Genomic DNA, 120264 nt, shown 5'->3' with positions numbered 1-120264 from the left:
TGTTTGTTTATTTAAAGTTTCGCCCTCCACACTCCATGCAAACAACCTGGGTGATACTTTTTTTACTACCAGTTTAGGGGTGAACCTTTCTTTTTCGTATTTTTTTAACGATTATCAAGCTGATACCAGTTGCTAATAGTAACAATGATCGCTATTGAAAAAACTCAGAAGAAATCGATGACCTAAAACGGGAGTTATTGTAAAAAACGTAAGGGCGATACTTCAATGGTGATACATGGGACCGAAAAAGTAAACAATCGCCGAAATGGCGATACTATCATTTAGTCGATTTATATAGTGAAAATAAAATGTAATTCAATAATTTTGGAAACTTTGTGTTTGTGTTTCGATCACTGATTCATCCAACCTATGATGCAAAAAACACAATAGCTTTTAAATATATATTAAAACTAAATCTGAAAATATTCACTGTTGATTTTCTCTGAACGGTGTCACTGCTAGTATCGCCCTTTTCAAGAAAAAACGTTGATATGTGTAGTTCCCAAGACGGATACAGGGGTGCACATTTTTTCTGTGTGTGAGTGCGGTTGTCATTTTTCTTTGATAAAGCCGAAAAAACAAGAGGATATGAAGAAGAAAAACACAAACAAATGACGTAATGGGCCTTTCTGTTGCCATGAGTTTGTTTTCCGTTCGGCCATGGTTAATTTAGTCGTTTCGTTCGAGGTAAAAAGTGTCCCTAAATGTTCTAATCGGTAGTTCCGAGGTGAAGCTCGACCTTTTCTCACTTTTCATCGTGCGCCAAAGAATCAGGATGCTCATTCGGATGTTTATGTTTACTTCAAGGGCCCCGGCCTCCATGCTTAACTTTGCAAGCAGAAAACTGATACATTGAAAAGTGTCAAATGTTCCCACCTTTCTGTATATATATATATATATATATATATATATATATATATATATATATATATATATATATATATATATATATATATATATATATATATATATATATATATATATATATATATATACATATATATATATATATATATATATATATATATATATATATATATATATATATATATATATATATATATATATATATATATATATATATATATATATATATATATATATATATATATATATATATATATATATATATATATATATATATATATATATATATATATATATATATATATATATATATATCATCTTTATTAAGCGTAGGTCCAGTTCGACCATTCTCAAAAAATACCCTCATATACACTATTAAACAACACGTTTCAGGGCACCATTGCACAATGTTTTAAAATGTTTTCGTTTCGTTTTGTTGCGATATTTTTAGGGTAACTTCCACCTTCAATAACCCGATAAGGAGTTAACGACGTCATAAGATACTGAAGGGACTAGCATTTTACTTTCATAGGGTGGCTTAATTCAGCTTTTTGTTGGAGGCTGCGTTCCCAAATGCGCACCCCACTTTGACAAGTCGTCCGTCCAATGTCAATTTTGACAAATCATTTGTCTTGTCAAATTTGGCAAACCGTCCTTCAGATTCAATTTTTTGATCGTGGTAGGCATTCACTTCTGCTCTCAACTAAAATTGGAACGTCAAATAAAAATATTGTTTTTCAGTTAAAAAAAACTAAACTGATTTCGGTACGGGTCCGCATAGTCAACTGTAGTCCCATTCAACAGCGGCACTTAACTCTAAATGAGGATACAGAACATCTGCTATTCGAAACTATTCGCTATTCGCAATCGGCATACAAAAATCGGTCGACCAACAATGTAATTGGGCGATTATTTTACTGAGGAAAACCAATCAGCGACACTCCATCTCGTCGAAACTAATAAGTCAGGTTAATTGCAATCAATTTCTTCGGTAACGCAGCTGCAACTGTAGCTGACAATTATCAATTTTTGGTGGTAAACTTTGCTACAAATTTGTATCCAAAATCAGATGTGAACAAACAGTGTTTAGGTCTTGGTTTAGGTACTGTATCGTTAGAAGATGCCTTTCCGGGTGGTTTGAAAGCAAGCTTCATATGTGCTATTATTGGTCATTTCATGTGTGATGAATTTAGGTAAGAGCAGAGGTTCTAATCCCATAATTCTCTCGATACTTTCCAACACCTTATTTATAACAATTTATAAATAAATTCGCGAAGAAATTGAAATCATCGAAAAAGGCGTTTGAAAATAAACTAACAATTTTCAAATTTGACGTTTAATGTTTGAATTGAGAACATAGCCATAAAACTCAAGGCTGATGAGACCGCTTGTCAAAATCGACACTGCTGACGAGGTGTTAAAGTTGACACTGTACAGACGACTTGTCGAAATAGAGTGCGCATTTGATAACGCAGCCACCAGCAAAAAGCTGAATTGTTTGTCGAACCGAATCTCCCCGAGTGTTGTGTTCAAACCAAATGCCATCGCAGCAGCGATGCCAGATTTACAGACATGTCTGTATTTTACAGACTTTTGATGTCTCCTACAGACGTAGCCAGAGATCTACAGACTTTTAAAAGGGTAATAGTGTTTAGTAAAATTGCACTAGAATAACTGTTTTCGAATACGAGTGATTCCTTCACAATAGAGTTTTACTTTCAATCTATTTTTAAAGTAAAATTTTAGTGTAACTAGAATTTACACAACCATTTACAGACTTTTACAGACATTTTAGTTATTCTTCTACAGACATTTCAAAAAAATGCGGCATCGCTGCATCGCAGTGGTATAAAATGAAACGTTCAAGGTACTGCGACAAGCAGTTTCATCTTATCAGGTTAAATCACATAGAATATACAGTTGGATATTAGCCGTTCAACTCTCTAAAACTGTCCTTTTGAAAACGACTGGCGACACTTACGCAGTGGCTGCGTTCTTGAGCCATGCATATCGCAGGGATACCAGGTATATTTTTAAATGGTTTCAGCTTTAATAAAAAAAAAGATATTGTCTTCATTTTCTTCAACGACCAGGATTCAGAACCGGTTGTTGGTTTTGCACAAGAATTCTTCCGGAAACTTGGCAAAATTCCGAAAAATGTCAAAAATGTCCTTGCAACATCTCAAATGCTTCCAAATGAATACAATGTATGTATGTCATGTACACATCTGGAATCCCTGCCCTACGCTGTAATAGTTTATTCTTACACGTTCAATATCTTTGTCAATACTTGAGAGTATTGATAAAAGTAATGAACGTGTAATAGAAAAAAATGTATTGACGATGTGCATTTCAAATAGGATTGACGCATTGAATCAATATCGTTAATACTGTGTATTGACAAAAGTATTGAACGTGTAAGGGTCGCTCAAAGCGCTCGGGTTCCTATATGTATAGGTATGATGGCGCTAAGCAATTCGTGCGATGGCTCGAACACACACAGCGGCATGCAAACGCATACATGGCAGAATGCTGTTCCCATTCATTTCAGCTGTGCTAAGAGCTAGTGCGACTACCAAAATCGAATCGAACTGGTTCAGTCTTTTTGTAGAGGTACGAATGGAAAGTCACTTTTCTAAATAGGTCCAGTGTTGTTCGATTGTTTGAATTTTACATCCCTTCCAATCGATTCAAAACCAAGTGCATTCGTAAGACCGTGCAATTGGCGTCCCGACGAATCTTGTTAGAGTCCCGTAGGTGCTCGGGAAGGCGTTTAAATTCCGCCTGGAAAGTTCGACTTTCCTTCTGCTCAGTGCAATTCAGTCATGTCAGCCATTGTTTAAAGTGGGCTCAGTTTTTTCACTTTTGCCTTCCCACATTGGCACGGGACCAGAGGAGGAGTGGTAGTGTTAGTACGCGTACGCATTTCGTGCCACATCAGGGCATACGGTAGTGGTGTGATTTTTAAGTGCGCAGCCAGTTTGCAGCACCAAGTAGCTAACGTTTTGCGAGCCCCTTGGTGGATGCACCGGAGGAAATGAGCCAGCAAATTCGGTATTGATTACTACTCAAAGCGGAACATAACGTAAAAGGTGAATAAAATAAATAAATAGAGTCCGTTTTCGAGGTTTTTGCGTGTTCCTGCGGATCGGAAGAAAGTGTTGCCAAGCTTGCTATGTGACGTTAATGCAATAAGGCCCGTGAAGTGTTATTATTTTGAACCAGTTTGAAGTGTGAAGGCTGAAAGGTCATTTTCCTGCAGAAAAAGATAAAGAAAAAATTGCTGACCATGTACCTACATCCAGTGCTCATTTGAGCTGTTATGGTTGATATTTATTTGCTACCTTTAAGTTTTTAGTTATTTGGTGGTGTTTTTTGAAAAAGTTTCGAATGCTCGATATAATGTGAAAATCTATCAAGCTTGAAGGGTAGGAAATTACTACAAAGATACTTGAAATACTTTGGGTGTAAATGCAAACAAATTCGGTTCCCAATGCTACATAAGCAGCGTAGAAGATCTTCTGAATTTATTAGGTAAGCGTTCACTTTTGTTCTTTTAGCATTTATTTTTGTTTTGTTTCGGGCACTGCCTTCTTGAATAATATACGCATACAGAGTCGAATATTTTTTAAGGCAATTATTTTTTTTACTTTGATTATAGAGGTTTTGACCTTATGGCTATTTGCCTCTAATGGTAATTCCATATTAAATTTGCAAAAGGGCGAATAAGATTTGTAAACAAACTTTTATTTTGATGGTTTCTCTTAATTTACTATAATTTCAAAGCAGAAAACATTTGAAATTACTTGTACGAAGGGTAAACATTTACATTAACGCATATTTTTCGTGAAATTCCACTCTGCAGCAGACTAATGAGCGAAACAAGTTTGTGTACAAAAAACACTTTTGACGAATTAATATTAAATTCAAGAGTACTTATTCAAAAGGTCCTAAGTGACATTGGGCTCAAACTGAGAAAAACGAGGCTGAAGTTTCATGGACCTAAAACAAATCCCTATTAGAGAACAAATATCTGTTTTGATTGAACAATTATGCCAATATGATCCATCAAAACCATTGGCATTTCAGTTTTGTGGTACCCGGGTACCCACAAAACTGAAATGCCAATAATTAAGGTAATCTCCAACCGATTTTGATACTTTCGGGTATTTTGGATGCAGGAACTCATCCGCTATTGGCCTTGCTAAAATGAATCGGGTTACTTCATTCGGGAATTTGGATTTACGGAAGCAGGTTCCAGTACTGGGATACTATTTGTGAACTTCAATGGAATACTGGCAATATGGGTATCAAAATTCTTGGAATTGCATCAGAAGGCTCTACCTCGTGGTTTCGGAGCCATTTGGTGATTTGACCCCGAACGGACATTCCGGAGCAGGTTCCCTTGGGGCCGTGAGTGGCCATTTCAATTTAATTTTTTAAATTACCATAGGGTCCCGTAACCCTCTCCTAGGTTGACGGGTTTGACGGTATTGCAAACATCTTCAAGCATATTTGAGCAGACACCTGCTTTAGGATGGTTATTGCATTGTGCCTCGATAGTGGTGCATCGAGGAGACCGAGAGGGCTTATGGGCCTTTTGTATGTTTTGTGTTTTTTCATACTCTGCACCAGCCCAAACTAACAGTCAACTAAGAGCCTGTGCACACTGGCGTGGCCTCATATCTCAACATGCAACACTTCCCATACACACGTAAACATTCACACACGCAAATATACAAATGCTCGATAGGTGGCTGGGCCAAGTGCATTCACTCGTAGGATCTATCATTTCGATGATCGCCTCGATTCTACGAAACCAGTGCACAATTAAGCTGACATAAGCTCGTCTCGTCTGGTGAATGCATGTAACCTGGAAGCCCCAGACACGACAGGACGAGACGGACAGATGACGGACTAGACTCGACGGGGCCTAGTTCAGGGTTTTAGGCATTCTTCAATGCACGGCTAGCGACCTCAAAAAAAAAACAAATTACCATAGGGTCCCGTAACAACAAATAAAGATTTCCGAGACAATTTGAAGAGTTCTGATAGTCATATTGCTAGGACATTATTAAAAAATTTCAAATCATACCTTAGTACTGGAACATTACCCAGGAAAATCCGGATTAACAAGCACCAAATCCATTCATCAGGTTCAGTTTTGCAAATCCAAAAGTGGACGAGTTCCTGAATCCAAAAAATCTAAAAGTGTCCAAATCGGATACAGGAAGCCATAGTTATGAGAATTTCAATTTGTGGTTACCCGGGTACCCATGTTGGCCTGTTAAAGGTGTTTTTTTTTGTTGGACACATAACAGTTAACAGGTATATACCGGAACAAAAACAATGATGTTCCTACCACTGATGCCAATCCTAATCTAGTGTTCTGTATCTACTATTAGCATCTGTTGATTCTCTGTGCAATTTCAGATAGTCCCGATCAATAACGGAGTTGTAATTAGGGATGAGCGCATAAGCTAAAGCTTTGCTACAAATAACTGTTTTTTTTTTGCATTTGTTGATCGATTAGAGGAATTGGCGATGGCGATGACTCAGCTCATGAACTGACAAAGTGATACAGTTTGATTTTTTTTCACCCGCAAGTGAGTCGTAGGTTACAACAAAAACTTCATTTTATTCTCGGAAAAAGCTTACCACTGCCGAAATATGAATGAAATGAGTAAAAAATTTAGTTTTATTTGCAATTATTTTGAAATTACAGCCATTAGCAATTATTTGGCTCATACATTTCTTCGAAATGTAATTGGGGTATTATTGGGGTTATAAAAATCGTTCCATAAATAAAGTTCCAACTCGAATCCGAATCCCAATCAGAACCAATGTCATACTCCTTCATATTTTGGACTACGTAGGAGATTCAGTGAAGACTATCAGAGAGAAGGATGGGCTGTGTATAATACAAAGCTGACACTTTCCTATTAGCCGGATACATTCTTTCCTCGCGTGATCTGTAGAGTTTCATGAATTTACACCATTTCATGAAGGTTTAGTTTAACTTAGGAGGAACGGGAAATGATGTTGCGGCGGCTACAGTGCTCAACAAATTACATTTCGGAACAGCACACATTTAGCTCTGCGAATAATATTAGAAACCACTATGTGTTACACCCTTTTCGCAAGATGTTTAATCATCTATCTATCTATCTATCTATATACAGGGTGTTTCGTTCATTGGTAAGAATCTCTCGAGGGATGATTTACTATCATATTTGAAGCAAAAAATCGTCCTACACATACCATCAAATCTCAACCGTTACAGAGTTCTTGAACTTATTGTGTAAAAAACTTGTTTATCTTAAAACACCTCTAACTCAAAAAGTATACCTCGTATTTTAAATCTTTTAGTGTCATTGGAAAGGTGAGAAAATTTTCTATTGAATAATTTCCTCATATCTTTCAGATAATAGTTTTAATTACTTTTTAGTTGTAAAGTAGTTAAAAGTTAGTGTTTTTGATGAGGTTTTTGTTAATTTTCTCAAAATAATCAATTATGATTATAGCAATATCTATTATCCAAAAGTTGGGTTTGAGGACAATTCATAATTTGTTCTTCAACATAATATTCCTATCTCTTCTCGTTTCCTTGTAATTTGACTTCTAAACTTTTCCTGTAATTGACTTGCAAGTGCTTAAAAGACTCTAATCTAAAAAATATGCTTTATATCGCTATTATCAGGACTTCATTGGAAAGCTGAGAAAATTTTCTTTCGATGTATGTACAGATATCTTTTAGTTAAGTGTACTACATGACTTTTTACTAGTAAAATAACTCAAAATTTACGTTTTTTGGTGATTTTTGTAATTATTCTTATTATTATTCAACTAAATTTATCGACACTATTGTTCATTTGGTGCCCCTTAATATTATCTACAACTTGTTATTTGACACTTTAGTCCTATCGCTTTTCATTTCGCTGCAATTTAATAGTTAACACAGGATGGCCTCATCACAAATGCAGTGGTTTCGAAATCGTTGTTTTTGCATATGGAACGAGAAGATAAAAATGATTTTGCTTCGAAACTAAAAGAGATAACTGAATGGAGTCAAAGGAAGAATTGTAGAACTTGCTGAGATGCATTAATTCAATGATAATAATGGTGAAGTTTATTATTTACTATTTTAAGAAAATAACGAAAATGCTAATAATAACACTAACTTTAAACTAATTAACTTCTAAAAGAATACCAATTTCACTCAACTGAAAGGTATTAATACATTTTTCTCTGCAAAGTTTTCCTGGCTTTCGAATAAAAATAAGAAAAGGTACAATAAGTGCCATACTTTTACAATAAGAGCTAGTATTAGTGAATATGAGATAAAATATCCAAGTTCAATAATCCAAACACATGAAAACAAGACAAGATAAGTGTATCATGTCAAAGAACAAATTATACAACTTTTTAAGACTAACAATTATTAAAATAGTGATGTTAACTATTAAGATTTTCGCGAAGTGAACGAAAAATCGATCAAAATTGTGAAATTTTAAATAAATTACTATGAAAAGATTACTTAACCTCATTAGCTGAAACATTTGAGGACATTTTTTAGTTGAAAATTTTCTCACCTATCCAATGGATCTAAAAGATTTGAAATACAAAGTATATTTTTTGAGTTAGAGCTATTTTAAGACAACTAAGTTTTTAACACAAAAAGTTCAATAACTTAGTAACGGTTGAGATTTCATGGTATGTGTAGAACGATTTTTTTCTCCAAATACGACCGTCAATCATCCCTCGAGAGGTTCTTAACCATGAACCAAACACCCTATATAAAAGTCAATGTTTGTATGTATATGATTCATGGACTCCAAAACGGCTTAACCCATACCCGTCAAAATTTATACATAGTAGGCATCTCTTCTGGAGCGTGTTTGTGTGCTATTGATTAGGGATTATCTGCTCGCCAGATGGCGCTTCGGAACATATTGTGTTTTCCTCCTATTTCGTTGAAAGTCGCAGCAACGCGCGATAGGTATTAGCTAGTCGTCTTATAAAATGATAGTTTTCCTTCATTATCATAAACAATTATCAACAAATTGATTTGAGTGTTTAAAAGTTATTTTTTTACCAATGTTTACAGAAAATATATGCACTATGACAGAACAGAATCAAATCTCGACAAACATATGATTATGACCTAAAAGCCAGCTGTAAAAATCCACTTTGATTGGATATTTCGGACAAACCGTTACACGTCAATCACAAATGTTGGTAGTAAACGAAAGAGAAAAGTTTTCTCTTTCATAAACTCTTGTGAACTGTTTTCGACTAGTAACGGTTTGTCCGGAATTTCTATTCAAAGTGGATTGTGACAGTTGGCTTTTAGGCCGTAATCATATGTTTGTCGAGAAATCAGCAAGACTTTGCTTCCAGCGCTATCTGTGAGCGGTTTCAACGTAGAATCGCCAATAGTCTCAGGGTGCTTCTGGTAAACAAGAGGTTGCTTGATGAGAGATGGAGAGGATATTTTTGGATTATGCTTGGGTACATAATGTGCATATTGCTGTTGTGACCGCAACCCTTTTTGAAATTTGAAAATTATCCCAAAATTTGTGATACAAATTTTGCGGGATATTGTTTATAATTGGCCCCAAAAAATGCTGGGATACTTGTATATAGACTATGGGTAAAAGCCACACGATTGCACCTTGTGTCTGTTTCAAACTTGTGACATGGTTGGAGTGGGATCAATTTCGAGTAATTGTGACGTAACAAAAAATTTTCTATGTGAATTGCTGTGTGATTTTTCAATTGAAAATGTGTAGGTTAACTATTATGCCCTTCTTATTTAACCTACCACGGTGGCCTTGTCCACTATTATTCATTTTCTGAGCAACTGCTGCTTCCACCTCGAATGGAAATCTTTGTGATAATGAAACCACGTTCTTGTGCAAATAATATAGCTGCAAATGATATGAAAATTGATGTTTCATCATGCAAATCGTAGTTAACTTGAAAGTTTTTAAGATTCAACAGAATTTTCATGTTCAAATCCACGGCAAACAACGAGCGAACCTATAGCTGCATTCGCAAAATTCTCCGTACATAACATCACATAGGCAAAAAATTACAACAAATCTACATTCACAGATTTCAGAGCATGCGCTGTGTAGATATTCTGCTGCCACTCGTATCGATGATGTATTGCGATGAAATTTGACCAACTCAACCTTCAGCATCCCGTTTTGTACGGCTGAATGGGGTTGCGCCATCTCCTGTTATGATATACATACTATTCTGAATTTGTATCTCCCGCGATATGAATGTACTTGTGGTGTGTTCCATCAGTGACCCGCTCTGATCGATTTAGCATCTTTACCAGATAGGCATACATCTAGACTAATGCTGTGAATGAGGTTTTCTCGGAGAAACAAGAAAATCCATCGCCTTTGCTCTAGCACCAGCAGCCATCGAGGAACCAACAGATCCCAGCATGCCGGCTAAATAAAAGCGGAGGCTTGGCTCGCTTTTGCTTCGAGTAGTTTGCGCGCAGTAACACTTCATCGCCGGATGGCAATGATAATGAAATTATACAGTGGCTATGGCCTTGAAGCTCTGATGCCAACAATAACGGCTGTAGATTTGAGGGCTTATATGTATGTACGTACGTATGTCGTAAGCGATAATGCGTTTAAAGCAATGGATTGCTTGACAGAGGAACAGTCCTATCACAGCGGGTGTCATAAAAATTTGAGAAAAATTCAAGGAGCCATCGATTTTCGGGAAGGGTTTTTGTATGTCCTTCCTCATGATTTGGATAATTATGCAAATTCACTAATTATGCAGTTTTTTCCTTCCCATCTATTGTCTGTTGTATACTAATCGAGTGATAATACTACCCCCTCCCCCATCATCATGCCCCACACCGAGACTAGCGCCAACGGCACAGTTCACGATTCGAATTTTGGTACGAATGGCACTTTTTAGGTAAGTCATAGAACATTGTATGATAAGATAAAAAATAACAATTCAACAAGCTTATTGACAAGCTGTCAGAATTTCAATTTTTCATATAATGGGATCAACGAAAGGAGGTGTACCTATTATTGTGGAACACAATGTATGTCGCGACAATACTTTAAAGCTGCTCATCGAATGCAATCATCGTTGTACACTTTTTAGGTATTTAGATCTTGGTTAGAGTTCAGTATAAAATCAACACACAAGCATCATCAGATTGTTTTCGTTATTTGACGACGCTGCAAGTAGGTTTTCAGTGCATGTATTTTTTCAATCAGAAAAAGTCATTCCCTGCAACTAATTCTCGCATAGTTTTGCATATTAATTTTCGGAAGTCCATGCGGAATTTTAAAAATTTATTCTTTAGTCAAAATGACCTGATTGCTCGCAGAAAATTTCTAGTCTCCCATACTGATGAGCCATTTTCAGGGCGCAGAAACACATGTCACATACCGATACAACATTATTGGAGCCAGTCAGTCTAGGGCCATCTAAGTGTTATTAAAAACGTTCTTCACTTTTTGCGTTTCATTTTCATTGTCTTTTTGGTGTGATTGTATTTCTATGTAACCAGAATGCATTCAGCACACGTTGTCACCAGGAATGTTATATGTTTTTGTGAAATGTCTGTAGAAGAGCATATAAAATGCCCGTAAAAGTCTGTAGATGGTTTTGTAAATCCTCGTTACATTAGAATATGTACTTCTATAAAAGTAAATTGAAAATAGAGTAATATTTTCCAGGAATGACTCATTTTCGAATACAGTTATTCTAGTGCAATTTTGCTAAGCACTACTACTGCCCATAATCGCAAGTATGTCCCATGTTCCATGGGATTCTGGTCGTCACAGTATCTGTTATCGTTCAAAGGTGAGTCAAACCACGTCAAGTGGGCCTCGAATTTTCCACAAAATCACCGATTTTCATGAAATTTTTTTTTGTATAGGGGACGTGGAGTGAAACTTCTGGTATAAATATTTTGTAAAAATTGCTATTTTTGGTTAAATTATAGGCTTTTAAACTTTGAAGAACAATAAAATTGCACTTTTTTCAATTTCTTTTTTCTCAAAAACTATTCAAGGTAATGGAATTTTGCACACTTATAGAATGATGTTTACACTGTCATATTGATATATTTTTATGGTATTTCTGTTTTAATAGCAGTATTTTACATACATTTTTAATAAACAATTTGAAATATTTTTATGTTCTCGGCGCTATAAAGAATCTAAAAATATGCCAAATAACGCGGAAAACTTTCACCTTTAATATACTGTAAACAGCCCCCTGTCAAGAAAAGCGATATATTTATATGTATCTTACTCGTTACAACTATTAAACCTCATTTATTTATGATTTATGATTTTAATTAACACTTGTTAAACTAAATTTTTAAAAATTTGTTCTTTAGTCAAAATGACCTGATTGCTCGCGGAAAATTTCTAGTCTCCCATACTGATGAGCCATTTTCAGGGCGCAGAAACACATGTCACATACCGATACAACATTATTGGAGCCAGTCAGTCTAGGGCCATCTAAGTGTTATTAAAAACGTTCTTCACTTTTTGCGTTTCATTTTCATTGTCTTTTTGGTGTGATTGTATTTCTATGTAACCAGAATGCATTCAGCACACGTTGTCACCAGGAATGTTATATGTTTTTGTGAAATGTCTGTAGAAGAGCATATAAAATGCCCGTAAAAGTCTGTAGATGGTTTTGTAAATCCTCGTTACATTAGAATATGTACTTCTATAAAAGTAAATTGAAAATAGAATAATATTTTCTAGGAATGACTCATTTTCGAATACAGTTATTCTAGTGCAATTTTGCTAAGCACTACTACTGCCCATAATCGCAAGTATGTCCCATGTTCCATGGGATTCTGGTCGTCACAGTATCTGTTATCGTTCAAAGGTGAGTCAAACCACGTCAAGTGGGCCTCGAATTTTCCACAAAATCACCGATTTTCATGAAATTTTTTTTTTGTATGGGGGACGTGGAGTGAAACTTCTGGTATAAATATTTTGTAAAAATTGCTATTTTTGGTTAAATTATAGGCTTTTAAACTTTGAAGAACAATAAAATTGCACTTTTTTCAATTTCTTTTTTCTCAAAAACTATTCAAGGTAATGGAATTTTGCACACTTATAGAATGATGTTTACACTGTCATATTGATATATTTTTATGGTATTTCTGTTTTAATAGCAATATTTTACATACATTTTTAATAAACAATTTGAAATATTTTTATGTTCTCGGCGCTATAAAGAATCTAACGGAAAACTTTCACCTTTAATATACTGTAAACAGCCCCCTGTCAAGAAAAGCGATATATGTATATGTATTTTACACGTTACAACTATTAAACCTCATTTATTTATGATTTATGATTTTAATTAACACTTGTTAAACTAAATTTTGACAATAGAACTGACGACGTTCTAAACAATAGAAGTTGCTATTTGCTATACAATAGAAGCTGCCGCGTGCTAAATGATAGATACCGCAATGTGCTGAACACAAGTTTGAGCATGCCCGTTGGTCGGGTTCGCGTGGTCTGTGGCTAGTGCGTCATTGTGGGCATCATCGAAATGCGCCGCATGTTGAAAGAGCGCGGATCGTGACAAAAAACTTCATATCTCTGAACAGAAGCAAAAGGACAAAAATATCTTTACAGATTATTGAAGGTGAAAGTTTTCCGCGTTATCTGACATATTTTTTTATTTTTTATAGCGCTGAGAACATAAAATATTTCAAATTGTTTATTAAAAATGTATGCAAAATACTGCTATTAAAACAAATATTCCATAAATTTATATTCATATGATAGTGTAAACATCATTCTATAAAATTTCATTCAATTATCTTGAGTAGTTTTTGAGAAACAAGGAATTGAAAAAAGTGCAATTTTATTGTTCTCAAAAGTTTAAAAGCCTATAATTTTACCAAAAATAGCAATTTTTACAAAATATTTATACCAGAAGTTTCAATCCACGTCCCCTATGCAAAAACATAATTTTTAATGAAAATCGGTGATTTTCTGGAAATTTCGAGGCCTACTTGACGTGGTTTGATTCAGGTAACTTCTGACTGGTTTGTTGTTTGGTATTTAGCTCTTTGATGAGACAATCTATTTTTTTTCTACATTTAAGGAAATCAGTGCAAGAGTGAGTTTACTTACAAAATTTCAAAATTTAGTATATTGCACTTCGACAATAAAAACTCACATTTACACACGAAAAGTTATTGCAGTCACATAACTGCTCCGGATAAATTAAATGCATTATCAAGCTAGTAAACCGATTTTCGCATAAATCGAGACAGAAAAGATAGAAGCATTTATTGCTTTCTCCGAAAAGCTTCTAACATTTATAAATTTCTAGATATTCTATCTCAAACTTAAAAATCGTTTTTCTCGAAAAATGATCAACGGCGCTTGTTATGAGATATCACAACAACGACGATATAGAGCAAATGGAACAGGAACAGTTCTATCACTAGTTCTGTAAAATATTAGTAATTAGTAGAATTAGTAAATAGTAATTCGGCTAGTAACACAAAGCGCGTATCTGTATGGCTGTATAGCTGTTCTTCACATGAGGCCTTCCAAGAGTAGAAAGGGAAGCGGAATTTTGTGCCAAATTTTGGAATAGAAGGTTGAGGAAGACCCAATAATCGAAAATCCCTCTTTGCAGTTACTCCATAAATATTATTGGAAATGCAAGTAATTTTTTAAATGGGACAAGCTGATTTCTTGTTTTTCGCGATTTCTAGAACAAAGTTGTCAGTGTTATAAATGTAGCACAAAGAAGACCTAAAATAATGACGATTGGGTCAACAAAAGCCAAATCGACAAACATGCAGATGCGACAGATATGCGATCATGGGCAGTGTAGCTTCGCAGTAAGAAAGTTTTGAGCACTTTTTACAAAAATGGTGTTTGTTGAATAAATATTATAAGATATTAATAATATCAGTCATTGCAATATTTTTGGCGATGTACACTGCTGGCCAATAAAATAGGTGTGTGATAGATCATTTTGTTTTTCTCTCAATTACGCATACCAAGTTGCAGCAGTCTCAATCACACCTACCGCACACAGAAGCCTTGGGATCTGTCAAATTACTTGTGGGTTGTTGGCACTGATTATATTTGCAAAATAAGACAACCGCAGGCTTTTTCGTGTGGTCAATATAATAGGTGTGTGAAATATATTAACGTGTTATTATTTTACATAATTCCATTATACGTTTTATTTGAGGAAGACTGAAATCTGCGTTTTATTAAATGTATTTAAATGTTGAATCAGTCAAAGAGCATCTCACTGTACTCAAGTGGAACGATTTTTGCTAAAAAAATTTTGTTCAAGAAGATAAGACGTATAAATAAATCGCGAATATACTGCGGCGTTCCGAAAACTTCGTTACAAATGCCTTAAAACCTTTGAAAAAAGGAAACACGCAAAAAACCTAAGAAAACATCTGCAGCAGCTGACCATCGTATTGCAATTTTAGCGAAATCTGACCCATTCGCGTCATCCAAGACCAATTCAGCACAAATTGGAAAAGTGGTAGGTCCGAGAACAGTTTGCTGTAGGCCGTAAACCCTCCAAAAAGAATTGCTAAGAAGGTTCCACTATTTCGAAGCCAAAGCCTTTGAAGAAAAATGCAATTTGCTTTTTAACAGCGTTAATGGGCCTGGTTCAGAAGGAATCAAAACATATCCTTCGGAGGGACGAATCCGATGCACAACGAAACGTCCAAAATGCAAACAGTTTGATCTGCGACACACGCAAAATATGGTAAAGCATGGAGGCGAGAACAATGAGGTTTGGGGCTTGCTTTTCGTAGAATAGCGCAGGTCCTATTCTTCGCAACGCCACTATAAAGGGAAGATTGGAATGCAAGGCTAAAGAATGGACATCCTAAAGGATGTCATGCAGTCCTATGCCAAAGATAACGTGCCTTTACATGACAGTTTCAGCAAGATATTGACCAAAAACACACATCGAAGTATGTAAAGGAATGATTTCGGGATAATAAAGTGACTATAATTTCGGACCATGCCAATCTCCTGTCATCAATCCCGTGGAAAATGTACGGAATGTACTTAAAAAGAAGTTATTCGATCGAAATTTCACAAATAATGATCGTTTGAGGGAAGCAGCTTAAAAGGAATGCTACCCTATACCAATGGAAACTTATCAGCGTTTAAATGACTCAATGCCAAGACACATGGATAAAATTTGGTTGAATAAGGGAGCTTACACAGCTTACTAGTTGTTAAAAATGTTAAAGTCTTAAAATCATTGGATTTGAAATTTTTTAATGCAATGGATTACAATACACCTATTTCATTGACCAGGTACTTTTTTGGATTTCATGGAGAAGAAAGAGTTACGATAAAGCAAAACATTTAATTTACAAATAAAAGTGTTCTTTTTCATATTTACGACTGTGCCTAACTATAAAATATTTGAACATAAAAATATTTTAAGAGAAAACTCAAAATTTCATGTATTTTTATCTCACACCTATTTTATTGACCAGCAGTGTATATGAAAAAGATTGGTATTTAGTGTGGCAGAATCGGCATTTAATAATGATAACAATATTTGAGAAGCTCATTTTATATGTAAAACTTCTCATAATCTTCAAACGAAATTAGTTTAGTAGTTGATGTATTGGAACAAATCAAGCACTTTAAAATTTTCTTGCACGAAAATTGCATTAGTGGAATGTAAAAACTACAAAATATATGAATAAAATCGTAAAAGATATCTAATTAGACAATTTCGTGTGGTATATGAGTAGGTATAGACTCCATCGATTTGTTTCTTGAGAATAGTTTTTCTATTACACTTGTAGGTGAATAATATTACCAAAGCCGGTGGATTATATTGACTCCGACCATGTTATTGGTCATGTTTAGATTAACAACTTTGACGAAGACATCAAGTTTCTATGAACCACACCCAACGTTAGACATAAACAACATCATTCCGGAAAAGCTGTACACTAGGAAAACTTTACTGAAAAACAATACTGAAAAAAATAATACTCATGGCTCGGTTCCCTTCATTGTACCCGATAATAGTAACCTAGGTCAAACACTTTTCAGGACATGAACTTAAAACACACAAGCACCAATGAAATAAAACGCTTCTGTAGCTACTTTCTTCCCCTATAGACAAGTCTGTGTTATACGCGGTGCAAATAGTAACAACGCGCTTTCGTTATCAGTGCAGTCATGATGGGTCAATTAGACGAGGTCGAGGTCATCCCGTTTCGGCTGGCTGCAGTTGTTATCGCACCCGGTCGTCGTCGCCGTCGGTCGATCGGATTAACGACACTGTGTCTCGGATCCAATTCGGGTCCCTTCGTTGCGTATTATTATTATCATTTTATTATTATTTTTTAATTAGTTTTTTATTTTCTCGATGGCGCCAAATTTATGTAATTTCCAGCGTTATTTTGATTTTGTTTTGATTTATAGACCGTTCACAATGAAGTCGGAACGCGCAAAAATGCTGGTTTACAGTTATAACAAACTGTTGTTCTCACTGTAGGTATGTCTAGAGTACTCTTGCTGAGCTTATGGCAACCTTAGTAACCGATTTTTTCCAACTTCTGGCCATCTTTGAATTTTTTCGAAACACATTGTTGACAATTCTCAACTTTTGCTTGATAATAACCTATTTTTATTTTCGAGGATTTTAGGGAACTTGAAATTGATATTCTTTTCATTGAAAATCTTCCCACTGAAAAACTGCTGTATCGTATCGAATATATAATCTTCCCAGATCCTTACTCCGGTTGGCTATCAGAAGATGAAAAAAGAGAAGAGATTACAGAAACGGTTTTATTCGTGATTATTCCGAATTACTTTCAGTTTCTCCTGTTACTGGAGCAAGCCCAATGGCGTAAAAAAAATTTGAACACAATATTTGAATGAACATTCGTAAGTACGAGCAACTTGAGTAATATTGACGATATTACTAATTAAATTTGTTCACTCGAACCATTCGCCATTGGTGCAAAATTTAAATAACAAGGATATATTCTGATTGCAGTTGAAAACTTGGAAAATCCAACCAGCGACAAACGATTTTTCTCTTGTTAAGTGCTAATTCTTGATGTCGGAAGTAGTGCACTGTATAGCGCATCATTGTACGAATACAGTGCATTACTTCCGACGTGATTCCATTGTTTAGATCCAGAGGAAATACGATTGTCGCTGGTTGGATTTTTCAGTTTTCAACTGCAACCAGAATATACTTAAAATGAACCATCGAAAACCTTTCACATCACGTACTTCAATGACTAATTCGTTATCTTCGGAGTTTACCCTAATATCGCCTCACGTACGCATAAACAACGTAATTGAAGCTTGTTTACGCAGGCAATAGTAAACAACATCAACGTCATTAGCACGATCGCTGGGATCGCCCATCTGTCAATATGTAACCAAGATGGTCCATGAATCTGTACATTGCTTCAGTACCGCCTGAGCTGATTAAATTGCGGCATAATTACGCTCCGTTCATGGTCATTTGTCACGTAGGAATTCCATCTGCTTGATAGAGAACCAATTGAAGACTGTTGATTGATCTGCGTGGAAGCTGAACGTCAACAACTGAAACATCCCACCAACGACGTTGGCGTGCTTAATAAAGACGAATTGTTTCGCAGATGATGGATTGACAACGATCCAAAAGGTCACACTGCCAAAGCGACGTTGCCATGGAGCAACGCGCGCTTCATCTCACCGCGGAGACATGGAGAAAATATTTGCTCTGTTATAGAAATCTTATTCTTGACATTATCACATCAGTCAGTCAAGGGCTTCATATCTCGACCGCCTACGCCATTGTATTCCTGTGAGGGTAGAACAGCTGAGCGCGCGTGTCGGGACCGGTTGGCTTGGTGCGAAATAGCATTCTCGGTTAAGTGGCCGTGAATGAAATCATGCCCACTCTTATCACTGTCGCAATTGTGATTATTGCTCAAGCTGTTGTTGGCTTTGCAAAACGACTGATTGGAAAGGTTTGAAATGTGTTCTAGTCAGCCATTCCTGGTTTAATCCGGTTTGCTTCGCGAAATCTAATACAAGGATCGCAAGTATGGTGGTGATTTTCCTGTATCGTTTTAACAGTGTGATTAAAAATTTTTAAAATTATGACCAAAAGTAGTTCAAAAGATATTGTTTACATCAGCGGTTCTCTACCTGTTTCGTACCACGGACCCCTTAAAAATTGCACTGGGTTGCTGCGGACCCCCAAGGATAAACATCGATTTTGTATGCCATCAATATGTTATTTTCAGTTTGTTAGGAAACAAGACTTGAAATTCTAATCTGCACTCGGAAAATATATTTTTCTTCGAGGACCCCTAGCAATGACGTCGCGGCCCCTAGGGGTCCGCGGACCCCAGTTTGAGAATCGCTGGTTTACATTTTCCAAATATAAGGCATCCGTGTCTCGTGTGATTAGGAAGATCCTCCAAAGAGCTTCTGACTGTTGTTGGTTATAAAAGAAGTCCCAAGAAGGAGAAACAATGTTTTGCAGAATTCAAGCACAAAGTGCACATTTCAATCTAGAATGTTGCTTGAAAATCAAAGGTGTTTTGTCCAAAAAAGAACAGTTCTAGACTTTTTTTCCTGTTGGGAGAAATTTTGCCATTGTGACCACTATTCAGGTTATCTTTTATGACTGGCCACTGTTTGCTCTACGTGTTACAAATCATCGTGATCCATTGTAGTTGAAAGCAAGTTGTATGTTTGCCCACATGTTTGGTCCCAACCGGATACTACAAGCGGTGGTCAGCTATTTGCGTCCCCGTCCCTTAATCACCTATTTTTATAAGGTGATTCATCAACAATGCTATCGTTGAAAATCCACCACCTTGGTTATGCAACTTATGTTTTCCAAACTTTTTTTATTGCGAAAACCTAAGTAGTCTTTTTTATTATATTCAAAATTGCACATATTTTGTCGCATGTAATTTTAAGTGTTCTTTGATATAATGTCGTTGTAAGGGAACACGCATCCACCAAGCGATGCCAATCGAACTCACATTTCTTTGGACTGAGCAAACCCCAGCTCAAGATCATTACTGTTCCCCGTGGACAAGATTGAGGTTTCTTTGCAGTGAGATTAGGGGAACCGGAGGTAAGTCCGATACATTAAGCGTAATCATTTTTCTAAAATACCACAAAGCTCCTAAATATTCTGTGCGTAAACCTTGTTTTCTGTACGTAAACCTTGTTTAGATGAGTCTCAACAATTTTATAATTTTAATAATACTTAGAATAAAATGAGGAATACCGAAATGACGTTTACTTAATGTAGTGCTCATCGACGCTTACTTAATGTAATTCTCAGCGACGCTTTCACCAGTTAGCATAGGCAACAATCGATTTGTTTATTACATAAATTTATAGATAAATGCTTCAAGAATATGCAGTAAAATTTTAAAAGTCCATTAGTGATATTTTGGAAGATACACCACCGAAGACATAGGCATGTATAACATGCATGCGAGCGCACGAACGAGCGTGGTCATGGGGAACGCTACTCACTTCACATTTTCGCTGTGTTTGACTTTGAGGATTCTTTAAGAATTACCGTGAAAAATAACTAGAAAATTGACTGATTTCAACAAATCAAGATCAGCTTTGTTCACATATTTTTAAAGCACGTCCAAGTCAATTTTTTCATGAATACTCCAATTTTATGAAATTAAACTTATGATGCTACAAATTTCTCCAGTTTTTTTATGTTCGTGTACTTAAAAAGTTTTTTATTGTTCTCAACAAGAATTACGTACCGCACTTTATGCGCCAATTAGCTACTACAGTGACGATTAGGGCATTGCAATTTTTTTTAAAATTCTCATATTAATATTTTTTTCTCATATTGTGACAAATGTCAAAGTAAGCTCAGATGCCAAATTTCATATCATTTGGACAATTCTAGACCCCCGCCCACTTCGTTTAAAATTTTTGAACTTGTTGCTATGGGAAAATATGGAGGAAAAATATATTAAGTGCTATAACTTTTCACGTAGCACTCAAAAAATTGCAATTCATACCTCTTTTTAAAAATAAGTAACCTTAGTATTTGAATGGAGGTGTTTCTGTTTTTTGAAAAATACAGGAAAGAGGGGTACTGAGTCATTTTGTCCCTAAAATCCCCTATTTTAAATAATTTTTCTGATTCGTGATGCAAATAATACATATTTTACAGTTTTTCTGATGTGAAAAAATTTCAAAAACCGAACGAAACCTTTTTGACTTTTGTCCGAATTCATATTAAATTTTTGTCATTCATATTAAATTTTATCATTTTCTCGTGCATATTTCTCTATTATTCTTCACTCAATTATAATACCTGTACCTTGTTGAATGTGGAAAATCCTCAGGAACACAATAAAAACAGATTCGTTACCAGAAAAAATTAAAAAGCATCAAATTTTCTGACATTTAGTGTCGATTTCACGTTAGCATACGCGACATACAAACGCACACGCATTTTATCATTAAATCGCACATAATAACTCCATTTAACAATGAATTCCTATTTAATTTACTACTTTTAGTGTAAAATAGGGATCTCATGCGAAAAGTTTCATTCTTGGGAAAATAGGGGAAGTTGAGGTATTAAGACATTTAATGAAAAAATGCAATTTGTATAGTTAATGACAAAAAAATTGAAATTTCTGAATTTTACCGGTAACGAACTTGTTTTTGTTTTATTCCTAAGAATTTTCTACGTTCAACAAGTTACTTTTTATGAAAATTGATTGAAAAATAATAGTGATATATTAACGAGAATATGATAAAATTTAATATGAATGACAAAATGCCCTATAACTCCAACTTCTCGTATTCAGACAAAGATCAAAAAGGTTCCGTTCGATTTCTGAGATTTTTCACATTATAAAAGCTGCAAAATATGTATAATTTTCATCACGGAGCAGAAAAAATTAAAAAAATAGGGGATTTTGGGGAGAAAATAACCCTTAACTTTCCCGTATTTTTCGAAAAACATAAATATATTCATTCAAATACTAAGGTTATTTTCTTTAGAATGAGGTATGAAATGTAATTTTCTGAGTGCCACTACAAAATTTATAGCATCTAATATATTTTTCCTCCATATTTTCTCATAGTACCACGTTCAAAAATTTCAATCAAGGTGGGCGGGGGTCTAGAATTGTCCAAATGATGTGAAATTTGGCATCTGAGCTTACTTTGACATTTGTCGCAGTATGAGAGGGGGGCCTTTGAGAATTAAAAAAAAACTATTTTTTGCAATGCCCTAGTGACGATGCTCTCTACTGATATTCCGATAAGTCGGTCGCTTTGAGTTTATTTTGAGCTCTTCGAATATATATATGCAAAAACAAAGTTGTTTCTATCTAAAAAGACACCTTGGTTAAAAGGGCGGTGGCGGGGGCACAATAGAAACGAGAGAATGGGGCGGACCCATCAGTTCTTACAATCATGAAGGATTGGACATGTCGTGCGATTATCAGAAGATTGCCCAACTAATGCAATGTTCAGCAGAGAAACCGGATAAAAGCATTAGTTCCTAGGTAGATCCAATTGGTCAAATTTTCACGTTGCTTTGAATATAGAAATATTGTATATTCTCCCTAAATAGTTGACATTGTTTCGTTTGCCAAATTCATCCATTCTAAATCTCCTCATCAATATTCGACCTTGAGTTGAGCTGATGCGCTGCTACTAGTTAGCATTCAAATGACTGCTTCATCTCTTTCAAATACTACCGATCACATTTTGGAGGTTAATAATTTTCGGTTGTCTGTTCCAACGCAACTCTCGCCAGTATGTAGCGCAGTTTGCGGCATGCCGTTATAGCAGACACCCAAGACGGCAACTTAAAAATAACTCTTCAAATAACTTGCAAAGCGTCCGTTGGGTGTGTTGTTTGAGCGGAAAAAAGGAACGAAAATTGTGTATCGGAAAACCGCCAAAAGTGTTACAACACGCCACCGAGCAAGTTTATATGCGGGACCATCTTTTTGATGGTTCGAAATAACAAACCGATCTCCTATCCCAAACGATTGTAATATTACAACGGTGACCACATTCGCCACCGACGCTGCCGGTGTTCGGGTTGAACACGCCTTCACTGTGCCGTAGCGTCACTGTACGAGAACTGTAATGTCGTAATTGGAATGCCCGCGAGTTCTCAACTACTGTTAATACTAAAATAGCGCAGTTGCGTCTACGCCGTAGTCGTCACCATCGTTGTCGTTGTGATGGTAGAGAATACCCAAGGCTTACCATTTCGAAACTAAAGACGTAGGTATTTTCGTAATGGTAATATAAAGGCGAAACAGCTGGTACGAATCTCTCCTGTTTCTATAACTAAATATCGGTCCACGACTCATAAAACTAAGGAAATGTTTATCACATTTTTGATACGTTTGACTTGGTCTGACTGTTTGACTTTTTGTTGGCAAACGATGAACGATGCAGATTTCTAAATATTTCAACGGCCGGTGCTGCTTCGAATGCCAGATGCACCACCGTATCTGAATCATAAATCGGTGGAGCATATTACCAGCTGCAGCAAAATCGAGCGAAACTTATAAATAGTTGTTATATAGATTACGTGGTAATAGGGCAGGGCAGACGATCTTGGATGGGAGCCAATTTTGCAGAGTTTGAAGTGCTGTGTATGTTCCTCGAACCTGGCAAAACCGTCGCGTTGTTTGTTTTACGTCCCGGTTGGATGCCGGATGCTATACCTGTGAAATCACGAGTTTGTTGGAATTATAATTGGTGGTAGATCAGGTATTCCGATTCGCACGTCAATCGACCTGTGTTGAGACGTCATTCAAATGTCGTTCGCGTGTAGCTAACGTTTTCAAATATCTAATGTTGTTTTTATTTTCTTTCTATTTCAGGTGAATGATAGGTTCTAGAAAATATCAAAAGTTAAAAAAAAAACATTACAATGTATAAGTAAGTATACCTGCAGATATAAGTTTTGCGAGGATCCAAATTGGGCGAAAATGAAAACGAGTTTCCACATGGTGAAGTACGCCTCATACTTTTATGCATACGGTTGTTGCTTGATTAGGAAATTATTGGACAAGAAAAACAGGGACACCTAAAATATCAATTCCCGTACATTTTATACAACAAAACGAGTTGCAGGGAATGTATACTTCTGCACGAAAAATATATGCACTGAAAAAATGTATTATTGAACTATAGGTTAACTATATAGTTAACAATATAGAATCATATTTTGGTTGTTTTCATGTTGCTTTCAAATGGTTCACAATATCGCCTTGATGTCAAAGGGAAAGTTACAGGAAATTTATGGGCCTTTTGTAAAACCTACTGTTGGTTATGGAGAAATGCAAATAACTTATGAAAAGAGCGTAATAAAACAAAATAGCTGTATTGTTAAAACCAAATTTAAATTTCTCGAGAGCTACTACATTTCAGAAAATTTTTGTTATGAGTATTATATAATTTTCAAGACCTTAAAGCACATTTAGACCAATAAAAAAATTCGATTTTTTAAAAATTCTATGGTGGTGTAACCTCATATTTTACACTACCGTAGAATTTTCAAAAAATCGAATTTTTTTTATTGGTCTAAAATGTGCTTTAAGGTCTTGAAAATGATATACTAAAACACCACAGGCGACGATAATTGCTAAATGTTTAAATTTTCAATTCTGCCGCTACGCCTCTTATGTATACCCCGAGTGTACAGATAACTTTAACCGCATTTTTCTCGAAACCACATTTTTCGAGCTGGTCGGAAAAGTAACTCGAACAAATGATTTTTCATCGTTTTGAAATTTGCACAGTATATGTAGAATTGATTTTTCCAGCGACCTACGCAGGATTTTATTTTTTATCGGTTTAATTTTTTTAAATCAACAATTTTGTGTCGTTGCAGTGACTAGAATTGCCGAACACAAAAATATTTTAAATCGTTTATTAAAAATGTGCGTAGAATAGTGCAATTAAAACAACTATTCCGTAAATATATATTTATAAGACAGTGTAAGTATCACTCTATAAGTGTTCAAAATTTCATTCGATTGTCTGAAGTAGTTTTTGAGAAATAATGAATCGAAAAAATACAATTTTATTATTTTCAAAAGTTTAAAATCCTACAATTTAAACAAAAAATGCAATTTTTACAACATATCTATCTATCTATCTATTTATCTATCTATCTATATACAGTAAGATTCCGTTTTTGGCATGCTCCCATTTTGGCACACTCCGATTTTGGCAACAAACGGGTTCCGTTTTTGGCAACATTCTTGTTGTACATAATAAGTCATTTAAAAATGTGCAATAGATATTTTTTTTGTATCAATTGACATCACATTTGACTTTATTTCCAAACATGGGAGTCATATTAACCCTTAAAGGGAATATTATTATTTTTTTCTCCAAATTATGTTAAAATTGTCTCATAGTTTCAATACATTACTGTGATAATTTTAAAATGCTTTTCGAATGTTGTTTTAAAACAGTGTTATGCATTTAAGGGTTAACTATATTTTACACTATACGTGTTGTATTTAATGATCACAATAAGTATAGAAATGTATTTTTTAAGTATATTACAACTGGTAGCAGTGTAACTAGTGTCTGCCGGAATTAATTTTTATAGTAAGACCCAGAGCCTGTGCCCTTTAAAAGTCATATACAGAGGAATGCGCTACACTGCGTAATAAGACTAGTTCTGGAGAAAATTTTCAATAGAACCTTAGTAACATTGCGAGCCTCTTTATCTTTGTATTATTACGACGTCAACACAAAACTTGGCACTAAATTTTCAGTACATATCGAAAGCTGATCATGGTGCTTCCCAAAGCCGTATTTAGGAATACAAAACTGATGGCCCCCAAATAGTTTGGTTTGCTTTATAATGTCTTTGGCTAAATTGTTAGTTTTTTTGGCGAGTTTTTCAAATGAATGGAATTAGGGTGGTCCTTGTGGTTGAGGTGTTCAAAGTATCGACTGTTTAGATGTGTGAAGTTTTCCTGCGGAATGCCCTACAATTTAATAACACAAATGAGTTGAAGCAAGTTTGCTGAATAAACAAGGCTGTCTATAATGGTTCATTTGTTATGATTTGTTTTAAGATTTAAGGTAGCGTGGCTCTTGAAAAATAGGGTTGCTTATATTATCTTTTGATGTATTAATTTCTGCAATGCATTGTTCTGGAGATTTTTGAACTTTTATTGGAGCACATTTACACCGCAGCACTGATGTTTTAATCCCTTTTGTTTGGACAGTTGCAAGTGATTTTTACAGGTTTTCTTCAAACCTATCTTCAAACATTGCAATTTGATTTTTAATCAATCAATGCCATCTGAAAGATCGACGATTGGTAGTTATAGAGGACAAAATTTATTTATTTTTTAAAAGAGCTATGTTTTTAAACAAAATTGTTCATTAATATTCACGAAAGAAAAGATAACAATCCCAGGAGCGAATGTCATGATAACACACTTTGAAACTTTTTTCGAAGGTGTAGAAATAAAACATTTATTATTTTTCATAAAAAAAATTTAAAATTCATTTTCTCGAGTATTTTTTTTAAATGTCATGTAGTGCCATCTACATAAGTTATAAAGTATAACTGTCTTCAGTACATACGTTAAAAATATCAAACGAACAACTTTGTCGTGGAAAGTTTTTTGATAGAACACCTCTGTCAAAAGATAGAACTAATCTAGATCAGTTTCTACTTATCTAGATCAAAACGTAAATTGTCAAAATAATTATCATTTTCATCTAAGATATTTTGCTAAAGACACCAATCCTCCACGATATATACAAAGGGCGCTAGAGGTTTTGAGCGTCGAAAGTAGCATTCTGCCCCACCATACGACGTCTGAATTTGACAAAAACATGAATAAAATTGAATTTTCTTATATTTTTCTTTCATTTCATTCCATTTCACATATGATTAAAAATCCTTGAAACATTTTTGAAATCGTAAATTGAAAATCTAAACTTCAAAAATAAGGTTCCATTTTTGGCACGGTTCCGGTTTTGGCAACTGAAAAAAATAAAATTGTTGCCAAAAACGGAATCCTACTGTATATAAAAGTCAAAGTTTGTATGTATATGATTTATAGACTCCCAAACGGCTTAATCGATATCCGTAAAAATTTATACACAGCAGGTATTTGTTATGGGGCGTGTTTGTGTGCTATTAGTTGTACATTATCTGCCCGCCAGATGGCGCTTTGGAACAAATTGTGTTTTCCTCCTATTTCGTTGAAAATCGCAGCAACGCGCGATGGGTATTAGCTAGTTTATTATAAAACTTCCACTCAATGTCCCCTGCACAAAAAATATTTTTCATGAAAACCGGTGATTTTGTGGAAATTTGGAGGCCCATTTGACGTGGTATGACTTTGCAATCAAATGGGAGAAGTTTGTCTCATGTGGGTTAATTACAATTTATCAGTCACCCCTCTACAGTGCATCGTATTGTATAGAACTTGGCGTCACTCAATTTAAAGTAATAAATTATTGATTAAAATGATTTTGTAATCCAAGATGGCGCTTATCGGAAAACATCGGAAACTACCATCAATACCCGATCAGAAGGGCATGACTGATTTATAACAACTGGAGTTATTTATTTCAAAAATATTTTGAAACAGAACCTGTTATAAATCCGGCTGGTTAGTTGTTAAAATAACAAAACCTAAAACAAAAAACTGGCTAATCATATCAAAATTGTAACAAAATTTGATTTTAGTGTATCAAAGTTATAATTAAATGAGATATAATTTTTTTCCAAAAGATTAGATAAAACTCTATAAGATATGTATAATCATCTATGACAGTGATCTAGTAACAAACGATCAATTGATAAATTGATCGTTTCATTACAGACTACGTTATAATATTGATAGTATCTAAAATTGACCGCAATTCACTTTCAATTCCGTTATCTAAATATAACACCAGCTGTTATAAATATCAACCATAGTTATAATAGTGTTACTGTTTTGTTATGCTCTTCTGATCGGGTACGGGTGTTGTTTGAAAAGATGTGGAGCGTAGATAACAGAATCTGATAATAGGTACCATTTTAAAATCTAAAATGCTTCCAGTTACCACTAAACAGTGAAAACCATGATCAATCTGGAATAAATTTTAAAATTGGTGGTCAATAGTTAACGAAAATCGATGTTTGGTATCTTTTTGATAGATTTATATAGTTGGTCCTAGAACTCGGTAGTTTTTTGAAAGTAGTTTTAGTATTATCGTTGGAATAAATTTTAGTGACCGGGATATTTTGGTTTTGTAGTGATCTTCCCGAAGATTTGGAACATCCGAGGAATTGATAAATTCATGAACATTTTCCTGGAAATCTGAAATTTCTTCGAAAATATTGTTTGAACCATAATTGGCATAAATTCGTTCTTGCGACTGGGTACAAGGTCCATCTCATGGTCACCAAAAAGAATGAATTCCACATATACCCAAAAAATACATAGTCAAAACCACCAAGTTTGAGGACCAAGCTTGCGAACTTGCCAATTCGACGGATGTTGCGGATCGTCCGAAATGTCATAATGTGGCTGATAGGGTCCCTACCCGATCAGAGTGGAATAACAAAGTTATAACAGAATGCCATTTTAGTAGTAAGCAGTGTTAAATTTGGTCTCATTAGTAGTTAAAGTAACAGAAAGTAACAAGGCGAGATATAAACTGCAATCTTTTTGTTATGTGTTTCTGATTAAGCACCCCAATCAAAAGTACGAATTAATGCCAATGATGTTTCAAAAAATTATTTTCTAAGCAATCTGGGAGTTTTAGGTCAACATTCAATTGATCAATTCCATGGATGTTCCAGATCTTCCAAAAGGACACTCAGAAGCCAAAAAAATCCATGTCCGGGTTCATTCAAATGAGTTCAAAGAATACTTTTGAGAAAACAACGAACTGTAAGATCAACTTTATGAATTGGTCTATTCAGCGGATGATCCGGATCTTACTGAAGGTTATTATAAGACCAATAGGGTCCATATTCCTGCAAAGCTACGAATTTATGCAAATGTTATTTCAACAGATGTTTCATTGAAAAAATTCCTAGGACTAGGTTCATAACTTGAGCAATTTAACAGATGTATCAGATCTTCCGGAAGATTTTAGAGGCTACCTCCAGGGTCAATATCAAAGTATCAGCATCCATTTAGATGGGATTTTATATAAGCTTCCAAGGCTTTTACAAAATTTTAGACTTAGTTTCATTGACCACATTGTCGCTCTTTCAGTATTATAAGATATATTATTGGACTCCCGGGATCAGCATCGGAATCATCATCCTGAATATACAAATCAGTCGGAACATATACAAAATAAATATAGATACGACGTTTGTTTATTATTTTTCGAATAAACGTATTCCTTTTTGTTAGCCCTCCCCCAGGTTTAGGGGTTTGACGGTATTGCAAACATCATCGAGCATCAATTGCTTTAAGATGGGTATTGCATTACACCTCGTTAGTGGTGCATCGAGGAGACCGAGAAGGCTTATGCGCCTTTTTTATGTTATATGTTGCTTCATACTCTGCACCTGCGCATACCAACGCTAAACCACTGGTCTATGCGCGGTGTCGTGGCCGACTGGAGGATCGACGTAGATTGACTTTTGCTGTGTGCCGTGTTTGCAAATATTGTTCTATTGGTGGTATTCGTGGACGGGGCTCACGGAGAGTCATTGTGTGTCCATTTATCGGTCGACTTCGTCATCGTGTATATACCAATTAAATTAATTTAATAAAGTAGAATAAGTAGAAAACTATTAGTTGTAACTTTGTGATTATCGTAGTTTTTCGTACTAGTGTACAACTGTTATGTGCTAGTCGTATGTCTATCTATGTATGTATTCGTCTGAGTATTTGTGACAGTTGGCTCAGGGAATGGATGCAGAACTGACGTATATGATAAAATAGTGGCTAATACTTCTGGTGATCAATCTGAGCATTTGGATCTATTCATTCGGAAAAATCGGGTTGGATAAATTAGGGTACAATAAATTTACCGACGCACGCGAGTTATCCAATCCCGGTCAGCATAGTATGATGAAAGTCTAACAGCATGCAATTTTCGTTAATGATAAATATACTACATTTGCTGCATTTAGACGAGTTTGATTGCATGTTACGTATGTTTTTCTATTCTACTTCGCTAGTCTGTTTCTTTTGTTAGTGTGATGTTATATTATTTATGTATACCAAAATAGTATTGTTCAATTTATACACTTCTAGCCAAGCCCTTTGCATCTTTTTTTTCTTTATTCGGCATGTTATGATTCCTTTTATAAGTATATCTCAACTATACGCGATCTATACTCATATAGGTACAAACGCTTGGGGCCTTCGCCATAACACAACCCTGGCCACAAACGCGACCATGCAATTGCAATAATCCACACATACTTACGCCGGGATTTCGCCTGCTTGAAAAAACCCCGGTAGTTAAGTAAACGTAACATCTTTAAACATCCAAACGCGGTCTTAAACATTAACCCACCACTCGCGCGATCATGAAACGGTCACGTCCGGAAGTTTTACCAGTCTGGACTAATGCCTTCAGTTGAACCAATCAAAAAAGTGACGCTCATATTCACTAAACAACACGTTCCATGGTGAACTGACCTGGAGCTCAAGTGATATGGGGAAACGGACTACCATTTGTACCATACACTAAAAATTAAACTTCATATTCACGGTCCGCGCGCGATAAAACAAAAATACCCTTCGCGATCATCCCCGGCATCTACACCCGCGATCTAGTAAACATGATGGCATCCCAGTGATAAAGTGAATGTCTCAGCTCCTATAAATTTTCAAACGCGGTCTCAAGCGTGAACCTAAAAACTTCCGCACTCGCACGATCATGAATCGGTCACTTCCGGATGTTTCTATCCTTGATATCAGCAGACTAGGTCCATGCCTTCAATTGGATCAATTAAAAAAAGAAAGCTCTCATATCCACTGGACATCACGTTACATGGCGACATCACCGAGGACTCTAGTGATATGGGGTAACTTACTCCCCGTCAAAATGTGAATTGTACACCAAAAACTATCAGAATGAAGGTCCGCGTGACCATCCAAGAACGCACGCGTATATAGGAAATGCCACATGGTTACAAAATCCAGTCTTGTACACGTGAAGTCACATGAACGCTAGCACACGTGACAAACACGTTAACGTACGAACGCTTAAGCCCTTCGCGATTAACAACGCACACCTACGTTCGCGATCGCGCAAACTTAATAACACCCCGGTAATAAGGAGAACGTTTTAGCACTCACGAAGTTTCAAACGCTGTCTCAAACACGAACCTACAAACGTCCGTTTTCGTACGCTCATGAATCGGTCACGTCCGGAAACCATTACTCTCTGTCCTAATAACTTAGGTCAATACATTCAGTAGGACAAAAAATAAATAAAGCGCATATCCAGTAGACAACACGTTCCATGGCGACATCACCGGGCACTTTAGTGATATGGAAGATCTCACACTCTTTTGGCATCTTAGCAGTACACCAAACATAAAGTATTAAATTCACGGTCGTGATTATCCAAGAACACACGTGAATATGCGAAAGGCACATGGTTATAAAATAGAATTTATACACGCGAAGTTACATACACGTTAGCACACTCGACATACAAACGCGATCGAACACGTTAACTACAAATGCTCGAGCTCTTCGCGATGATACACGCGATCGCGAGTCCCTACGCCCGCACATACCTGAACCGTACAATGAATATCACGTTCAGAATCACGGCCCGCTACAATTGGCCTAATGCAGTGTTTTAGTGGGCGACATTGCCTGTCTCGTCTGCAAACTGTAGTATGTGATTCTGACGGGGAGCCCTTCCGAGAACCTAGCTCTACAGCTCCAGTAGGACAACTCTCGAAAAAAAAGATACGACGTTTGTTTATTATTTTTATTCTATCAATAAATCTGGTAATTATGATGGCAGATCTGGAGGCCAAACTTGATCCAGTCCGGTATCTGTTCCTTTTGGCGAACCGGTTCAAAATCGGTAATATTTATCAGATATTGAAAATTTAAACACTATCAAACAATTTTACTGCAAAAACATGTAAAATTGGCTGAAAAATGAGTCTTAAATTTCAGGTTGAAATCCGGATCAGCATGACCTGCTAACACTTTATTCGTTACAAAAAGTTACACTGAAGAAGGCTAACCATAATTTTCAAGGTCTCCCCATCAGTAGAGATCCAACGCAAGAAAAATGAAATAATCGCAACATTCTTCGCACAACACACAAATCACAAGCTAATTGCGTCGAAGAACTATTTTTATCCTTTGTATTTTCTAGTTTATCGAGAAAAAAACTGCATACGTTCCATTAACTTTGCCACATTGTAAAGTAAAGCAAGAGTGTACGCATATTTAAAGTTGTTTCGTTGTGCTCCATCTCGCACCGTTTAACGATGACCATCGAGCAATAATAGGAACAAGTTATCACGCAATCGGTCTAACGGCCAGCAGCAACAGCACCCGGTGAGTAAACAGATCCTTCCGCCAAGGTCGTAAACGAACGGCTACGATGCCACGCTCAACGCACAACAATATTTACTCTGAATCTATTTACAACAACCCGTGTCCGACTGTTGATCATTGGTTTGTCAATTTTGGGTGCTATTTTTGCGATTTTTAAAAATATAGAATTTTTGCTCGGATCAATTTTCGACAACCTTTCAATTCCACCCAAAACCTCCTTCCTCCTCATTTTCAAAAATGGTATGCTGTAGATTACGTATATCTTTGCCTCGCCGTAGTAGCTTTGCCACGACATTTGTCTATGACTAAAAGAGTTGATGACAGTTTCTGTCTGACACGCCATTTTGCAAAATACCACATGAAAATTAGTGATGATTCAACCGGCTCCAGATGCCAATGGTAAGTTGTCAAGTTGTCACCGAGAGCATATTTTACGGGGCCCAGGGAAAGGAAGTCAATATTTTGGATCAACGAACTGCGCCGCACATTTGGCATCAACGATTTATGACCGAAGCGAAATGGTTGTCAAAGCTGATTTTGTTGTGGAAATCCTAATTAAAATTCTTTTCAGTCAGTGCTCGAACAAATAAATGGGAAATTTGCCAGAGACGAACGATAGAGGCCTGGGGTGCAAAAGTATTGGCTCTCTTGAAACAGTTTTACATATGTTTAATAGAATGTTACAAAATAAGCATTTAATAACAATTCCCAAAACTACCCTCGGAATGTCTTGACCAAACATGATTCGTTTGCAAAAATGCAATGTGACAGGTGAAAAAGATAGATAGAGACAGACAGACGGCTTGTAAAATTGTATTTGCATTCTTTCTACATTTTTCGCTAAACTCGATAACGAAACAATATTATGGCACGTGTCGTGTTGAATTTTTCAGCACCCTTACCGATTTGTTAACACCTCTCTAAATAGCCATGCATTCCTTATAAACAAAGGTTCTTAGCTAGCCGTGAGCTCATGCTTGGTGTAATAAAACTATCGTGCAATTTTCAATTCATTTTACTCACCGAATACCTTACTGTGAAGATAACTTGTTTCAAAATATTCTTAAGTGCGTCACTACCTAGTGAAATGAATTTTCGTATTCATGTGGGATATCTTTTATACTCTTTGTACGCTTGCTTTGTACTGAAAACTTTGGAAATAATCATTGAAATGTTAATAAGAAGCAATACTCCCAATGACCGGCTGTTCTGAGATCAAATTGCTTGTTTCGAATTAGCGGAAATTGATCGCGAGCGACTTTCGTACATATTGCTAAGATCATATCATTACCTCTATTATATTCCACTCAGCTTTATCCTGTTATGTAACGCCCCCATTTCACTACCTACTAACACCAATCCTATCCTGCGACATTTGTGGATGATTTGTGAGGATTTGAGAATTCCTCGGTCATAATAGTCACAAGTGTTGAACTAACATTCCTTCTCATGTACGTGGCCATCTACGTTATTGATCATACTATAATCTTAGTCTCTTTAGGTTGCACGTTGAGTATGGTGTACTACTCCCAAGTATCATACAATTGGTTCAATGTGCAATTTCAACAGGCTTTGATCAACCACGAGAGACTTACGGGCGGTCAACTAAGCTAAACTAAACTTTTTCATTATTTTATGCATATTTATTCAGAACTATCCGCTAAATCCAATTTTAAATGAAAATAAATTTACCTTCTTAAAATATTTGCTGATTCGCCGCATTCACACAGTGCACCGAAACACAACAGTGCTTAGTAAAACCAAAAATACGAGCCATGAATTACCGCCTCATATCTCGTTATTTCCTCACAAATATATTAAACATTGCACTGAAGCATACCTTTATTTTAGCAGGGGAATCCATTTGTGAATTATCGACTATAATAGCACTCATTATATGTTAAAATAGGTTAGGTGTTATTATACGCGATTCAATTCGAGAAATTCAAAGGTTGTAATTTTCGCCATGTTTCTTCAAATGCACTACCACAATCACGACAATCTTTCTGTATCCAGCACACATGAAAGAAACAAAAGTGTGGCTAAATAAAAACAAAAACTTTGAAATATATTGTCATGCAAGTATAAATAATCAATTATTTCAAGTTATTTAATTGATTGCTGATTGCAGAGATTTTATTTTCATCTGCACATAAAATTCGGCTCATGCAGTGTTTAATGTGAAACTAATCATTGCCAATTGTTAGCCTTCACGTGGTTATTTCCAGCGAGTGCAATTCCAACAGCTGATGAGGCTTTTTTCATGCGTATGATGTTTATGTTTATGTTTGTTTCGATCGGGTGAAAAATGTAGAATGAAAAAAAACTATTATATAGATGGTTCAGAAACTTAAACTGATACTTTATTCTGAGAATGGTTTTAGATAACCTTCATTAAAAAATAGTGCGACCCGCTGCCCAATAGGGTCAAAGTAGGCTCATTACCCTATTTGTCAAACTACAGAGTAAAAGTTGTAGTCTAGATTGGAGGTATTACCAGATATTGAATAATTACATGGTGGCAAACCAATATATCAAAACCAAAAAAATGAATGTACTTTTAAAGTGATCTGTTAAAGGTTGTAGATCTGGTCAAACATAACACAAAACCACGTTTGATCAATTTAATATACTCTCAAAATCTTTCAGGATTTTCGGAACGCACATTTTTTCTACGCGGTCAGTTTTCAACCGATTTTCAATTCTCCGTTCCTTTTCAACGGCATGCTATGTTATGTTCATTTATTTAAAGTACTACGCGGATTTGGGACAACAATATGAAAGTAACCATTATTTTGCGTTTTTTTTTCTTGAAAAATATGAAAACTGCTCAATATTTTTATTAGGCAACGTCTCTGTTTAATAAAAATCGAAATTGGAAAAAATAACGGAAGATATAATTATAGAATCGTATAGTGCGAGACAATATCTCACTAACCCCTTAAGAACTTATGCGAGTAGGTTTCTAATTTGGAAAAATATAACTTCCATTTTTCAACTGATTTTGATGATAATTAGGTCGTTGGATGCAAAAATGAATGTTCTCTCTAAATTTTTAATATAGATGTTTCCTTAAAAAAAATGTTAAGCAATTTTCATAATTTTCATGAAAAAATTGTGGTTCTTTTTATTTCGTTGTCCCAAACCCGTATAGTATTTTCAACAAAAGAACATAACTTAATATAGCGTAGGAATGGTCATTTCTTCTCCTTTTCGGAGCACTCAAAAAATTTAAAATCGGCTGAAACAGAACAGCGTAAATTTTTTTTAGCGCCAAAAGTTCCGAAAAATAGCATTAGAAATCAGTTTATTGCCATTTTTTTTAGATAGATGGGTTAAGCGAATTGATCGAAAGTTTTGTACATTATACTGCATCATTTCAATAATATTCAGCAAATTTGTCCATGCAAAAATATCTACAAGCGACTCGGTGACTAAGCTTTCTGTAAACCGTCTCTGGAAAAACACGATTTGCGGTGTTGACTGCCATACAAAAACTACTTCACCGATATAATGCAAACTTTGCATTCACATTCTATGTAAAAAATATCTAACCCCTACGATGAGTTTTTGAGATAATTTTGCAATTAAGGGGTTTTTTACTGATAAAATGGCGAAATTGTTATTTTTCAAGAAAAACAATCCGCCATTTTTTGAACAGAAAGCCCCATTTTATTCAGTTTTTCAGTATAACAATCTCACTATTTTTTCATTCATCATTTTATTCATTTCGTCCAATGCACAGAAGAGTAATTAGAACAAATTCTTGGCCAATATCCAAAATATTTTTTGTCGATTTTTTAATCAGTTATATTATTTTACATACCTAAAAGCATAAAATAGTAGTGTTCCTGTGTATTGCACCAACTTTCAAAATATTTTTTTGTTATTTTGTTCAAAATTTGAATGATCAAAAAGATACATTATACGGCAAGCTCCGGCAAAGTTGCTGAAGCAGTATTATAGAACAAGATTCCAGTTATCCATCATCTAAACTCACTCGATCTCATCCATTCCGTGTTTACTAATTTGAGGCACATAGAAATGCTGTATGGCCAAATGCTTTGTTTGGAATAATGTATCTATGAATGTATTCACACGCGTTCCTTTCTTTTTCCATTTTCTATTAATCATCTGCATATGCAACTGATAAATCAAATGTCAATCACACAAATAACCTCGAAATTACTAGTATTCGAAAGAATATAGAAAATCGAACTCTCCACAGGTAGGTGGATTCATGAAAATTGTTCTAAAACTAGTCATTGTCTATTTTTAGTTCATATCAAGGCATAATAACGGCAACAGCAGTAGCAGGATTCGACCCCGGTTACTCCTCTGTGCAATGTGTTAATTTCACACAACTTAATTTATTCTATTAATTTCGCAACTTTTTAATATCGTATATTTTTTCATTTAATGAGCTGACCTGAATTGATTTATTTGTTTATTAATTTGATTTTATAAAGAATGATTTATTTATTATTTAATTTTATGAATTTGATATTTGATTTTGAGTTTATTGACTTCTTACAATTTATTCAGTTGATTTGAGGCTTTATTCGCGCAGGAACTGAAACTGTGTTCATTCGATATCTAGTTGGGTGCATACTTCGCATGAGTTTTAATAAATGATCTATGTGATATTTGTAAGAAATGTCTCATCCTACTTCAATATGAATTAAGTCGATTTGTTTATTTTGTTGTCATATTTTCTATTTTACTGGGTAGGCTATTGTCTTGAGCTTGAGCTTGTGCGACCACCCCTGGGCTGCCACTCCGTTATCGATATGGACTTGCTGAAGATGCACAGGGTATCAGTATATAATTATGCTTGGGAGTAGCGAAACATCTTTCATTGTGCAACTCCTGATAATCCCTAAGTGTGATCAATACCGGCGCCCGGCAGGCCCGAACGTAGATCGCGGAAGGAAAGGGAAGGAATGGTTAGTCCGATACTTGCTTTTACTAGAGGCCGTATATACTACTGCGCACTCCACAAGTATCACGGGAGGAGGATATTTGTTAGTAATGGGATTTTCGATTGATTGACACCGGTGTAGTGGAGTACACTGGAACTGCACCATTTTTGCACTTTCTAGTAGAACGTGCAGAAAACTGGGCATGTTCCATTGACACTTCTGCTAGAAAGTGCAAAACCAGTGCATTCCACTACTCCGGTGCACATCAATCGAAAATCCCATAAGTATAGAAATTGGATTCTAGTTCTTCTTTACCGAGAGGTGACTCTACTATCTGGACTAAATATCGATCCATCAACTTATGGACCGGGGACCAACGGCTTTATTTCCCTTCCGAAGGAAGACGTGACCACAGATTTATTCACCTCAGCAAAATCTCAACGACCTCGGCTGGAATTGAACCCAGGCCAACTGGAATGAGTGGGAGTAACTCTTACCACTCAACCACCGGCGCCGTCCTGGGTAGAATATTGTCTCAAAAGATCATACAAAAAAATTAAATTCTCATAAAACTGAATCTGTAGACAAATGGAAAACGTCATTTTCCATTAATATGTGTGATCACAGCATACTCAAGTTGATTTTTTCCGAGGGGTGTTATTTAGCCTTAATGTCAATAAATCTGGGCGGGAAATATTGATTCAATAAGCATTGTTTCCATTCATTTCCACCAACCAACCAGTCAATCTTCTACAATGACACGGAAAAATTGCGGAATGGAAACTTTTATTACACCCTGTTCGCACACCAATCTAGTTTTTCCCCGAATCGATGGAATGTGGCAATTTCCTGGGAATGTGTTTACGGCGATGAAAGCGAATGGAATTTGTAAATAAACAAATCGTTACGATTTGGTAACGTTGAATTTGATTGTTGTTTTGTGAATGATTTTCTCTTCGAAGAAAGATAACTTCGGAATGATAATGACGTATCGGCATTTCACTACAATTTTGTGTCGGTATTATCTCGGATTCGACTGTCCATTTTGGTTTGCAGTGTTTTCAGTTTAATATACTTATGTGGTGCATTGATATAGTCATCATTTAGGTATTTGAAAACGATTCAAAATCTCAATTTCTATTTCAAGAGTTTTGCGGAAACATTCCAACACAAAATTTACCTCAATCATTTTTAATTCGATTGGAATTTTATGGAAAATTGCATTTCGTAGCAATATATTTTCATTCATCAACCAAAGAATTCGTCAATTATATAGCAATATATGAAGTAACGAATGCAACCTTCTAGTTGAGATTTGTTCGTTCAAGTTCAATCAAATTTGTCTACGTTTCGTTGCTCTGATTCAACAAACATTTAACAAAACACATAAGGGAGCCTGAGGCTAGTTGGCGGTGTTTTCAATGTGAATTTTTTTGCCGTTTTGATTTAAGTGCAAAATAAAACAAGTTGCATAAGAAGGCAAACATATTGGGCCGTATGTATGGGGTAAGTTTGCCGCCAGAAAAAAAAAACAATAAAATGCAATTTCAACTACTACAAAAGTCCTTATGAAACGTGCAGAATATCTTATCCATAAATCGGTATATTAATTGACACTTGTCAATATATTCCTTGTTTTGACGTGAGTCTTGTTTTTAGTCAATATTTTTACGTGTCAATACCCCGGAATTTTGATTTCAACGCGTACTTTGCATTCAAGAATTTTCGATTTTTTTTTCAAACAATTGGCCTAAGAAAATGTCATTTAAACTTTCGTAAGTGGTTGGGTGTAATATCTATACGCTATTGAAAAATATAGTCTTTCGTGGAATAGATTAAAACTCATCATAAATAACACACAATACTTAAAATGAAGAAAATTTACCTAATATAATCAAAACACAATATCGCGTACAACTTCTACAAAACAAAATGGTATACAACATAAACACATTGGGGAATGTATTATTTCGCATTGCTTGAGTTACACGACCATATGTGTAATAGAAATGGAGAAAAAGGTATTTCAACAACTTACTCCAGCCACCAATTAGACCCGGGTTCCTCTACACCATTTCTTTTTCATTCTTAATGGAAAAGTACCCAAAAGCGACGAATTACGTCAAACCTGGCATTTAGAGTCTTTCGGCCTAGTTGATACAGTCCCACTCTAAAAGTGTTTGCTCTCTCTTAGACGGGGGATGTAAATTTTCTTTTTCTTCCATATTGCGGATAAAATTTTCCATGCAATTGACGCGATTCCTTTTATTTTTCAGGAACTGATTGAATAAACTAAAGATTGCTTGTACGAACTTGACAGAATCGTCGAGCTTCACGCGTATGGCTGCCGTTCAGATAATAAATATAAAAATAGAACATAATTTCCAAGTAATTTTTGTTAAGATTCAATTGGCAAACATCATCTAATTCTATTGATTTAAAAAATCCGATGAAAATACGTAAAAATTTTAGCAGTTCTAATAATTTGATAAGTTCAACATCTGTCCGGTTGGTGAATTTTAAGACATTCAAAATTGTATCATCTTTCACAATCGTGTTATAGTTGTTATGTGACTGAACCATTTATTCATGTACACAACAAATGACGAGCGTAAATAAGTATTTCTGGATAGTTAGAACGACTGATTAAAAGTTAGATTATTGTCGCAATTGATTTCAATTACGTTGGATGTGTAGTCCTCATCCATTCCCACTAATGACTCATAAACAATGCAGATAGACAATTGTTTCAACTTTCAAACGAAGTAGGTGGTGTCACGTAATTCTCTCGCGCGGTATAGTTATTCTGTACCTATAGTGAAAGTAAAGTCATTGGCCCTGGCTCGGTGATACCTATATGTTCTGTTAGATTTTTGTCTGGTTAGGACTTTCCCAATTCGACGCAAACTCCATTTTTTGCGGTTCTTCACCGTTTTCGTGTCGATTTCTTGGAAAACCCCAATTTGTTCTTCACAACAATGTCCACAAGCCGCCATACACGGTCTTGAAATTAATTGATGATTGACATGCAAACTTAGTGCAATTATAAAACTTTATAGCCCGCAAGTTGTAGTGACGGCATCAAGTGTTACTTCAAAATGATATAAAATGTTGACAACACGAAATGAAAAATGGTGGTTTTGTCAGTGAACGTGATGATCATAAAAATAATACGATAGTTAAGAAATCATCAAATGTAATTACATGTCGAGTTGAAATTAATTTCTCCTTTATCGATCTCACTTGTGCATAGTGAAAGTCATGGAATCGCATTGAAATTAGACTTTTACCCGACGTTATTACATTATATTACATTCTTCACAATAAATACTATTTATTAAATAGCACGATCGTGTGAAAATATTTTTCATACTAAATTCATCATGGTATTTGGCTGTGTTTGTGAAATCATATGCAATGTACTATGTGATATTTTTATACCAAATGTAACATTAGATTTGTCATATTTTCATACAAACAGGACGAATGAAAAATCAGTACCTTATTTTAACATTAGCAAACGATTGTGAATACCAATGTAAACAAGATGTGGTTTTATACATTTTTTATACATTTTTTTCTAAATGGAGAAGTGCTGTCGCTGGTTTAGCTGAGGATACAATACAGATGTCTAGAGCAGACCTAAGTAAACGTAAATCCCATAATATCCACTTAGGGGAGACTTTAATAATTATTAATAACGTGTTTCAATAATTATCAATAACGTGTTCTATTTGGTTCTTAATTTTTTTTCAAAAATATTTTTATACTTATTTCGATTCTATCAGCTAATTTTAAAAGATTGGAGTGAAAAAGCCTTTATAGGAAATATTCCGTAATCCATGCATTTGTGTTAAATGATGTAATTTTTTATCAATCTTTGTACGGACATATTTACAAGAGCAATAATTTTTTTCACAGAAGTCATATGCCATGTCAATCCTAATGAAGTTGTGAAGTTATTCTACATTAATCGAAATATTGGAAAACACTCAGGTTTTTCACGCGGGGGATAGAGGCCGCGTAAATGAAAACCGCCTAAATTTCAAAGTTCGCGTGAATTTCAAAATCCGCGTAAATGAAGATCTCGTAAATTTGAGAATCCGCTTTAAAGGGAACCTAGTTAATAGATACCGCGTAAATTCGAAAATCTGCGTAAATGGAAACCGCGTAAATTTCAAAAACCGCGTAAATGAAATCCGCGTAAATTTCAAAATCCGCGTAAAAAACGCGTAAAAAAGTTATTTATGAAATTAGCACGGCATTGAACGTAAGAACTAATGTTGGGGAGATTTGAACAAGATTTTATGGGGAGACTTGACCAATAAGCTGAAGAAAAAAATAAAAATTACTGATATTCACTATTCTGTGGTACCTACTGTGATTTTTTTATTATGCCGCAAAAAATCCCTCCTTAATACCAGTCTATATCTTTATAGTACTAGTCAACAAAGTTAACAGTTATGTGGCTGATTTCGTGACGTGTGAAAAAGGAAAGGCAATAAAAAAATCAAAATTCATGAAATACAACCCTTTTATATCTTTTACTGGTACTAAGGATCTCCAGGTGTTTGTGTTTCGACTTCATCTCTTCAGAACCACGGCACTTGACCAATGCACCGGGATGACGCTAAGTCCAAAATTGGAAACACTATTTGTGAACACACTAGACGACTTCTACCTTACTATTTCCCGTAGGTGAAGAAATTCTGTTTGCTGATAAGACCTACTGAAATCGAATCTTGTTTTTAAAGCGTTTAAAGCCGTCGTTATGCATGATGGGTTTAAACGGCTTTAAACCAATTTTCTCCAAAAATTCTTTTTTCGCGAAAATCACCTGCATTTGGTTTGGCAATGCCAAATACTACTAAAAAATTGGACCTTCCATCGAAATTGCGATATCATCTAATTTGGGTAGCCCACTTGAGAAATTTTGACTTTAATGGAAATGTGCCGTCTACTATGACATCACTATATTAGTGTTTTTATTGTTTATTGAAATACACACGTTTTCAGATTAACAACAATCTTTTTAGTTTTGAAGTGATAATTTTGTTAGTATCTTTATCGTATACTAGAAAGAAGACCAAACATGAAAATTAATCCTTAAATGCCATCTCAAAATTATCGTAGAGACGTATTGAAACTGTGACGCAATTTTCACAAAAAATTAAAAAAATGATTTTCGCCTTTAAAAGTTCAACATAAAAAACGGCCTGCGCGAACATTTAAAAGCCGGCCACACTTTTATTTCAACGTAATCGAAATACGCGAAATTATACTCACGCTAGCATACCCATCATAAAACGCCCACACGACCAAAATGTTACATTGAATCGCTTGTATCTTTCACGATAATGCGAATATGGTTACGAATGTGCACATGCGATCGCGGTCATCCGCGCAAACCTACGCCCGCAAGCTCACATACATAAAAACACTCCGGTGATCAGATCAACATATTAGCACTTGCGAATTTATAAACGCCGTCTCAAGTGCGCGTATACCAACATTTGATCTCACGCCATCATGAATCGGTCACGTCCAGAAGCTCCTACCTTCATTACTAACAGCCTAGGTCTAAGCCTTCAGTCTTCGTCTAAAAAAACACATTCAGGGCGCCATGAACGGATAATATATGGCAATATGAAGGAACTCACTCCCTTCTAGATCTGAACCGTGCACTAAAAATCCTGGTGAACATTCATAAACCATGCTCTACAAAGTTACATGGTTATACAAATGCATTTATGCACGCGAAGTTACATACACGCGACGCACACACCCCCACGCAATCAAAAACGTTAACATACAAACACTCAAATCCTTCGCGATCATCAACTCACGCACAGCCGCGATCTCGGACGAACTTGCACTTGCGCAAAACTGACATCTGAACCACAACATTCAATATCGCAATCAGAACCACGACCCACTGCAATTGGCTTTAAGCAGCGTTTTAGTGGGTGACATTTCCCGTCTCGTCAACAATTGTCTGCACCTGGGGAAGATATCATTTTTGAACACTGGCACACCTCAATTGCAACAATATAATCTGAAATTGTTTGTTAAAACATGTAAATGGAAAAATGCAATATGGGAAGGTTGACAAAACTGTCTTCTTCTTGTTCAGGAGATCAAGAGCTAGGCTTGTAAGCATACCATTTTTTGGACTTATTCCATCTCAAGTTCCTAATTATTAAGCAGGTCGGTGTCTTTGACAAAGATGTTCGCGAGATCAAATCCTACGACGTGGCACAGCGAATAGTACAGGATTCTGGCACTAGGAAGCGCTAGTGACGATGCCTACTGTATGGAGTTGACGCTACCTATCAGCGGCTGAAAATCGATTATTTCGGTTTAATTCGCATTTATCCTACCGTAGTTTAAGCGGAACGAGTGCCTTGATCAAGTGTCATGAACGACGGATCAGATAGCAATACTTACATTTTTACATTACACGTGTAAACTGTGATTTAAATATTCCTCCATGCTATAAATATGATAAGAAGTTTTTTTTAGTATTGCGGCACGTTTGCGGCGTTCGATTTTTTTTAGATTTGAAACCTCAACAACCACGACAAAAGCTTTTTGTGAGAAAAATGTCAAGAAAGTTTGATTTTACGTAAAGACGCAAAGCAATGATTTCATTATATCAAACTTATAATATTTTGGTAGTGCATTTTTCAGTGAAATGAATAAGCATATATTTATAAAAATATATTGATAATTGCCGGAGTTGTGGCTTTTCCCCCGAAATCTTTTATTTAAGAGGTTTGCTGTGATCACGATTGAAGACCAATACATCCGGCCTTATTCTGCGCGGCGTTACGTGACTTTTTTCGTCCAATTCTGAGAGTCGACTCGAGTGAGGTGAGATTCCCCATTGCGGTTAAATGGGCGTCTCACGTCACCCGAAGTGAATCTTCAGAATTGGGTGAGAAAAGTCACTTAGAGTGAGGTGAGATTAGTCGTCTCACGTCACATGCCGCGCAGAATAGGGCCGATCAACTAAAATCCCAAAACTCAAAAAATTTCATTGGTATATAAGTATTCCTCGTACCTTAACGATTAGTTGAATAAATAATATTTTTTTCCTGCATTTGCCTTAAAAAATTTCCGTCTGCAAAACAAAAATTTATGCGTGAAAAAGGAATCGTTAAGATGCGAGAAAAATTAACGAGCAATTGAATTTTTTTTTAAGAATATCGTTATCAAGGAAAAACCATTTTTACTGTATCTATTTTGTTGGGTAAAACCATTTTTGGAAAAACGACATTTTGAGATAATCAAGTTTAAAATTTGAAGGTTATCACCTTCCTTGGTAGACGAAGCGCGCTTGGAAGCGCTGTAACTTTCGATCTATTTTTCGGAATTTTGGGAAAATATTCTCAAGGAGTTGTACTTTCAGATAAAGTAATAAAAAAAATTCGATTTCTTGAAAAATTAAAAAGTAAAAAACCTTTAAGCAGCACACACAGCAATCATGATTTTCAATTGTGGCAATAATAATGTTGATCGACTTGTGTGTGTATGGCTTGTCGAATCCGAAATCGTAAACAAGTGTTTTCAGTCGCTGCTGAGTGGATGCGTAAGCTTCAAACGACGGTTCCATTTTCGCACAACGGAAACGGCATTAGCCTGAATAAACGCAAAAGCAGTTCAAGCTGCCGCGACAAATAAAATTGGAGCGAATTTATTTAGGTGATGTGGTGATTTAAATCACTCTTGGTCTTGGTGTTCGTCTCTGCTTGAGCATTTTCGAGAACTGAAAAGGTTTGTGTATCGCATTGTCAAATGAAGCGGGCAAATGCAGTGTTTGTCTTTCCTCGTTTCTGCTAACAAGTTTAATGAACTAAAATCACATTCGAGGACAGTTCCGCAGACCTTTAATTGGTTGTAATGTGTAGGGAATTTGGCAAGCAATCAAAGTAAAGCCGCCAAATGAAAAAATAATGCTTTACTTATTAATTATACGAAATTGTTGACAATAAAGATGAAAGGTCTACGATTCATTTTGCAAGAAGTGGATTTATCAAACCAGTTGGCGCTGCTGTGAAGGTTCTTCCGTCCCGATGTGCGCCACATATTTGATATAATGAACAATTAGGCAGACTTTTTCGCTGAGGATAATGATAACATTTTGAAATTATACAAATTTGTAACAACCCTATGAAACTACGTTTGAGGCCTCCGGATCGCAATTTCAGAATTAAAACAATAAGTTTTCGCGACACAAACTAGATAAGTTTTGCACTTTCGTAATTTTGTTGGTGTATCTAACAAGCAGTAATTAGCAGATATGCAGCCATCGACAAAAGTCAACTATAGCGGCCATATTCGCATACGGCACACTGAAAGTGAAATGAAATTGGGCATGCAAACACGCGCTTCCCACATCAAACTTGGTGCCAGAATAAAATAATCGCTCTTACTGAATGCGGTGACAAATTAGGTCGCTTAACATTTAGTTTGGTGGTAAATAGATGATTCAGATGTGATGTCGTCCGTGTCAAGTCATGTCCCGGAAAGGATGCAGCACCAATACTTCGCTTTTGTATAGTTACTTATTATCATTCGAATAAGTGATCTGTCTCTGATAAGCTGCTGGATTAAAACCTTTTCAAAACTCTGAAAAAAAGAAAATCAGTCGATTTATTAGATCATCTCGATCCAAATCATGCAAAATAGTTACTGAAAAAACTATCTACTTAGCTGAATGGTGCTTTTGAAAAAGTGGCTGTGGTTTTTTTCATTACGCAGTTGTGTTGCGTACCCCCGAACCCTAGTGCTAGTGCGACAAAAAATCACAGACATTTTTTCAAAAGCACCATTCAACTAAGTCAATAGTTTTTTCCAGCTCCAGGTATTATGTGGATAAACCGGTGGCAAACCTAAACACATTTTTTTCCAACACATACTATCAAGCGATCAATTCTTTTAGCAGCTTACCCAAAGTTCTTTGAAACTTAAGAGTCTAAAAGTTTTGGGAAAGAAAGAGATTTTATCTCTAGTTAAAACATTCATGTTTTTGCCTTGTTCATCTAGAAAGGTTATTTTTCCACATGCTTCCTCACCTCAAAGGTTTCTTACATGTTGTTAAAATTTGACATGTTTTTGATTTTCATCACCACTTGTAATGGCTACAGTTTAACCAGGAAACTGATCGAAAAATGAGAATTTTCACGGGTTGACATACCCGCCGTTCTATTTGTTATTTTTGTGTTTTCCTGTAACACTGTCTTAGTACCTGTCGTTGATCATTTCATCAAGGCCATTTTCTATTCGATCTATTTAAACGTTAAGGACATTTTGCGAAAATGTTTTTGCCGTTGCTTTCCTTACTGGACCAATCGACGTCAAAGCTTTACATAATGTCATTAAAACATTACAAATCATCACGCTAAGGGACCGATACCACTGACGTGTATTCTTGAAGCCCTTGATCCATAGTTAAAGGATAGAAAGTATTGTAGTGCAATGGAAATGCAGCGCGGCACTGGCTAGCAAACTAATTAGGATTTGTATTACTATAATACTATTACGACGCATGAGGGAAACCAATTATATGCGAATTTACGTCAATAGATCGTCGGTTTCAAGGGCAGTGCGTAACTGCTGCAAATGAATAACGGGCCTAGTAATAGGATTGGTATAACAATAATACATTTTGTTTAAAAAATATGGAAGCAGTTCAAATTGATTCCATTGCGGGCAGATCAAGATATATCAAATCTGTTGTGGAATATTGCTCGGATTGATAAAGGAATATTCATGAGTGTGTTGTTTGAAGTCAATAACATATTTGCGATAATGCCTCTCAACGAGATTTTCAATTTACAGTTTATTTTAAATGTATAATGTACAGTCTACAATTGAGCGTTTTATGTTGTAATAAACAAACGACTATCACAAAAACTATGTCATCTTTAGAAACTAATGTCTTATTTTCGTTTCTTTTACAGGTACTTCCCAACCAATCCAACTATAGCTAACTAGTATGCCTTTGGCCTGCAGGTTTTACAGATGTCAACACTATTTTAGTAGAGTAGAGTGGGGTCAAGTAGGTTAGTTTTCTTTGCCGAGCTCGCACGATTCATAAATTTTTCGTAGCACTCTGAAACCGTAGGTTCGATTTTTGCGAAAATCGATTAACATGTTATTGTGAAAAATAATAATATTGAACATTTAGCAAAATAGTTCTGTAGATACCTGAGCAATTATGTGAAGAAATTTGAAAATTGTGCAAAATTTCAGAACGATTGGACCAAGAGATTTTGAGTTATGGTGTACAACACATTTTTTCATGGTGCCTTCTGAAGATTACCTATCACTCATCCCATTTTCATTATTTTGCCATGCAAATTCGGGAATTATTGTATGCAAATTCAATAGACTAACACTCTCTGCATCCCCAAAAACTTTTTTTGGGGATGATATTTTTTTCGCCTTGCTCACATTTTCAAATTATATTTTAGAGGAGCCCAGGGCTTTTCGGACCTACCCAGGCACATCACCTTTTTAGGTGAATAAATGTGAAAATATTTTTCGGTCGAAGGTCCTAATTGTCAGTTTGAAACAGCTACGTTTTGGAGCCACAAAAATACATTTGCGCCACTCCATGGCAAAGCTAGCCGACGGTTTGCAAAACTCTACGTTTTTCCATCCTTCTACAATGTAGGGGTAATTCAGACCTCCCTATAGGGCAATTCAGACCATCATTTTTTATTTCTTTTGAAATGAAATTATGTTTACCTATGAAATCTTTATTGGAGAAACTCCTTAAGAAGCAAATAAAATAAATTAACTTAGCTTACGTAGACTGCCCGTAGTTGTACTTCGTGATTGACCGAATAAGTGAAAATGCACAATGAACCGACAAAATGATGCTTGGGACTAGCAAATCATTCTCACCGTGCAAGTTTCACAAATTCAACACTTTTATAAAATAGTAAATAACGACGCCGGCCACGACCAAGGCTGTTCTACTGGGGAAGGAAAGGAATGTTAGTTAGATACTTGCTTTCGCCATGGTCCGGTATTCCACAAATTTTATTTTTCGAAGAAAACAGCAGATTCAGTAGTATCAAGGAGATGAAGACAGTTGGGATTGTAAAAAGGGTCAATATTCGCAGCCTATGTCAATGAACTGACCACCGATATGACACGCGAGTTGAAACAAATTTGTTCAGAAATTGAAAAGGTCAGCAGCGTGATAACTGACATGGCTAACAACTGTTCGGCTCAGAATATGAGTTATGTAAACCCAATATTCACGGATGATATTATCGATGAGTTAAAGCAAATTTCTAGTGCAGTAAACTCACTGGAACAAAAGACTGCTGCTTCACCCGCAACAGATTCCTCCCCTAGTTTAGAGGCTGAGATGTCCGTCGAGGCAGCCAGTAACTCAGGCTGGCGTTTCCTTGGCAACTCTAAGGTATGGAAGGCTGATTGGTCCGAATACGACGCACGTAAATTGCGTCGTCTCAATCAACAAAAAGCGGCGGAGAAAGCAAGAATAAAGAAGAAACGGAATAAACAGAGGCCCGCTAATGCACTTGACACCACCCGTAACAGTAATAATAATACTAAGCGTCGCAAGAATCACGGTTACAAACACCACACAATTTTCGACAAAAATAACGGATGTAATTACAACCACAGCAGATTTGCGTACCACGATAACAAACGCCGCGACATCGACAATCTTCCGTTGGATAGAGAGCTACTGGCTGAGGCAAAGAAACGTTTTTCGAGGCCACCTTCAACTTCGTTCAGACCTACCATTGCATTCCAGAGAGGCGATGTTTTAAACCCGTGCCCTACCGACCAACCTAGCACCTCACATCGAACAGCTGCTGCCACACCTATGTACCCCTCCGGAATTGGCGCCTGTCAGTGTTTTTGCCGCTATCGACGCGCTCATTAGAGCAAGATAATAATGAATTGACAAATCATATTGCGATTCAAGATTTAGAAGAGGTAGACCTAGGTCTAATTAATTCCCATAAAACTAACACTTCTCCAAGAGAATCTCAGTCAAGAACAGAAATCTTGGTCTATTGCCAAAACTTTAACCGCATGAAAAGTGCAGCTAAGATGAATGTGATTCAAAACAAAATATTAGGTTGTCATTATTCCGTAATTTTAGCAACTGAGACTAGTTGGGACGAAACAGTGAGAAGTGAAGAAGTTTTCGGGAGCAATTACAATGTATTTAGGGATGACCGTGATTGTCATGTATCTGGTAAGAAGTCAGGAGGGGGCGCTTTGATTGCGATTTCAGCAAAACTAAATGCAGAAGTTATCAAAACTATAAAATCAAAAGAATTCGAGCATGTGTGGGTGAAAGTACATGTTAAAGACGAAACTCACGTTTTCGCTTCGGTGTATTTTCCTCCAAATTTTGCTCGAAAAACGACTTACGAAAAGTTTTATCATGCTGCTGAATGCATTATTAATAGTCTTTCCCCGCACGTAAAAGTTCACATATATGGCGATTTCAATCAACGCGGTATTGATTTCATACCAGATGCTGATAATGAGAGCATCCTACTTCCTGTTGTAGGGGAAAATGAAACTTTACAGTTCATTTGCGATAAATCTGCCAGTTTAGGACTTAATCAAATAAATCACATAAGAAATCAGCGACATTGCTATTTAGATTTATTAATGACGAATATAGACGAAGACTTCTGTGTAACGGAATCACTTACTCCCTTATGGAAGAATGAAGCTTATCATACAGCCATTGAGTTTTCTATATTCTTGCATGTTAACGACAGACCTGGTGATAGTGAATTTGAGGAGGTATTTGATTACGAGTCCGCTAACTATGAAAGCTTGAGGCAAAAAATTAATGCAATAAACTGGCAAATGATTTTAAGAAATGAAGAAAATGTTGAAGCTGCCGTAGACATCTTCTACAAAATATTATTTGAAGTCATTCACGAAGATATACCATTGAAAAGAAGAAGGCGTCACTATAACTCAAAACATCCCATCTGGCTTAATAGAGAAATCAAAAATTTAAAAAATCGTAAGCAGAAAGCACACAAAATCTACAAAAAATACAACAGCGAAGATAACTTAACAAACTATTTAAATCTATGCGATCAATTGAACCTTGCCATTGATATCGCGTTTGAAGAGTACAATGCAAGAACAGAACGCAATATAAAAACTTGCCCAAAAAATTTCTTTAATTACGTAAAAACTAAAATAAAATCGGATTATTTCCCAACAGAAATGCATCTTGATGGAAAGGTAGGCGATAACTCAGAGGAAATCTGCAATCTTTTTGCAACATTCTTCCAGGAAGTTTACACTACATTTTCAGAGAAGGATCGAGAGCGTGAATACTTTTCATTCCTCCCAGAACTTTCAAGAGATATTAACATTAAACAGATAAAAGTACATACAATCATGGATGCCTTAAAAAACTTGGATAGCTCTAAAAGCCCTGGACCTGATGGCGTTCCACCGGTGTTTTTAAAAACTTTGTCAATAGAACTAACCGCTCCTTTATTTTGGCTTTTTAACATGTCTCTAGAATCAGGTTGTTTTCCTAAAACATGGAAAAGCTCTTTCATAGTTCCAATTTTTAAAAATGGTAAAAAATCCGATGTGCGTAACTATCGTGGAATAGCTATCATCTCGTGCATTCCCAAGATTTTCGAGGCGATTGTTAATGAAAATTTATTCCACCAAATCAAGAACAGAATTACCCATGTGCAACATGGTTTTTTCAAAGGGCGTTCTACAAGTACAAATCTACTCGAATTCATTAACTACACATTAACAGCAATGGATAACGGAAACCACGTTGAAGCTCTTTATACAGATTTTAGCAAAGCATTTGATCGCATCGACATACCCATGCTACTTTTTAAATTAGAAAAAATGGGGTTTGAGCCAGGACTTCTTACATGGGTACAATCATATCTTACAAATCGTGAACAAGCTGTTAGATTTAAAGGGATAAAATCAATCCCAATTCAAGTTACATCAGGAGTCCCTCAAGGGTCTCATTTGGGCCCGCTATTCTTTATTTTATTTGTTAACGACATTTCCTTCATTCTAAAAAATGTAAAAGTTCTTATATATGCTGATGATATGAAACTATTTCTAGAAATAAGAAATGGTGAAGACTTTCAGACATTTCAAAACGAAGTAAATATATTTTATACATGGTGTAATAAAAGCCTGCTGAAACTGAATGTAAAAAAATGTAATTCCATAACATTGAGTAGAAAGAATAATATACAGAACAATAGAATCTTATTGGGAAATCAACAAGTACAAAAGTGTGACAAAATAAGAGACCTAGGAGTTATTATAGATTCCAAAATAACATTCATAGATCATTATAACACAATAATTAACAAAGCAAACAGCACACTAGGTTTTATTAAACGCTTCAGCTATAATTTCCAAGATCCCTACACAATAAAAACATTATATGTAGCCTATGTGCGTTCAACACTAGAATATTGTAGTATAGTTTGGTCGCCTTTTTCAGCAACGCATGCAAACCGGATAGAATCAGTACAAAAGCAGTTTTTGATGTTCGCTCTTCGTAAACTAGGTTGGACTGGACTACATTTGCCATCTTATGAAGCACGGTGCATGCTAATTGACATTCAAACCTTGAAAGATCGTCGTGAATTTTCTATGGTATCATTTGTAAACGACATTGTATCACATCGTATTGATTCAATCGAACTTTTATCGAAACTAAATTTTTATGCTCCTTCTCGACAACTACGTAACCGCAGCATCTTTTGTACAATTCGCCATCGCACCAATTATGCCAAGTTTGGCCCTTTAAACCAAATGATGAATATTTACAACAAACATTGCGAAAGCATTGACTTCACTATGTCGAAAACAAAACTTAAGCAGCAGTTTAAAGTAAACCAAAATTTTAACTAGTGTTAAGTTAGTTTAATAATTATTGTAAGAAACCGGTCTACATCTGATTGACGACTTGAAATAAATAAATATTCTGCGCCATATAGTCAACGTATAAGGACATAAAAAGGCCTGAGAGTTGAGCTCGACAATCCTCTCGAAATTTTCAATCGCCACTGGGTTCAAGATATCGCTTCGGATGAGCAATCGATATGAGAGATTCCAAAATCAATTTTTCAGCGGGAGAACGCCCGACAGTAGTCCGAGACTTATAAGTCAACTGCATGCCGCCTTTGGCGATACACAAACGACGATACTGTATGTATTCACCACCGTCTGCAAGTTGTCTTACCGTGCAGGAATTGTCGTTGACATAAAAATTGTATAGGCTTAGACATGAGCCCTAGGGGAAGACCCATCTATCTATGCGAAATGTATTTGTTTTCCAGCAACAAATTTAACAAAACACTTTTTAAGGGGAGCGTGTAAAGTGCTCAAAACGAAAGTTATTTTGTTTTTCGATTTTGAAGGCAAGGCAACAATAGATCTTTTATGTAATGTTAGGATTGCTTTATACATTCATTGTGCACGAAAAAAAATATTTTCAGTCACGCAGAGCGACACATACGAGCGTTCCAAGAGTAGACGTCCAGCCATTTTCAAGTCGAGGAGCACCGCGGCGAACAAATTTGTCTGATATGAGAAATTCAATAAGTTTTGTAAAGCTTAGACTTGTAGTTAGTCGATGAAAAACAAAAAATAGAAAAAAGTTCAAGCTTCGGAAAATGGCTTCATGAAAACCGAAAAATCTTATATTTTACTGTAAAATTCGCTCATTGCTATTGAAAACAATAGGGAGAATTTTTTTTCAGTTTTCTGTGGTTCATCGACAGACTACACATATTGGGCATCCTCATTAAAAAGTCAAGTCAATTCGTTGATTAGTTTTTGAGTTATCGTTTTCGCCAATTTGAAAAAAAAATTGAAAAAGCTGTTTCGAGAAAAACGCTATTAAAGGGTGTCCCACATCAAATTACTTCACGGAAAAAACGCTGTAAAAAATGACCCATTCGGTATATTCTCTTGAAAATTTGGGTCGAAGTAGTTTAGAGTGTATTGTTTACACTATATTTTTCAACGCTGTCAGTTTTTAGAAAATTGTTGCCGATAGATTGAAATCTGCGTGTGTTATAGCAAATACGCGAGTGGAATGCATGGCTGTTTAAAATAAAAAAAAAGTTCAGCGCGGACACCAATATTTCGGGAGACCTTTCTAGAGATTCAATACTAACAAGCGGATAAAAAGTCGATTATTTTTGCCCTTTACACCAGACGCCCCCCTTAAGGTCGGTGAAAGATCATGCTAGTGAAGCTTCTCTGAAAGAGCCTTTATAGAAACTGAATCAAAAGCTGCCTTAATATCTAGAAACACTGATGCCATCTGCTCATTGCTAGCAGTGGCTATTTGAATTTCAGTTGAGAACAACGCAAGGCAATCGGTCGCCTCTTTGCCTTTGCGGATGCCAAATTGTATATTTGTTAGTAAGCCATTTGCTTCGAGTCAACTATCGAAACGGAATATGATAATTTTCTCGAACAATATACAAACACAGGTGGGCATATCAACCGGTCGATACGAGTTGTGATCGGAGGTTGTTTTCTGGATGGCGGTGACTCACTTGTATCCAATCGTGTGGGAGAAGGTTACCTCCAAGAAACTTATTAAAGAAATTCAACAAACATATTTCGGCAGAGTCTGGCATATTTTTCGGCAAGTTGAATTTGATTATCTATGGCTCTGGGACTTTATTGTTACATGATACGAGAGCGAGTGAGAACTTCAAGATGTAAAAATGTGTTTCGTTTACGGTATTTGAAGACGACGCGATCCGGTAGGTTTTCTGTGCCGGGGCGTAATCCGGACAAACCTTAGCTAAATCGAATATCCAACGGTTTGAGCATTCCACGCTATCGTTAGTACTGTTTCGGTTTCGCATACGTCGGGCCGTGCCCAAAGTATGCTCATCGATGTTTCTTTCGTTAATCCGCCAACGAACCGTTGCGAATGACGCACGTTTCTTGAATTTCATCAAACTCTTCATTAGCGTTTCTATCGTCGCGTAGTGTCGATAGCTAGCGGATAATCCGTCGTTCGGGAAGGTTCTATACGTGGCCGCCTACTTCGCGTATAAGTCTAAGCACTCCCACCACGGATTGAAAGAACGTTTATTTGTTTATTTGTTGTACCGTCACCAACAGACCCCTTGGCCCCAATGGTGGTTACTTAAACTAATTACATTTCAGAATACGAATTATTTTAGTTTTTATCGAATTCCTTGTCAGGTTGAAGTCAAACGCCGTCGCCACACTGTTAAACACACGCTGGAGTCCGGTAACAGCGCCCTGGCGCCCATAGTTAGTTCTCCTGAATGGGACTCGCAGAAGAGAGTTATTGCGCAGAGCTCGAACGCGAGCTTGAAGATCGAGGCGTCCGAGGATTGTAGGGCAATCCACCCTGGCAGACAGTAAGTCCGAGACGAACAGGGCTCGAGAGCAGTCCCTCCGGATGCTTAGAGTATCGAGCTGTATTAACTGACAACGGTTTTCGTAGCTCGGCAGCTGAAATCTGTTTTGCCAAGGAAGATGTCGGAGTGCAAAGCGTATGAACCGGCGTTGGACGGCCTCGATTCTGTCGACACCGTTCTGGTAGTAAGGGTTCCAAACAGCAGAACAATATTCCAGTGTTGAGCGAACCAGCGCACAATAGAGAGATTTTAAACAGTATACGTCCTTAAAGTTTTTCGCTATTCGGAAGATGAACCCAAGCTGTCTTGAAGCCTTATCCACAATGGATGATGTATGTGGTTTGAACGTTAGTGCCGAATCCATGATGACTCCGAGATCCTTGACGTTAGAGTGTCTTGGAATACTCGAGTCGAAGAGATGGTAGTTAAACTGAATCGGATGGCGTTTCCGCGTGAACGTAACGATTGAGCATTTGCTCGGGTTTAAAACCATTCTGTTTAGATCACACCACGTACTAAAGCTGTCCAATTCCCTCTGAAGAAGCTCGGCATCGGTTTTATCCCGTATTTGTTGAAAAATTTTCATGTCGTCGGCAAAAGAAAGGCGGGGTCCTTGTAATTTGATGTTGACGTCATTAAAGTAGAGGAGGAATATCACTGGACCGAGATGGCTTCCTTGTGGGATGCCGGATGTAGCGAAGAATGGTGTAGATAGACAGTCCTTAATGCTGATTTGAAGTTGCCTTCCATCGAGGTAGGAACGAAACCAGCGCAGAAGTTGTCCATGAATACCGAGTTTGTCCAGCTTCGCTATTGCGATATCATGATTGATTTTGTCGAAGGCCGCAGATAGATCCATGTAAATAGCATCGGTTTGCAATCCGTCAGCGAATCCATCCATTGCATATGTTGTGAACGAGAGCAGGTTAGTCGTTGTCGATCGTTTAGGCATAAATCCGTGTTGATCGTCTGCAATGTAGTGTTTGCAGTGAAAGAAAAGAGGGTCTAAGACAACCAGCTCGAATAGTTTTGATACTGCACTTAAACACGAGATTCCTCGATAATTGTCAATGTTCGATTTGTTTCCTTTTTTGTGAACTGGAAACATGTGCGCTGCTTTCCAGCAGGAAGGGAATGTTCCAGTATTGAGTGATAGCACAAAGACTCGCCGAAGTGGTTCAAGAAGCCCGCTGATGCACTTTTTGACAAAAATCGAAGGAACGCCATCTGGACCCGGGGAACTAGATGCTTTCAGCTTGGAATTTGCTGCAAGAATGGCAGCATTATCGACACAAATTCGGTTGATGGTTCGTCCTAGAGAAGGAGTTAGATTTGAAGCGGCAGCGACTTGTTGTGGGGAAAGGTTCTCGTCGGAAAAAACGCTTGAAAATTTGTCGGAAAACAATTGGCAAATTTCCTTAGTGTCGGTGCCTAAAACTCCATTTAATGACATACAAGATGGTAACCCGGATTCTTTTCGCTGCTCGTTCACATATTTCCAAAACGATTTGGGCTTGGATTTCAGTTGACGTTCGACGTTTCGCTGATATCTAAAAAAGGCACGTCTGCTTTGCTGTTTGTATTCGTGGTTGAGTTGAAAGTAGTGGTTTCGTAATGCAAGTGTCTTATGCTTCGAGAACTTTTTAAATGCGGCTCGTTTGGCAGTTTTTAATCGTCTAAGCACTGTTGATTGCCAGGGAGGGTGTTGATTTGTGCTGACTGTTCGTTTTGGCACATGACGGTCGATTAGGTAGTTAAGAATATTAGAAAACGTCATCGCTGCTTCGTTCGCGTCATCATTGCTAAGATTTTCGTCCCAGTTTATATCCAACAGCGTGCTAACGATGCTGTCGTAGTCAGCGTTTTTAAAATCGTAGACGATAGAGCTTGAGACGTCTTCAAAACTCACTCCTAGGTTACCAGCGAGTACAAGATGTAGTGGGGGATGATGGCGCACATGCTGAACTAAAGGTGTCGGAGCGGCGCAGCAGTACGGAGCGTAGTCCCGGGCACTTACAAAGCAGAGGTCCAATGTACGTCCGTTCTCGTTGATGATATTATTAATTTGCCGAAGAGTTGCGCTACTGTAGTTGTCCAAGATACAACTGGCATTGTTGATAAGCACAGATTTTTCGATATCCAATCGTAGAAATCCATTACTTGCTGGGCACCAGGTCAAGCCAGGTAAGTTAAAGTCGCCCAGTATAACAATATCATCAGATGGGGCAGCGATCGAGGTGATGAAAGAAATGGAGGAAAGATGTACATCGATCAGGCTGTAATCACGAATTCGGTCAGGTGGAAAATACACGACACACAGGAAGAGATTGCGATCGGCAAGTTTCACTGATATCCACACTTGCTCGGAGCTCTCCCACCGCTCATCGTTGATCACTCGGGCTTTTATACCATGGCGAACGGCGATGAGTACACCACCACCTGATGTCTTGCGGCTGTTGAGGGCATTGCGATCACAGCGGAAGACATCAAATGTTGAACCAAACACCTGCTGAGACAGAGTACGGTTGTTGAGCCACGTCTCGGTTAAGGCGATGACGTCATAACAGCAGCCCGTGGTCGCGAGCAAATAGCTGTCCGTTGATGAATTTAAGCCACCAACATTCTGGTAGTAAATCTGGATGTTATTGGATGACGGATCAGGTTCTGCAGAGGGCGAATCAACTGCATCGCGCTCCAGAATGCAGCGATCATCATCGGCGACAGAAATAGTTGACATCTCGTCACAAGATGTTAGAGCAAAAGGCAAATTACTGGAAGCGAAGAATACATCAGCGCTTGAAGTGTTCGGATCAGATGTATACTTGCCATTTGTGGCGGGTTGGAAGACCCTTTCACCCATCCCACACACAGGACCGGGACGACTGATGATCGCTGGCTGCAATTGCTCGACTGTGGCGGGGGGCTCGAGGGCTTCCATAGTGCCAACTGCGGTGCGTCCCAGTATGCGTTGAACCCCGATGGAGCGATGCGGAGAGCAGGAACGGGACGGTAGTAGCTTACGGCGAGTGTTGGACGATGAACTAGAAGCGTGAATCGGTTTAACCGTTGTATCGTTACAATTTGTATAATACTTGCCGAGAAAGGCGGCTTGGAAGACCCCTTCTCCACCCACACATACAGGACCGGGACGACTGCTGAACGCTGGCTGCAAGGGCTCGACTGTAGCGGGGGGATCGAGGGCTTCCATTGTACCAACTGCATTGCGTCCCAGTATGCGATCAGCGTCGACACTCCTTCACAATGGCGGTGTAGCTTGGTATAGTGGCATTGCCAATCGTTGCGGAGTCCTCTGTAGGGTTGATGGGCCGGGTTGACTTAGCGGAATACATGCGGCTTCCGAAGGCGTAGGAAAATCAGTCGGTGGGCACCAAATGTTCTGGGTACGGCTATCCTCAAATTCCCTGAACAATATGCCTTGCGGCCATGTGTCAGGGTTAAGAGCTGCTTCACGGTACTTTGGGTGAACTCCAACTTTGAAAGATATGAAGTTCAGAGTACTGACGTCTATGCCTTTTTTAACAAGCGGAATGACCTTTATTTCCTCGTTGCAGTTTAGCCCTTCTTTGGACATTTTTTCGACTGTCTCCTTGCTAACGCTGGGATGAAAGCGGGAAAGATACATCCAGAGCAACGGAGTGGGAGGAGGAACCGTGAGAATGTTGCTATTATCGACTAGCTTTCGACCGCCGACAAGAATACTGCTCGGATCAGGACCATCCTCGCGACGACGTTTCTGAGGTGGTCGAGATGTACCGGAATTTGGCCGGACTGGAGTGGCTGTTGAAACCTTTCTGGCGAGGTGCGAAATTTGCTGGTTATTTTTTGATAACTCTGCCTTTAGTTCAGCACAGACGTCATCCGTTTTCCCAGCGATAGCAGCGATAACACATCCAAGCGAGGAAACGGTGTCGCGAAAGCGAGCAAACTTCATCAACTTGACACATTCATTGCACATCCAAAATAAATTTGGATTTTCGGCAAGTTTTTTCAAGAACGGCTTGTTGAGTTGTTTACCGCACTGCATATGCACCACATTTTTGCAAAATCCCATGCACTCGATAAAGTCATCGTCCGATTTGACGGTTTTCGCGCAGTGATCGCATGCACTTGTCATAATGCCGATTTTCTACCCGCCCTAGATCCGACTTTTCGTTTTCGTCTCACTGTGCGCCAAGTTATGGTGGGAAATACTTTCCTCTACTCGCGTGCAGATGGCGAAATGAGCGCGTGAATTTTTTGTGGGTAATTACACACAGGTCCGGTGATGTAAACAATCTCGATTTTCACTGGACTTTTTCACGACACAAAACAAAATTTGTAGAAAACACTTTAAAACTTCACAATACCAAGGGCGCAAACAAAATTTAAGATCGACTGATACGATAAACGACGATTAAACGGCACAAATCACGTCAAATATTAAAAAAATAACTGGAGCGATCAACACAAACAACTAATCGGTGAAAATACACTGAACCAAAAAAAACGTTTCTGGATGTTCCCATCTGGTAATTATGTGTTCTAAGCTTAATTTACGCTGTCGAGAATCAAGCCACCCAAAAAGCTGTACTCTTGCTCCGGAGAAAGTTTTTGAGTGGATTCTTTTTTGTCGGATATCCCGGCAGCATAATTATTCCCATAAATATTTCGTACGACATATTGATTGATTCCGATGGCCTTGAGCCGTGGTAATTGAGAGTATGATTGCAAGATGGTCACTATCAAATTGAAGTTATCGTAAAGATCGTAAATTAAGGAAGACCGATTATTATCATAGCAACGCTATGCCGCACCATGAGAGTTATAGTTAGCTTGAGCTTGTGCGACCTTCCCTGGCTGCTACTCCATTATCGATCTGGACTAGCTAAAGTTGCACAGGAAATCAGTAAATAATTATGCTTGAGAGTAGCGAAACATCTTTTAATTTGCAACTCCTGGTAATCCTAAAGTGTTTATTTATCAATACCAACGCCGGCCAGACCCGAACGAAGATCGCCTAAGGAAAGGGAAGGAATGTTAGTCCGATACTTGCTTTTGCTAGAGGCCGTATATACTACTGCGCCCTCCACAAGTATCACGGGAGGAGGATATTTGTTAGCAAGACTAGAAGTTCGATTCTACTTCTTCATTACCGACGTTAGAGAGGTGACTCCACTATCTAGACTAGATATCGATCCATCAATAGACCAACGTAAAGTTCTCGCGGGCAATATTGATTACCTGCCTTGAGTTGGCCAAGACGACCCTGGCCTTCTATGAGCGAACTTTTGATATTTCGATCACAGCTGAGAACGGTTCTGTTAGGACTTTAGAAATCTGTATTTGATTCAGCGTTTTAGTTTTCAGCCGAAAGAAGGCCATCAATGGACCAGTTGAGAGCATTGGATATTGTTTGGGTGGGGGGTTAGCCTAAGTATTCGATTCGACATCCATTTGGCCCTTCGGTGAAGGAGCCATCGCACGGGGTCAGCACAATCAGGAATAAAGCAATAGATGTTTTAAGAACGGTAAAAACCACTTATCTTAAAACGGGTTCCCGACGACGCGCCGGTCCAGTCTATATTGCTGACTATTGTTTAATACTTACTGCGCGAACAAAAGACTGAGGAATGCGACCTTGAGAACGAGCACAAAGCAATACCGAGACAAAGCGTCTAATCACACACTGCACATAGATTAAAATATACCCAAGCTGTATGAGAGTTACGGTACGAATGTACTAAAACACGTTATTAAGAAGGATACCTTTTGGTAACCCAGGTTTTTTATATTAAATAATTTTTACATTTAGTAGTTATGTAAACAATCAGACAGCTAGTTTGCCATCTTCCTCAGTTGTTCGTTAAACTCCCATTACTGCTCCCATAATGGTCTGGACGACATTGGGATCCATTTTTTCTGCGCACGCTTAAAAACATATGTAGCTGGCTGCTCAGAGTAAAAAAAATTAAAAAACTAAACAAGATAATTTCTTTTTCGTACTCGAAGACTAACTAAACCACTAAACTCTTACCATATCCGCAACGCAACGAGCGAAACAGACTTGTTCCATCTAAGGCTAAGGCGATCTCTTCACACGCTTAACTTTTACACCAGGTTTACCGATGCGTTAAACCTGCCTTAAACGGTAAGCGATGGTGAAGAAGAAGGTTCTAAGTCTGAACGAATATAGTCAAGTGTTTTCCGACGACGAAAAAGAAAACACCAGAAAGTTCGATATATCAAAAGTCACCGCTATGATAGTGGAATTCTCCAAAAAATATTAGTCATCAAGACAACAAGCGCCTAGCCGACGCAATCACAACGCACATCAAAAATCTACTGCCTCACCTCAATCTGAGACCGTGTCTCGAGTTCTGTTCGCCGAATTTTGCGCGGCAAGAACAGTAGTGTGCTGCTGGTTCGTAACGTAGCCGGTCGATCGCGAGTGAGAGATCGTGTGAGCATTTGAATAATTGAATCAATTAGCGAAATCAAGTTTCGCTGTCTGTTTCTGGTTCTGAATGCAGAGGTAGCTACACAAAACCCCATACGGTTCTAGGAAGTCGTTGTACAGTTTGTCAGGCAGTAAAGGCGGGGAAACTAGTCGGAGGTGACACTGGTTTTTATGTTGTTTGTTTTCATTACACCACTACTTCTATGAAGCGATATCCTGGGGTTGAATTTGAAGTTGAAACTTACACGCTAATTAGATTTTTGATATTGAGCACGATTGCCAAAATTGAACGTCAATTTCACTTAAATCTTGATAAATCGTGCACGACAGGAATCCCCGATATATTCTTTGTTTTAGTATAACCATGCGAGAACAAACCCGAATTTAGCGTGTAGTCTTATGAACTGTACCTACCGCGCGAGTCAATAAAAATTCGCTTTCAATAATTGTCTATTAAATCCATTAGCCTACCCTCCCGTATTAGTTTCGCTTTGCGTACGCGAATTATGATGCAAACAGAATGACTTCCTCGAGGAAGTAATATCAGTTTCGCGGCGCGATTTTTTTTGCGGCTGTATATACCGAAGTGGATTGCGTGTTTTGCGCACTAGAAACAGTTAAGTCTTTGTGTAAAAACGAGTTTGGAATCACACGTGGCTTTGTTAAGTGCGTAAGCTGCCAATGCATTGCAATGGTGATTCGAGAATAGTTGAGTTTGAAATTTGAGCCTCCCGAGTAAGTATTATGTTAAAAAAATTGCCCGTTTATCGTAATAGGAACAGCAAAAACTATTAAAAAATTGAACTACAAAAAATCTGATTTGTTTTTAATTTTAAGCCCTTTATAAGGCCTTGAAAATTTAGCAAAAAATTAATACCTTAAATGACAAATATAAAAATTGAAATTGTTTAATACACTACATATTTTTTTCGATAAATAATATGCAATAAGCTTGGTGGAAATATAGTTGACACTGCCCGGGAGGGCCAGAAATGTTGGTGGCAATATAGTTGCCACTGCCTTAGAGGCATACAAAGAAAAGTTGTTGGTGGCAATTAAGTTGCTTCTTCCCCGGGAGGCCCAAAACGTTGGTGGACATATGTTTACCACTGCCTTAGAGGTACGAAAACATTTAGAAGTATTAGCGACTAATAATCAACCATGTTTTATTTATAGATTACAGGTGATCATGTGATGTCGATTATTCAGCGAAATTGAGCTTATTTTCTCCCGTTGTAAAATTGCAATTTCAAGATACACTAACTGCTCTCAAATTGTCATTTTGTGTTTATTGAGGTCCAAAAAATTGTCAAGTACTTTCAGTAGCCACGTGTCTGCTATAAACAAAAAACTGTAGCCCGCTCCAAACCTACCCACATTGATTAGGTTATTGAGAACTCAGCATTTGCCACGAAAAATTGGGTGCCGACATCCGATATTAGTAACCTTTTTAGGAACTGATAAAAAAAATTGTGGCGAACATTTCGGTACCATTCAATGTTGAATCACAAAATAGAATAAATTCAAATCGTAAATATTCAATGCGCATACTTTTTCGATCAATTTACTTCTTTCTATAACACTAGGCAAACCAGCAAAAAAACTTTTAAGTAGAGTTTCACTTGTTCAAAAAGTATATTGGTTGTAAAACAGAACATTCGAGTCTGTTTGCTTCAGCAATCAGCACAAAAAGATCGTTCTAATATAACACACAAATAAAATTTATCAGAATGTCGATATCTGCTTTCTGTCAAAAGTTACGTAGGGGTGCCGACAATCGACCAGTGCTTGAAACCAACCACAATCCCCTACAATTTCTACAGCAATCAATGTTTGATTTGATGACAGCTATGTTAATTACGACAGCTATAGATTTAAAGTTGACACCGATCTTGATATCATTTTTTATCGCAGCAGCGTATTTGTCATTTCAATGCAATGGGAGGCAAATAATATGTCTGAAAGGATTTTTTTAAATCTTTCAAATATCGCTGAAAAACCTTCATAATCGCTAATGTTTACGTTAATCATCATTTATGGAGTAATGCTACTGCAATATCAACGGTAAGATACTGTCTAATGATTGATCTCTTCGATATCGCTAGGGTTTATTTCCAAAAAGAGCTATCTGCTAGTAGGGTTCCTAGTACCGACTCTTTTTGACGAAAGCCGGTACTGCCGTACTGAAGCCCTCAGTAGCGATAGTACCGGTAAAGTACCGGTTCTCGAATATTTATTTAAAAACCCGATTTAATCCACCTTGCTATGAGATGAGACATTTCTTACACGTATCACTGTTGGATCATTCATTAGTTTTCAGAACCAGTTTAGAAATAGGCAACCAACTAGAAGTGGGATGAAAACAGTTTCGAGTCCTGCACAAATAAAACATCGAATAAATAAAACAAAGTTTGAAAAATTGGAAATAATGGAAATCAATTAAATGAGTGAAATGATTACTAAAAATCAAATTAGTTCAGCTTAATAAATATAAAATTAGATAGTTCAAAAAAAGTTTTCAAATTATTAAAAAAAATATGCAAATTCCCAAATGGGAAAATTTTGGACGATGCCAAATTTTTTTTGTGCATAAGGATACCTTACATCAAGTACGGTTTTTGTTTTAGTGTTTCGGATTCTCCTCGTCAGTAACTAGCACCAACTGGGTGTCTAGTTAGACGATGTATCTAAGCTAGTACCCAAATTAGCACTAGTTAGACACTAAAATTCAAAAAGTCACACGTCTTGCGTGAACACTAAACAACTGGCTTATACCGAGTGATGTCTCGATAGTAAGCACAGAAGTTCTGTTTGCCGACGAAGAATATGAACCGAAACTGTCTTATGGTTTGAAGACCCAAACGCCTGAAATTATGCAAATTCCCAAATTCCCAATTCTTCGTCGGCAAATAGAACTTCTGTGCTTACTATCGAGACATCACTCGGTATAAGCCAGTTGTTTAGTGTTCACGCAAGACGTGTGACTTTTTGAATTTTAGTGTCTAACTAGTGCTAATTTGGGTACTAGCTTAGATACATCGTCTAACTAGACACCCAGTTGATGCTAGTTACTGACGAGGAGAATCCGAAACACTAAAACAAAAACCGTACTTGATTAAAAAAATTGTTTCAAACTAACAAATTGGATGAAATGAATAAAAGTGAATGAATAAACTAACAATTTGGATTAAATGTATCAATGACTCAATAATAACACGAATAAAATTGATAAAAGAAATGAAACGAACAAAAGAAAATAAAAAATACAATGAATAATATGTATAACATTAATAAAATCAATAAAATGAATTGAATGAAAAAAGTAAATTGATTTTCTAAAATTAATAAAAAACGGAAGAAAATAAAGAATATAAGAATTAAATGGTTAAAATGAAACATTAAACGATACTAAAAAGGTTTTAAAATTTATGGAAAAAATAAATTGTTTCATAATAATAATTGAAAAAAGTCAGATTAATTAATCGAAGAAACTGAATAAAATATATGGGGCCCTATTCTCACAGTCATGTCACTTAGTGACTAGAAGGTAATTTTCTTCTAGTCACTAGGAGACGTGACTGTGAGAATAGGGCTCATGAACTTGCACAAATGAATAAAATGCACGAAATTAAACTAGTAAATAAAATAAGTTAAGGAAGGGGGGGGGGTGCAAGGGTTTCAGCGTGAAAAACATTTTTTTCGCAATTTTTTTTAGAAATTTGGTTGAAACAAATTGATCCGAAACTTTTGTACATTATAATGCATCATTTCAATAACATTACGTAATTTTTGTATGGAAAAATATGGACAAGCGACCCGGTGACGAAACTGTTTGCAGGATGTCTCTGTAAAAACATGTTTTGCGGTGTTAAGGCTCAAGTTACCTCAAGGCTTGGTAGTATGCGTAAGAAAAATTGTGTTCAGCTTTGCCACCAGATTATCCATTTAAACCTTTTCAAAACTCTAAAAGAAGAATATCAGTCGATTTATTAGATCATCACGATTCAATTCATGCAAAATACCTGCTGGAAAAACCATCGGCTTAGCTGGATGGTGCTTTTGAAAAAGTGGCTGTGATTTTTTATCACACTACCACACCGAGCTGGGGTACGCAACACAACTGCGCAATGAAAAAACCACAGCCACTTTTTCAAAAGCACCATTTAGCTAAGCCGATGGTTTTTCCAGCAGGTATTTTGCATGAATTGAATCGTGATGATCTAATAAATCGACTGATATTCTTCTTTTAGAGTTTTGAAAAGGTTTAAATGGATAATTCGGTGGCAAAGCTGAACACAAATTTTCCTACGCACACTACCAAGCGTTCAATTCTAACACATGCTTAAAAAAGGTAACTTGAACCTTAATTCTACGTTAGATATTGTGCTCTCATGGACACATCGGTTTATTCCGGTTTTTTCTCCTCAGCCTTCAGTAAAAATCAATAAAAATGATTCCGTAATACCAATATCAAACTTTACTCAAATTTGGTATGTGCATCTTTATGCTTAAATTCGGGTTTATCCCAATTTGGTTCCCTTGGGAAAATCCGCGTTTTTCTTTCTAGCTACATCACTCGTTGTCCATCAACCATAATATATCGTGCATCTACCAGAACGGTTGAGTCAACTGTGTTAACACATGTAGTAATTCCAACACTCTTTGCGAACTGGTTATCGCTGATATTCCGAATGAGAAAGCGTAGCGCAAAATTAAACCTACAGCGAACAGGATTGGCAAGCACGCGCAACGTGTAGCGATTATATACGTTCCTACTACGTACACTAATACACACGTAACAAACCACAATTAGTGCAATATGTACTGTTTGTTGCTACTGCGAATAAAACATTTTGCTTTGCTACGCGTTTCTACGGCGACGTCGTCATCGATGTTTGAGGGAGTCGTAGTATTTCATCCGAACATTGCTCTCAGCTCAGCTGTCTTAACTGTACTTTGTTCGTACGATGATTGTATTTTTTACGCACAGCTGGCAGGAGAAGCTGAGCGATAGACTGTGGGATAGACCTAATCAGTTCTCGCAATATAGGTTTCTTAAACGCTAACGAGAAGTATTAAATTTTAGTTGAACTGATAGGTTGTTTTAGTATAAGTACGCCACAAGATTGTCACGGTAGTCATTACTCATGAAGCATATGGCACATTATAAGTAACGTGTTCTGTCTATCAACGGCCATGTTAGTATGAATGTGGCACACGGAACGAACACGATTTCCATCATAGATAGTTTCTAATTTAAAACTTTCCATCATCACCTGATCAGATGTATGCAGTCTGCCGCTAGTCACTGATCAAAGTGACTTTTATTTACAGAATAATAATTGCACCCATAAAATGATCAATATTTGCCTTTCCACCCCGTAATAACAATAGCCCACAGTTCTCACTTGTATACGTGAGTAACTCGTAACAGAAAGAGGTGTAGGTTAAAAACGAACTGCTACACACGGCGGCACACTCGTTGATTGTGACTGGCAAAGAAACACGCGCGTACCACGGCTATTTAATTGCCATTAAACAAATTGTTACGGGAGAGAGAGAGAGAGAGAGAGAGAGAGAGGCAGAGAAAAACTACGGTTTTTGGATGAGAATGCACAGGCAGTGCTGCCAATATTATGGGGGTAGATTTCAAGTGTTAACTTGTGGGTGTACAAACCGATCAATGTTTTTTGTTTTGGCTGCCGTGTAAAAACTACATACAGAAAACTATACCTTATTATCTCATGACTTGTGCAAAACAAGTACATGTTATTTCAAAAAATGCCACAGGAGCAACGATATATATACAATGGTAGGATCGTAGAGGTAAGTTGGCGGAGTGTTTTTTTCTCCGCATCTATTTGTCGTATGGCGCTTTTTAAGTAATGTGAAATACATTCTCTTTAATGTGTTTATGTAGCATTGCATTTTGTTTCGTTGAAGTTGTAGGCGATATTGGGTTTTCGAGCGTTTCAATCTATTCCATGAATGATAAGTTTTTCGATGGACGAATAAAAAAAAGCTTTTAGTATCCGGATAGATATTACACCTTACCACAAAAAATTAATTTGGAGTTTTGTGTTTCGAATTCATCTCGTCAGTAACTAGCACAAATTTGAGCTTAGCTAGACTATGTATCTCAATTAGAACCCAAGTTAGCACAGGTTGGACACCAATTCTAAACAGCCACACGACATATGTGAACGCATAACTGGCTAATCCCGAGGGATGGGATGTCTCGGGAAGCAAAGACAGAAGCTCTAGTTTACTGACGAGAAATGTGATTTTTTTGGCTAGGGAACCAAACGCCTATTACTATGCAATATTTATTGCTCCTTAGTTCTATTCAGGTAGTTCTGATTCTTGGAATTTTTTCGTACACTTGTGACAACCGTGTTAATCAAATGGCGATTGTAAGATTTGTTTCGTATAAGTTCACGACAACACATGCTACTGCTCTAAAGGCACTCTTGAGCATATGCGTTTTTGAAACAAGAAGCACTGGCTTTTGCATAATCTTAAAGGAGTGACAACTTGAAGAATACCTAGCTTGTTACACTTTTTGTCCGTTAGAGGGCCATGCTGGTGTCTGTTGTCGGGAAATGAGATTAAACCAATCTCATTTGCTAGATACTGTACCGTATACCAAGCAAATATTTTCACGGTTATGTGCAGCGTACAATTGGCACTTTAACAGGGAATTAACAGTAAAAGAATTTATTTTTGCTCCGGCAGTCAGACTACCCTAAAAGCACTTAGTTCAACAGATTCGAGATCAAATTTAGTAATTGCATATCGAACTCAAATCGGAGAACTTAGTATTTCAAGTGCTATCTACCTCATTGGCGTAGCTTGCAATCTTGCATTCAAGCAAAAACTTTTCTGTCGGATGTGAGTCCGAAAATGTCAAAGAATTTGTTGTATTTTTCAAGTACAATTGCAGTATTCTAGTGAGGGCGCTAACTGGACATTGATAATTCAATTATCACATGGGCTATTTAAAGTGCTGAGTAATATTCGTGTGATCTTTGTGAATTCGATTACGGAACCTCATAGGATATGTAACTGCCCTGCAGTAATGCAATTGCGTATCCGGATTGTTGGCTCCCAATACATATGATCAACCTTTCTACAGAGAGCTAAAGCTCCAAATAACATGGGTAACGTGCAAATTGAGCCAATATATTCTGATACCTGATGATAGACATTCCTAACTAGAGTGGGGTAGATATTTCCTTGATTTATTTCGCCTGAAGATGGAAAACATTGTATCATTTTTGATACCGTAGCAAAAAATTTATTTTTAAATTTAAATTTCTACGTGTTACAACTACTAGTACTACTCTCCTCGTCGCACTCGCTCACAAAATCGATATACACCCCGTACCACGCAAAAGGCGGCTACGTCGTAAGGCTGCTTATCGGCTTGAAGCTTTTAATGTGGTCTGATCTAGTGCGCTTTACTAGGTCGTGTAAACGTTCTTCGATTTTATCACCATTAATATATACTTGCCTCCGACCACGTCGCACATTGTAGGTATAATGCGAGTTTATTAAAAGTCAATCACAAAGCGCCTTTCTACCTGCTACGGAACACTCAGTTCACTTCATACTTGGGGAACGACTAGATTTTAGTGTTTAAATAACAAAGTGTAGTATGCAGAATTAGTTCGTATGCTGTCAACAAGCGGAGCGATTCTAAACTTCCGATCTGATCGAGGTGAGATAGAAATTTATAACAGTAAACAACGGATTCTGCACATTTGTGTCAGTGTTCTTGACACCCCCTTGATTGGAAAATTATCTCCAAAACTCGACGTAGGGGTTAGGTATTTTATACATAGAATGTGTATGCAAGGTTTAAAATAAATCGGTCAACCCTTTGTGAGGCAGTGGGACGTATACGTCCCACCTACTTCTCCTAAGTTTTTATTGGATTTCTAGTTAGCGTTGACATCTAAAGACAAATTCTTGTTTTAATCAACTCTTAGGGATGCAAGAAGTACAAGCAGCACAAAAAATATGTGAATTTGTTATTTACTTATTAGTTATTATCAATTAAAACTCGAAAATCTTGTTTTTTACGATAAGTGTGGCTGTGTCTGAACTAAAAGTCCTAAAGATTTAAAAAATTTGGTGCAAGTATCTCAAACACTGAACTAAATAATAGATTTTTTGCAGAATTTTTCGTAAGTAATTTTTTAAAAAAAAAAAATTACAAAAATGTTCAAAAATGGGGTTTATTATTATGTTGGTCTATAAAAGGTTCTGAGAGGCAGGAATAATTTCTCAACTAGCATAAATAATAGATTATGTGGTTTTTGAGGTCGCTGATTACGATTCTGATAACAGAATTTGAAAATTCAAAATGGCGGCTACAAAATGGCAGCCATTTTTTACGAAATTTGCGAATTTTGTTACAATGAGTATAAAACTCGATTTGCGAGTTTTTGGGTCGCTGATTACAATTTTGTTACAGTCAGAAACTCGATTCACCGGAGCTTTTTGGGTCACACAGTCGCCATACTGGATCCGCCATTATGAATTTTACATCTTCGACGTTAGAATCAGAATCAGCGACCCCGAAAATCCCCTTGTAAGACGTTTTAGGCCAACATAAAAAAGGAAATTAGCTAAGCACAGTTGCCATTGGATCCGCCATTTTGAATTTTACCTTTTCGACGTCAGAATCAGAATCAACTACCCTGAAAACCTATATAAAAAATATCAGCATTAACAATGAAAAAATCGCGTCGCAAAGGGAATCAAATCGTTTTTTTAGAAGTGTTCTACAAAAATCTTCGTCACCGAGTCGCTTGTCGATATTTTTGCACAGGAAAATTCCAGAATGTTATTGAAATGATACATTATAATGTACAAAGGTTTTGATCAATTTGCTTCACACAAATTTCCAAAATAAATTCGCAAAAACATTTGTTTTATTCACGCGACTTTGCCCACCTTCACCCCCTTACCTGGACGCAAATACGGTGGAGCAAGAAGAAGACACTATATTGGATTGGAAGTTGAAAATTTCCAGATTATAAGTACATGTCAGGGTTTCAGGTTTCGTAAGATACGCGTTCTATCGAAATTCGAAATGATACTTTTGTGAGTATAGTAAAAGAAAACGAAACTCTTTGTCAGACGAATTAATTATATTCTATTCCTTTCAGTGAAGAATTTTTTATGGTTATTTCTTAAATAATTAAACGTATTAAATAATTAAACGTATTAAAAATGCATTTTACGTGGACAAGGTTGTTTCAATCGATTGTAATAAAATACTTCAAATCAATTTTTTTTGCGTGGAGCATGAAGGCAAACCTCAAATATCTGGCAACACTGTATCACTTGCTATTCTAGTGAGAATCCTCCACACTTTATCGGGAGGAACGTCGATCGCTTGTGTTCAGTCACCAGCAAGCAGTCTCCCAAGGAGGAAACAATCTGGACCACAGTCTGGTCGCTAGTTTGCATAGTAAAGTGATATTGCACTCTACTAGTGAAGTGAAATTGAACTATATACGGAGTGCCGTCGAAGAACCGTTGTGAATCACGCGAATGATTAGTGTGCTGGGAATTTTCGATAGTTTTCAGAGTGAGTGTGTTTTCGCTCCGTTGTGCATATGTCTGTTTCGGTGGGACGTTGAAGAACTAGTGGAAAACTACTGAGCACTAATATGTCTGGCTTTATGTAAAATGAAAAACTCGTTGATGCAGTTTAGTGTGCAATTGAATTGGCCGGAGGTCAAAATTGAAGTCTGATACATATTAGAGAATCACAAGCTTCTGCAACCGTCATGAATTGGCGTACGACTTAACCATGTGAGACGTCGTGTCGTGTACCTACATCCGACTAAAGACCGCATCATATGATGTGCAACCAGGGAAGAAAGAAACCCAGATATATGAAGCGGACGAATAATGTGTATATCCAACATGCCAAATGGATGGTGGAGCCCTTGTTTGTGGTGGGGAGATGTAGTGAGAACATATTTTTTCTGCACAGTGTACAAGATTCGAAATGAAAGATAATCGAATAATAGCCATCGAAGCGGTCGCTCCGACCATAAACATGTGTCGGTCTGATCGACAACCGTTTGAAAATTGTTAGTGGAACCGCTGCCTTAGCTTTGTCGTGGTTGCCAAAAGACAGTTCCGAAAAATTACCTTTCATTTCATGGATCTTTTTCAACGATGAGGGGAATTTGTTAAAAGTTTTTGGACGTGTACTATTGATCAGTCTCTAAGTTTACAAGCAATATGGGCTGTATGTCGCGCTATGTGCAGATCACTGTACTAATGTATGGATACTACAGATCACTACAAATTTGTATCTAATGTGAAAAAATGCATTTCATTTTCATTTTTCAATCAACTTTGAAAAGCTCGTCCAACAAACGCCATTCACTAATTCACTTCGTTGGACGGAAATGCATTATATTTTGATACAGTGAGGACCCGATTTATTAGCTCCCGATTTTGTCTACCCCCGATTGTGTCACTTTTTTGTGCGGATGAAGGCTTACATGAAAATCTGTTTGAAGGGCTCTAGCCGACGAACCAAGTCAAATATGAGTAAATCGTTTCTTGAGCACATTTTTCTTATCTCAAGGATGCAAAAAAGTAAATATTACGCTGTGGTCTTCTTCCAGAGGGAATTTATACTAAATAATCAGAAAGGGTTATGTGGCGATATCTAGGGACCAAAGAAAAATATTTAAAAAGATTAACGATTTAATAAACAGAAAAAATATATCCCGATTTTGTCAATGTCAACCTAAAATACATCAAAGGATTGATAAAAACAAGTCTTCACTGTAGTGCCCATAATCTCAAGTCAGTCCCATATTTTATAGGATTCTCTATCTACAAGGGATTGACTTGCGATTATAGGCAGTGTATATCGTATTGCAAATGTGATTGCCCTCGAATGCGACACCTTTAAATGAGCGACCGAAAATAAAAGTCGCAAGGACAGAACCTGCTTCGTAAAACCCGTTTCAAATATATTATAATATAAAAACCGGATATAAACTTCAAGCATAAAAATCGGACTGGAACATTTCTTTGTAGGAGTCGGATAAAAAAACCTAAAGAACTATATCCAATTCTTACAAAGTTTTTGTTAGCCGACTTTTAATCTTGAACATCAAGATATACGGATGCTCCTACGAGCGATTTATTTATTTTAAAACGATTTTTATACTGGAGGTTCATCCTTGCCGAGTTTTATAGACGAAAACTTTTTAAGCGATTCTTATGCTGACGAATTTCTGTCCGATTTTTATGCTTAAAGTTTATTTCCGATTTATATATATTAAGATGTTTGAAACGGGTTTTGCAAAGCATGTTCTATCCTTGCGACTTTTATTTTCGGTCGCTCAAATCATTACCACACTTCAGAGACCAAAAATATTCACCCAGTAAATTTAATTGTAAAAGTAAGCAAGCCATGCCACAAGTTTGATGTACTAGAAAAGAAAGTTTATTGTTCCTATTGTGATATCAGTATTAGATCTTGCAGATCAACCAAACAACGGCTAGGTGTACCGATAATATTTATCGGGTGAGATTCAGTATCGTAAAATTATTTAAAGTTTTTGAAACTAGATGTGCTGAATTGAAATAATACTTTAATTCAAATTAAAATCCAAGAACATAAATACAGTTCACGGAGGCGTATACAGAATTTTGGTTGGTATGTATTGATCCCAGTTCAATGAATTACAGAATTTGCAATAATAAATAAGAAATTAAGAATGATATTGTTTTATAGTCCTCATGTTCAAAAATTTTTGAAAATGTGTAACAATTATTCTGTTCCGAACAATATCTATTCCCGTCGGTAAAAAATTAGTATATTTTCTTTTCATTTTCTATTTAGATATTGTATAAAACTTTACAACAGCGCTTTACCAATAAAAGTGCGATAATCCAATCAACAGTTACGTGTAAAATAAAAACTTGTTTCACAAGCGGGCGTTTGAGCTATTATTAAAAACCTTGTAGAGGATGTAAAGGATCATATTTCATAAAAAAATATCTGCACGTACATACTTGACGACAAAATCAATTCTGCACATACTACTTAACGAAAAGTACCTCTGCACATAAATATGTGACGAAAAAAATCCTCTGCACGTGCTACTGGATTTGTGTCTTAAAATACCTTCAACTCCAAAAGCGTTGTTTTTATTTTCACTCGTTTAGTTTTGTTTCCTGCTGAAATAGATTTCGTTTAGTAACTTTTTTCAAAAACGACTGGAGGAATTTCGTAAATAGCTCCATCAATTATGGCCTCTGGCTAATCAGTTGTTTGCGGTTTGTGAAACCAGTCATCACCCTTTTTCGATATTTGCAACGGCCGTATGACCTGATGGCCCCAGTTTGTTGATGCTGAAGGGGTTTCAAATGTGTTGGAGCAATATGTGGGAACAACCAGCCATCTAGCACATCCCAATATCGCTCAACTGTGACACTGATGTTGGCTCCAATAGAAAATGGGTCCAAGACGCCATTCGCATACAAATCGCACCACACAGTGTCACCAACACCAAATCAACACCAACAGTATGTAAACACACAGTTAGTGTTTGAAGGTACAATAGAGTTTCTAGGATTTACTCTAACTACCCATTATGGTATCTCAAAAAAAATTATGTCAAAGTAAGCTCAGACTTACTCGTAATTAGAGTTATGCGGCTTCACCATAGTACCACAAAAAAGCAGAGGATATGTGTTTGTTTAGTCTGGATATATACCTCACACCAACGCTGCGACAGGACATTTTTCAATGACTGACTAAAAATTATTAATTAATTTATAATTTGGGAACTAAAAACTATAGTAAAAACTGTCGGGAATATAGCATAATTTCCCTATTATTTAAAAAATATAAAACATGGCCCATAAAAAAATCTTTCAGTCGTTGAGAAAGAGTGAAAAAATTGGTTTCATTGTTGTGCTCCTGCCTAATAAATATTCTCTCAAGCTAGTTTGATGCAGTCTGAACGTTTTCATTACTCGGTACACTGCTGAAAATGTCCACTGATGAACTCGGACCTTCCCTGCTTGGGACGGATGGTTCCAATCTGTAATGTTAGTTTAACAACTTCACTACACATGTTGTATTTTTCATTTACATAAATATTTAAAAATAGGAGGGAAAAATGGCAGACGATAGAACCTTTTCTTCACCACGATCATTCCAAAAGCAGAGAAAGTGATAATGGTAGCAATCAAATAGTACTGAATGCTTGAAAATTTTCAACGAGAAAATTTTTGTAGGTCCTCTAATTTCAACTAGAGTTATTTGTTGATGTTTCTGGATCGCTACTTTTTCGATTAGTTCCACCACTCGAACGCAGTTGATGTAGAATATTCTGACACATGTCCGCCACTTTAATTCGTTTTGCCATTTGCTGCAAATGATCTAAATCAATTCCTACTTGTAGATTATCATTAATCTAGCTCAGAGCTGGACTAATAAAAAAAACCCTGAACAGCCGTCATCACATTGCGCACTGCGATAGAACGACGTTGAACTTGTTTTGCCCTCGTCATAACATCGCATCAGTTGATCCCCGCTGATTCGTCACCATATGCGGGCTTGATGTGATGACCGAATTTCGTCAGAGTCTTTCTACTGTTTCTGATTTTCCCGCTACTGGCACGAGTACAAACTGTAACTCACACCATGCCAGGAAACAACAAATCTTCAAACATATACTACGTTGTAGAAAGTAGACTCTAATTCAATATTTTTTCGTTTATTTCCAGAATCATCAGTCGTGAGTAACTCGTTGTGTACACCGTACGTCACCGCCAGCCTCCTCCGTTGCCGCCAAACGCCGGGACCGACGGGACATTTCGTATTCAAGTGCTTAGAAAAATTCGTTAAAGTGGCTCCGCAGGCCGAACAACCCCTAGTCAGTACAACAACGTTTCATTTTCCACCGGGGGTAATCGTAGCTCATCCGCCTGACATTGAGTGCACTTCCAGCCGGTGCAGCGTTCTAGTTTCGCCACAAGGGTATGGTATATTTTCTGGGACATTGGGGCATGGGAGATACTGAACGCACTACAACTCAGCATGTCTCCAATAGTGTGCTACAGAAACAGAACAATTTCCTGTACAACGTTGGTAGCCCACAGCTTCAAAATGCAGAATATACATCAGTTGCAGTCGATCATCTGCACCAGCAGCAGTCGCTGCAGCATCTTCAATTGCATCAACAGCAGCAACACGGACACGAATCGTCAGCGCTCATCAGCAATTTCGGCTTAACGAAAAGCGCCAACGAACTTTCGCCGTATTTGAAAGAAACGCAGCAACCCAACAATCGCCATTACACGACCGGGAGTGTAGCTAGTAATAATTGTCACGTGCACAACCGCCATAATAGCAATCTTTGTAACAGTGGTGCTGTCAGTAACTGCTGCTCGCAGGAACTGCATCTGAACTTCCATCCGAATCACCCAAATCACAATCATCATCACCATTGCCACCACCATCAGCTTCACCAACAGCAGCAGCCGCAACACGACACCGAAAGTGACGAGGATGAAATCGCTCTGTACCCTCTCAATAATCAGGTGAGTTTGTCATTTTTAGAATGCTGCTTATTTGATATCGAACAACAACCCTTTGCGCTAATCGAACTGTCCGGGTGTTAAACAAAGGAATCAACGTTTCAACATTTCGAAGCACAATTGGAACAGACTAGCACAGGATCGACGCGGAAGTATTTTCCAGACCTGGGGGATTATTACCTAGGTAATGCGTAGTCAGTTGTAAGCGATTTTACCAGCTAACTGTACTGATGAGGCGACACGCCGATTACACATCGATGAGCACAATATTATTCTCTTGAACGAACAAGGCACCTGTTATAGGTCAACCTTGTTATTTTTATCTGTTTGAACTTCGTTGCACTTGTATTCCGAGCATTATTTTTGCAAAACGATAACAAATCCGCTTATCAGTTTCTCGAACGTATGATTTTTTGTTTTGAAATGATTCACTCAGTAAAATGTGTTTATTCCTTCTTTAATCTCATATGCGTCTCTGTTCTTTATCCAAAACCGCATATTTGAACCTGAGTTACTGTTGTCTGTGCAGGGGATAAAACGCGAAGCTCACGTGCTACATTGAGTTATAGATCGAAACCTACTATGACTATTATAATGTCACTTAGGCGAATGACCGTCGGAATTAAAGCCTAACAATAAACAATAATAATATTGTAATGTCGCATATTGACATATGGCGACTGACATGTGAGACCAGCGTGTCACGAGCAGAGGTCTTGCTCAAAATATCGAGAAATGTTTATACAACGCAATTATTTACTAATAACATTGCAATGATAGCCCTAAAATAACGACGTTTACATTAAAGAACTTACATTGAAAAATTAACGACAAAAGCACACTGTAGTAGTGTAAAAAATAAATTTATTTGTATAATTGATGGTGGAAAAAATCTTAAAATCTGATCTTAATGGAAACAACGGACAAACGGAAAACGTCATTTTCACAATTTTCCTTCCACTTTCCGAAAAAGTAATGTGCAGTCTCAGCACACTCCAATCGGTGTTTTTGTCGAATAGTGTAATCTCTTTTATTCTTTAGTAAGTCATCTGCGCTTCGATTTAGTCTCATCAATAACTGGCATGACTTGGCAATTAATTATACGCTACATTCAGAAAGGGAACTGTTCTTGTGTTCCAAAGCGAACAGTTCGTGTCTTGACCATCTCTTTTATGTCATTGGCATTTAAAAGTCAACTAGAAACATCAAATCAAAAATGTAGACTGAGATCTTTTGTAGTGAGAATTGCAAAATGTTTTCACAGAAAAAAGTCGTCAGGCATGACAAAAGGAATCTATTTTTCTGTTTGTACTGTAACCAATCAAAATAAGTTGTTTGTATGGTAAATCATGTTCAAGGATGAGAAATTGATGCGAATGTTGCAGCAAATACATTGTTATTCTTTATGATACAGTGCTCTGTTCAGGGGCGCTGTTCACAATAGGTCCCAATATTTGGGAAAAGAAGCATGGATATTCTTAGTTATTAGAATTGTGAATTTTCCCCGCGGTCTCAAGCGGGAACCCACAAACGCCCATGTTCACACGATAATGAATCGGTGACGCCCGGAAATCTGTACCTTCAGTCTAAGCCGCGCGCGATCTTCAAGGAATACACGCGAATGGCCACACGTCATTCGCGATCAGCACCGCACACCAACGCCCGAAATCTCGCAAGATAACCCGCCAGCGACTAAGTGAACGTTTTAGTACTTATAAATTTACAAACGCGGTCTCAACCTACAAACGCTCATGTTCACGCGATCATGAATCGGGTACGTCCAGAAGTCCCTACTCTCGAAGAATAATCAATCGTTGCGAGATTTCCATTTTATTTTATTGCCCCATTTAGGTTACTTCGAAAATAAAATTTACTCATCATTTGAATAATATTCGGCTCAATATAAAATATAAATAACCCCTTCCCATAGCCATTTTTCAAGATTTATAGTTGGTAAATCGAAGATTTTCGCGTTCAAAAAAACTAACAACGAATCTTAGTAATTTGAGGCAGCCCAGCGTGATTATTACATGTTAACGAGATTGAAATGTTAACTATTAATTTTACACTTGCCGTGCTACATGTAGAGTTGCAGAAAACTCCGTGGTCTCTAGCAGCACCATGTATCAGATTCAAATTATTTCCTAACTTAGAAGAGCTACTTTCGGACGTGAAATGCGTCAGTATTTATCAACAAACCATGATCAATACAGATTGCACAACGTAGAATTACATATTATCCACAAGCATGTTGTTTTCAATTATTTTGTAATCCCAATTGGTCCTGAACAATAGCGGAGTAGTAACAAACGGCCTTATTGAAAACTACTTATGACTAAAAATTGTCTGTTCTTTCGGAAAAAAATACAAAAACCAGCAGAACATAACCACGTGCATAGTTGTGGATTTTCTGTGACGTGTCTGGATGGAATTGCTCTTGTGAAATGTGGGTTAGGAAATAAATTAATTATTCGAATTACGTTTGAATGTCTTCATAGCTAACCATTTATTTGTATTTCGGTTAGTACTCGGACTTTTACGGAATAAACTCAATCCGAGAAATATATTATGCGAAATAAATGCAGTCGTGGTTGGGGTATCGTGCAGTGGTAAGCTCAGATCACTTTTCTATTAATATTCCAGGGACTTCAATATCGAGGTAGTGGCTACCACCTGAGGCCTGAATAATTTTTTCCATCTCGTACGGAAAGCAGGATCTATTGTTAAGATTCACGTGTCTGAATTAAAGGTCATGAACCAAATTCAGGTTTGTATACTAAAGCTCCATGTCCAGATAACTTGAGATAAAGGCCAGATTGCAGCTTCGTATATTGCTATCGTTTCGATATTTACATATGTACATGGAAACTAACTAACACAAACATATTAGTCGTCATATCAAATGCCTCACACACGAAAAAGCCTTAGTGTGTCGACACATGCTAAACTTAATGATCATCGATCCTCTAGATTGGTAAATTATCCCTGAAATACCATATTCAACAAAAAATGTTTAAAATCGAAGAAAATATTGGGTTCTGTAGCGAATTTGATAAGGGATTTTCGACATCCCTTGTAAAACAATTTCAGATATATGTGATAATTACCAAACGAATAATGAGATCTAATTCAGTTTTTATGTGGATTTGCAATCATTATTCAGATATATGGGTTGTATCTCTTTTTGTGCAGTTTGTATCGTCTGTATGCTGTCCAATTAACGAACTTGCGAACAAGTGTTTTCAGTATAAAATTAGTTTTGAAACAAACATTCTTGTTGTCGCTCCAAATTTTTGTGATGCATTTATTTGTATGAGGCAAACCGATATTCGTTGTTGCGATAGTAAATAGTTCCAAAAATATTCGCAGCTTCAACCGAAAAGTCTAACCCAAAATATGAGTACATGTGCATATTGAGTAATACATTTTCTTACACTATTATTTCTCGCTATCTCGTTTACAGGTCGGCGGCCATACTCGCCTGTTGCTGTTGAACCAGAGCACCGTCATTAAACCATTGAATCAACGTGAACTAGAGTTCTACCAAAACATTCCTAGCGATATCCAACAGTTCGTTCCAAAGTATAGAGGTAAGTGAGATAGAAATTTTCCCGATTTGCATTACGTATATTATCGCTGCCCTCCGACGGGGAACAGAATGCGTACAAGAGCGCACGCGCGCCTGTCCCTGAAATAAGTTCTTCGTCGTGTCGAGATGCACCCAACTCGGGGCCAACTTTTACCATTGACATTTTAACGAGTCGCTGAAAAATGCACTCACCTCCTGGGTGTAGCACAAAAGCAAACAGCAACGCGTTCAGCTGCATTTATTGCCATGGAATGCTCGTCCATTTGCGCTGAGAAAGGGGCAGTGTCTATTTTTGGAACTGCAGCGGTTAGAATGTTCTCACGGCAACGATTGGCGCCGCGGCAGATGGCAATGACAATCACGAATCTGCAAAACATATGATAGATTGTGGGAAAATTGTTCAAGGTCGCGTGTCCGTATTTTTGATCCTGATAGAACTCCAATTTGAAGTAACTCTGACCGATGATTGCCAATAGGGAAAAATGCTGACAGGTAGAACCGGCGTGGTGGTAATAAAACAAATTAGTTTTGATTTTTATTGCTGACCGTTGGTGCAATTTTTCCACGTATAATACATTGTCATTCGGTACCTCAACTGTGGTATGTGCTGTTAATTGCAGTATTTATGTGACGAAAACAAGTATGGGAGCGATGGAAGTTTGGTTTTATTGTCATTTTCTGGGCACTTTTCTGTGATGATACTAGCATCTCTGTTGTCAGTAAAGGTCTTCGTTTCATTTGCTGCAGAATACGACGAAGTTAGAATATTTGCAGTGATTACCTGCAAAATGAAAATTTGCTTGCAATGCGAAAAATGACGAGCATATTCCCGTATAAGTCCAGAGGTCATATTAGCGCTAGTCTCATCAGGTGGAGTCAAGGGCCACATTGAATGAATCCAATGTTTGCCTGTAGAACACCATTCCTCAAAATTATGTTTTTGAAGTGTTAAATCTCAATTATTTTTATATTGTAATGACATTTAATTAGAAAGGGACTGGAAGGTGTGGAATATTCAATATTAAGAGCCATAGTACTCAAGAAAGAGCAAGGAGATGAAGGAAGAAAGTTTTAGAAAAGCGTGGAATAGGGTCATATGAGCAAGCTTAGAGTTTCACGGCGATTTAACCTTTTAACTTGTCCTACGTGTAAAGTCACTTAATGATTTATGCTGTCGGAACCAGAATGTGTCGTTTCCGAGTGACTACTCTTGGTTATACTGCCCATAAATGCATTAGTCCCATATTGAAAAGCAGCAAGCCAAGAAAAACGCTGTTCAAGATTTACATTTTTATTGAGCCATATGGATGGGACCCACGTTTTGGTATGTTTTTGGTATTTTCTGAACAAACCTGGTAAACTTATTTGTGCATTGTGATTCCGTGGTGATACATAATACAATCCAACAGATAACTCATTTTCGATAAAAATACATATGGGTATCTTATGCTTTTATGGGCAGTATAGAAAATGATAAAAATAAATGATCCGAAACATATACAGGGTATTTGGTTTATGATTTACCAGCTCTCGAGGGGTAAGAGAACAGAGGATGATAGTTCGGTGTAAAATCATTCCACACTTACCATCAAATCTTAACCGTTACAGAGCTATTATTTTTTTTTTTGTAAAAAACTTGTATGTAAATACCTCCAACTCAAAAAGTACGTCTTATCTTTTCAATCTTTTAGTTTCATTGGAAAGTCTCTTCGTCTCTCCTTGTTCCTATGTGTTTGTGCTATTGATTCTAGATACTTTTACCTTATTTTCACATTGATTAGCACTACTTGAAAAAAGGACCATCTTTCTTTTATATTTTCACTGGAAATCTGACAATTTTACAGAGAAAAATGTACTATTAGCTTTCAGCTAAGTGCATTTGGCATTCTTTGAAAATTAAATTAGTTTAAAGTTAATGTAAATTTAGTATTTTCGTTCTTTCTTTTAAAAAAGTATATAGCAAACATCACCATTATTATTATCGAAACTATGCATCTCAGCAAGTTCTACAATTCCTACTATGTTTTCAATTATCTATTTTCGTTCTGACGTTTATTTTAATTATTTTAATTACATCTATTTCATTTGTAAAAACGACGACACTGCGCTTGAGTTGACATTATGTTGTATTAACTATTAAATTGAGGCGGAATAAAAAGAGATAAAGAAAGCGGTCAAAGAATCAATTGTGTAATATCTTAAGAGAAATTAATTGAACAATCGCAATGATAAATTTTGTTGTTTTCTCAGTTTTCCAATGAAACTTTGGGAATAAGGATTCAAAGATTATTTTTAGACTAGAATCTTTTAAGCACCCACAAGTCGATTACAGAAAAAGCTTAACAATGAAATTACAAAGAAACGAGTCGTTGCGGTGACTGGGATTGCCGAAATTTTTTTCAAATTTTTATTGTACTACGCAAGACGTATAACAAGTATTCAATGAAAAGATGGCTTACTACATTTATACAAATCTTTTATCTTTTATCATCTCAACATATATAACCCCTTTACTCAACTTCTTACGATCAAAGCGAAGTAACTCCATACTTCGATAACACTGTCATAACTCGAATAGTGGCAGAGATTTTATCTTAGAAACCAAACAAATAATCATCTCGAGCTCCGTTTCACACACGATATGATCCCTGAATTACATAATCGTTCTAAGAATATCGCCGCAATTTGTGGATTGTTTTCGAATATTGTTGTACAAGATACAAATGACATCCATCACATCTATCTTTATCCCAAAATGTTCGTTTAGTAATTTTTTTAACACCTAACTCATGCACCACGATGAAATCTTAAAATACTTGATATTTGTTATCCTCTTCCTCGCTAAACAAATAACTTTGTTCACACGCGCATTTTTTTGCGTTTTTTTTGTAGCCGACCTTTATCGGCAAAGGCAGGCGCTCGTAAACGCTTTGTGATACAAGTAACGAATGTGAATGGGCGCTAAAAGAATATTGAATGAAAGTGAAAATATTTGTCATCAGGAAATGAGTCACGGCGGGTTTGTTTACAAAACAAAACACTTTTAATAGTGATTATTTGCCATCAGGAGACTAAATAACTGCGGTGTCTTCTGAGTACCTTGATCCCTTGTATCCGGTTGACTACCATTCTTCCTCCACGTCTCTGAATAGATTTATTAGTAGCATTAACCAAGGGGTGGAATTTTGTATCAAGTTGGAAATATTATCGCTAGCAGTGTTGCTACCGGAAATGGCCCCAAATATACGACAGAAAAAATTAAAATGCATTCCCGTATGTGTCGCATTTTCTGTGAAACCTTCAGTAGTCGACCTTGCCTTTTCATAAAACTGTAGAATGCGTTATCGAATCCCATAAAGGGCGAACACGAAATTATTGCGACACCGAAAATGTCATGCCAATTTTCTTATAATGTTTAAAATCAAACCAAAATTTTAGGGTAGTTTTATACATATATTTACTTCAAAAACCAAAGGAAAGTTAATCTATGGAGCCTTAAGTGTAAAATTGCGCGCATTTTCGCTTGATGCCCTCCATCAAAGTCTTTACAGTGTCATCCGGTACCAGTTTCTCAGTTTTTTTTCCATTTTCTTAACATGTCCTTCTCGTCTTTGACTGTCTTCTTGCTCTTCCGAAGTTCCCGCTTCATCATTGCCCAATACTGCTCCACCGGGCGCAGCTCCGAATAGTTTGGCGGATTCATGTCCTTTGGAACAAAATGGACAGAATTGGTCTCATACCACTCCAGGACACTTTTAGAATAGTGGCATGATGCCAAATCTGGCCAAAATAGCGGAGCTTCGTCGTGCTGCTGCAAGATCGGCAAAAGGCGCTTCTCGAGGCACTCAGATTTGTAGATCTCGCCATTTACTGTGCCCTTTGTCACGAAAGGCTCACTCCTCAGTCCGCAAGAGCAGATGGCCTGCCAAATGAGATATTTGGAGGCGAACTTCGACATTTTCTTCTTCTTAAATTTGTCGTACACATAGAACTTGCTCTTTTCGGTGAAAAACTCCAACCCCGGATTTTGCTTAATATCGGCTTTTATATACGTTTCGTCGTCCATCACACAGCAGCCATATTTTGTCAGCATCTTCTCGTAGAGCTTCTGTGCCCGTTTAGTTTTAGCCGTCGATTGTTGCCGCTCATCGCGGTTTGGGAAGTTCTGTACCTTGTATGTATGTAGTCCAGCTCTCTTCTTTGCATTCTGGACGTAGCTATGCGACATGCCGATCTTTTTAGACAAATCACGGCTTGATACGTTGGGATTTGCTTTAATCATCCGCTTCACCTTTCCCTCCGTTTTTTTTTGTTCTCCGGTCCGGGTTTTCTTCCAGCTCCTTTGCCGTGGTCCAACGTCAACCGCTCCTGGAACCGCTTCAACACTCTGGAGACGGTTGAATGGTGAATGTTCAACATTTTTCCCAACTGCAGGTGCGACAGGTCAGGAAATTCCAGGTGTTTGGAAAGAATTTGTTCTCTCGACTCGCGTTGGTTCACCTCCATTTTCGTTGAATCGAAAAACACAACTTCGAGTTTGACAGCATGTAAACAATACACATCAATGAGAAAGTGTGCAAAATTTGGTTGATTTTTACCCAATGGTAAAAAAGTTATGCCCTGTTGAATGTGTCGCAATAATTTCGTGTTCGCCCTTTATTTGACATTTTAATCGTTTCCTCAATGAATCATCGAAGCCAAAGTTAAAAAATATCCCCATTGCCCAATCTCTGAGCCGATTGCAAGTCCAACCTGACATGTGTATTCCAAATTTGAACAAAATCGGTCAAGTCTAGCTGGATGATGAAAGTAGTTGAATTTTGTGTAGGATTTTCCGATAATCTCTTTGGAGAAATGTAAAACAACTTTGTTTTCCTTAGTGACCTAACATTCTTTATTGGAAGTAATATGTTGTGTCATGTAAAATCGATCTAAAATCATCCGTTGAAGTAGCTAGGCTTTTATAGAAGTAATGACAGTTAGTTTCACACTACTCGTGCCATAAGTCGACATGACGCTAATGGAAATCATGAACGAGTATGAGGTGATTGCTAGTTAGAAGCAGTATTATAACTAACATCTATATTGCGAAGCGAGTAGCGCAAGAATGAGCCTGGAGACGCACGCTGCCGATGTTAAATTCCCAGCACTGGGTCTACCTGTATATTGGACGGTTGAGGAATTATAACACCGTTGGTAATGATTTCGAAGTCTTGGGAGGAGGAAAGTTTGCTGGAGGATTGGATGGAGGTTGGAATGTGTCTCATCTTCGGTCGTACAAAGTCAGCTCCCGCACGAAGTGGACCATCTACAAAACGATTATTAGAATAGATGCCCTCTAAGGCCACGAGATGTGAGCTATCCTACCGAAGAACCAACGTGTCCTTAGTTTTTCTAAAGACAGATGTTGCAAATGGTCTACGGAGGGGATGCAGATGGAAGAACGATGGAATATGGAGCCGCATGAACCACCAGCATTTTCTCTAATTACTTGACACTTTGGGTCACACTTTCTATTATGCGAATACTGAAAAAGTGATTCAACTCTACTTAGAAGTCAATGCATCACTTGTCGAACGGGATGCTTCCATTCCTGCCCATAATTGGTTGCACGTAAATATCGCTTCGAAAAACCGGAGCAAACCGGCTCACTCCCACTTATTTTATTTTTAAAGAAAAATGATTCCGCTTGGGTGTGACAATTTTGGAATCAGATCGAGCGGGAGGAAAATCCTTTACAGGTAAGTTTGTCGGCCAGTAAGGAAAAATGTTTTAATTATAAACTAAAATATCGCGCTTCTTGCACTAGTTTCGGGTGAAGGAAATATAACGAGGAATGTGAGTTATTTCTGTCAGCAAAAACGGAATCACACAGGTGCTGCTAATTTTAATTCAAGATACCATGTCCAGCGTCAAGTGAGATGGAGGGTACCGTTACTATGACGGGTTTAATGGAGTTAACCGTTAAAGTGATGCAATATGACAGCTGGATTGGCACATTTAGCAGTAAAAGTGTTAAAAATCTTTTTATTAGTCGGAATTTAGCTCGCATTCCTAAATACGGTAAGTCCAAGTAAGAGGAATTTTTCATTCGTTCAGCCGTTGTCTTATTTTGCATAGATCACATGTAGATCGCATGGTAGTCGGAACGAGTACAGGTGGAATATAATAGCAGAGCGACGGAAATTCTTTTTATTCTAATCCTCAGGGATCATCTTTTTATTATGGCTTCAAAACCGCAATAGCACATACGCTAAAAACAATGCATATTTCTGTTTTATTACCATGCACGTGTACAAGTCGTAATCTATTGGGTAAACTGTCGTGTGCAGAGCAGTAGCTATTGACTCTAAGCTTTGTTTCGTAACAGATGACACCAGTTATTTTTCACTCCTTTTCCCAGATATACGAGTTGTAATAAATGATACAAGCAGGGTGGTCCTTGTATTCTTCCATTTCATTATTTTTTGTCATGGCCGTGTCTTTCATTAATATTAATGCGCAATAATAAGCTGTACATTTCGGATAAACTTGTTGCCACATTAGAATTATGCTTCCAACAGCAACATGCAATAAAATTCCGATTCTTCAACCATCAATAGCAGTTAACACATCTAAACTTCAAACCACCCTTCTATGTTGCGGTAAAGAGCAGTAACGTTCCCCGGTGGTTGCACCGTAACAACATTGAACATTTTCTTGGCTGCAAACTAGGACCGTATACAGGAGTGGCTTGAGATCACTTGGAGGTATTATTTTAATAATATGTACAATCAAGGTTAGGTTTCTGAAAAACGTTAATATTGGCGAACTCTTCGAGACTTACAACACTGAATTAAGATCTTCGTCTACCGAATTTCTCGGATGCAAAAAACACATTTTGAACATTCTAATACAGTGGAACTGGATTCTATAAGTCCGCTTCGATTATTTAGCAACGATTTTGGTACATTACGGCTGATAGATATCTTATGGTTGTTGTGGAAAATCTCAAGTATTTTATACGATTTCTCATTGTTATGCCGAATTTCTGCTGATATCCAGTATCGATTAGACCTATTCATATCTACCGTTCGACAGCTTTAGGAAACTTCAAGGACGAAAACGTGTACGTGTTGAAAAAGAAGTAAGCTTTTTGTCCATGAACCATAATTATGGCCCTTAAATGCTTTACAATGGCGTTTGAGATGTGGATGGCTTCGATGAGGACACCGATGATCTGATTTTGGCTGATTACAATTCCGAAATTGGTACCACCCACGACAGCTTCACCCTACGTCGGACAGCACAAATCAACGCGAAGCAGCGAATAAAACCAGACTGGAGCGTTCATTCCGTGCCAAAGAGAAAGAGGGATCGGTTCAATGAAACATGTAAATAATAGCATCAAATGTGAACAAATTTTATGAATATAGATACACAACACAAGAGAACAGAACTGACAATTGGAATCACCAAGGCGTACTACTAGTGAGAATCGGAGAAAAAATCCAAATGGAGCTGAGGGTACGAGAGACGCATTTTGATTTGCTAAATCGCGATAACGACCCAATTTACGACTGTATCATGCGAACACTACAGTGCATTGCCGAGGATACACATTGGGTATTGATGATAGTGAAGACCACAAGCGTATGTATACAATTTTGATAATTTTCAAACCAAATCATATTACATGTACCACTACCAACATAACAATATATTGGGACTGGGAGGGACCACCAGAGCACCCGATTGAAACGATTTGGACAGGGAGAGTGGAAATGCCAACTTTCTGCCGATAACATTTCGTGGATAAAGGGCGGGCTCTTCTCCCCACCTATTGGGAAGGCTCTACAACACAATGGCTTTCTTTACGGTTGATTCATGAGATCTAAACATTGGAAGGCGATTCTTAAACACTCCCGTGGACCGTATAAGCGAAGTGATTACTCTCGAGTAAGCGAATTGCCCAACGGACACCTTTCTCCTTTTTGGCCCTTCATACAGTGTTTAGCTGACTATGATCAATGGGCAAAGATTGAACAAGTAGTAGTGTAAGAGCAGGCCATTGCAATAAAACGGTTGTTTTGCTACAATAGGTGGTAGTAACACACACACACACACAATGGCGTTTGAGATGTGGATTATTGGGTCATTACTAAATGTTTACAGCTTTACAAACGTTTACCTAAGTAAGCGTTCAACATCGCGAGATAAACGCTTTGTGTTGGTACGATAAGATCTAGGATTTTTGGAATGATCTATGTTTTTGCATTCTCCAAGCTTCTCTGAAGCTATGCCTACACATTGCAATACTTGTTACTTATGAACCGATCAGATTTGGGAATAACTTTGAATCCATTAGAAGCGTTTTTCTATTTTCTATTTCTTTTTCATCATTATTTGGATTAACTAATGAGCTAGCTACTGCATTTCAAACCACATCGCTCCAAATTTGCTGTACCCAATCACACCTGCTTACGGTATTGTATTGCATATATACCTAACCATATAGAAACCATGCGCGATGTAATGTGCCCGCTGGTACCAGAAGTGTGCTTTAGTGTTTTTGCATGTCCTCACCTGAGGTTGAAAGCAAACCACGCTTTCGTGGCCAAGGTCAGTGCTAAGAGAAGTGCCATGGCAGCTGTTTCATGTTGCTTTCCTGCGATTAGGGTTGCATCGTATAGTTCAAACGTTAGCATATGAAAACGTTCAAATCGTGTGTGAGTGTTGTTGAAAGGGTTCTACTCTTACCCGACAAGAGCTTGTCATGTTTCTATACTTCACTGAGATCATTCCTCAGTGAATGAGAATGTGCATCTAAAATTCGACCAAAAGCGCAATCGTTTGAAAAGATAATAAGAATGGACGATATCCATTTTATATGTATATAACATCAGTATTCACACAGAAGACTCCTTCCGGTCAAGGTTCAGGGATGTATTTTGCACGAATGGCATGTATTACATTCCATTTTCTTCCTTTTACGATACGATACTGCCCTTGGTTAGGAAAAAAAAATCTAACTTTGGCCTTGTTTTATTTGATCCAAAAATTGTGGACAATGAATGAAAATATCAAAGAAATTATATTGAACAAAACCTAAAATTCTTTAGACATGCCAATTACGTCAATATCGTCAATATCATCTCACCGAATTGTAGAAGATACTAGGAATAATTTTACCGGCGATTTAAGTACTTTATGTTGACATGCAATTACGATTTAAATTATTGCATAAAATTTATTGATTTTTTGCACCAGTCTTGCTGGTTTTAGTATGGCACTGATATAATAATCTACGTAGTAGGATACGAATAAGATAAATAATAAGAATGTGAGACGAACTCAGTTTTTGGATTAAAATGAGACTTAAACGCAACAACAATTGGAAGGAATGTGTCACCGGACATAAACAAAGCCAATAATCTATGCAGTCAACTTATAATTGCGAAAGAAACCTTACGAACTAGAAAATTTTCGGATAGGCTCTACATATAAATATAAAATGGGTATTAGGGTTGATGTACCAATAGTCGTATACTTAAGGAAAACTTTTGTTAAAAAATCGGTGAATAGATCTATGGGCGATGTTAATACGTTAAAAGAAAGCTTTCCATCCCTATTTCATAGAAAAAATATAAAGATTGTTTATTATCCGAAATAAGCATTCAAAAACGCTTGTATCACTATAGGAACACATGTACCAATAGTGGTTCAATCGCTAATTACAGTTCCTATTGTTGCAAATCCCTTTGATTTCTTATGGGACTTGCAACTATAGGTACATTAGATCAACTATAGGTGCAAGGGGGAGCTCAAAATTCAAAGAAAGTAAATTTTTTCAATATTTATTTGAGCAAATTTCAAAGATAAGTTTTATTATCGCATGATTTTAGTGGGATGAACCAATAAAAAATATTTGATTATGATTATTTGAGATACCATCTTAGATAGGCGTATAATCCACTACTGCAACTATTGGTACACCTCAACTATAGGAGCACCCACCCTATAATAATGTCAATTAGATAATAAGATGATTTTTTTTTCTATTTTTCAAGATTGTTTTCTTAGATAAATTTCAACTTAACACCTTAACGGTCGGGTTGGGATTTTAGCAGATTTTTTTTATTTTTAAATTCATAACTCTGGATAGAGTTAACCAATTTTAATGCTTTATATATAAAATTCTTCTAGTTTATACTAACGGACAGTGGTCCATTGTCCATTATTTATAACATAGAAATTTTCTATAGGGCTTACCTTAAACTATTTTAAATCTTGTAGGATACACTAAAGCCCATCATAATAAAGTAATTTGAAGTTTAACAACCACCTTGCGAAGCTCAATAGATGTTTTTTGACATGTCGTATGATGAAGGTTTGCGATGGGATGAAGGTGACCAGGACCAGATTCCGGATTCATCAGTGAATTGATCAAGTGTCCTCGTAGTTTGAAAATGGTTGGAATGGTTCATGCACATAGTCTACCGCCGCCTACACTGACTTTGTTTTTCTTGGAGTCATCTTTTCAAGGGATCCAATGAGCATTCATTATTGGCCTCTTGTGACCAGTTCTAGGGCCCTCGGGGGAGATTGGTCAAACTTAAAATTATTCTTTTGAAGTAGAATACTTCTAACGTTTCAATATAGGGGTCCCGTTCCAAAATTTTCTGCCGGAATTTTCCCCGAATTGTTCAACATGAACATCTGTCGTAATAATGAATGAAAAATAAGATTTTTGCTCTATCTCATTAGAAATATGTGCCAAAATTTTGTATCCAATTCCTTAATGTATAATTACTAAAAATAACGGAAATAACGGATTTTATGAAAGCTGTAATTATCTGATCTATGGTTGGTCGGTACAATTCGACCAAGTAGCGAGCGTTGTTAGCACTTCCCCTTTGTCATCCAATGAATTGCGACACACGTATAAATAAGATAAGATAAAAAATCGTTAGTTAGCGTTCTGACGGTGTAAGCGTAGCAGCTGCTGGCGATTTGCGAGGGAGTGGTTTGGTGTGAGAGAACCGCGCTCTCTTGCTGCTTAAATTATGTGTGGCATCAGAAGCGTGTTCAGATAAATTTACCATGGCGCGCGTTCCAGAGTTCACTGCGATGTATACATTAGAGTGGGACACGGTTATATGGAAGAATATAAAATTTTGCTCCGAGCAACTTTCTGGATTCCATTTGGGTTCTAGAATAACTGTGCAAATTATAAACATGATCTGCGAAACTATATTTTTGCGACCACGGTTTCAAAGTTTACATGGGATTTTATATGGGGAAATCGACTTCTACAAAATAATTCATCCAAAATTCGCCCAGTGCCTACTAAAAATAAATCCAAGTGCAATTTTTATAAGAAATTTATCAAGGAAACAAAGTCTCGAAAACCGCAAAATGATTCGAGGATTGTCGAAAACAGTTATTAAGCAATAACCGACTGATGCTATGAAGATTAATGAAAATTTCAATTTTCATACCATCACTCCTGCTGACGGTTGAATTATATACAGAATTTTGAACTTTCTCTAATTGTGTACAAAAGATGCCTCAATTTATCCATAAAAACTCTTAGCAAGTGGCCAAACAGCTCTGATCATTGATTTAGGCACAATAAGAGAAAGTAAAAGCAAAATGGCATATAATTGGATTGTCTAATGCAGTGGTGGTAGAAAAAATTAATATTTTATCAATCGACTGACCATCAATCTCCCACCCTAGTATACATTGAAGTGTGCACTGTGCTCTTTGGTTCGTTTTCATCTGGCACGCGGTAGTGCGAGTGCGAATGACGATTTGATTGGCACTGCTTGTTTTGTTGTGTAAAGGAGACGGTGTTGGCTTACCAGATGCTGATATTATGGTTTTCTGCTGATGATTTGGTACGAGTTCATAAAGCTCACATACGAGTTTATAGAGCATTTTTACACTACCCGGGAAACTTAAAATACTCAGTCCTCGGGGCAAACTGGGAAATCGTTTTACGCATCAGCATGCTATAAAATAACGATCCGTAGAGACAAATTAATTTTATAACAGGTTGATGTATGACGGGATTTGTACATCCACATTAAGGTCGGTTTATTATATGTGCGGCTAAATGACGCAATGTGCATTTGACTTATTTTGTTTGTGGCTCAACAAGTGAAAAGATCCATTAAAAGTAATGTTCTGGTATTGAATTCGTTGTCGATTGTCATACATGACAAGTTTTTGTGTTATTGCAAAAAATTTCTCTAAGGAACCTGCTTGGTTAAGATATCAGCATATTATTATATAGAAAAAGATAGGGTAAAACGCGTCACCTAAGGAAATATGATCTTAGCTTAGCTATAGAACGTTAATTCAGAGAATTTAATTAATGAAATCATTTAACCAACATTTTCCCCTATAATCGCAATCATAACGTTTTGCAAAATATTCAAAAACATGAAAAATACGCAATGTTTCAAAATCATTAAAAATTACACTTTGAAAATGTGTAGGGTACAACGCACTTGTACGGGGGTGAACTTCACCACAACAAGGGGACATTACAACAACGGGGCAGAAAGCTCATTGGACAAGCACGTTTTAAATTTTTCAAAAGTATAGCATTAAATCGCCTTGTGTTATGAAATTAATTGGTTTACAGAACAATTTTTCTATTTTGGATTGAAAAGATGGGTAGGTAATGTCATAGACATGACCAAAATGAAGTAGGCTGTTGATACGAATGTTGTAATTTTTATTAATTTCTGAATATGAGGATCTATATATTTTAGATTTCGATGTACCTGTACCGATATTTCGGTATTTTCATTAGAAATAAAGAAATACCTGGTTTTAATACAACCTTTCAGAAGATTATAGATTGCCAGTAAAATTGTAGCATTCGAATTAACAGCCCAAAGTGTACTCTACTTCACTACTACTCTCTGACATTATCCGTCCATCTTGTTTTATTTTTACGAGGATTTTGACATTTTATTCAGGAATGGCAGAAATGCAACGTTAATACTATTGTGTATTATTAATTAGGTTTAGCAAGCCAAAACCAATGTTTCGATTTCATTAGTTCTCATCAGTTTAAAATGAGCTCTTTTTTACGGGAAATATCGCTTAGCTAAGGGTTTGCTCAGGAACACAAATTGTGTCACCGTTTTTTTTTGGAGCCAGCGTCAATCCGGCGCTAGCTTGGTCCTGTCACTAAGTTAGTGTTCAGGAATCAGAATATATTGGCTCAAATGGCACGTTCCCCGTACATAGTCGAGGATTTGTGCCTTGGATTCTGATGAGACGTCGAAACGCAAATTCCATAGCTAATTGAAGTGTTAGTCGCTTTTTGTAGATTTTGATCACGTAGAACACATTGTTGTATGAGCTGTTGTACCGATCCTACAAGCTTAGAAGTCATATTTGAGGAAGCGCGAAAAATGGTGAAATTCTCCGATGAAATAAGTGTGGTGTAGTGTAGTAGCCCGATAAAGTATGTCGAACGGACAACGATAATCGCATGAAACACACTTGTACATAAGTTTCCATTGCGTCATGTGTTCACATAATGACAGCAAAAGCCATAGTTTGCGTTTGCTATATTTACACTTGGGTGGTTAGCAGTTATGCAATGAGAGTAAAACGTGACATGTGTTGCTGTTTGCGATTTGTTTGTGAACCTTTGGTCCCGGGAGAAAACAAACCGCTCGTGAACGACTACCACACTCGGGTGTAACAATATAGAAATAATGCTTTATTGCAGGTACAGCTGATCTACCAGTTGAGCCAGATGTTCGCAAAGTATCTGTGGGTACCGTAAAGTTCTACGGGTATTAGGTAAAATTTTATTATTAGGTAAAACTAGGTGAAATAGAGTGCAGTAAGTGCGGACATGAGTAACGCATTTGCATAATAATTTTACATCAGCCGAAATCTAATCTGTATGAGAACCAAAGAAACACCGAACGTCGATCGATGATACCCATTTTATATCGTGTCCGAATTTGTCATGCTAAATTTGCACTACAGACCAACTACAACCGAGGTTTTAATGGTAGCAGACAATTTTCATGTTGTCATAACTACCACGCGTCTCCGTTTCGAGACAGTTTTTCAGCATCAGTGAAAACACTCCATTGTTGTCATCCACCCACAGCACTACACCATAGTAACACGGCATGCATTCTCTCGGTCACAAGAGCGAAGACATTTCCGATGACGGCTGGCAGACATCAACATCAGATTTAAACCGGACAATCGAGAATATTGTGGGGTCAAGTACAAATTCCATGTTACCCCTGGTGAAACGTTTCAAGTCTCATTTCATGCTACTGGCGCCAACACAGCTTGATTTATGCCCATAAATCTGAACACACTTGTTTCTTTTGCACCATGAGTTTTGCGAATGACGCTTCTTTACTCGTGTTTTCGTCAGGGTAGGGTAGACGATTCCTTATTCATCTCATTAGTCAAGATGTTACACTATTTCGTCGATAGCTCGGCTAACTGTAACTGGATTGTGTTTAAATAGTTTTCAGCATCTTTGCCTCGTTCCTAAGAAGCAGTACAATTAGAAATCTGGCCCGGAAAATGTAAAATACTAGCGTTTGAGCGAAGCGAAACGCCGAGTACAACACACCATTATTGATCCTATCATTCAAGCTAACGCGTTGAATAGAGATAGCAGACACTGCTCTAACTAAAGTGTTTAAATGGTGGGGTGAATACAGGTGCTAAGATGAATTAGGGTACAGTTACCCTATATGACTAAGCGAGGATTCCTATTTAAAATATAAGAAATGTAAAAATGGGTCAGCATTGTTACATAAATTAATGCTATTTTGATAGTATGCTATATATTAAAACTAAACTCCACTTGAGGATCTAAAATTAGATAATTATTGTCTTTCTGGAATCAAACTCAAATTTGCAGACAACCCTGTCCCGAAGAAAGTGACCATGATCCATGTATCTCTTGTCTCTCGGGCGGAGACGGCAGCTACTACGGAAGAACGAAAAAGAAAAGCGAAATGTCCATCGTCATAAAACTGTACCGACGCCGTCGTCTTCGTTCCACTTGTTTGACTGGCGATGGCGCCAAACCGTGCGATGGTTAAATGAAATTCCATCACCGAAACGGCGCAACGTACAAATTTCACGGCGGCTGTTGGAACGTAGCGGAACATGGGGGATTTGCCAATTTCGCTGTAAAGGAAATATTTAAAATCCACTGCTCGCGAGCTTAAAAGAGAGAAAGAGAAAAAGTGTGTGGCAGATAAACCCAACAGCATTGAAAACATACTTTTATTAACAGTGGGAAATGACCACTGCTACAAACTGCAGGAGTTTGCTTACTGGGTGAAATTGATGCCAGACATTCATGTATGGTAGCAATTCGAAAGACGCCGAAAAAAATACCGGCTTTTGAAATAGCATTTGTGCTGTTGAATATTTATTGTTACAATGAAATTAGAAAAATAACTTACTGTGAACCTATTCATCAATTCTTGTAATAATATATCAAACAGACAGGAAATACACGAATGTGCAAAATCGGAATTTTGCACATTCAGACCTTTTCCCAAGATACCCTTCGCATTCGGCCAGATTATCTCACCGAATTCTAACTCCAGAGTATTAGCCAAATTCATCTGCGTTGTTGCTAAAGACAAGCTTTTAACGCAGCTCATCTGGGATCGATTTTCAACCCCGAACATAGGATTAGAAATTTTTCCAAAGAGAGAAAATAGGCAATGACCCTAAATTTAAAACCTCTATAATAAAAAAGAAGCTCTTAGCTTTGTATCATACATTAGGTGTATTCAAAATGTTATTTTTATTAGCACGCATCTGGTGACATAAAAATATAGTACCTTCGTGTGCTCTTGCCCAATTATTATTTGGCTATGTTTTAGAAATACTTTGTTTAATCCAAACTTCATTGCACACGAAACCTGCCACTACAAATCTCTAGAATAATACCAATTCGACCAATCACAGCAAAGAACCGATTTATGGACAATGCTCTTGTGAGAAATACATACAAAATAATGATAAATGGTCGATGGCTCATATCGATGAACTAAGAAAGAATATTCTAACAGTTTTCGTTTTTCTAAAATTGAAAAAAGGAAAAATTGTTTTGTCAGTTTCCCGATTTTGTTAGTCTTTTTTTTTTTTAATCATCTTTTATAGTTTCGGAAATGACGAAAATTTCGCTTTTCTGGCCGCAGTTACAAATTTCTTGTCAAATACGATTTTGTTCGAACTATTTCTTCCTTTTTGTTTAGCCCACATCATCCTTCCGATTATATGCAGAATAAAACTATTTTCCAAAAAATTGGGAAAAATGAAAATGATTTCTTTGGGATTGTTGTGATGTTTTTACAGAAGCGTATATAAAGACGCCATTATGAAAACTATAAAATGGGTCTGACATATAACGATTACACATTACATTGGTGTTTCAAGTGGTTTGAAGTTTTTTAAGGTTTTTTGTACTTTCTAGATAATTCTGGTTAGTTGTTATTGGTCACAAAGCTACAGTCTTGAGACAAGGGTCAAAATACAAACAAAGATATTCACAGTTTGCCTATCTGGATGGTGTTGACAACCAGGCAGGGGATGGTTGACTTTATTCTTCAACAAAAAAGTAACCAAATGCTGGAATTCAATTCGCATCGGAAAGCTAATTCCGTAAACAAACAATTCCGAATCTCCTACGCACTCTTTCCATCAATAGAATTCACTTTACGTACGACCTAAAATGTACGGCTCGGAGCTCATTGTATTTTCATCGCTGGTAAATATTGCCACCCAGCTGCGTCGAAATGGCCGGCAGTTGGGCACTTCACATATTTTGCTAGAATGGATGGAATTTCAAGTGTTTTCTTGAAATCAATGTAATGCTTTGAACTATCATCAGTGTCAGATGATGGTTTTATGGGTTTTTGTTTTCAGTGCAACACATCTTGAGAAAATGTATTCATGTATGATCGCTTATTCATACGATTCTTTATTACAGGCCATCTTCTTTGTTTTCAATTATCATGCAATCTAATTGTTGTCTTAATTTTTCTTTGCTGAAATTTATGAAAAAGGAATTCGTATTGTATACGCATTGCAGTAATTTACCACGTCCTATTATAGATATTTTATTTTCTATTTTATTATATTGTTTTGTTTGCAGTATATTTAGAATTTAGTATATTGGGTGTTTAGTCACAAGTGGTGACTTTTCATCCCTATTGCTTACATGATTCGGATAATTATTAAGGTATAGTATGCTTTCGCAGTTAAGTGATTTTTGCAGTAGGAAGTTTTAAACATACTTGTCATGTGAATAAGGAGCTAAAGGAATCTTAAAAACTAACTTATAAACTATAAAGAGAGCTAATCGTTGCAATTGGTGATTGTAACGATTTTTGTCGGAAATTGTTTATAATGCTTTTTGTCATAATTTCTAATGACTCGCAACGTCTGTGCAACACGTTTGTGTTAAACCACGGAGGACGCTTCAAAATCATTTTCAGAATATTATTTTGAATCCTTTGAAGCGTTTTCTTCATAGTATCACAACAACTTGCCCGAATTGGTACCGCATATAGCATTGCCGGTCTAAATATTTGTTTATATATTATGTTCTTTAGGCAGATCCTAGAATTCCTGTTTATAAGAGGGTATAAACCTTTTATATGTTTGTAGCATTTTGTTTCCATTCCTTCAAGGTGATCCTTAAAAGTAATTTTTATCGTATGTCAAACTCACGTATTTAACTTCATCTGATCACGTTAAATTCAAACCATTAGATGTAATAATATGGTTAGGATTTGGTTTAAAGAAGTTTAAAGTTTAAAGTTTTGGTTTAAAGAAGTTTAAAGAAGAAGCTCTTGGATTACGCGGAAACACAATCAATTGTGTTTCAGCCGCATTAGAGGAAATTTTCCATTTTTGCAGGTAATCATTGAAAATATTCAAGCTTCGTTGCAGTCGACTGTGGCAGAGATGCTAGTATCATCACAGAAAAGTGACTTTTTACAGCCTACGGGTAGATTCGGAAGATCAGTGGTAAAAATGTTATACAGGATTGGTGCGACGTTTGACCCTTGAGGGACGCCTGAGATGTTTGCCTTTATCGTGTTAGTTACCCTCACAAGTTGATTAGTGGTTGAATGTTCAATGCGAAATCCAAACTGCTCGAGAAGAAAAATAGAATTCTCATTGATATGTGACATCTTTCTAGTTAGGATGATTTTTAAAATAATTTACTAATAGAAGAGAGTAAACTAATTGGTCGATAGCTAGATGCTTCTGTTGGATTTTTATCTGGCTTCAGAATAGGAATAACCTTGGCATTTTTTCATCTATTCAGTATAGAGATGGGCAAACCAATTCAGTTTAGTGAACGAATCGTGCTCAATTCACTCGAAAAAAAGAATCGACCCTTGATCGATTCAGTGATTCAATTGGGAATATTAATAAAATATTTGTTTGATTTTTATCTAGAGTAGATATTTTGTGTCCATATATGTGATTCATGTTCACAACTACCTCACTCCATTTGCTAGCATCTTTTAGGATCATCGTGCTTCATTAGTTCGGTACAGTGCATTCATTCAGTTATTTTCGGTTCAAATCAATTTCAGTTTCAAACTGGATTATGTTTCTGTGCTGGCTTTGAGAGAGATCATCGAGAAATAATGCATTATACAAGGATTATGCAGTTCACCTATGCTCAAAAATTTTGAAGATGTCACATTCTGTCCTCACATATAACACATAAATGTTTTAAATGTTATTTCACATTAATTTATGTTTCCTCTGAACTAAAGACTTTTGATTCGATGTAAAACTTCAGTAAGCTTGAAAGTGAATGAATCAAGGAGGCGTTGAAACTGAATGTTGTCTTCGGTAAATGCACACAGAAATAGGCAAGTTTTACAAAAAATATTCCGTTCTAAATATTGTAATTATACATTCCCCTAACTCGCTGAAGAGCAGATTTTTTAAAGAATCGCAACTTTTAAGAAAGAATCATGGTTCAATCACTCTTTTTCAAGAGTCGATTCATTTGATCGATTCGCGATTCACCCCGCCCATCTCTAATTCAGTATGCTAATTCAAAACATTCGTTGAATATTTTGACCAAGTATCTCATGGTGATTTCGGGAAGGTTTTTAAAAAGAATGTTGAAAATATATTTTTTCATGATGAATTTGATCTCATCATAGTTTGTTTCAACAATCTCTTCAAGAGACGATACTCAATTTGAATATTTTCGTAAGACTTCGTTTGCAATAGGACTCACAACAAAGATAACAGTTATTCTGAGTAAGTTTTCGAGCTTTTTCCTCGTTTTTAAGAAGTATGTGGTATCTTTCCTTCAAAGCTAGAATTGGTTTCTTAAGAACCTTAGAATGTTTCCAGGAAGGTTTAGAGTATGGCTTGATTTGTTCTTTTTGTAGATCCTGATAGATACATTTCATAGCAGGATCACGAGAACGTTGATATTGACGTCTTCGAACATTCTTCAAGCGAATCAGAAGTTGAAGATCGTCGTCAATAATAGGAGAATTAAATTTTATCCGTGTTGTTGGACTGATAAATTTCTAGCATCAACTATAGAATCACTTAAATTTTGTAATGCCTTATCAATGTCAGCTTTAATTTGTAAATTATGGTTATGTTTAAAATTATTCTCAATGTAAGTTTTATACTTTCCCCAATTCGCTTTGTGATAATTAAACACTGAAATAATGGGATTGGAAATAGCTTCTTGAGAAAGTGAAAAAGTTACTGAAAGGTGATCAGAATCAAAGTCAGCATGTGTAATCAATTCGCTACAAATGTGACTTTAAGCTTTCAAAACCAAATCAATTGTTGATGGATTCCTTATAGACGAATAGCACGTAGTTCCATTCGGGAACAATATTGGATAATAACCAGCAGAGCAATCATTAAAAAGTAGTTCACCGTTGGAATTGTTTTAAGCATTATTCCAGGATCGGTGTTTAGCTTTGTATGCAAACGAACTTGGAGGCGTGGTAGCCGTTATCTTGGCCGTGTTACCTGCCACTGAAGCATAAGATGACACACCATTGTAGGATCCATTCAATAACCTTCAAATATGTGTAGGTCTGGTCCAACGCCTTCTGATTGGGTTTTAACCGACTGTTTAAACTGAGTCGTTAGACTTATCACGCCTTTTTTGATCCATTCGACGTTTCATAAATTGATCAGAGAACGCCGTGGTCGAGAAATATATGTAACAATTGATTTTGTTTCACTGAATCATACGCTACCTTGACATTCATAAACAGACGATGAGTCTGCAAATTGTATTTCCGAATGGATCGTTTTTTTCGAAACGGGTAGATTGATTCCAGGAAAAGATTTTTGCTAAATCGAAATTGTATTTTCGATGCCAAATGCTTCAGAAATGCACGAAACGTAGGGGTCTGCCGTCATTTAAAAAAATAGCACATAGAAGAGCTTTTCGTTCACATGTTTTTCTGAATTGATTAGATCTTGACGTTGCATTCATTTCCAACTAATTTGGTATCAAAAATAATCAAATAATTTCGATTCCTGAAATTTCAAAAGACATTTTTCACGAGTAAATTTTTTTGAACTTTCACCGATTTGGACGACTGAGATGCTAAAGCTATGGGGGTGTGTCCAGTTTGAAAATTCAGGAGGACCCTAGAAAACAAAAAAATAGCTTATTTAATGAGTTTCAACGTCGCAAATGCTTAGAGTGGAAGTTTAGCGTGACTTAACTTTTTGTCGGTTCTGACAGCATGAAGTAACAAGTTACTTTACGTTTGTCCGGATATGCCGTAGACTCAGGTGATTTGCCAAAAGATCCTGACTCCTACGGTAGCAGACAAAGGGTTAAGTCGCCGGTAACCTCTAAGCTTGCTCATATGACCCTTTCCACGTTTGTCTAAACTTTCTCCCTTCAACTCCTTGCCTTGAGTACTATAGCTCTTAGTATTGAAAAATATGCTTCACCTTCCAGTCCCTTGCTAATTAAATGCCGTTACCAGTGGACAAATTGACTCAATAGGTCGTCAACAAAAAATGGTAAAAATTAAGTATCTTTCAGATTCTGTACTGGGATGATGAAAAATCATATTTGGAGAAAAAAATTATTCTACACATACTGTCCAATCTGAACTGTTACGGAGCTATTGAACTTTAGCTAAAATGGAGTTATTTATCTTCAAATGCCTTTAACTCGCAAAGCATACTATATATTTTAGTTCTTATAATGCCATTTAGACTCTAGTAGCAAGGGATTTAACATACGTTATCACTACGAAAAATAATTTCAAAGCTTTCTTTCACCCCATTTGGTTACCATCATGGAGTAAAATGATTGGCAATACTTAATAAGTTAGGTTTTCTACACATTATATTATTCCCAAATCAAAGCTTTTGTCGGAAAGAGAACCTATCACATCCCCGTGAGCCTGCGATTGCAAACAATATATAGCGATGACGATAAATCTCGCTTTGCTAGGTCACCCAGTTTTTTGAACTGCACGTCGTCCGGTAGATAATTAGTTTCAGAACATTGGATTTAGATCTCGTTTACTCATTGGAATAAAAAAACCGACTGAATGACTCGCTCCTCACGGGACACGTGTTCGTGACATTTCATTGTAACGGCATAGAAGGAATTTTAATCGAAGCGATTTCGGCGAAACCACGGTAAACAGATTCGTAGATCGCTGCCTGCACCAAAGGAAGCTTTTTGATGTGTTAAAAATATCTCACCACTAGCTGGTTCCGCAGAAGAGAAGTAGTCGATATACCCATTGATCGATTTCGGAAACGGAAAAAAACTTTCAGCAAACTCATTTATCAAAGCGGTATTCATTGGTTTTATACATACAAAAAATGAAAAATTCCCCGAACAGAGAAAGTCTACCCTACCTACTCCGAGACGTGTACGGTAATGACGGATTGCTTGCGGTCAAGGCAGGTTCTCGAAATAACTCACACTCTGCATGAATGAGATAGCGTCATTCGCAAGAGATAAAAAGTATCAATCGTATAGTTAGAAATAGAAAACCAAATAAACAGACTGGCTCGAAGTGGTATATTGTTTGTTTATAAATATTCATACAAGATTTGTTGTTATTGGATCGTTTTCGTTTGTAATTTGGCGGATCCAAGGAATAAATTTAATTTGAATTTTTGTGAGACTTGAGAAATTAAAACCAAAACAAACAGCAAAGACTACATTTTTTCGATAATCTACTTAAGCATCTTCGTAAAAATGAACGAACCGCGTCAATTCGCTATCTTATCAATGACAACACGAATAACATGATCCATAGAATGATACCGGAGCGGTTGCTAGCTTCACTGTAACAACGTGACGTCTGAGCTTGTTGCTGGAAGATAAGAGGACCCTGAACTAAGCTGCTGCTGCCGGTTTCGAGTAGTTCGCGTGGCTCCATCTGAAATCTGAAATAGATTTTCCAGAACAATGTGTGATCGCCCCCATTCACACAAATTGACGACATTAGATATATTTCATTTTTTGCACTTTTTTAGCACACAATAGCGACGCTATCAGTGCGCGATAAAAGCTATTATCATGACGTAATAAAAAATAACGAAATCTTAATTATTTCGACTGGCTCGGATTGTCTGGTCCTCTACTATCAATATACGGTCGTTTACTGATAATGGACAATTGAGTGTTAGAAGAAATAATCAATTTTCTTCTTACAAACCGAGTTTTATTAGAGTGACGGGCCATTTTCTTACTTTTCATACATTCTATCAAATTTTGCACCGCTGTTGTGTTTACTTTATTTGATATCGAGCAAATTTACTTTGAATGCTTTCTTGTTACCAACTATTTTCTCAATATTGTTGAGCTTCCGTTTAGCGATTGCCCAATATTGTTCAATAAGGCACACTTTGGTGAATTTGGAAAGTTTTTGTTTTTGAGTATGACTTGGACATTTCTGGACGTCTAGGTCTGGCAAAACAGTGTTTCTCCGGGAACGATAACAAGCGTTTTTGCAAACATTCCTTGCCAGCTGTCAAAAAAATTTCACTTTTCAACCTGCCAATTGCCTGCCGAAGCAATGATTTTTTGGGAAACTGATAATTTTGTGCTTAAACTCTTGAACCTTTTCTCCTCCGGTATCAGTGCAAAACACTTGCTTCGATGCCATTTAGAAAACTGAAGGAAAAATGGGAACATTCTGTTTGTACACATCTGTAAAATGAGGGGTGGTCAAGTTTTTCAAATACACGAGGAAACAAAAATATACGCCAAATTTAGTTGACCAGTTTCTGAACGTTCCACCCTTTATTTCGAAGACAGATTTGGATTTGGTTAAGATACGCTCTGAATCTACCGTTCTCGGCTATTTCGTAGTGCGATTCGATTTGACGAAGAATAGTCCATCCTATATCGCAAGGATCATTATTTCGGATTAGTAAGTTCGGTGTTCTACGAAGCAAATCGGTGCATCAGGTACCATTCAGTATATCCCGCCTATTGACTGCAAAAATAGCCGAGTAAAGTTAAAGTTGAGACCATCGTATCAAATCATTAAATGAAGAGTTCATGGTGAGGGTTTATCTCGAGTGTAGAAGTCAGTTCGAATGAATCCGTATCTTTGACGAAACCTAAATCGAGAATCCGTCTATTCACGGGATTAAGAGAGCAGATTTGATGATAATAACCACCATAGTTCTGTAATGGCTATATCTAATTCCGAAGTTGCCGTGCCGATTCCCCAGCTTTACTAGAGCACGTCAACATTCAAGCAATGTCTAGAACTTTACGCGGAAACGTTCTTCTGAGAGTGCCTTTTCGACGAAATAATCACCGCTATCACGGGACTATAACGCCTCTTCAATCGTGTGTCGCACTTCTTCGACTTCCATTTGCTATTTTGTCTTCTGTAAAAATAAAATTTGAGTATATTTTTAAACAGTCTGAAGTATATTTCTAAGCATTTTCTCGCGATTGCGATATTCCTAAAACGTATTTTTGGAGCTTAATGAGTCTATTGATGGGCCGGCGCCAAGAGTCTCCTAAAATCTATAATAGTGCGAGAACTCGAGACGAATTTCAAATATCTTTGTTTATTAACAATCTCCCTCGTTCCGTGATACTTGGAGTGCGCAGTAGTATGACCACGGCCTCTAGCCAAAGTACGCGACGCACTAACATTCCTTTCCTTTCCTGTTTCGATCTACGTTTGGGCCTTGGCTTGGGAGTATCAGGTGTTTTATATTGGAGGATGAGTTGTTAATCTCAGGCATTATAATGCATTGATTCTCTGTACAATTTTAGTTAGTCCCGATCAATAACGGGGTAGCAGCCAAAGATTTGCACACAAGCTCAACGAGGGTATTTCGTAGTTTTCGATTATTAAACATGACCTCACTATCATGTCGAATCGGGGTTTTTATTTCCTGTCTCCAAGCGGTGTTGTAATGTGATGTTGACAGGGTGCCCTTCCGATGTCTATGTCTTCTATGTCAATGCCACCGGATAAACCACTCTTATAATGAAACTAATATATACTAGACAACAAGATTCATAGCGCTATAGCCGGAGACTCAAGCAAAACGGGGGTATTGGCTCACTTGTAGCATATAAATCGTACACTTAAAATAAAACAACCGAATCACTGTGAGTGTGTTCGGTTTGTTCTTGTTTCTTAATGTACAAAATTATCGCGACGACCGTTAGTTACTATTAGTCAAGATAATAGCTAATAATACAAAAATCCTTTCATCTCAAAAGTGATCATAAATGTTTTGACCAGACTTGTCAAATTGGAGCCCAAACATCTAGTTGCCTTTTCTTCCATCGTCGGACTTGCAATGCTCCTCGTCGAACGTTTATTTACCGTTGAATATGAACGATAACGTGAACATGTTCGTCCGACGTCGAAATGAGGACGACGACATTTACTGGTAGGCACACTCCCATTCAAAGAAGGACATTGAACTAGAAACTTATCACTCCGTTCTGTTTTATTCGTGACGACAAGCGTGACTAACTCGTGTTAAATTTTCCATCCATTCTCTGCTCTTTCAGGTGTCATGCAGGCCGCAACCATGGGTGGCACCAAGTTGGAGAAACGCTACTCACCCAGCTTCCGGGATGATCCGGGACGCAAACCAGCCGCTTCGAAGCGCAAGCGTGAGGAAGTACTTCGGTAGGTATCCCCTGTTTGGTCCCTCCCTTGCCATGACCACTATTTTGTAATCCAAATTGCAGCTTCGTTCATGATGTGTCACTGTGCGCGACATAAACGTTCACACTCACAGACACCGACTTGAATGGTGCATAAAAAAGGCCGCACAAAAAGTTCGAGCTCGAATCGCTGCCTCCAAACCAGCGAAGGTTCGAAATTGGGCTATCCGTTTGCGATAGTACCTATGCTGCTATCCGAAACTTTGGGAGCAGTGACTCCACTGTCTCACAGAAGGTCGCGGAATTCGAATCCACGCCTGGCTCACCCACTCGCTCTTCTGCCCTGTGGTCTGATAATGGTAAATTATTGCTTACCTATCGCAAAATAAAGAAACCTGTGCCTGTTGCTTTTTCTCAGATTGAACAGAGAGATCCAAACTATCACAATAATTGATAATCCAGTGTCCTCTGAATTGAGATTAGCAGTAGTTGTCAAAAAAAACAAAACCTTCCAAACTCACGACTGCGTTCACGATTCTCTGGTTAGCACTAATCAATGGCTTTTGCCTTATTTCTCTTTCTTTTTCTTGCAGGATGAAAATACATAAGAATGGGATACCTTCAGAGGTGTTAAAAAGTATTTCACAAATTGACAACTCCAACAAACAATGTTAGTATCACGGAATCATCGCCGCCAATACGCCGACCGCGCATCGCCCCTTCCCATATATTTAGCATACGCACATGAAAACAGCGACGACAGTACGGCCCAATGCCATAGTCTCATCAGCTCATATTTGTCTGTGTGTCGTTCGATCACTGGCACTAGTTGGACTACGTTAAAAGACTATGACTATGACAGCATATGTTTTCTGTTACTATTATATTGCGATCCTCTTATCACAAATCCGGTTGTTTTGTTTTTATTACAATCAGCTAAACCGGTTCGGCTACCGGATCCGACGGCTGATGTTTGTGCGTTGTTTGCATTTTCGCCCATCTCACACACACACACCGATCGTATCCACATTAATCCGATAAAAGTCCTCGATCCGGTACCGCTGCTGGTTGTCAAGTTATTTTTATCAACAGGATTTTGTTTTCGTGGATCATACCATACCGAACGCTATGGCCGCCCGTTCATCAATTCATCAGACATATTAGCGAAATGTGTGACTTTTGTTTTTTTGACCATAAGCTTGCATAGACCGGTCCAAAAGCTAAATGTTTTCTAACCCAAATATCATTTTTGCTGCAGATTTCCTGATGCTGGAAAACATCACCTCCTCGTACCGGCAGCCTTGTATACTGGATCTAAAAATGGGCACTCGTCAGCACGGCGATGATGCATCGGCGGAAAAACGCAGCAAACAGATGGCCAAGTGTGCCGCCAGTACGTCTGCCTCGCTCGGAGTACGCCTCTGCGGAATGCAGGTCTACCAGGCGGACATCGACCACTACATGAAGAAGGACAAATACTGGGGTCGTGAACTCAATGAGGATGGTTTCAAGGGTGCATTGCACAATTTCTTCCACAACGGTCACCGTTTACGTGTTAAGATTATCGCCAAGGTGCTAGACAAACTCGAGCAACTTCGGAGAGTGATCGAGAAGCAGTCCAGTTACCGCTTTTACTCCTGGTAAGTAACGGTTTCGGTTAGTTAATTGTAAGTCTTATATCAGAGTTGACTCGATCGATCACATGTGAATTTGGCATCGATAGAAATTCGGCTTATCTTTTCCCAGTCATGTGAACCCTAAATTTTTTAGATATGAGCTTTTAGGGTGTCTATAAATTTGAAGTTAAAAGTTACACAAAATTCGAGTCAATCTGGATCATATTTTCACGTACCACAAATCGATTGAAATATTTTTTAGTTTTTTGAAAATTCCAAATTTTTAGTATTTTGCATCATGCACTCGAACAATGCCACCTTTTCAAATGTTTCGAGGATTTTGAGAAAAGATTGATTTTAAAATCAGAACATAAAAAATAAAAACTTCAATAGATTTGTGATACGTGTTAATATGATCCAATTTTTCTCAGATTTTGCACAATTTTTTAACATATTTTATGACCAAAGATGGTCAAAATTTCAGCAATGCAAAAAAACTACAACTCTGACTACCATGTATAACATTTGGTCATATTTTCAAACATTGCATACATTTCAAAAGAACGCTTTCCATATATCTACAAAAAATATCGAACATAAACTAATAATTTTTCTTCTCTACCATTATCTCTCCCCAGTTCCCTGTTGATCGTTTACGAAGGCTACGAAGAACCGCCAGTGACGCCCGCCTATACCGCTCCTCACTCATCGGGTATCGAATATCATTTGCACGAGACGGAATCCAACTCGTACTGCTACGATGCGGACGCATCCAACAGTTCGATCGAGCAATGCAATCTCTCCTCATCCCATGAAGACATGATCGCCACTTCGGCCCATCAACGGCTGAACGCATCAATGGCAACAGTAGCAACGGCAGCGGCAGCTGCTAAGGCGGCCTCCTCATCCTCCTGTCCCGCCACATCACCGTCCGTCACAGTGAGAACTTGCGAGGAAGCTCCGACGATCAGCGGTGGCAGCAGCAGCGCCACCCAGATGAAAGTCCCTTTCGTTCCTATTTCAGAGGAAACAATTTATCCGGGTGTAGCCAGCGACGCATCGATGGCCGTTCCGCTGGAAACCTCACAGAATATCATCAGTTCTAGTCCGCATTCGATGGACTCGTGGATGAACTATAGTAGCAATAGTAGCAGCGATGATTACGCATCGGCCTTTGTGGTGCCGACGCATGTACAAAAGGCCAAATCTAACCCCAGTTCTCACTTTGATGTCGACTTTAGTGGACGTGTTTTGCCATCGGATCGAAAGACGGGCAATGTAGATGCGATGGAAGCGGATCGTGAACAAAGTTTGCAGTCACAGACAGAAAGTTCGGTGACAATTACGACAACGGTGAAGTCGTCAATGGCGGCGACGGCATCGACAATGCCGTCGAATAAGCATTGTTACGGCAGTATTAGTATTAATAGTACCAATAGCAACAGCAGCTTCGGCAAGCCTCACGAGCAGTCTGATGCTGGCTATCACGAAGACGAAGAGGTTGATGATCTCGATGATGAAGAGGAAGAAGGTGCTGTGGACGATGAGGACGAGGATGAGCATCTCCTACAGGAGACGACCGTCAGTTCAAAGCGGCTGCGTGGCAAAGACAAAAGTGGCAGTCGGTCAGGTAATGTTCAACAAAGCCTACGAAGAAAGCTTAGTTGCAAATCAAAATCTTCTTCGGTGGGTGGAGGTAGTGCGGGCAGTTGTGCCCTCGGAATGGCCGATGTGCGAATGATCGACTTCGCTCATACGACATTCGAAATCAAGAAAGGGAATTTGATGTGCAGCACAAGTACCAAGGTGCATCACGGGCCGGACAGCGGGTTCCTGCGGGGACTGGACAGTTTAAAGCGAATTTTGAATGAAATCTGCGAAGAACACTGAGAGTATGCTGTAGGCGCTTCTCCCCTCTAGTTAGAAACCGGTAGAACACGCACTTTGGTGCGTGTTTCCAGTCTCTCGCTCCCGTTCTCTTATATTCCGGTAGAGAAGATGCCGGAGACATACTAGCAACTGAAGCAGCATGCATGCGTTGTAACTTTATGTAAAAGTGTTTGCCGTAAGGAGGAAACACGTTTTTGTGAAATATTGTGATACTAAAGCATTTTTCATCCAAGTACATATATAAAGTATATATTTAATATCAGAAGAAAACAAATTCACTGGAGCGAAGCATTACTTTAAGAAGAAAATTCCTTATCAGAGGAGGTAGCGGCAATCTTATCGGTTTTATCTTTTTTAATATAATCTGTAGAGAAGAAAGGAGCATCAAAGGCTTTGGTGTGATTTGTTTGAATGGGGTGCAATGTTTGTTTCGATTCATTTTGCTTTTGTTGGTTTACGTTATTAATTCACTTTGATTACTACACGCCGCTGTCATGTAAGTATAAGTGTTTTACTAAGCGTTGGTGGTTTTTAAAAGTTATGTATTTAGGCGAGCCTCATCATTGTTGTAGTCTCGAAATGTAGTTTCGCCAACCATTCAAAATGATTAAAACTCACAGTAGATGGATAAATAGTAGGCGACCACGCACCTCCATCAGAATGGAGTAGGTGTAAACGCTTGATCACCGAGGCAAATATGCTGCAAGTGTTGTTTCATATCAGCTAGAACGACTTTGTTAATCCTTTCTTGACCAACTTTTTTTTCTACCGTAACCGTAAATTATTTTCCTTAGATCTGTTGAGATCATGAAACACGAAAAAGTTGCTGTGCTTCTTGCGCAGTGCTGCAACGTTGCTCAATATTTACATTCCAATACTCAATACAATTCATCAACTGTATGGAAAGGTCGAAGACAGTTTAAATTGATAGACTATCTGTTTTCAATAATATTGCAAGATAACGAAGTTATATATCAAAATTTCATTTTTCACCCATAACTGCAACTGCTCTTCGCAGAACTGCTTCAATGGAATCTAATCAATTCAATTGCAATAACCTTAGTTCTACCGGTAAAACTAACGATTTTTAGTGCTTTTATGAAAGGTGATAGCTCCAGTTATCGAGGTAACTCGTTCTTTAAACACATATTGTGGAAATCAAAAAGTTATAGTTGTTTAAATGTATGGTGCTTGACAGATACCATAAGTGGGAAAGGGTTACTGCACCTGAATACCATAGCCCTAGTAACAATTGAACTTTTATAATACGCTACAAGAGCAATTTATGTTTTTATGAACCATAAACTAACATAAATCTGCAATTGTCACTAGAGTAATTTCGGAACCACTCAAAAATATTATGGAATAGACAGGTAGAGTTTATATAGATATGTGGAAGCCAGGAACGCACGCTTGTTGTTAAGCAACGACACGCTTGTTTACATTGAGAAAAAATGGAATTTGAAGTGAAAATTCAAACGCACAAGTGGGAGTTTTCGGACATTTTCGTTCGGTCATCTGCACATTGGCAGAAAATTTGAAGTTTTGTTAGTAAACGATCAAAGTTTCGCGGGTGTTTTGTGCAGTGGTGTGTGATTAAAGTGTATTTGAAAAAGTGCACTGAAAATGAGAAGAAAAATAAGTGTTTCGAAAAGAAACCTCAAGTGAAGAGGGGTGATATTTTCGCACAAAATAAGAGCTACAGATGGAATTCCGTCAAAAATTCGGCTTTATTATATAGGAAAATGTTCTAGCTTCATCAAGTGCCAGTTTCGTGGTACACCGGCAAGGTTAGTGTATTGAAAAAAGTATTTTTATATTTGCTCATGCCAGATACATGGTTAGGCAGGGGAGAGGGATGTGTGCGGCGTAGGAGCTATGTTGTGACTCACTTGTATAATGTCCTTAAAAAGTAGGAAAAAGGAACTGTTGAATTTCTTCAACTTGAAGTTGAAGTATTGCGGTTTCTAATAGATATGATTTAGATTTTAAAATTTGAAATAACAATAAGGTAATAATAAATCATATCCTAACAGTTACTTGAAATTGTAGTAATGTTAATCTGAACAGTTAGAAAACTATCAAAAACATCAGATTTGAGTACTTGTGAAAACACGTATCAGTCTTGAAAGGTTTTCATATGCTGTTAAATTCAGAAAATGAGGAATGTATTGGTTACTTTAAGAACGCATTATCATTTTGAATATCTCATTGATTATTAATGACCAATGACCATATTTCATTGATCTTTGATGACGATTGTAGAAACGGATATATCTAAGTTTTTGATTTAAAATCTGATTCCCGAAAAGCATCCTCCATTAAGGTACTGCCTTGCACACCATTGTCATACGATTGATGAGCTTTTGATGAGTTTCGTTTCTTCATTACTCAAGCACTCTTGCAAGCACCACCACAAATAGTTATGGTCGCTATTTGATTCGACTTAGATCGTTCATTCGGCTGACCAGGTTATATTAACCCTTTCATGCCCAACTTTTTTCTCGTGCATGTAGGGTTACAAAACTATTTTTTCTTGAAAACGGTGGGGTCAAAAAAGCGAAAAACCTTTATTCATAAAGATAGGTGCTACTCTCGCAGTGCTAGAAGCTGCTCAGTTTTTACCTTCCAATGCTCAATACGATTCTCCTGGAATATTTACAATAGTTTTATTGCGCGGAAAATGTAGCCAAAGACAGTCTAAATTGATAAGTTTTATCAATTTTCAATAATATTGCAACATAACGAAGATATATGAAAAATTGATTTTCCGTCGTCAACGTAAACTGTTCCTGGCAGCACTGCTCCATCGGAATCCAATCAAACTAATTGCAACAACTTCAGTTCTAGAACTGGTCCTTGCAACTATCAATACTCAAATGAAAGGCAATAATCACATTTATTAGCCTTGTTTTTGTGAGCAAATTTTGCCTAAATCAAAAGTTATTGCTGTTTAAAAACGTTGTTGTCCACAAACAACATGGGCATGAATGGGTTAACTAACTTTAGATAGTCCCGGGAATGTTTTGAAGCATGCTTTGGGTCGTTATCCTGATTCTTCGAACGGAGAAAATTGTTTTTTGTTCTAGCTCTCAATAACAGTATCAAAGTGCACAGAAATAAATAAATAAAGATAATTCAACTTCTCGGGCCTAGGAGCGGATCAATTTCTCGAATATCGTTATTAGTGTTGGTTATCAGGATGGTGTTACTCGTAATGAGTGTTTGGGCAACTCGATTGTACGGTGATGAAATGCCTATCGCGCGTTTTCCGCAGATTTTATGCAATAAATTGATTTAGATAGAATAATTTTTGTATTGTTTCCTCGGATTTTGGGGATAATCGCGAAAAAAATGGTCCTGTCGTAATGTGTATAATGTCATGATTGTAGAAACTTCTGTATAGCGAGCCATATTCGCGATGTCAGTCTGGATATCCTCTATGTTCATTTTCGAAGTTATCAATATTCATTTTTGCAATTATTGCTACAGCCTCATTGGTGATAACGTCATTTGAACGCGGTCGATGACGCTATTTATTGCATTGGTAAGTAGCGTGTCTTGTTGATGTTTCTGTTGTGTGTATAACAAAAACATCTTTAACAGCCCGACAAGGGTACGGGTACCAGTTAAGTAAAAAGCTAATAACAATTGCCTTTTTCAACTGCTTTGGACGCTTTTGGATGTTTTGGATAGAGAAACTACTCATAAGAATCTGTAAAAATGAACCGGATTAATGCACCAGGTTCCCGGAAATCCGGATTTCTAGAGCAATGTTCCGGTACTAGGATGATTTGTAGATTGTAATAAAACCTAGCAATATGGGTATCAAAACCTATGACATTTTTTCAGAAGTCTGTTATTTATCGGTACGGGACATATGGCAATGTTACCTTGCAACGGCCACTCTCGGCACCATGTGAGACTGCTGGTTTCAAAACAATGAGATACAGTCTTCTGAGGCAATCCCACGAATATTGATATCCATAATGCCAATATTCCACTTAAATTCCCTAATAGTATCCTTATCCTGGAACATTTCTCCTGAAATTTGAATTCCCGTTACCAGAGGAACTGCTCCGGTTTATTTTCAAAGCAGCTTCTAATAGTAGATGACTTCCTGAATCCAAAACATCCACGGCTCGATTATTCTCAGCATGATAAAATCTATTTTTATGTCTGGAGAGATTTCAATATCTTTTATACGTAGCAGACTTTCGCTTTAAAAAGAAGTCTGAATTGGTTTGGGTAGAATCGTTTCTTGAAAACGACATTCATGTCTATTGGGAGATTGTTCAATATTTGTTTTTCCATGCTATTATAATAAGTCAGTTGTTTGTAGTATCAAAGAGAGCATTAAGTACACCATTTAGAATTTGTTAAACTTAAACAACCCTAGTAACAATTAAGGTTTTATGATAGCTTTATAGGCACCCATAAAACCAAGATTGCACTTGCAGCGTGCAAAAAAATTACATTTGCTACTTGGGAATAGAATTACGAAAACGTTCCGGTTCCATTTGATTCGTCGTTGCAATGGAAAGTAATTCATGTTTTGGCAGACTCGGTGACGAAGAATTCACTTCAACTTCGAGTATATCCATGGAGGGCCGCCTTCGGTAAAGTAATACAGCTTAACAGTCCAACCAATGTTCTAGAACATTTATATAATGGAAAGAATCTAGAACAAAACGTATAATGAAAAACTGTTTTCAATGGGCGTTTCACAAAAATGCCCTATATCTCAAAAAGCTTAAAAGCTAGAGAGTTCAGGTCTTCAGATAAAATGTTTGTAATGAGTTTCTCCACAACTTTGCTGGAGTATTTGTCTATCTGAGTTATTGAAAAAAAAATATTTCGTAACTCACTCCTAGAGGGATTAATCATCAATCCGATAAGACGGAAAGAAGGGGAGTTCTATTCCAAAAAACTCTCAAAGACATGACATTGCTAAAGTCAACAGTTTTGACGCAATGTAAAAAAACCCTTTTTGCTCTTTGGGACCACTGTGCAATGGTAAGTTTGGGATATTGAGATAACACCCGCGAAGATCTTTCTTCAGCGCAATCGAAAGATGACATGTCTCCAAACCTCGGTTGCACTCGATAAGTATTGGGATTCGAAGGCTCTAAACAATGAGCCGAAGCTTTGTTCCAGAGAGCTCATCTGCGATTGTACTTTTTTATTTGATCAATTTTATTATCCATTTTAAAGGATTGGAAGCACGCTTCACGCAACTATGAGTCCTCACACCTGATGCTGTGGGAAGTAACTATTTTTGATTTATCGAAAATCCGAAAGGAGTGGGGATGATCGGTATGAATCAACGGTTTGATTAAATAGAGTTGGAGTTTACATTCTAGCAAAGCCCACACATTTAAATCCAATTTCGTACCACCACTTATCCAAAATTGAATTATTACACAATAGAACCGCAAGAGGGTACCACAGCTAGACGTTTAAATAATAAAAAAAACGATGTACTGATGATCAGATAACGACGGTTCGCACTCGTTGGGTACGAGCCAGTTTGCCAACTTATGCTAATACTATCAGATCAGAGAGTTACATCTAACACCTCTTCTCTGCCAGATCGTGCAAATGTTGGATGATTTTCTACATTAAGAGAATATGCAGATTTGTGGTCCTTAAAACTACTCCATCAATTTGGTGTCTCCCAAATTGATATCTGAGTTGCCCCAAATTATATGGTGTGCATTTGCATCACTGCCGATTATGAGTGGAAGCCCATTACTACTATAGTATGATACAACCCGTTTAAAATCATCAGAATGTGATGATTCATATGACGAGCTATAAACGAATGTTTTGTTTATGTTATCAAAAGTCATTTTGACTGTGACAGCACAAATATCACGAGTTGTGAGGTCGAATACAAGGCATACGTCAATAGAGCTATTCACAGGTTTACATGCAGGAAGAATTTCACGTGGATTTGTCATGCCATTTTGTTGAAAGCTGCGAAGACGGGGTTAAGTAGCTTACCAACACAAGTTTCCTTTATGGAAAGACGGTTCTTGACCCAAAGCTAATGAAGCTTTGCTTATAATCGTCTATACTGCCGCGATACGCATAACAGTCCCATTTGCTATGGATTTCCTATGCAGGTGGGACTGTTATGCATATCACAGCAGTATAGTGAACCCCGAGGTATTAGGGACATGACCACCATTTTAATACTACGATTTATGAAGAAGCAAAGTCCACTGTGTCAGAGATTCGCTTAACACAGTATGGGTAAGACCCACTCCATGTTCGACTGGTATATTTTGGTTCTGCCAGCCATTCAGTCCACGACACGGAGAAACACCTTGACTTGAGGTGATCCAAGACTGACTTGGATATTTCATCGAACCTACACCAAAAACTCGGCAGTAATACCTTTACGCTAATAAGAAAAAAATGCTCTAATAGCAAGACGGTTAATACTAAAACGGTCCGTACAAAAAATCCCTAAACGGCAATACCAACACATTCATATCCTGTCTGCGTCTTATTCATGTTTCATCAATTCTTATCCAATAAATATTGTATTGTCTAGAAGAAGAACATTCCGCTTGTCATTGTATTGCGCATCAATCAAAGCGAACACAATGTGGATAAAGACGAGTTTCGATTTTCTCCACACGACACATTTCGTATTTGAAGATCTGCTCACACTCGGCTAGCTTCAAAGTACAGTCAGATAAAAACCAACTCGGAATAGTGTTGGGGTATTTCAGTCGGTGTTAGATTGAAATTTTATTACTATCCAAAACATCAGCAGTACGGTAACGACTGCACAAAACATGAGCAATCCTTCCCGCCATGTACGGGAAGCGGATCCGGGTATCCGAACCGAGGATCCGGATGCAGATACTTGTCTGGATCTAAGCACCGAGTCTGTGCCTGGTTCAGGTCCGGATTTGTCCGGGAGAGGGGATGGGCTAGATCTGGGAACTGGTCCAGGTCCGAGAGGTCCAGATTTGGGAACTGGGTCGGATCCAGAAACTGGTTCGGAACCGGAAACTAGTTCAGATCCCATAACTGGCCCTCATATAGACTGAACTAATACGGATCTATGGACTGGTCCGGATCCGTGGTCTGCTCTGGACTCGGTGTCTGTGTCTAGATTGGAATCGGTACAAAGCATCGTATTGAATTTAATTTTTATTTTACTATCCAACCTACACAGTAAAAAAATCGGTGATTCCGGCTGGTTTCTGCCAATATTGGGGCAGATTCCAAATTGATATCCGACAGAAATCTTCCGGTTGGTTTAACTCGATACTAATACTATCATATTTACTTGTGTTATGCACACACATGAACGACTACCGAAATTCGTCATTCCACCATTGATTACCTTTGCGGTAATATAGGTTTAGTACCGCAATGCGCAATTGCGTGGTCTATCATATCCGTCGAATTTTGGGTGTAGCTTGCATACCTTAAATAACTAGACTCACTGTTCTTCACTCACCCACAACATGTTTACAGCAAAGTCTTTAAAATTAAAAAATTAAGCCTTTAACATGGAACCTTTTTTTAATCACGCCCAAAGATTCTGTATTATTTTAACCATTTATATGATAATCCCCCCTTAAATTCAAGAATTCTTTACGCTTTCGATTATTTCAAAAGTATCCAATTGTTCACCTACATCCATACACTCACTTGAAGACATCACACAATTCTAAAAATCGAATAGATACTTTGGGTGCCATGAAAGTTAAGGAATGTCATGGTATTACATCCCGTCACGTTTTCCTTTTATTGAGAATGAAAAGTTTGATGTTTATTTGATGAATTAGATCTCATTAGTCCTCAGTATCAAATTTTTAGACACTCCTCGAAGGCACGAATTTTTACCGTAAATGATACTTTATTTTCTGAGATTGAACTCTTTCTGCCTATTTTCAAATAAAGTTTATTTTGATCAGTTTATATTGATTTACAATTTTGGTTTTCAGTTTGATCAATCGAAATTTAAAAGTGTACCCCAAACAAACATGGTCACAGAACGGCTAAAAATCAGGCATTCATAATCTGTTCCACATGAAACCCAAAGTGGTGCTTGTAACAGTTGTTCAGCGATTTGAGTAAGCCTAAACCCTTAGATCAATCTCATGATTTCTCAAATGGCACAAATTATCGCTTTAGAGATACAGCAATATTAACGTTATAAATGCGTTTAGAGTATTATCCGTTTTCTACCTTAAGTTAGGCCGAACGATAAACAGAAATCGTTATACTGTAACTCTATGCGGTTAGTCGAAACTTGTAATTGAGTTGGATGCGTTATGTTACACACGGGCATCTTAAAAACGTCAAATACTTATGTCAATGAGCAACTTTATTTAGTTTGCAGTAGTGATACTGAAGTCTCGGGTGTACATTTTTACTCTAATACGGTGCAGCAGTTTTAGAACGTCATCAAAAATTAGTCTAAAACGAAGTTTGGCGCTGGCGTCACAATTCATCATTATGGCTAAGTAATGTGTAGAGTAAGAGTAAGACAGAATGCAAAGTAACAGCGAACATCATGTTGACATTATTTATTTTTATACATCTAGAATTTTATAACTGACACGATGGTATGGCTCGAACAACAAACCATACGCACAGAGTTGAAATTGTACACACAGGCACAACAGTTCGAATCATTTGTTAGGACAATTTTTTTGTTCTGTTCCTGTAGTTATTCGTTCGCGTTGATAACATTATACGCATCCAAAGATAGATAAACGACTAACACCGTAAATTCAAAGACCTGATCTTACCTTACTACATATAGTAACTTTTTAACCATAACACAGAACCGATTGTTGAATACTTTCAAGAAACCAAATTATTTGATAATGTTGTCTCGCCATAAGGTCTAACTGTAAGACATCGGATTGCCAACTACTAAAAACAAAACCCTCTATCGATCACGCCTATATATTCAATTCCACTAATGATGAGATTAGAAACATTTACGCATTGCCTACCAGGACAGAAGTAAAAGTATTACAAAAAAAAATAAAAGATTACGAAATTTATTGACGCAATCTCTTGAGATGCACATTTTCTTTGGCAAATCACTATTATGATACTAATTAAAATAAGTTGTAAGCAACAGTAAGACGCACATTTTGCGTGACCATCCATCCTCCTTGCCTTTAAGTTATGCAACAAATAAATTTTTGTTTTCTCTAAAATTATACCTAATAATCGTTGAACGCCTAAGTTCGAGAAGCAAACGCAAGAAAGCAGGACACAAAAATACAGAACATAAAAACGAACGAGCTAAAAACACCACAAACAACAAATAGATTAATGGTGTAAATATGTTATTGCTAAAGCTTTTTGGTTGAACCGCCAATGCCCCCGCCCCCTTAACATTGTCTGGCGCGCGACTATATTTGCTATGCATGATTAAAAGATTTGACAGAAAACAAAAATAAATTTCAGTAGTCGTTACTTGGCAAAACTATCTATAAAAATATATTTTGTTGTGAACAAAACAGAAACAGTATGGGTGAATAAAACAAGAATTTAAATAATGTACTAATTCAATCCGTTTTATACTTATTTCGCTTTGATGACTTTCACAAATATCGACCTAATTACGAAAATCTTTCCAGTTTATCTCGGATATGTATTTAATGTATTTATTCTCCGATGTTATCTGCAAATAAGGGATGTTATGGCCCGTTTCTTGCTGGACTGACGGAGTTCGCGTGTTGCTAATTTATCACCCCACAAGTCTGCCTTATCTGAACAGTGGATTTCGACTTAAGCTAGTATTTGCTGCTGTGTTTTCTTCCTCTTGACTGAAATATGGGATGGGAAAACATTTGATGTACAAATCACCTGTGCTCTGTGCTTTCATCTCTTAAGTGGAAATCAAATTCGAAATTTACGATTGCGATATTGGAATAATAACTCGTAATTGCTCGGAGACAACATGCTTAAGTACTTACTTATCTTAGTTGGTTTTCATTATTTTGACCAAGACAATGAAAGTACGTGAAAATATGTGACTCAGTCTAAATCAATACACTTTTATAATCAGCAGGCTATATAAATATTGTTCTACTGTCGCGGCGCTAGGCTGATAATGATAATAGTATACCACCTACTGTATCAAGGAAATAGCAGGTAGCACTGCACTATGGCCTCAAAGCCGCAATTGGGATTTCAAAAGACTCATATCACAGTTTTTTAAATGTATTGCGATGTATTTATAATACTTGTAGGGTGAAGTCGTGCTTGAAAATCGGTTTTATTGTAAGTGTTCATTTCTCACAAATGCGTTGTTCTAAAGGAAAAATACGAAATGGTTGCAACTCAGTAAATGTGCTTCTAAATATTTAGCATGCATTAGGCACGTTTTGTATATGAGTGAAATCCATTATTAGAAGTAATTTGGCAAAATTATCGGCACAGCTTTCTCATAGCTTGTAAAGTGATAGCCGGTCCTCTTTTTCATTTTTTATCCATTTTCTAATTCTTTTGCACTCTTTACTTTCTCCTTGATCTCTCAGAATTATCGATTCATCGCGCCCCTATAGTTACCCTTCCTTAAATATTTAAAAAATCATAATGCATGAACCATGTATCCATATAATTTATTCAGCAAATTTGCTTTATTTTAATTGTTTTATAACTTTGTAGAACATTACGTAGCTTAAGACCACATATCAAAGATGTTGGTACTTTGAACACCCCAACCACAAAGACCCTAATTGTTAACGCAAAAAAATCGAAAAAACCTGTTTTAATCCACCTAGCGGTGCAATTGTGCCTTTCTCATTTCTCTAAACTATGGCACGGAGGCTTTTTATGTTCAACATAATTGTGGAAATGTCCATTACATTCTTAGTACACTTTGCACTTATATACAATGGCATGCCAGCCACGAACTTGATGAGCTACGTTACGACGGTGAAACACTTGAAACGAAAAAATATCATACTCCATTAGCCTAATCAGCATTAGATCAATGTTATTTGCTTGCTAACTCATTTTGTCATGCGGGGGTGGGTATGTGAGGAGGGCGAAAGTCCCATCAACGAACGACTCCCCAGCTTAAATTGGTATGCTTTGTGATACAGTGGTGGTTTAAAGATGATGGGGTTGAAAGGGAGGGGTATGAGGGCTGGATGGGGTGGTGGTCTGAGGGGTGATTTAAAGAGATTTTTAAAGGAGGGGAGTGAGCAGTAGAGGGGGGTGTTACCCCTCTCCGTAAACCATCAACTACGCCCCTGTTAAAATCCAGAAACCTTATGCGAGTCGAAAAAAAAATTAGGCCGGGATTAGGTTGACGTTTTTCAGAGCGATTGCATAACCTTTCTATATGAGAAAGGCAAAAATGTGCCAAAATCCAAAAAAGTGAACCGTCGTCAATTTTTTTTCCAGTTTGCATCAAATCTCGACGTTTCATGCACCTTGAACACATTTAGCATCAAAAATAAAAATTCTTTTTTTAATTTTTCCTATAGTTTTATGAGAAATTTCTGTGTGGCCGCACTCTGAAACCCGTAATTCCGGAACCAGAATTCCGATCGATCCAAAATTCAATAGAAGCCGATGGGAAGGTTGCACCTTTCATTTGAGATTAAGTTTGGGCTAATCGGTCCAGCCATCTCTGAGAAAAATGAGTGACATTATTTGACACATACGCACATACATACACATACACACACACATACATACACATACATACACACAAACAGACTTTTTCCGATCTCGACGAACTGAGTCGAATGGGATATGACACTCGGCCCTCCGGGCCGGGATTAGGTTGACGTTTTTCAGAGTGATTGCATAACCTTTCTATATGAGAAAGGCAAAAAGGTGCGAAATCGGCAAAGTCCCAAAAAGTCGATTTTCATAAAAAAAATTTTTTCAAGATAACATAAAATCTCGACGTTTCATGCATTTTAAAGATGTTCGGCATCAAAAATACGAATTCGATTTCTGAAATTTCATGAAGTCCCCCCTTTGAAAAAAAAATTGAGTTCCGGCTTATATGGGAATTTCATATGTGACCGGACGATTTAGTCTATATTTCCGGACCCATATAAGCGATCCATACGAAATTTTATAGACATCTGTGGGGATATTATAGCTATCATTTGGGACAAAGTTTGTGA

The 120264-nt window shown here is 37.2% G+C and overlaps 2 protein-coding genes across 4 annotated transcripts; one reads left to right on the top strand and one right to left on the bottom strand.

Annotated features, from left to right (window-relative positions):
- The first annotated feature begins 3454 nt into the window (after positions 1-3454).
- On the top strand, positions 3455-117677 carry LOC131688575 (uncharacterized). 3 transcript variants are annotated; one of them, XM_058972923.1, is made up of 8 exons: positions 47337-47438; positions 75055-75307; positions 75381-75870; positions 79331-79457; positions 104517-104637; positions 105209-105285; positions 105874-106255; positions 106870-117677. In XM_058972923.1, exons 1-8 carry the CDS (start codon positions 47372-47374, stop codon positions 108119-108121), a joined length of 2769 nt encoding a protein of 922 aa, XP_058828906.1. In that variant the 5' UTR covers positions 47337-47371; the 3' UTR covers positions 108122-117677. The 3 variants fall into 3 exon arrangements, with proteins under 3 accessions (XP_058828908.1, XP_058828906.1, XP_058828907.1); XM_058972924.1 differs by lacking the exon at positions 47337-47438 and adding an exon at positions 70675-70870; XM_058972925.1 differs by lacking the exon at positions 47337-47438 and adding an exon at positions 3455-4401 and having other exon boundaries at positions 75055-75870.
- On the bottom strand, positions 57456-59319 carry LOC131688582 (uncharacterized). The gene is made up of 2 exons (XM_058972931.1): positions 57905-59319; positions 57456-57853 (listed from the first exon to the last, which is right to left on the bottom strand). Exon 1 carries the CDS (start codon positions 58945-58947, stop codon positions 58069-58071), a length of 879 nt encoding a protein of 292 aa, XP_058828914.1. The 5' UTR covers positions 58948-59319; the 3' UTR covers positions 57456-57853; positions 57905-58068.
- Positions 117678-120264: the final 2587 nt, after the last annotated feature.

Source organism: Topomyia yanbarensis, chromosome 3 (genome assembly GCF_030247195.1).
Source record: "Topomyia yanbarensis strain Yona2022 chromosome 3, ASM3024719v1, whole genome shotgun sequence".
In the NCBI taxonomy this organism is placed as follows: domain Eukaryota; kingdom Metazoa; phylum Arthropoda; class Insecta; order Diptera; family Culicidae; genus Topomyia; species Topomyia yanbarensis.
The sequence above is the reverse complement of the archived record's forward strand: the minus strand, read 5'-3'. Positions and strand labels throughout refer to the sequence as shown.

Coding starts and splice junctions, on each gene's coding strand:
- LOC131688575 (XM_058972923.1), top strand. CDS start 47,372: ATGCCTTTGGCCTGCAGGTTTTACAGATGTCAACACTATTTTAGTAGA. Junction 75,871..79,330: donor TGTACCCTCTCAATAATCAG/GTGAGTTTGTCA, acceptor TCTCGTTTACAG/GTCGGCGGCCATACTCGCCT. Junction 106,256..106,869: donor AGTTACCGCTTTTACTCCTG/GTAAGTAACGGT, acceptor ATCTCTCCCCAG/TTCCCTGTTGATCGTTTACG.
- LOC131688582 (XM_058972931.1), bottom strand. CDS start 58,947: ATGACAAGTGCATGCGATCACTGCGCGAAAACCGTCAAATCGGACGAT.